At 44.7% G+C, this 144179-nt stretch overlaps 4 protein-coding genes across 8 annotated transcripts; all 4 read left to right on the top strand.

Annotated features, from left to right (window-relative positions):
• Window positions 1-17622: 17622 nt before the first annotated feature.
• Window positions 17623-25295, top strand: LOC307223400 (phospholipase A2 inhibitor NAI-like; the record flags this gene model as incomplete). The annotated part of the gene is made up of 5 exons (XM_079989370.1): window positions 17623-17689; window positions 18773-18895; window positions 22758-22910; window positions 24459-24605; window positions 25117-25295. The coding sequence occupies exons 1-5, from the start codon at window positions 17638-17640 to the stop codon at window positions 25293-25295; spliced, it is 654 nt and encodes a 217-aa protein (XP_079845496.1). The 5' UTR covers window positions 17623-17637.
• A 14894-nt stretch (window positions 25296-40189) lies between these two features.
• Window positions 40190-53119, top strand: LOC307221683 (phospholipase A2 inhibitor NAI-like). Its single transcript, XM_079986441.1, has 5 exons — window positions 40190-40273; window positions 41528-41650; window positions 46412-46564; window positions 48421-48567; window positions 52891-53119. The coding sequence occupies exons 1-5, from the start codon at window positions 40222-40224 to the stop codon at window positions 53046-53048; spliced, it is 633 nt and encodes a 210-aa protein (XP_079842567.1). The 5' UTR covers window positions 40190-40221; the 3' UTR covers window positions 53049-53119.
• Window positions 53120-65406: 12287 nt separating this feature from the next.
• Window positions 65407-135689, top strand: LOC307221652 (phospholipase A2 inhibitor NAI-like). Of its 5 annotated transcripts, XM_079986375.1 has the most exons (6): window positions 96611-96684; window positions 100240-100300; window positions 102161-102283; window positions 106007-106159; window positions 109883-110029; window positions 111224-111467. In XM_079986375.1, exons 1-6 carry the CDS (start codon window positions 96622-96624, stop codon window positions 111427-111429), a joined length of 753 nt encoding a protein of 250 aa, XP_079842501.1. In that variant the 5' UTR covers window positions 96611-96621; the 3' UTR covers window positions 111430-111467. The 5 variants fall into 5 exon arrangements, 4 of the variants coding, with proteins under 4 accessions (XP_079842502.1, XP_079842503.1, XP_079842504.1 ...); XM_079986376.1 differs by lacking the exons at window positions 96611-96684; window positions 100240-100300; window positions 102161-102283 and adding exons at window positions 65407-65504; window positions 66545-66667; XM_079986377.1 differs by lacking the exons at window positions 96611-96684; window positions 100240-100300; window positions 102161-102283 and adding exons at window positions 65417-65504; window positions 66581-66667.
• Window positions 86277-94868, top strand: LOC307221672 (phospholipase A2 inhibitor NAI-like). Its single transcript, XM_079986420.1, has 5 exons — window positions 86277-86408; window positions 87590-87712; window positions 90300-90452; window positions 93889-94035; window positions 94550-94868. Exons 1-5 carry the CDS (start codon window positions 86357-86359, stop codon window positions 94726-94728), a joined length of 654 nt encoding a protein of 217 aa, XP_079842546.1. The 5' UTR covers window positions 86277-86356; the 3' UTR covers window positions 94729-94868.
• Window positions 135690-144179: the final 8490 nt, after the last annotated feature.

Genomic DNA, 144179 nt, shown 5'->3' with positions numbered 1-144179 from the left:
ATAGATAGATAGATAGATAGATAGATAGATAGATGATAGATAGATAGATAGATGATAGATAGATAGATGATAGATAGATAGATAGATAGATAGATAGATAGATAGATGATAGATAGATAGATGATAGATAGATAGACACATAGACTTATGGGGGAATTACTTTAGAAAAATAATTTGCTGAGCCTTTTTTGTAAAAACTTTTGAATCACAGCATGGAAGCTAATTGTTCTGGCAATGTTTCATTGAATACTTAGCCTTGCCAAATCCACAAGATGTTCCTGAGACATTGTAGACTTTTAATAAGTCTTAATTAACTTAATTATCTTAATTAACTTAGATTTGCTAAATGAGCTCTCTGAAGAAGCTACTGTTCCTGAAATTCCCTCCACTTAGGACTGGAATTGAACAGGTGGCACAGTGTTTGAATTGTTCCCAAAATGTAATTCAACAGCATCATTTTGACATCTGTTGAGTGTGTGTCAACTGCATGGTGAAAAAAATGCTGTTGAGCATTGTTCTTGTATCTTTGCTTGTGCACCATTGTCTTTTCCAGTCATATTTGACCCCAGTCAGGGAGAGTAATAGCATGTTCTTTCAGTGTTTCTTTCATTGTCATCAGCTGAGCAATTTCTCTCCCGCCCTTTTTTTTGCAACTGTCTGCAAACTTGAGAATTTTCTCTTGAATCGCATACTGTGTTTCTTTCAAAAGTACATATCTCAAAAGAACTGTTGCTTGTTAAATATGGGAAGAATCTGGTGTGGAATAATATTAATGCAAAGTACTTTGCGGATTGCCTTTCAAGCAAAATGTGCTGTTTCACAAAATTCAAGCATTCTGTAATAAATTCATTTTGTGAGTCAGGTGACAGATAATGAACTTGAAGCCACTCACTCCTTTCTGTGACTCCTCTACACTTAGCACATGTCCCTAAAGGATGGGGTCCTGCCTGGAGAGCAGTTCACGGAGTCCTTAAAAGTTTCCATTGTTTGAATCATCAGTTCGATGTGATGAACCACACAAACCAGCCTCTTACCTGTAGTTCTCCATTACTGCTTTGAAATTTCAGAATGCAGGTATCTTTGGGGAATGTTTGAGGCAGAAAGAAGAGGCCATTCATAATATATGTTTCTATTTCCTTTCGAGATGGAAACTTGCCTGTGATACTTCCCATGGCAAAGTCCACTCGCTCTCAAAATAATTTGAGTTGTGCTCAGGGGTCAGAAAAGGCCCAAATTAAAAATCACAGCATTGAATAATTATGCTATTTTCTATTGACAGTATCAATAAAACAGAGCACTGGGAAATATCTTTCATCAGAAGATTTTTGGTTGAGTGGTTCTTTTTGTGTTTTGCTTTTATTATACTTTTACCAATATAATTTGAATTCACGCAAACAACTCTCCTAAGTTTACCAGATATAGTCAGTTCATTGTCTGTTCATGATGATAATGGCAGCAATGAGCTGCTTCGTCCTCCTCACATACCAATGGCAACTCCCTCAGTCGGTGGCGCATGTCCCCTTGCAGGAGAGCCAAGACAAGTCCTCCTTCTCAACTCTTTCACTGGGACTCCAGTACCACCTCTCTGGATCACCCTTCACTGACTGAAGGCAGGCTCTCTGGGTTGCCTGGAAGAAGTAAGTGGGTGCATGTTGACAGAAGAGAAAGTGGGCAAAGGAATATATAGTCTTATATAGTCTTACACTCGTGGTGCCCGCCCTGTGGAACACCCTCCCATCAGATGTCAAGGAAATAAACAACTACCGTGGTACATCTAGTTATGAACTTAATTCGTTCTGGAGGTCTGTTCTTAACCTGAAACTGTTCTTAACCTGAGATACCACGTTGGCTAATGGGGCTTCCCGCCGCTGCCGCACTGCCACCGCACGATTTCTGTTCTCATCCTGAAGCAAAGTTCTTAACCCAAGGTACTATTTCTGGGTTAGCGGAGTCTGTAACCTGAAGCATCTGTAACCTGAAGCGTCTGTAACCCGAGGTACCACTGTATCTGAAGGCAGCCCTGTTTAGGGAAGTTTTTAATGTTTGAAGATTTTATTCTGTTTTTAATATTCTGATGGAAGCCCCCCAGAGTGCTTGGGGAAACCCAGCCAGATGGGTGGGGTATATATAAATTATTATATTATTGACCCCAAGCAGAGGTATGATGTACCATCTGACCCCCCTCTCCTGGCCCTGTGGAGAGGCATGCAGTGGCTGCATTTGGACCCCAGGCCAGAGGTTTCACTAAAGGGCTCCATAGTCTTCCAATTTTCTCTCTCTCTTTTTTTTTTTAATAAAGATTTTTATTAATTTCCAATTTTTTAACATAAACAAAAACAACATAAAAACAAACACAAAAACTCATATTTTCTTAACCTTATTTCCATAACCCTCTTTTCCCGGACTTCCCCATACCTTTCCCTTTTTGCATCCTTAATTTTGAACCATTATTCAGCAACCCTTCTTAACCAATTAAATATAAATTCATTCTCTTTTTCAATTCCACCCTAAAATTAAACACAATTTTCCACTGCAATTCTACGTCTTCTTTTCCCTTAGCATTTTAGCACTCCTCAATTTTATAATAATTCTTAAGATACATCTTAAATTTCTTCCAATCTTCTTCCACAGTCTCTTTCTCTTGGTCGCGGATTCTGCCAGTCATTTCTGCCAGTCCCATAAAGTCAATCACTTTCGCCTGCCATTCCTCCAGCGTGGGTAGCTCTTGTGTCTTCCAATACTTTGCTAGAAGAATCCCAATTTTCTCTCTCTTTTGCCTTTCCTTACTCAGCCAAATGAACAGCTTGGTGATTTTTTTTTTTTTTTTTGGGGGGGGGGAATTGTGAAACCGTGCTTCTTTAGCAAGTACATTATGAATCCAGTCGTCTTCAGCAGGTACACTGGGTGAGCACCATTTCGAAGCAATCAAGATTTTGGCTAATGTTAGATTTCCCATGAGCTTCAACTGGCCAGAGCTTACATCAGCCTGCTGAACCAGGCCCTGTTCTCACAATGGCCAAGCAGGTGCCTGTGAAAAGTCTAAAAGCAGGGATGCTAGTCAGAAAGGCTAAGTTTTTCTCACATTGTTGGAGGCAGTATGCTTCTATCAACTGCTGGGAATCACAGGTGTGGAAAGCCTGCTTTTGCACTCAGGTCCTAATAGTAGGCTTGGTCTGAATTGATGGCTGAATCAGGGGTGTAGGGAGCTACAATAATTGTTCCATCTCAGTGCTTGAGGTGGAACTTAAAGGACTGCACACTCCTTAAGGTATTTTGGGCTCACGTGGTTCAGGAATTTTTGGAAATACAAGGAAGTACAGTCAAACCTCAGAAGTCAAATGTAATCGGTTCCGGATGGTTGTTCGACTTCTGGAACGTTTGATTTCTGAGGTGGGGCTTCCAATTGCCTCTTACAATCTGAGGAACATTCAAAAACCTTCCACTTACTTCCGGGTTTTCAACATTTGGAAGCCAAAACGTTCAACAGTGGAGCAGCTCAAGAACCAAGGTTTGACTGTACTTTGAATGTGGCCTGGCAACAAACTGTCTCCGCAGCGTAGTGACATTTTCCCAGTAGCCTGCTGCTATGAGGAGTGTAGCTCTTGTGTTCTGCATTAGCTGCAGCCACCATACCTAATACAAGAGCAGCCCCACTGCATGTTGCCATAATCAAGTCTTGAAGTTACCACTACATGAACCACTGTGTCCAGGCTGCCAAGCAACTGACCTATCTCCAAGCCCCAGAAATCACTCATTCACAAGGCCTCCAGTTTTTCATGATTCAAGCTCAGTTTGTTGGCTGCCATGCACCAGGGCATCCAAGCAGCAATCCAGTGTTTGCAGAATGGAGATTCTAGGGTTGGGTATCTTCAACATATGGATGAGACTTCACTCGAAAACTCCAAAAGACTGTTCCCAACAGCTTGATGTTGAATATCCACTGCAAACCCTCCAGCATTCCTCAGAAGAAAATAGGGACATTTCTCACTCCCCACTGACACTCAACACCCCCCCCCATTTTTGTCCCCCCCAACCCATAGCAGTTTCTATCAGAAGATAGACCCACCAATTCACCAACAGGATACACATATACATCCTCCACTGTACTGAGAAAGCCCCTTAATCCCGATTTCATTTTATTTATTCTTTCGTAGATTTACAAAAAGAAAAGCATGCCCCAATAAAGAAATTTTTTTAAGTGGCAACATTAAACATGGACACATAACCTGCAAGACCTCTTTAGGGTCACATGAATTTCAGTGAGTCTTGTATAATGGAGTGCAGCTAGGGCCCCATTTGCATTATGCATTTAAAGCAGTATCACGCCACTTTGAAGAGTCATGGCTTCCCACAAAAGACGCTAGGATACTTAGTTTATTAAGGGTGCTGAAAGTTATTAGGAGACCCACGTTGCCCTCACAGAGTGTCAGGGATGGGAAGGAGACCAAGGAGGACGGGTGTATTGGCGGGGAGGTGGGCAGAGGAGGATGATTTGGGGAAAGGGGCTAGTGATTTATGGGGTTCTTGTCTGGAACCCTGTGCCTATTTATTCCATTTTTTCCAAGGAACACCTTAAAAGGTTTTTGTTTATACAAGCCCATTCAGATATGGATACACTCTATTCTCTTTTGCTGTTCAGTCTAATGAGTTTTAAATATTTTAATGGTTTTAAGGGATTTTATTGAGAATATTAATATTTTTTATATTAGTTTTTATTTGGTATTACAAAGTAATGTTTACATTCAAAATAAATTAATTAAATAAATAAAAATACACAAGATTCTCCTGAATCTTTTTACTTGCCTCTACCCCCCATGGGTTCCATACTTGTCCTTTTCTACTGCATATTTTAAGTCCAATTATTTGATTATCAATTATATATTAAGTCCTTGTTACCTTACAAGTGTTATTTAAGCCCTACTAAAGAGTTCAATTGTTTACAGTGGTCTCCCAAATATAATATAAATTTTCCCCATTCTTTGTTAAAATGTTGATCTTCTTGGTTTCTGATTTTCCCAGTCATCGCCAATCCACTCTGGTAGGGACCTTATCATCTTTCCATCCCCGGGCTAAAAGCATCCTAATGTTAATATTTCTTGTAAACCCCAGCAGTTTTTACTGCAATCAAAAGGCATATAAATTTTGTTTAATAAAAATAATCTTTTAAAATGCACATTAATTTTGTGGGGGCCAGAATGGAGACCCACAGGCCCAGGGGCCAAAGGCACCCCTCCTGGAATCTCTCTCTCTATGGTCCTTGGGATGCTCCTTAGCCACCTCCTCTCCCTAGGCCACACCCCTCACAATGTCCACTTCAGTCTCAGTCTCAGTCAGTTTTATTGCACATAGCCAAAGGCTGCCACAATGTACACAGAATTATTTGACAATTAAAAGAAAATATACTGAATTGATAAAAAAAGACTTACAACATTTATATTATTAAAACATTACGTACTCTAAACAGAGCTATAAAAGTACCCCCATGTACAAATAAGAACATTAGACAGTAAAATTCATAAGCTAAAATCACTTTAAACTCTACCTGAATGCTTTGGTCTGGCTGGATTGTGGCCCCTAAACTCTTGGTTGCTTGGAGGGAGGACAGAGAGTGGGGTGTGAATGTATCTAGAAAATAGCCTACCATGTAAAGGTGAATTTTACATGTTTCCATTGGCATCCGACCCTCCCAGAAGGTCACCCAGACTGGAAAACAGCTCTTGGGCCGAAATAGGTTGCCCACCCTTCTGTTTGAGGGAGAGGTTTTGGATTCCAAAAGCATGTTGTTGTTGTTTTCCATCAGGGGAAAGCACCCTGATGGGCGCTGTCTGAGGCTGTGCAACAGCTAATATGTGTGGCTGAGGGAAGGCAAACCACCACCACCCAGAAGAACCCACCATTTATGGAAATTGGCGGCCTAGTGGTTGAAGCAGGGGTGGTCTCAGCCTGAGGACTCCCAGGCTTTCTTTCCAGAAGTCTAGAAGCTCCTCCTCAAAGACAGGCTGTATTTGACTTTCAGGTGCAAATGAGGTCATTGAATCATGTCCAAAATAAATATATATGGCAAATAATGTGTGTTGTATTGTTTTTCAAAATGCAACATTTGTTGGGGGAAATAATAGTGCTTGGGGATGGGAGCTAGATTTCAGGGGTGAAATCCCTGGCCAGATTTCCAGGTCCAGTTTTAATCAATCATATTGAGATGCTTTCTTTATAGGGGTGGTACATCTCGTTTTGCTACTTGAGTGTCAGCTGCGTCCCATTGCTGACAGAGGGGGAGAGCATGGAGTTACAGGAGGAGGTAATAATAATAATAATAAATAATAAATTATATTTATACCCTGCCCTCCCCAGCCGAAGCTGGGCTCAGGGCGGCTAACAGCAATCAAAATAATCCAACATTCTAAAAACCTTTCAATTATAAAAAATAATTAAAATCAAATTGATGGCAACCATTAAGCAAAATTCTGTGCAGATTGCCAGAGGAGGGGGTCAGGCTGCGCCCTGACCAAAGGCCTGGTGGAACAGCTCTGTCTTACAGGACCTGCGGAAAGATGTCAGGTCCCGCAGGGCCCTAGTCTCTTGTGACAGAGCGTTCCACCAGATTGGAGCCGCAGCCGAGAAAGCCCTGGCTCTAGTTGAGGCCAGCCTAACCTCTCTGTGGCCTGGGATCTTCAGGATGTTTTTATTTGCAGACCGTAAGTTCTTCTGTGGGACATACCAGGAGAGGCGGTCCCGTAGGTACGAGGGTCCTAGGCCATATAGGGCTTTAAAGGTTAAAACCAGCACCTTAAACCTGATCCTGTACTCCACGGGGAGCCAGTGCAGCTGGTATAGTACCGGATGAATGTGATCTCGCAGTGAAGACCCCATAAGGAGTCTCGCCGCAGCATTCTGCACCCGCTGGAGTTTCTGGGTCAGTCTCAAGGGCAGCCCCACGTAGAGCGAGTTACAATAATCCAGTCTGGAGGTGACCGTCACGTGGATCACAGTGGCTAGATCAGGGCGAGAGAGATAAGGAGCCAACTGCTTAGCTTGGCGGAGATGAAAAAATGCCGTCTTTGTTATAGCTGTAATCTGCGCCTCCATAGAAAGGGAGGTATCGAAGATTACACCCAAACTCTTAACAGACGATGCACCCCCGCAAGAGATGGGAGTTGCCCCCTCAATCCCATATCGCCCCGTCCCAGCCAGAGGACCTCTGTCTTCGAAGGATTTAACTTCAACTGGGTCCCACATAACCATCCAGCCACAGCTTCCAGACATCTGGTCAGTGTGTCTTGGGCCGAGGAATGGAATGCGGAACGAGGGAGGAGCAGCCTAGTTGCAGTAGAAGCCTGAGCTCCGAAGAACATGGAGAAGGAAGGGGCAAGTTCAAAGGGGAAGACACAGACTGACAGTTTAAGCTCGGACTCAGAGGGAGGGCCACCGGAAATAGCCCATCCCATGACGCACAGGCAAGCAAGAATTAATGAGAGGCATGAACAGGAAAGGAAACGAAAGTGGGGCTTTATATGGAGGAAGAGGAAGGGGTGGAACTCAGACTTGGCAACAGCTAATTTGGAAGCAGATGCTGAGCGACTGAGCTCCAGAGTGATTTGTGTGTTTTGAGCAATAAACCTGAGTTAACTGTTGTCTCACTTCTGTCACCATTACATTGAGGTGAAATGGGGAGTGCTACAGCTGCTGTGCTGTGCTGTGTAACCCCCACCAAAGCATCCCTTTCCTAGGTTGTGTGGCAACAGCACAAAGTGGCATGGCGGCAGCAGGTTTTGGCTAAATCTCATGAGATTTTAGCGAAAGCTCACCGGAAGATGGCGAAAGCACCATTTCTCTGCCACCCATGGGATACTAACTCATTGTGAGAAAGACATCTATAAACTGGATTGTGTGCAGTAAAGGGGACTGCACAACCTTCAACAATTAAAGAGAAGAAACATTTAGAACAGGTGCAGAACCTGTGGCCTTCCAGATGTAGGAATGCTGGAGAAATTCCATTCCATTTGCATTTTAAATTCATACTTCCTCAAGTTTTGTGGTGCAGTTCTCCAACTAAACAATGTGAAAAATAATGAAAAATAAGGTCCATATAATGGCAGGGATAGCACCTTCCGTTTCGCTGCTTGAGACAAAACAGGAAGTGCCGCCCAGCCCTGTACATCCTGATGCATAATCTGAATGTCGGAGTCAATAAGTGCTTCAGGCAGGACACCTGCATTCTCCTTGCTTTCTCTTTGAAACACGGTTGGTGATCCTGATTGTAACCATCTACAATGTACATTAGGAAAATGAATATTGCACTGGAACTACAATGTTTGTGTATGGGCAACCAAGGAGGAGATCTGAAACCTCAATGCTATTTATGCTCAGGGATATATAGTGATATATGATTCTATAATTCTAAAAGTACACAGGTACTTAGAATCATATTATTCATCATTGCAGAAGTCATATGCTGGAAGTATAAACCTCCTTCTGAAGTGAAACTCTAATTTGCTGTGGGACAATTTCAAACTTAGGTTTTCTAGAAGCATCTTTTAGTTTAAATAATCCAGAATTCTTGGAGAAAGAATGGATTCTCCTGGTATTTCCCCTTATAATCACACAGATAATTTCTTCTAAAAGCAAAAAATAACATTTACTAACTCAGAATACTTGTTGAAGAGTAACAGATATAGCAGCTTCGTCGGGGGGGGCGGGCTTAAAATGGTGATCCAGTTACAAAGACATACTTTGGTCAAGATGATGATGGAGTCTAAGCTTTGGAGCTCAGACAAGCAGATGGTTCTACATTGCTGGATGGATGATGATGAGAGAGCAAAGATGGAGAGGAAGTGCCTATGTCCTCCACCTGACAGGACACAGTGGGAGTGTCTCTCAGAGTTCTTTCTTGGAAACTTACAGGGAAAAACTCGGAGGGCTTCAGTTCCTGTCATGTGCCTCTCTACAAACACGCATTGTTGGTTTGGCTGCATGGTAAATATCTCACACTTCACAGGCATATGGCAGTCCTCTAAGTAGGTGGAGCACACTGCCCACAAGAGAGGCAAGAAAAGTCCAGCTTCTCATTCACCTCTTGCCTTGCCCATTCATGCTATCTTTCACCAGGACTTCAGCACCACCTCTCTGGATTCATGGGGAGAGGTAGACAGGGGCATGTTGGAAGAAGAGGAAGCAGATGAAGGAAGAGGCTTCATGGCATTTTATGTAGTCTTACAAAAATATAAATGCTAGTCTTCACACAATATAGGCAAACATTTCCTGATGTCCCCCTTGTGATCCCAAACAGAAGAACGATGTACAGTGGTGCCTCGCAAGACAAAAAGAATCCGTTCCGCGAGTCTCTTCGTCTAGCGTTTTTTTTGTCTTGCGAAGCAAGCCCATTAGCGGATTAGCGGATTAGCGCTATTAGCGGCTTAGCGGCTTTTAGCGGCTTAGTGGCTTAGCAGATAAGCGGATAAGAGGCTTAGTGGCTTGGAAAAAGGGGGGGAAAGGGAAAAAAAAATGGAAAAACTCGCAAGACATTTTTGTCTTGCGAAGCAAGCCCATAAGGAAATTCGTCTTGCGAAGCACCTCCAAAATGGAAAACCCTTTTGTCTAGCGGGTTTTTCGTCTTGCGAGGCATTCGTCTTGCGGGGCACCACTGTACGACCTTCCCCCGCCCATAGGCCCTGTGGAGGGGCACGCAGTGGCTGCATTTGGCCCCCAGGTCAGCGGTTCCCCACTCCTGGTATAGATTACTAAAGGCCTCCAGAGTTTCCCAATTTTCATTCTCCTTTGGCTTCCCTTACTCAGCCAAATGAACAGCTTGGTGATTTTAGAAAGAAATTGTGAAACCGTGTTTCTTCAGCAGGTACATTGTGAATCCCCTCGTCTTCAGCAGGTACATTGGGTGAGCACCACTTTGAGGCAATCAAAATTTGGGCTAATGTTAGCTTTCCCTCAAGCTTCAATTGGCACAGCTTCCATCAGCCTGCTGAACCAGTCCAGCTGTTCCAGAACCCTGTTGTCGCAATGGCCAGCAAGATGCCTGTGCAAAGCCTCAAAGCAGAACTGGACAGCAACACCAGTTGGTCCCATCCTGTCCCCCCGCTTGTGATTCCCACCAACTGGCATTCACAGGAATACTGTCTCCAACACTTGAGGAAGAACATGGCCAACTTGGTTAGTAGCCATTGTTAGCCTTATCCTCCATTATTTTCTTCTAATCCTCAATCAAACACATCTACGTTGCTGCCCAACTTTACTTCCTCAGAGCAAATTGCAGAGTTTAACCATATGCTATTTCAAACACTACAGTGGACCCTCGGGTTACGTTACCTTTGGGTAACATATTTTTTGGGTTGAAGACGTAGCAAACCAGGAAGTGGGTTTGCCACTCAAGCACACGCAGAAGCGCTCTGCGCACCTCACACATGCCGCAGAAGTGCTCCATGGCGCTGCACACATGTGGAGAACAGGTGCCTCAGGTTACGAAGATTTCGGGATACGGCCAAGCACCCGGAACAGATCCCATTCAGAACCAGAGGTACCATTGTACTTTCTTCCATCTTTCTCAAAGCTTCCAACATTCACTGTCATTGGCTGCCCACAAATTCTAGTACTGTGAGAAAGGAATAAAAGCTTTTCTCTCTCCTGTTGCACTAAAGGCTTCCTGTGAATTGAAAACTGACTAAACCTCAGGTGTGTAGGGAGCTACAAGAATTGCCCCAGTCAAAGGATCTCAGTGCTTGAGGTGTAGCATAAGGATTTGTGCACTCCTCAAGGCACTTTTGGCTCACATTGCTCAGGAATCAGTGGAAATAAACATAAGCACCTTGAATGTGACCTGGCAGCAAATTGGCAACCAGTGTCACTATCTCAGCAACAGAGTGACACGTAGGCAGTAGTCTGCTGCTATGAGCACTCTGGCTGTTGTGTTCTGCAATAACTGCAGCTTCTGAACCTGATACAAAGACTGCATGCTGCCATAATCAAGTCTTGAAGTTACCAGTGCATGAACCACTGTGTCCAGGCTGCCAAGCAATTGACCTATCTCTAAGACCAAGGCCTCCAGTTTTTCACGGTTCAAGCTCAGTTTGTTGGCTGTCAGCAGCTGCCTTCAAGCAGATAAAGCGATAAACAACTACCTGACATTCAGAAGACATCTTAAGGCAGCCCTGTTCAGGGACGTTTTTAACATGTAATATTTTACTGTATTTTTGGTTTCTATGGAAGCCGCCCAGAGTGGCTGGGGAGGCCCAGCCAGATGGGCGGGGTATAAATAATAAATTATTATTATTATTATTATTATTATTATTATTATTATTATTATTATTATGTCATGCACCATGACATCCAATCACCAATCCAGAGTTTCACTCCAAAACTCTAACTGACTCTTCCTAACAGCTTCATATTGATGTTCAATAGCCACTGCATACCCTCCAACATTCCTCAGATGAAAACATGGACATTTCTCACTCCCCACAACTGACACTCCCCCCATTTTTGTCCCCCACCCCATACCCCCACACAGCATTTTCAATCAGAAGAATGGCAAGTTCCACAACCACATCACGAACAGGACACAGCATGTACATCCTCCACTGACCTGAGAATACCCTATGGTCCCTGTTTTATTTTATTTCATGTTTGGTACATTTACGAAAGAAAAGCATGCACCAATAAATAAATTTTAGAAAGTGGCAACATTAGACACAAACATAAAAGATTTTGGGGGTAGAAGGGAAACCTAGACTCTTTGCACTCCCCCCTCCATGCCGCCCAAGGAGGCCTTGCCCTCTGCTTGACCCTCAGATGCAATGCATTATGTGGAGAAGAGCCTCAGTTTTAGCAGCCTCTCCTGCTTTACCTTTGCCATCTCTGCATATTCTAAGGCTTTCACCATCCATTCTTCCTTTCAGGGTATTCTCACAACTTTCCACCTCTGAGCATAAAGACCCCTTGCCACTGTAGCTGCATACATAAACAGAGTTTGGAATTTTGCTGACCAATAACACCTGCCAGAAGGGTTCTGGACTCTTGGAAACGTCAGTTTGAATCCCCCCCCCCCATTATATATCATGCCTCCAAAGACCTTAGCCTTCCTACAGGTCTACAACATGTGACAGAATGGCCCCGTGCAATTCTTACATTTCCAACATTTTTTTGGTACATTCTTATATATTTGATCTAAGCTTTTCAGAGTGAAATAACATCGGTACTCAGGTCCACGTCAGTTACTTTAGGTGGGAAACTCTGGGTTGTTGTTGCTACAATGTTGACAGCCGGCTACCTATAAAAGCAGGCCGGCTGAGCTGTTTGCTGATCAGTTCTGTCCAGCTTGCAAGTAAAGAGCTGCTCTGGAGAAATCGCTGTGTCGTCTGCAATGTTTGCCCACAACGTAACACTGGCGTCGAGGATGGGATAGATCATCAGAGCACAGCCAGATGCAGCCACCTCTGAGCAGAGCTGAATCACTGAGCTGAATCACTGAGTGAAATCACTGAACAGAACCAATTCAGAGCTGACTGTTCTGGCTAGTGCACGGTGTTCCATCCATCGCCCTTCACGCCGACATCGGAATCATGGCTTCACTTGTGCCTCTACCGCCGTTTGCACCAGCCTCTGAATCATGGAACTCCTACCTCGCTCGGTTCGACTGCTACCTCCAAGCCAATGAGCTGACAGAAGTATCAAAGGAGCGGAAGCGGGGCCTATTTCTCAGCCTCTGTGGGCCTGAGGTGTTCGAGACGGCCCGAGCATTGGTTGCGCCTGAAGCAGTCCAGGACCTCCAAGTGGTAGGCAGCCAGGAAAACAGTCCATCGCAGCATGCGTGGCGAGAGGACTGGTGGAGTTGGACGATCACCGGCGAGGAGGCCCAGGAGTGGCTTGTGGTCAGTGATGAGGTCAAAAGTCCTGCCATAGAGGTATTCATGGAACCTCTTCACTCCAGCCACAAGTGCCAGTGCCTCCTTGTTGAGCTGGCTGTAATTCCGTTCTGTCGGAGATAGTGTCCTGGAAAAGTAGGCGAGCGGTGCTTCTCTTCCGTCAGGAAAACGGTGACTAAGGACAGCTGCCTACCTGGGTGGCCTCCGCGTCTCCCCAGGATCGCACCATCAGCCGGGTGCTCAACTGGGTGTGGAGGGGGTGGCCACAAGGGCTTTTTGCATCGGAGTTCCAGCCCTTCACAACCAGACAACATGAATTCTCGGCTCATCGCGGCTGTCTGCTGTGGGGAGACCATGTCATGATTCCCCAGGGACTCCGTCAGCGCGTCCTGGAGGCCCTGCACGTTGGCCACCCAGGAATTGTCAAAATGAAGGCGTTGGCTCAGTGTTACGTCTGGTGGCCTAATATGGACGATGCCATCACTGCCTGGGTGTCCGCCTGTCAAGCGTGCCAAGAGTCGAGGCCTGCACCACCGGCAAGTAAGGGACACACCTGGGAGACGCCAAAGACACCCTGGTCTAGGGTGCACATCGATCTGGCTGGCCCCTTTCACGGCCGGTCCTTTATGGTAGTGGTGGACGCCTATTCCAAATGGCTGGAGGTGGCCCTGATGCCCTCCACCACTACCGAGGCCGTCATCCGGGTGCTGCGAGGCCTGTTTGCAACGCATGGGTGTCCTGATGTCCTTGTCTCTGACAACGGACCGCAGTTCACGTCAGGCACGTTTGAGCGGTATCTTTTGGGACTGGGCATCCGCCGTGCCCTAACGGCACCCTTTCATCCATCCAGCAACGGGCAAGCGGAGAGAATGGTGCGCTTGGCAAAAGAGACACTGGCGTGCCTGGACCGGGGAGACTGGCACGAGCGGGTCGCCGAATACTTGTTCGTGCAACACATCACCCCTCATGCGGCCACAGGGCGGAGTCCTGCTGAACTGCTTATGGGCCGCCGCCTCAGGTCACTGCTCAACCGGCTGCACCCGGACTTTGCCGTGGCCGAACCCCCAGGCTGTGCCAACGCACCACGGTCATTTGTCCCAGGAAACCAGGTCTTTGCCCGGAACTATGTGGGGGACATTCCTTGGGTGCCAGCGACAGTAGTGGGAGTCACTGGACCTCACTCGTACCAGGTGGCACTTGAAGACGGACGCTTGTGGCGCCGGCACATAGACCAGCTTAGGCGCAGGGTTGGGGACTTGGACACTACCGTGGTGCCCCCAACTGCGCTTGTGGCTCCAGAAGAAATACTTACAGATGGCGAGGCTCCACCTACACCTCCCTCGCAAACTGCCAGCGTGGAGCCGAACCAAGCTGCTTCAGAGGGTCTGCCAGACTTACGACAGACTCAGACCACTCCACTTGCGGAGGCTCCACCCACAGCAGCGGATCCAGGGGATTTGGTTTCAATGCCACCTAGGGTCGCACCACAGCCTCAGCAAGAACTGTGTGGCCCTCCGGACTTGGCTACCAGTCCCCGGCGGTCTGGCAGAGTTTCCAAGCACCCAACTTATTTAAAGGACTATGTTGTTGGACATGTATCACTGTTGGTCTAAGTATGGGAAATGTAACCGATATGCTTTTGTGCCTAATTGAACCATTACGCGTAGTGCTGTATATAAGGAAACCATTACGATTGTAACTAACGCCTTATCTCGGTGGGGAGGGGTGTTATGTAGTGAAGTTTTACCCTGGGCCAGCAGGGGGATACTGTAGATAGTTTTCACTCAGGTTTGTAGATAGTTTTCACTCAGGTCCACGTCAGTTACTTTAGGCGGGAAACTCTGGGTTGTTGTTGCTACAATGTTGACAGCCGGCTGCCTATAAAAGCAGGCCGGCTGAGCTGTTTGCTGTTCAGTTCTGTCCAGCTTGCAAGTAAAGAGCTGCTCTGGAGAAATTGCTGTGTCGTCTGCTATGTTCGCCCACAACTTAACAGGTACATCATCTTATAATAATTCCCTCTTATAATATGAAGAAGAAGATGGTGAAGGAAGAAGACATGAGCCCAATGTCACTCTCCCCACCCCCTCCATTGTGATTACCAACATCTCAGAGTCCCATTCTTCTTATAAGAAACAATGTGAAGAATCTAAGCTGACAGTAAATTATATAGCAGCATTATATATTACACAAATATATACATAATACAGTGGTACCTCAGGTTAAGAACTTACTTCAGGGTATTCTCACAACTTTCCAGCTGTGAGCATAAAGATCCCTTGATTTGGAATTTTGCTGATCAATATCCCCAGCCAGAAGGGTTCTGGACTCTTGGAAGTCAGTCTGATTTTTGATTTTTTAAAAATCATTATATAACATGTCCAAAAAGACCTTACCCTCCTTGCAGGTCCACCCTATGTGACAGAATGACCCCTTGCAATATTTACATTTCCAACACTTTTTGGGTAAATTCTTATACATTTGAGCTAACCTCTTTGTGTTGAATGGTTTATTTAAATATTAAAGTTCATTATTTATTTACAAGATGTGTATCTCTTTAAAGGCCAGAGTAAATATCATGACCTAGTTTTACAGCTGTGAAACAGTATAGCAGATGCTGTTAAGTTGCGTTAATTAAGCTGTGTCAGCAATTGGATTTAGTATACAGTGGTACCTCTGGTTAACAACTTAATTCATTCCGGAGGTCCGTTCTTAACCTTGAAACTGTTCTTAACCTGAGGTACCACTTTAGCTAATGGGGCCTCCCACTTCCACCGAGCCGCTGCCACCTGATTTCTGTTCTCATCCTGAAGCAAAGTTCTTAACCCAAGGTACTATTTCTGAGTTAGCAGAGTCTGTAACCTGAAGCATCTGTAACCCAAGGCACCACTGTACTAACATTGTACCAAGAAAACTCTCCCAGGACATCTGTGGTGCTGCCACTCTCCATTTCTCATTGTCCAAATGCCAAATCCACATCATTCTCGATGTCTTTGAGTTTCATCAGCATCACAAGAGAAATCAAAGCAAAGGACGTGGAGCTGTGCTTGTGTATATCCAACCCCAGTAAAAGATAGTCCCTTAAATCTGCAATCTCCTCTGGACACAGACCTGCAGCCCCCCAACTGCTCTTAACTCTGTTGTTCTTTAGTCATATCCGACTCTTCATGACCCCCTGGAACTACTAAAATTGGATTTAATTTCTGCCAAGAGAATTATAACTCACAAATTAGAGGAGATGGATTTACAATTTAATATTGCGACAGGTGGTGGCACCTGTTCGCCAATAAACCTTGGCTTAACACCACCAACAAAGCTTCCATCTTATTTAACTACCTTATCTGTGGTGATGCACAGGTATGCCTTTATAAAGGCTAGATTCAATGTTTTCCCATCAAATGTGTTGGGTAACAGACTCTCCAACGGACAGATCTCACTCCTCTGTGACTGTAAAAGTGGATCTATAGAATCGTTATATCATATAATCTTCTGTTGTCCTATACATTCGGCTTCACGGTCCAAGTTTCTGGCCCCATATTTATCGAGAATAGCTGACAGACCTCAGGAAGCCCAAATAATATACTTATTAAACGACGAAGACTCAAGTAGATCCCTTGCAGTCGCTAGATACCTGATTAATGTCTTATTTCATAAGAGGAGAAATGGATCACTGTATGACTCTGACAGCTTAGCCAAACTTAAGAACCATCAATAAGTGCCAGAACTAAGACGCATATCCCCCAAAATCTGAGGGATTTGAATTGCGGTTGACATAGAGGGAGCTTATTGTGTATAGTTTACTTAATTGAAGTAAAATTGGTTTTATAGGGGTGTTTTAACTTGGAACTGTTTAAATTGTATTGTTTATGGATAAATTTTGATGTATTGTTTTTAGATATGGGCCAATGGCCGTAATAAACCAATCAATCAATCAATCAATAATGACCCCCTGGACCAGAGCACCCCAGGCACTCCTGTCACCCACTGCCTCCCACAGTTTGGTCAAATTCATGTTAATGGCTTTGAGAACACTGTCCAACAATCTCGTCTTCTGTCGTCCCCTTCTCCTTCTGCCCTCTATCTTTCCCAGTATCAGAGCCTTTTCCAAGGAGTCTTCTCTTCTTATGAGGTGGCCAAAGTATCGGAGCCTCAGCTTCAGGATCTGTCCTTCCAGTGACCACTCAGGGCTGATTTCTTCAGAATGGATAGGTTTGATCTTTGTGTAGTCCATGGGACTCACTTAACTCTAACCAACTTATTTTAAAGAGCAAGTGCACCAATTCTTTACCCCAAACAAGTGCATTTAATGGGATGGAGGGGATCCGGGTCACTGTGCATTTTATTACTGTACCACAAAGGAAACTGTGGAGAGACATTTGTCCCCCTTTCAAAAAAGTTCATACTGTCATGGAAACCGCCTTGGCTTCCAGAAGCCTAATCCAATTTCAGTGCTGTAACCTGATGGGACCCGTTTCCCCACATCCAGGGTTGAGAAATTGAGGCTGGCAAAGATTAAGAGGGACGTGTCCTTGGAGTTATTGGAAGGGGGAAGCGATTTAATTGCTTTTCAACACTGTGCTTTACATTATGGTATAGCATAATTAGAATTCTAGCAATTTATGACACTGTCCTGAATCCATTGTTCCTGGTGCTGGCAAAGTACTCTTTGCAATCCTCTATAAATTCATCCAACTAAGCCTCTTCATGCATCAGTTCCTTGTTTGGCCCAGTGCTGTTCTCGAACTCCTTCCTGCCTTTTCAGCTCTCTAGAATGATGAAGACACTCCTGATCTCCTTCCTCCTCTTGGCCCTGCTTCCTCCAGGTGAGCAGAACCACAGCCGCTGTGCTGTTCGTCATGATTCCAGGAAGGAATAAAGTGGGGGGGGGGGGCGGTCAGCCATTAAAGCAGGATGAGGAAGGAACCAGATCTTGTGGTTCCTTTGAAAGGGGGAGAAATAAAGCACAAGGCCAGATTACAAAGGATCCTCTAATATATATTGTTTTTGTTGCCAATATTCAATTTTTATTTAACCAAATGCATACAGAGAGCTGTGGCATCCCCAAGTATATTGGGGAAACAAGAAAGGGACTAGTTCACTCTTTGATGAACCAGAATCCTGGCTCATATTTAAAGCAAAGAGTAAGTTTCTTGCATTTATAGAAATTTATGATAGGAGACAATGTATAGGCACAATTCTTCCCATATTTTGGAGGGGAATTACCCACCCCCCATGCAAACCTTATGTTTCCGTGTATTACACACCACCCGAATCTCTGAGTGGAGTCAGATGCCGGGGTACCAGATGTGCTTACCAGAGTCTGTCATGTTTGCTGGTGCTGATGGGAGTTGTAGTACAACAACTTAAGGAGGGTTAAAGGTTTCCCCACACCTTCTCTACTGGTCCTCTCTTTCAGCCTGCAGGAGCCATCTTGGACAATCATTCTCTGGTCTATGCAAGGCCCACCCCTATTCACAGAGTTTAAGAACTACAGAGGGAATATATATAGAAAGCATTATGTAGCTGAACAGTGGTCCATCTAGTCTAACCTCTTGTTCTTGCCATGGGTCCTATGGGAAGCCCGTAAGAAAGATCTGAGTGAACAGCTCCCTTTCTGCGGGTTCCAGTAACTAGTATTCAGACAAATAGTGCCTCCAATGTTGCAGAAAAAATATATTGATTCAATATATATTGAAAAAATATATTGAGGATGGTAACCATGTATTTATCTAGTCCGCTTTTGAAGCTATCCAAGTCGATGGCCTTTGCTACCTCTTGTAAGATGAAGTTTGGAGCAGAAAGTGTTGTGTTCATGTACCTTGACGCAGACCTATTCCTCCTACACAGACCAATTCCTCCTACACAGTTACTAAAGTTTTCCAAACCCATTTCCCCCCTGTCTGCAGTGGCATCTCTGATATGTGAGTCTTGTTTCGGTCAAGGAAAAGATTGCAGAAATGCCACCACTGAGGAGTGTGACGATTCCAGTGACCAGTCCTGCTTGTCTGCCACTGGAGAAGGCAAACTGTGTAAGTGAGAAGAACTTTCATCCTCTTTGATCACCAAAACATAAACCCCCTGACTCACTTTCTAAGGCCATATCTTAGCCACAAGCCACGGAACATGACTTTTCATAAAGTGGTGTTCTAGGTTCTGCATTGCCTGTAGGAGCAGGGAAGAAATTCAAGTCAGTTCATATTTAAAGGTACATTTACTCAATTGGCAGAGCAAAACAAAGCCATTCTTCAGAATCTGCCCTTCTCTCATTTTTGCAATTCAGTTGTCCAGCCATGTAATCAATAGACAAATGCACACACTAGGGTAAAGTTTGCATACAATAACGTACAGCAGCTTTTGTAGTTGGAGTCAGTCTGTCAGGTTCCCATCTCCCAGGCCAAGTGAAAAATGACCTGCAAGGGAGAGAGCTAGTTTGCCAGGATTCACAGCCATTATAGTCAACAAACATCCTGCCCCCCCCCCTCAAGGGGGAAATCATGACTACCTGACTACTTAAATCAGTATGACCCTGCAGATAGGGCCTAAGAGTAAAAATTACATTCACACTAAATGTTGATGGGGGGTGGGGGGAGTTGGCAACTGATATGAAAATGTGGAGATATGAACTTAAAATAAGAAACCAAGAGAAACTGACACTGACATAATAATAATAATTTATTATTTGTACACCGCCCGTCTGCCTGGGTTTCCCCAGCCACTCTGGGCGGCTTCCATAGAAACCAAAAATACACTAAAATATCACACGTTAAAAACTTCCCTGAACCGGGCTGACCTATTAAGGTAAAGGTAAAGGTACCCCTGCCCGTACGGGCCAGTCTTGACAGACTCTGGGGTTGTGCGCCCATCTCACTTAAGAGGCCAGGGGCCAGCGCTGTCCGAAGACACTTCCGGGTCACATGGCCAGCGTGACATCGCTGCTCTGGCTAGAGCCAGAGCCGCACACGGAAACGCCGTTTACCTTCCCGCTGGTAAGCGGTCCCTATTTATCTACTTGCACCCGGAGGTGCTTTCGAACTGCTAGGTTGGCAGGCGCTGGGACCGAGCAGCGGGAGCGCACCCCGCCGCAGGGATTCGAACCGCCGACCTTTCGATCGGCAAGCCCTAGGCGCTGAGGCTTTAACCCACAGCGCCACCTGCGTCCAGGGCTGACCTATTGCCCCTTCCTAATTGCCTGTGGTACATGCTCCCTTTATGAGCTCCAGCATCGACTCTCATTGGTCCAGTTACAGGGTGGATTTGATTTCAATCATGATTTAAATTATTAGTCAGTAAGACTTCATTTAATTTATTTATTTTTACGGAAAGACTCATTCTTGCTGGTATAATCTTAATATTTACAACGAGATGAAGGTTTCCTTTTTCGAATAATAAATTTTCAGAGTAGTTTTTACAGTTATATCAAAAATTACTGATTTGGTTATACTATTAGAAATACATTGACAGATAATTATGAAATTTTCGTGAGGTTTAATAAATTAACTGTTTATATTTGGACAATATTTCTGCTGTACTTTATTGGAAGTGAAAAATAATCATTTAATTAATAACAATTTAAACAATTTATTTAACTAAAACAATAACATTATAGCATATGTATCCATGTTTGTTAACTATTGTGGTTACATGTTTTTTTAAGAAATACATTGGAGGGAGTTATAGCGCACATGAAAAACTTAAAACAAATCCTTATTTCCTGATGAGGATAGCCTTTGAACTATAATGTAACTTAAATAGAAAACTATCTTTAGAAAGATTTTTCCACCAAAAGCATTTTTTTTAAAAAAATACAATTTAAATTTTAAAAGTCCAATTTAAATTTTAAAAATTCTGATTTAAATTTTAAAATCTGATTATTTTGATTTTTTTAAAAAATAATAATTGATTTTAATCCACCCTGTCCAGTTACCTGGGCAGCCACAAAACTTATTTCATTGATGAATTCCTTCCCATGAAACCTCCTGAACTGGTCCCATTCGATAAGGAGAAGGGTGGTAGAAACCTCTGGACAGCCAAAGGTTCTCCATTCCTGACTCACATTCAACAAATAAATAAATAAAACTGGAGAAATCTCTTTCTGCTCCAAGCAGGGCCAGCTCAACACAATTGGATACCTGAGGCAAACCATGAAATGTTCCCCACCCCGCAGACCCGGAAGAAAGGGTGACTGAAGATTCGGCCTGGGCGATTTATTGATATATTGCCCCAGGACCGGTATGAGGGGCAGACCGTGATGACAGCTTCACTCATAAGTGAATCGGTGGGGGAAACCTTGCCTATCCCGAGTCCCTCTGCCTCCAGCACCCAGCACACTGAGGAAAAACTAAACAAGCTGCAGCCTGGAGCTGGAGGCAGAGGGACTCAGGAGGGGTGGCAGTTTCATGAAAGATATATCGCTAAGTGAAATCACCATCGTGGTCTGTCTCTCATACCGGAAGTGGGACAAAGAAGCTGCATAACGAGGCTTATAAAGATTATTCCTCCCTTCCTCCCTCCTTAAACTGCTTGGGTTAAGAGCACACTGCTGCCCTCGCCTCAGCCAAGCAATTTTGCGGAAACCCCAAATGAGCCAGTAGTGGGGCAGGGGCTCAGTTAAAGTGTTCCTCCTCCCCAGCTACAAGAGCATGGGTGGAGTGCAGGCTCTGGCCAGAGACAGCCTTGGCTGCCACCTGCCTGCTTTTTTAGCACAGGAGGAAAGACGGAAGCCACTCTGCCAGTTGAAGGCAGCCAGGCACTGCAGGCAGCCCTGCAAGGCACAGGTAGGGTGGCTTTGCAGCCTGCGCTTTGCGAATGACCACCCCACAAGGAAAGAGGTAGTGTGCCTCCAAGGGCACAAGCGAGGCAGAGGGAGCCTCAGAAAGGAGCTCCGAGGTGGTATTTGATGCGGGTGGCGCTGTTATTTAAACCACAGAGCCTAGGACTTGCTGATCAAAATGTCAGTGGTTCAAATCCCCACGACGAGGTGAGCTCCCGTTGCTCGGTCCCTGCTCCTGCCAACCTAGCAGTTCGAAAGCACGTCAAAGTACAAGTAGATAAATAGGTCAAGGTAAATAGGTCTGGCGTCAACGTAAATTGCATTTCTGTGCACTGCTCTGGTTCGCCAGAAGTGGCTTAGTCCTGCTGGAACATGACCCGGAAGCTGTACGCCGGCACCCTCGGCCAATAAAGCGAGATGAGCGTCGCAACTCCAGAGTCTGTCACGACTGGACCTAATCGTCAGGGGTCCTTTTACCTTTTAAACTTGCAATGGGCGAAATCTGAAACCAGCGAGATGAACTGTTTGAAAAGGACTGGAGTAGATTTGTACAAAATAAGAATAGACATTGCAAACATTTTAAAACATTTGCAGGATTGATTTAGAATATTTTGTTAGGTTATGATTTGATACCTGTTTATAAATATTAGAAGTAAGTCTTTTAAGTATGGAGATAAAGTAAATAGGGTGATTTTGAAATGCAAAATAAAAGTGAATGCATAAGTCAGGGAGGGGGACGGGAGGAAGTCAATGCTCAATTTGAGCAAACATATATGTGATGTAGAAATTTTATTTGGTAGTTATAAACGAAAAAAGAAATTTTAATAAACATTATATTAAAAAAGAAAAAGGAAGGAGCTCCAAGGTCCCTATCACGAACAACAGGGACACGGGGTGGCTCAGCTGGGGGAGAGGAACTGACGAGGAGGTGGCAGATCTTGCCTCCAAGGATCACACCACAGCTTCAAAGGCAGCAGCATCAGGCAATGCTTTTCTTGGTGGTCAGATCCCCTGCCCCTCTGGATCCTGCCACATAAGGTGATCATCAACCCTTGCCTCATGGGTGGACCAGCCCTATCTCCAGGTCTAGTTGTTTCCTATTCCAATTCTTTCTTTTATAGCACTTTTGGGGTCAAGAGTGGTTCTCAAGTCCTGCATCGATACAGAGTTGTGTGAGGAAAACTATGCCAGTGTCTCCATAAGCTCAGCACTGTACCTCCACAGCAAGTCAACCTGCTGCAAGACAGATATGTGCAACAGCGAACGTCCTGAATGTAAGTATCATCATCAGGAAAGCTGGTCCCGTAAAACTCAAGTAATGAGAGATGTCAAAGAAAGACAAACAAGTTTTTGGCAGTGTCCTGATGTCAGGGACTGGCTAGACAAGGAGGAGTGGTGGCAGCCAGTCGCTCCAGGAGGTGCCTGAGGGTGACACTAGGAAAGACTATTTATTTGAGCTTTATTTGGGGGGTTGAAAGTCATTCATTATTACCGTTAGAGACTTCTGACAGGAGCTTCACAAGATCATTTTTGATAGCGTGCAAACCCACTCACCATGACAAGGTGATGATCCAGCGAGTGAGAAGGCAGTATGATACCTGTGGATTGGCCAGGCCTTCTACAAACATCCGCAACATGGGCTCCTGTCTTCGCCAACAGAACAGTGCTTTCTAAGAGGATATTTGTATTATTAAACAACATAGCATAGTAAAAGAAAGACTGCAGATAGAACAAAACCAAAATCCATATATCAATAACAAGATTACTTGAACAGCATGCAGCATTCATGAGCAAATATTACAAGGAAGCTTACCAGTTCTACCTCAGTCCTAGAAACATTCCTCACATGATGTTACTCACAGTCCCTCTCCTGCAGCAGCTTCTGATATTTACAACCCTACTCTTTCCTTCAAAGAGCTTAAGGTGTCGTGTCTGGCTCTCCTGCTCACCATTTTAGCCTCAAACACCCGTGTAAAATAAGTCAGGCTAAGGGGCAGTGTCTGGCCCCAGGTCAAACAGCAAGTGACGTGGCTCAAGTACAGATTTGACCTCTGGTCTCCTCCCACCCTTGTTCCTGATGTAGATGTTCACATTCCCTTGTTCCTGATGTAGATCTTCACTCACCCCTCCTTCCTTGGTGGGAGGAGGCACCATTTTGTGGTTCACCTTAGCATTCCCAACACCCTAGTGTAAGCTTTTATTGTAAATGCTATAACAACACTAGGACAAAGAATTCTGGGAGTGGTAGTTTCTTAAGGGTGCTGAGGGTTAATTGGAAAACCCCTATTCCCCTCACAGAGCTATGGATTAGCAAACAAACCCCACACAATAGCTCTTATTAGCTGGCATTTTTTCTTAGGTGAAATCATGATTTTACCAAAACTAAGCACATGTTTTCCCAGAAGTGATTTTTAAGGATAAAACTACTAAGAGCTTTCTTTCTCTTTCCCACTCTAAGGAAGATGGCCATTTTGTAGAATTTTATCATCATTTGTGTGCATCCATGGCTACCATTTTGTCTCTCAGAATGCCCCCCAGTGATGCTCAGTGCTAAGCCCAATTGCTTAAAGTGATATCCATGTGCTTGAAATGTTTGCTGTGAATGTGGCCCCAGTCAGAAATCTCTTGCACCATGCCTTAATGTAGCCCTAGATGAATGGAGCAAGGCTGAAGCACTCCACTTGCAGAAGTGCTGGAAGGTAGTAGGCATCCATCTTGGAAGGAGTACAATTCCCACCCCTCACATACAGCAAGTTGTGGTTTGCATCTGCAAAAGAAATACATTGACTAATTGCAATGTTGGTGTTGTGATTGTTTTCCAGTGCCTGATACTGAGACAAGGGAGCCCAATGGGCTGAAGTGCCCGAGTTGCATCAACATCTTTTCAGATGAGTGTGATAGCAATAAGTTGGTCAGCTGCAGAAATGATGAGGATCAATGCTTCTACCTTGCGGCTAACATGAACTTCGGTGAGTCTTGTATGATGGAGTGCAGCTAGTGCCCCATCTGTACTACACATTTAAAGCATAGATTTTGTTAAATAAAAATACATCTTTAAATTTGCATTTTAAATTGGGGGGAGGGGTAGGATGGAGACCCACGTGGCCAGGGGCCAAAGGCAGCCCTCTAGGACTCTCTCTCTCTGGCCTTTGGGATCCTCCTTAGCCACACTTCCATTCCCTAGGCCATGCCCCTCAGAAGCCCCACTTCATACCCTACCTGTATGCTTTCGCCTGGCTGGATTGTTGCCCCTGAATCTTGGTTACCTGGAGGGAGAACAGAGAGGGGGGTTTGAATGTATCTAGAAAATAGCCTGCAGTGTAAAGGTGAATTTTACATATGTTTCCATTGGCATGTGGACCTCCCAGAAGGTTACCCAGACTGGAAAAAGGCTCTTGGTCTGAGAAAAGTTGCCCACCCTTCTGTTTGAGAGAGTGGGATTTGGATTCCAAAAATGTGTGTGTGTTTTTTTCCCAACAGGGGGAAGCAGCATCCTGGGCGCTGTCCAAGGCTGTGCAACAGCTAGTTTGTGTGACTACCTTGATGGGTTGCAAGAGACTGATATTGAATCATTGGGATTTGAGATCATTCAAACAGAGTGCACTGAAGCAATGGGCGATGATGCCACAGAAGACACCATCGTTTCGCCTAGGGGTTGAAGAAGGGGTGGTCTCAGCCTGAGGACTCCCAGGTTTTCTTTCTAGAAGTCTAGAAGCTCCTCCTCAAAGAAAGGTTGTATTTGACTTTCATGTGCAAATGAGGTCATTGAATCATGCCCAAAATAAATATATATGGCAAATCATGTATGTTGTATCATTTTACCAAAAGGAACATTTGTTGGGGAAAATAATAGTGCTTGGAGATGGCAGATAGCTTTGGCAGCGGGCAGGGATGACTTTCAGGTCCAATTTGAATCAATAATTAGTCGACTTTGGGTGGTGCATCCCATTTCTCCACTCAAGGTAAAATGGGGAGAAAAAAGAAATGGAAGGAAGATAAAGTCCCTACCAGAGAAGAATGGCAGAATTTGGGCTGCCTTGCTGTCAAGAGTGGTCTATCCCATTTCGCCACTAGAGGTAAAATGGGGAGTGCCACAGCAGATGTGCTGCACAACCCCCACCAAAGCTAATACTTCAGGAATTTCTTTAAGAATCAATCAATGAGTACAGCATATTTTCTTCTGCAAAACCATGTAAATAATCTAAGGTATTTACTTTAAAGTTTGGTGTGGCCTGTCCCTCTTCTACAAATTCAGATACATTTAAAGTGTCGTTTTGAAATTCCTGGGGGAGATTAATCAATGACAGTCCTATACTGGGACACATTTCAGTCATGTAACAGCTCAGACTGAATGTTGAGGCAGACAATTCGGCCTCACAGTTAAAGAGAGCCAGCAAGCTTTGCCTCCATTTTTTAGGGGGACTCGGGTTTCTCCTGGTTCCACAAAAGTTTGAGTTAACTCTTTCTTAGTAAAAACACAATTTTCACAGAGTGTCAGGCCTAATGAATACAACAGCTCATTTCCTGTGGGTTTTACTCCATGAAATCAGTTGCCAAGGCGAAAGATTAACAAACACCTCGCATCTGCCTAAGTCTCCTCTCCAGGGCTTTTTCCATGACTGAGACGGGGTACAGCTGATCTCACCTCTACTCTTTTCATGTCCCTCCTGGGGTTTTTTTTTTGGGGGGGGGAGTAGCCTGTTGCAGGAGGAGGAGGAGACACCTGTGACCAGAGGCACCAACCTGAGCCCCAGTATGTGGGTGCCCCCCCCCACAAGCACAACATGATGGTATGACATCACATCATGCCATCACCTGCTGCCCTGCAAGTAGAGATGTGTATTGATGCTTGGAAAAGTTGTATTTATTAGATATTATCCTCCCTTCCTCATGTTTGTAAGTTCAGCAGAGTGTATGCCATTGCTGCTTAAAAAGTCTTTCCTTCCCCCCCTTAAAAAAATAATCACACAGATTCTTGCTTGCAAAAGGTAAAGATAACATATACTCATTCAGAATACTTGCTGAAGAGTAACAGATACAGCAGCTTTGTCCAGAGGCTTAAAATGGTGACCCAGTTACAAAGAGATACTTTGGTCAAGCTGATGGTGGAGTATGAGCTTTGGAGCTCAGACAAGCAAATGGTTCTACATTGCTGGAAGAATGATGATGAGAGAGCAAAAAGGAAGAGGAAGTGCCCACACCCTCAACAAACGGGGCACAGTGGGAGTGTCATTCAGAGTTCCTTCTAGGAACCATACAGGAAAATACTCAGAGGGCTTCAGCTCCTCTCATTTGCCTATCTAGCAAACAGGCATTGTTGGTTTTGCTGCATGGTAAATATCCCACACTTCACAGGCGGGTGGCAGTCCCCTCATAGAGCAGAGCACATAGTTCACAGGAGAGGCAAGGAAAGTCCGCCTTCTCATTCACCCCTCACCATGCCCAGTCACGCTACCTTTCACCAGGACTTCAGCACCAACTCTCTATTTCCATGGGGTCAAGAAAGCAGCGGCTTGTTGACAGAAGAGGAAGCAGAGGGAGGAAGAGGCCCCGTGGCGTTTTATGTAGTCAAAATATAAATGCTAGTCTTCACACAATATATGCAAACATTTTCTGATGTCCCCCTTGTGATCCCAAACAGGGATGTACTACCTCCCCCCCATAGGCCCTGTGGAGGGGCATGCAGTGGCTGCAATTGGCCCCCAGGCCAGTGATTCCCCACTCCTGGTATAGATTACTCAAGGCCTCCATAGTTTCCCGTTTTTCTCTCTCCTTTGGCTTCCCTTACTCAGACAAATGAACAGCTTGGTGATTTTAGAAAGAAATTGTGAAAGCATGTTTCTTCAGCAGAAGTGCTCCACAGCACCACACACATGTGCAGAAAGGGGGCCTCAGGTTATGAAGATTTTGGGATATGGCCAGGCCTCCGGAAAAGATCCCCTTCGTAACCACTGTACTTTCTTCCATCTTTCTCTTTTTTAAAAAAAATAATTTTTATTAACAGGCCAATCACATCACATTATTCAAATCACATTGGTTCCGAATTATACAGCCAAATTTTAAATTTTTGAAGGTACCCATATATCAAGCTCCGCACGAGTCCAAAATTCCGGATAAGTCCAGACATCACTTATTTTACTGTATTAATTAATCAGTTCTATCCAGTTCAATCCGGATAGTCTTTTATTACTTTTTTCCATCTTGTTGTAGTCGTACATTCCTTTCTTTGCGATCTCTGATGATTCTCACAAGCAGACTGAAAGCTGGCATCTCTGTGTGGGTTCTCTTCAGAAGCTATATCAGCGCAGGACAGCCTCTGTTCGACACTTCCGTAAACAAAATTAATCTTCGGTTTGTCCTTTATTTTTCCAGGCTAGCCAAATAAATCAAGTAGATCAGGGGGCTCTGTCAGGTCAAACTTTCAATTCTGTCACTCCTTCTCTTTCCAACATTCCTGATTCTCCTCCCCCGTCTTTCTTTCTCCGGCAGCCTGTCTTGGCGAGACACCATTTTTTAACTGTGTCATAAAAATTCCTCCCCGTTCACCAATCTTCTCTCCTTTTGTATTCCACATTCACACACAGTTCTTAAAATCCTGCTTATGATTCTTAAAAAATGTGACGATCTTGTTTCTTTCTGGGGTGGAGGGTTATTTTTATCACATCATATAAAGAAGAAAAAAGGGTTTTCCCTCCACCCCCCCTTCGTTCCAAACATACAGTCTCTTGGTGGTGACACATAAAAAGATTTACTTATCCGTCCGTCGCTCCCGGTCGCAGAGATCCATTACTCAGCAGCCTTATCGTCAAGCTTTGCTTGATAAATGTGCTTCAGCCTCATTTCCAATCATCTGTTTCCAATTATAATTATGAGCTGAAGCAACCAGCACGCGCTAATTGGAATCGGCGTCAGGAAGAGCTGACTTCACCGAGGGCTCGTGCCAAGTATTTGGCACCCCCATCTCTCAGATCAGGGGGTGCATTGTGAACCCCGCTGGCAAGACAGGGTCCCACCACATCCTGGGGGTAAGGGAAGGCTGCCTACTTCCCATAGCAGCCCCTAAATTACCTCGTGTGGGTCAGAGAGATGTTATTCAATTCAATTCAAAATCCTTTATTAGGCATAGCACACCACACATTAACAAACAAACATCATATACAAACTGTATAAAATACGGGCACAGCAAACACAATTTATCCTAGTCCTATTCTTAACTCCCAGAAATTAATCGATGTACATGAATAACATAATACAATATAATATAAAAGAATAATACAACGCAGCAACATCACCTACCATTAAAAACCACTAAGTCTCTTTATCATGACCCATTCTTTCTTCATGGACAGCTCTTAAAAATTCAGCCGCTATTAAAGTAATTTGATCATCGCTGTCCGCCAGCATGTCCTGAACAGTTGGTTGTGTAAAAATCTGTTTATTGAATTTTAGGGCCTCAAATAATTGTATTCTGGCATAACTGCCAAAATCACAGGAAAAGAATATATGCTCTAGAGTATCGAGTTCCTTTTTTCTGCATTTGCAGAGACGCTCAGATTCTGGGATAGCTAAATATCTTCCTCTCACTACCACCAAGGGAAAAATGTTAAATCTGGCCAACATAAACAGCCTACACGATTCATGTTTCTTCAGATTTGTCATGCATCCCTTTTGGAAATCTCTACAGAAAGGGAGATTTAAGTGGATAGGAGAGCAGGTGCTGTGCTTTGCAACCTCAAGCATGGCGAGAGCACTTTTTTCTGTGAGAGTCTTCCTAATAATTTCCCATGTATCTTTGGGATCAGAGATTCCAAAGTCAGTTAGAGTGAGCCCTATAGAATCCAGTTTTCTCCTACAGATCAATGATAGATTGTAGATTGCACTATCACTTAAAAGATCGTAAAGTAGAGAATTAGGGGATAGGGCTCTATAATGGAGGAAGATCCAATATTTCAAGGTCCTCAGCCATGCTCTTACTGATAAAGGCAATATTCCCAGCTCACAACATATGGTTTCATATTTTACTGAGTTTGCAAGTCCTAATAATGACCTCAAAAGGGAAGCGTGAAATTTATCCAACCTCTTGAGGTCACCTGAAATCCACACTGGTGTGCCGTATAGAAGTTGGGCACAAAGTTTCATATCAATCACTTGCAATACAGCTGGGATGAATCTGTTTCCTACTGGAGAAAAAAAATAGGATTTTATATGGTGGGCTGTCACTTTGGCCTTAGCTATAGCAGCACATATATGTGTATTCCAATTCATATTATTTTTGAATGTGATTCCCAGATAATTGAAGTGCTTAACTTCCTGTATTAGATGTCCATTTATTATACAGCCTTTTGGGTTCACTCTCTTTCTGAATTGCATAATCTTTGTCTTATCATAATTAATTTTGAGATTATTAAGAGAGCAGTAGTTTGAGAAACTCTTAAATAATTTTTTTAAACCCAAAACAGAGAGTGAAATAATTACAGCATCATCTGCATAAAGTAATAAAGAGAGTGGGCAATTGTTTAAATAAGGAGTATGAGTGGTTGCGTTTTGAAGGAATAATGTTAGGTCAGATAAAAAAAGATTAAATAGGGTAGGGGCCAAGATACAGCCTTGCCTAACTCCTTGATTATTCAGAATAGGACCTGTAAGTCTACCATCTTTTGATACTTTAACATATATTTGGTTATTAGAATGTAAACTTTGAATCAGTGTAAGTAAATATGGGTCAATACCAAGGTGTTCTAGTTTAGTCCATAGTTTGTTGCGGTCGACCGAATCAAAGGCACTTTTTAAATCCACAAATGCCACAAAGAGTTTCCGTTTATTTCTCATGACATATTTATCCACAAGATGACTTAACACTAGACACTGGTCAAGAGTTGACGAGCCTGCCTTAAAACCAGCCTGCTCTTTACCAGGTAGGCCTTTTGCATGCTGAGGTCCCCCAAAACACCCATACCCCAATAACTCACACATCACACATAATTTTTGTTTAAGGTTTTTGGCATAATTTTGGCCACAACTTTATTATCATACAAATTGTGAGTGGTTGCTTAGGCATTGGTTATGACTAGCTATCCCCCCCGCCTTGGGGGATAGCACTGACTCCCGGATTCCAGCGAGAGTCAGTGTGGAGGAACAAGATCAGGGAAAACTGGAGCTGAGACACAGACCCTACAGTTAATCCCCGCATGCTCCTTGGGGCTTACGCGGCCCGCACCCGATTCCAGGGGTTTGGACAAGGGGATGGTAAGCCCCAGAATTCCTTTAACGGAATTCCCGTGCAGCAGCAGCATTGGAGGGGCAGGCACAGCCAATCCATACCCCTCCACCAACCAATTTAACCAATGCCTAACCGCCACCCGAGCCCTTGCGCTCGCCGCCAACCACTCACAAATCAAACCACACCCTCAACTTGGACACTACTGAATCCAACCAAATATCATTTCCAACCAAGGAAAGATGAACCCCATCAGCCCTATACAATTCAGCAGCCCGATATGAAATATGAGGGTGAGTTATCATGAAACCGCCCAAGCCCATCACCAACTTGCCAGCCGCGGAATTAATCCGTTTCCGAGCTCGCTCGGCGGCCGCTGGGTAGTGACTGGCCCGCCAAATGCGGCGTTGAAGCAGCTGTGACCAAATCAATTTAGCATTAGGCACCATAGCCGCCAGATCCCTCAGGTCTTGTAAAATAGCAAGACGCAGCCCATAGCAAGAAGAGGAGACCAGATCATTTTCCCCAAGTTGCACCACGATCGCCGAAGGGGGGCCAACCAACAGGACACGCCTTTGCATGAGCGGTAAGAGTTCCCTCCACCGCATCCCCCTTCTGGAGATCCAGGACACCTGCACATGCTGCGGAAGGCCCAGTCCATCTCCCAATCCAGACTGGCGAGCTCTGTCAGCAGCCCAATGCACAATACTGTGCCCCACTATCCAGATGTGGATAATGGCAAGACCTAGGGTTAAAACAGAAATGTAAGTACACAACCACACTATTTCTGCACATATGCTTTGAATGCATCCGACCACCACCGACCCAGGTCTTTTATCCTCTTCACAGATAAACCCCAATGGGCAGCCGTCATTGCAGCACCAATCCGGAAGGAGTGAGGAGCGAACTCCGATGCCTCAAGGCCACAAGCTGTGACAACTTTACGCAACACCTTAGTGAATTGATGCCGCACCAATGGGCGCCCATTTTGGTGAATAAACAGGGGCCCTTCACCCGCAGGTCGCAAGGCCAGATACTTCCTAAGATCCTTTACCGGACAAGGGCCACTTTCCCCAGTCGCCAGGAGCCTAATAACGGCTCCCCTATCTAGCTGGTCCGTCTTTGAATTTCTAACATTAATCTGCAGGTCTGTTGTAGACATACTCACGTCCTGCAGCAACAAGCCCCTAGAACCTCCATCCCATTTAGGCTCAAGGACCACCTCTCCTACTCTCAGGGCCCCAAAGAAAGCTAATGAGAAGGCTGCAGAAAATAGACGAGCCTCAAACTTAGACCAACAGATGCTACGCAGTTTACTGTGCATCTGCGCTAGCAGCTCAAATGTGATGGGCCGTCTGGGAATAGGCCTAGAAGGAGTGAGTCGCCCCCATCCCTCCAAAGCTCTGCGCACCACAAACTTCCCACACAGATCCTTGTTAAAATTTGCCCTACTAAAAAAGGAAATTGCTGCCGAATGGAGTCGCAGCGTCCTGGCCGCCCGGCGCATCTGGAAAAGATGTGCCAAATACCTGAGCACCTGAGAGGTAGAATGGGGGGCAGTAACCTCCCCAGCAACCGACTGACCATTAAATAATAAAAAATCAGCCCAGGCCTTTTTATAAGACCTCAGAGTGGAGGGGGCAACAGATGCAGCTACTCCCTGTAAAACTAAGTGCTGCCAAGGTTCCAGAGATGATCCGGGAAAATTTCCGGACGGTCTCGAGCCACTGGCGCCAGGGACCTGAATCACTCCATCTGAAAACGGGACAGAGCATCAGCAATCTCGTTAGATATGCCCGGAACAAAACGAGCAGAAAATACAATATTAAAATGCAAACAATGTAAGACAAAAGCCCGAAGCAGAGCTGATACCCTAGGAGATCGTGAAGACTGCTTGGCTAGTACATTCACCACTGCCTGGTTATCCGACCAAAAACACAGTCGATGGTCCTTGAAATGCTCAACCCACAAGTGAACGGCCACTACAATGGGAAAAAACTCAAGAAAAGTTAAGTTCCGAGTTATAGCTTCGCCACGCCAAGCAGGAGGCCAGCGCTCAGCACACCATCTGCCGTCCCAGAACAAACCAAACCCAAGGGACCCCGCCACATCAGAGTGCACCTGGAAGTCATTGTGGAGGTTCAAAGTATCCTGCCACAGAGACACCCCGTTGAATTCCTCCAGGAATTCCAACCAAATGTGAAGGTCAGCCCGCACCTGACGAGACTCAATGTCGCATTTGGCCAGTAGGGCACCAGGCCCAAACTTCTGTATCATCTTGATCGCGTGATCAAGAGAAGCATATTTCACCGAACAAAGCTCTGGGGGAATCACGTCATTTACTGACGTGCCTCTAGGATGCGAAAGATTATGAATAAGGCGGAATTCCCCCGGAGCCTTCTTAGGAACTATACCCAATGGTGAAACATGCAAATTAGGAAAAGGGGGAACAGAAAAAGGACCGGCCATACGATGTAGAGCCAGTTCTTTTTTGATTTTCTTACGCGCCACCTCTGGCATATCCTTAACAGATTTCTGGTTAACAGGATTCCCAGCTATAGGGGTCGATGCCACCGGAATCCTGAAGCCCAAAGAAAAACCATCACGCAAATAGGACGCCGATTCCTTGTCAGGGTATGATTCCAATAAGGACAGTAACGGCTGTAGCCGTACAGGGGTATAGGCTAAGGAGGATAGGAGACTACTTTCCAGCTCCAGTGGCTGGCACCTGGGGAGCGGCTTTTGGGGGCTGCTGAGAGCCCCCCCTTTACAAAAGGGTCGCCGCCCCCCTACACACGCCGATGCTGAATGGTTCTCTGAGCACTTCTCACACAAGTGGGAGTACCTACAAGGTTCACGTTGGCAGACACCCTTATTGAAGTCCCAACAAAATGGCTTGTGACCCGCCCTTTGGGGGAGGACCTTAAACTTCTGCGGATCAGGGGCCTTCTTGTCAATACGTGGGGCCACATAAGTGGTCCAGACATCCAAGTCTTTTCGGTCCCAGCGGGCAGTGGGGATCTTGGCTGCTTTATGTCTAAAATTCTGATCGTAAGACAACACAGCAGTCTCTCCGGCCATCGTGAAGGCCGAACAAACTATAGACAGGTACACCCATAAATGCAAAGACCTTCTAGGATAGGCTGCTGAAACGACGCCAGCGAAAACTTGAAAACTATCTAACCATTGCTCAAAAGTCCTATCCGCTTTGGCTATAATCACCCGCTTTTTAGAAGCAGCAAAGCCTTTTTCTAAAGGCTCCTGACCATCAATCGGAGGGGCCAGGCTAAAGATGTCCACATAACGACCGTTTAGAATCCTGGACCGCAACTTGGTAGACAAGTGGGCACCCGGAATAAGATTCCTAGCCGAATTGGTGGAGACTTTCACGTCAGGCACCAAAATCCCTTCCTGACACTCTTGCACCGCCCCATACTTTGCCCTGTGAGAGTTCGCCCTCTGCTCCCAAACCCATTTAGGGAGCCCTGAGGTCTCACCGAAGCCCCAGTAAAGCTTCAGGGAAGCTTCCTCCTCACTGCTGGAACTCTGGGAAGTACCTGAAGAGGAGGACGAAGTGTCCTTCCGTCTCCGCTTGGTGCGCCTCCTGGAGCTCCTTTTGTGACGGCGGTGCCCACCAGAAGAGACCTTCAGCGGTGGCGGAAGGCTGTCCTCAACCGAAGACTCCGATACATCAACTTGACGCACAGTGCCTGGAACTGACTGAAAAGAGACAACCTGTGAATGACCCGGAATTGAACTATCAGCTCCTGAAGGCTGGGCAGGTGAACCCCGCACAGCTCGACCCCGAGTGGATACCCTTCTCCTGGCCCCACCCCTGGCAAGGCTCCACCCCCTAGGCGCGGCAACCTGCGACACAGGTAAGACCGGGGACTGGGCCAGTTGCATATCAGATAAGACAACCCCGGCTGATAATGGTTCTCCCTCTTCTTCACTAGATGATGTCACTGGAGAAGAAGCAACCATCGGAGGAGCTGGTCGCACTGAGGAGGTCGACGGAGTTGAGTGGCATTGCAGCAAGCCTTCCATCTCAGCCTCAACCCGTGCCAGCGCAACTGGGTCACCCGCCAAACCAGAGACCATGGATTGAATGCGCTTCAGCGACTGGCTAGGCTCAGGCGAACGTAAAGCCTGGGACGGGCCTTTAATAGGTCGCTTTGCAGAAGAGGCAGGTCCAGGTCTCCTAGTCGCCTTCTTTGGAGCCATTCCTACTATTGGCGGGAGAACAGAGAAAAGTACAAATCAATAGGCGAAAATATATATAGCTAAGATAATAATAATAATAATAATAATAATAATAATAAAATAAAAATAAAATTAACAAGTAATTAATTAAATTAATTAATCAGCAGGTCAGTACGACCGTAAACTCAACCACTAATTATTAAATAGCTTTGTGAACAATGAAAGGTGGCTAAATAATAGCCACACCACCAAAATGGTAAAGCAGGGAGTTAAACTACCCTGCAATTACCTCAACAGCCACTAGGGGCCACCAGCTGGAATTCAAATGCACCTGCAGTTGCACGGCAAGGCCGCCAGAGGCCCCCACTCGAACAGGCAATTCCTGTAATTACGCGGCCTGGCCACTAGAGGCCGCACTTTCAGACGAAGAGAGGCAAAATGGCGCTCCCGCCAAATTGCCACAAAATGGAGGACCCTCTGGCCAATCGCCAACCAGTGCCTACAGCCTCCAGAGGTAGAAGGGAGGTGAAAATAATAGACGGAAGCGGTTAAGGCCCAAACCGGCCTGACAATGGGCCCACGTGCCGCGCCCCCGACCCGCTATAGAGGATCGCGGCGGCAGCGCGACCCACACGAGCCCAGAGGCGCCCAACTGCGGCGCCGGAGAGGACGACCCAGGAGGCCCTCTGCGGAGAAAGGCAAGTCACCCCGTGCTCCTCCCCGGGCCCTCCCCGCTCTAGGGAATGGGCCCCAGCAGTCTGCGCCACCGCCGCGACGCGCCCCGAGGCCGAGCCCGCAGCTGGGGCCCTGCAGGTGGGCGGGCGAGCTTAAGGGAACGGAAACACCCGCTCCCCAGGCAGGGAGCGGCCAAAGGGAGCCCGCGGCCACCGGACGGGCACCAGACCAGCAGCCGCAGAGGCCCAGGAGAAGCGGCGGGGGGGTGGCGGGAAGTTAAAACGGCACCAACTAGGCCAGACGAGGCCACGGCAAACCTCTGGGACCCTCAGGCCCCCGTGCAGAGGGGGGGCAAACCACCCACAGCCCCAAAGGCCTGGTATTAAAACGCCTGTACCGCGAGGCAGGGAAAGGGGCCGATCCCCCGGCCCGGGATTCAAACTCGGCCGAGAATTGGGCCGTAGGCCACCCGGGACCAGGAGCCCCCCCCCCACCAAAGACGGCCAGGAACGAATCAACCAAGACCAGAAGGGGTAGAAAAGGCGAAAGGCCAACTAAAAAGGATAAAATTAGCAATAAAATTAAGGGGAAGGAAGAACGATAGAAGGGAAGAGAGAAAAGAAAACAAACAAGAAAGCTAAGAAAAGGAAAGGGGGGGAAATATACGACCAATCTCCAGCTGAAAGCACTCCGATGCTGTGATCCAGTCTCCACAGCAAAAGAGAAAGTAACATGCTGTGGATCTCGCTTAAATAACCTCTGATCCCACCCCTAAATTAGCAACATCCAATTTAACCCAGCAACACCAGCTTACTGTGGGTGTTTTGTTTAGCCCCATCCGCAACACGTGCTCTCTTTTTAGTGAGAACACGCTTTGTCAGAGATGTTATTGTCGTCCATCTTCCAACGCGCCACCTGGTGGCCCTCCTTTCTTCCATCTTTCTCAAATCTTCTGGCATTCACTGCCATTGGCTGCCCACAAATTCTAGTGTGTTATTCTGTCCTGTTGCACTAATGGCTTCCTGTGAATTGAAGGCTGACTAAACCTCAGATGTGTAGGGAGCTGCAAGAATTGCCCTATCAAATTGCCCCATCACTGCTTGAGGTGTAGCATAAGGGTTTGCACACTCCTCAAGGCCCTTTGGGCTCACATTGCTCAGGAATCTGTGGAAATAGACATAAGCACCTTGAATGTTACCTGGCAGCAAATTGGCAACCAGTGCCACTTTCTCAGCAACAGAGTGACACGTAGGCAGTAGCTTGCTGCCATGAGCACTCTGGCTGTTGTGTTCTGCAATAGCTGCAGCTTCTGGACCTGATACAAAGACAGCCCCACTGCATACTGCCAATGTCAAGTCTTTAGGTTACCAGTGCATAAACCACTGTGTCTAGGCTGCCAAGCAATTGACCTGTCTCCAAGACCCAGAAATCACTCATTCATAAGGCCTCCAGTTTTTCATGGGTCAAGCTCAGTTTATAGGCTGTTATGCACCATGGCATCCAGGCACCAATCCAGAGTTTGTATTACGGAGTTTCTAGAGTTGGGTATCTTCAACATATGGAAGACACTTCACTCCAGAACTCCAAATGACTGTTCCCAACACCTTCATATTGATGTTCAATAGCCACTGCATACCCTCCAGCATTCCTCAGATGAAAATAGGGACATTTCTCACGCCCCACAACTGACACTCCCACCATTTTTGTCCCCCCATGCCCACATACAGCATCTTCTGTCAGAAGAATGGCAAGTTCCACAACCACATCACGCACAGGACACAGCATGTACAGCCTCCACTGACCAGAGAAAACCTCATAATCCCTCATAATTTATTTTATTTCATGCTTTGGTACATTTACAAAAAGGAAAGCATGCATTAATAAATAAATTTTAGAAGGTGGCAACATTAGACAAATAATAATAATAATAATAATAATAATAATAATAATAATAATATATTATTTATACCCCGCCCATCTGGCCGGGCCTCCCCAGCCACTCTGGGCGGCTTACATAAAAACCAAAAATACAGTAAAATATCACACGTTAAAAACTTCCCTGAACAGGGCTGCCTTAAGATGTCTTCTGAATGTCAGGTAGTTGTTTATCACTTTGACATCTGCTGGAAGGGCGTTCCACAGGGCGGGCGCCACTACCGAGGCCCTCTGCCTGGTTCCCTGTAGCTTTGCTTCTCGCAACGAGGGAACCGCCAGAAGGCCCTCGGCGCTGGACCTCAGCGTCCGGGCAGAATGATGGGGGTGGAGACGCTCCTTCAGGTATACTGGACCGAGGCCGTTTAGGGCTTTAAAGGTCAGCTCGGAAACATACTGGGAGCCAATGTAGGTCTTTCAAGACCGGTGTTATATGGTCTCGGCGGCCGCTCCCAGTCACCAGTCTAGCTGCCGCATTCTGGATTAGTTGTAGTTTCTGAGTCACCTTCAAAGGTAGCCCCACGTAGAGTGCATTGCAGTAGTCCAAGCGGGAGATAACCAGAGCATGCACCACTCTGGCGAGACAGCCCGCAGGCAGATAGGGTCTCAGCCTACGTACCAGATGGAGCTGGTAAACAGCTGCCCTGGACACAGATTTGACCTGTGCTTCCATGGACAGCTGTGAGTCCAAAATGACTCCCAGGCTGCGCACCTGGTCCTTCAGGGGCACAGTTACCCCATTCAGGACCAGGGAATCCTCCACACCTGCCCACCTCCTGTCCCCCATAAACAGTACTTCTGTCTTGTCAGGATTCAACCTCAATCTGTTAGCCGCCATCCATCCTCCAACCGCCTCCAGACACTCACACAGGAACTTCACCACCCCCACTGGTTCTGATTTAAAAGAGAAACACACACACACACACACACACACACACATATATATATATATACACACACACACACAGTGGTACCTCGGGTTACATATGCTTCAGGTTACATACGCTTCAGGTTACAAAATCTGCTAACCCAGAAATATTACCTCGGTTTAAGAACTTTGCTTCAGGATGAGAACAGCAGCAGCAGAATGCTCCATTAGCTAAAGTGATGCTTCAGGTTAAGAACAGTTCCAAGTTAAGAATGGACCTCCGGAACGAATTAAGTACGTAACCAGAGGTACCACTGTGTGTGTGTGTGTGTGTGTGTGTGTGTGTGCACGCGCGCGTGTGCGCGTGTGTGTGTGTTTGGGGAGGGGGGAATCTAGACTCCTTTCACTCCCCCCTCCATGCCGTCCAGGGAGGCTTTGCCCTCTCCCTGCCCCTCAGATCCAATGCATTTTGTGGGGAAGGGCCTCAGTTGTAGTAGCCTCTCCTCCTTTACCTTTCCCATCTCTGCATATAATAATAATAATAATAATAATAATAATAATAATAATAATAATTTAATAATCATTTATTGTTTATACCCCAGCCACTCTGGGTGGCTTCCAGCAGAATATTAAAACACAATTCTAAGGCTTTCACCATCCAATCTTCCTTTCAGGGTATTCTCACAACTTTCCACTTCTTAGCATAAAGACCCCTTGCCACTGTCGCTGCATATCTAAATACAGCTGCATATATAAGGCAAATGACGTGGAGCTGAGCTTCTGTATATCCAGCCCCAGTAAAAGATAGTCCCTTAAATACGCAAGCTACTCTGGACAAAGACCTACATTCCCCCATCCCACCTGCTCTTAAATGTAACCAACTTATTTTAAAGAGCAAGTGGACCAATTCTTTAGCCCAAAAACAAGTGCATTTAACAGGACAGAGGAAATCTAGATTGTGAGTCACTGTGCATTTTATTACTGTACAACAAAGGAAACTGGAAAGACACTTACCAAAAATAAATAAATTCGTGATTCTGACTATCAGAGAAATCTGGCAAAATTGCCTGGACTTCTGGAAATCTAATCCAATTTCACTGCTGAGGTATGGATTATGGTGTAACCTGATGGGGCTTCACTTCCTGGGTGGTGAAATTGAGGGTGCCACAGGTTAAAGGGGGGACATGTCATTTGAGCTCTTGGAAGGGGGAAGAGATTGATTTACCCCAAATGCAACTGAATTTAATGGGAGTGAGGGGATCCGGGTCACTGTGCATTTTATTACTGTACCAAAAAGGAAACTGTTGACAGACATTTGTCCCCCTTTCAAAAAAGTTCATGCTGTCAGGGAAACTGCCTTGGCTTCCAGAAACCTAATCCAATTTCAGTGCTGTAACCTGATGGGACTCATTTCCCCACATGCAGGATTGAGAAATTGAGGCTGGCACAGATTAGGAGGGACGTGTCCTTGGAGTTATTGGAAGGGGGAAGAGATTTAATTGTTTTTCAACACTGTGCTTTACATTATGGTATAGCACAATTAGAATTCTAGCAATTTGTTGCACTGCCCTGAATCCATTGTTCCTGGGTGCTGGCAAATTGCTCCTTGCAATCCTCTACAAATTCCTCCAACTAAGCCTCAGTTCCTTGCTTGTTCTCGAAGTCCTTCTTGGCTCTTCAGCTCTCAGGAATGATGAAGACACTCCTGATCTCCTGCCTTCTCTTGACCCTTCTGAATCCAGGTGAGCAGAACCACAGCTGCTGGGCTGTTCATCATGTTTCCAGGAAGGAACTAAGTGGGGGGTCAGCCATTAAAGCAGGAGAAGAAAGGAAGAAGGACTTGTGCTTCCTTTGAAAGGGAGAGGAATAAAGCATATGGTCAAGCTACAAGGGATCTTCAATCAGGATAGTTTGTTCCCAATATTTGTTTTTATTTAACCAAATACATACTGAGAGGTGCAGTATCCCGGAGTCCATTGGGGGAGCAATGGGGGCAGTTGCCCACTCTTGGATAAACCAGAATCCTAGGTTTCATCTACAACAAAGAGTATGTTTCTTGAAATTTTTTCCTGTTTACTTACCTCATTGTCCACTCAAATTCTACCCCTTCCTCCTGAAACTTTGTTCTCAATATTAAATTTTACCAAATGCATACAGAGGTGTGGCATCCCCAAGTACATTGGGGGAGTAAAAGAGGCAGTAGTTCACTCTTCAATAAACCGGAGTCCTAGCTTAAATGTAAAGAAGTGGTGTCCAAAATTTTTCAAAGACGGCCAGATTTGATGAAAAGAAAAGCCGTGGGGGCTGACCAAAGGGCCAACCAAAGTTGTTAACCTTTTATTTCAGAGCGGAATTATCCTGCCCCCACCCCATGCAATCTTTTAGTTTGCTGGTGTTACACACCACCCCAATCTCTGAGTGGAGTCAGGTTCCAGGGGTACCAGATGTGCTTACAAGAGTCTGTCATGTTTGCTGGTGCTGATGGGAGTTGTAGTACAACAACTTCGGGAGGGTTAAAGGTTTCCCCACACCTCTACTGGTCCTCTCCCTCAGCCTGCAGGAGTCATTTTCTACAATCATTCTCTGGTCTATGCAAGGCCCACCCCTATTCACAGAGTTTAAGATCTACTGAAGGAATATATATAGGAAGCATTATGTAGCTGAACAATGGTCCATCTAGTCTAGCCTCTTGTTCGTGCCATGGGTTAAGCCCGAAAGCAGGATCTGAGTGCAACAGATCCCTTTCTGCAGTTTCCAGTAACTAGTATTCAGACAAATAGTGCCTCCAATGTCCCAGAAAAAAAAATATATCAATTGAGGATGGTAACCATGTATTTATCTAGTCTGCTTTTGAAGCTATCCAAGTCGGTGGCCGTTGCTGCCTCACGCAAGATGGCGTTTGTGGCAGAAAGTGTTGTGTTCATGTACCCTGATGCAGACCTATTCCCCCTACATAGTTACTAAAGTTTTCTAAACCCATTTTCCCCTGTCTGCAGTGGCATCTCTGACATGTGAGTCTTGTTGGAATGAAGGAAAAGATTGCAAAAACGCCACCACTGAGGAGTGTGACGAGTCCAGTGATCAGTCCTGCATGTCTGCCCTTGGAGTAGGCAAACTGTGTAAGTGAGAAGAACTTTCAACCTCTTTGAGCACCAAAACGTAAACCCCCTGACTCATTTTCTAAGGGCATATCTTCGCCCCAAGCCACAGAACATGACTTTTCATAAAGTAGTGTTCTAGATTCTGCATTGCCTGTAGGAGCAGGGAAGAAATTCAAGACAGTTCATATTTAAAGGTGTGTTTACTCAATTGAAAGAGCAAAACAAAGCCATCCTTCAGAATCTGCCCTTCTCCCATTTTTGCAATTCACGTGTCCAGCCATGTAATCAATAGACAAATGCAGTTTCATGAAATATATATCGCTAAGTGAAATCACCATCATGGTCTGTCTCTCATACTGGAAGTGGGAGAAAGAAGCTGCATGACGAGGCTTATAAAGGTTATTCCTCCCTCCCTCCTTCCTTAAACTGCTTGGGTTAAGAGCACACTGCTACCCTCGCCTCAGCCAAGCAATTTTGCAAAAACCACAAATGACCACTGGCTCACATGAGCCAGTAGTGGGATGGGGACTCAGTTAAAGTACTCTCCCTCCCCAGCTGCAAGAGCCTGGGTGGAGTGCAGGCTCCAGGCAGAGACAGCCTTGGCTGCCACCTGGCTTCCTTTTTCAGCACAGGAGGAAAGACTGAACCCACTCTGCCAGTCGAATGCAGCCAGGCAGTGCAGGCAGCCCTGCAAGGCACAGGTAGGGTGGCTTTGCAGCCTGAGCTTTGCAAATGACCACCCCACAAGGAAAGAGGCAGTGTGCCTGCACAGACACCAGCAAGGCGGAGGGAGCCTCAGAAAGGAGCTCCAAGGTGGTATTTGCTTAAATGTATAGAATTCAAGATAAGGTATGTTGAAAATGTAAGGAGAGAGAAGGGAACTTCTTTCATATGTGGTGGATGCGTCCTAAGATTAAAGCCTACTGGGATGTTATATATATATATATAATGAACTGAAAAAGATTTTCAAAAATAATTTTAGTAAAAAAACTAGAGGCTTTTTTATTAGGGATAATAGGTGAAAAAATTCCCCAAAAGACATAAATATATTTATGTATGCTACCATGGCAGAAAGGATACTTTTAGCCCAGAAATGGAAGCAGCAGGAACTTCCAACGTTGGAAGAATGACAGACAAAGATGATTGAATACGCTGAGCTGGCGAGACTGACGGGAGAAATCCGAAACCAGCGAGACAAAGTGTTTGAAAAGGACTGGAGTAAATTTGTACAATATATGAATGAACATTACAAACTTTTTAAAACATTTACAGGATTGATTTAAAATATTTTGTTAGGTTAGGATTTGATACCTGGATATAAATATTAGAAGTCTTTTAAGTATGGAGATAAAGTAAACAGGGTGATTTAGAAATGAGAAGATAAAAGTGATTGCATATGGAAGTCAGGGAGGGGGATGGGAGGAAGTCAAAGCTCAATTTGAGCATAGATATATGTGATGAGGAAATTTTATTTGGTTGTTATAAAGGAAAAAAGAAATTTTAATAAACATATTAAAAAAGAAAAAGGAAGAAGCTCCATGGTCCCTGCAACAAACAACAGGGACCATGGGGTGGGTCAAATGGGGGAGAGGAACTGACGAGGAGGTGGCAGATCTTGCCTCCAAGGATCACACCACAGCTTCAAAGGCAGCAGCATCATAGAATCATAGAATCATAGAGTTGGAAGAGACCACAAGGGCCATCGAGTCCAACCCCCTGCCAAGCAGGAAACACCATCAGAGCACTCCTGACATATGGTTGTCAAGCCTCTGCTTAAAGACCTCCAAAGAAGGAGACTCCACCACACTCCTTGGCAGCAAATTCCACTGTCGAACAGCTCTTACTGTCAGGAAGTTCTTCCTAATGTTTAGGTGGAATCTTCTTTCTTGTAGTTTGGATCCATTGCTCCGTGTCCGCTTCTCTGGAGCAGCAGAAAACAACCTTTCTCCCTCCTCTATGTGACATCCTTTTATATATTTGAACTTGGAGATCATATCAACCCTTAACCTCCTCTTCTCCAGGCTAAACATGCCCAGCTCCCTTAGCCGTTCCTCATAAGGCATCGTTTCCAGGCCTTTGACCATTTTGGTTGCCCTCCTCTGGACACGTTCCAGTTTCTCAGTGTCCTTCTTGAACTGTGGTGCCCAGAACTGGACACAGTACTCCAGGTGAGGTCTGACCAGAGCAGAATACAGTGGCACTATTACTTCCCTTGATCTAGATGCTATACTCCTATTGATGCAGCCCAGAATTGCATTGGCTTTTTTAGCTGCTGCATCACACTGTTGGCTCATGTCAAGTTTATGGTCAACCAAGACTCCTAGATCCTTTTCACATGTACTGCTCTCAAGCCAGGTGTCACCCATCTTGTATTTGTGCCTCTCATTTTTTTTGCCCAAGTGCAATACTTTACATTTCTCCCTGTTAAAATTCATCTTGTTTCTTTTGGCCCAGTTCTCTAATCTGTCAAGGTCGTTTTGAAGTGTGATCCTGTCCTCTGGGGTGTTAGCCACCCCTCCCAGTTTGGTGTCATCTGCAAATTTGATCAGGATGCCCTTCAGTCCATCATCCAAGTCGTTGATAAAGATGTTGAATAAGACTGGGCCCAAGACAGAACCCTGTGGCACCCCACTAGTCACTCTTCTCCAGGATGAAGAGGAACCATTGATGAGCACCCTTTGGGTTTGGTCAGTCAGCCAGTTACAAATCCACTGAGTGGTAGCATAGTCAAGACCGCATTTTACCAGCTTCTTTACAAGAATATCATGGGGCACCTTGTCAAATGCCTTGCTGAAATCAAGGTAGGCTACATCCACTGCGTTCCCTTCATCTACCAGGCTTGTAATTCTGTCAAAAAACGAGATTAGGTTAGTCTGACATGACTTATTTTTCAGAAATCCATGCTGACTATTGGTGATCACAGCATTCCTTTCTAGGTGCTCACAGACTGTTTGCTTAATGATCTTCTCCAGAATCTTCCCTGGTATTGATGTCAGACTGACTGGGCGGTAATTATTTGGGTCCTCTCTTTTCCCCTTTTTGAAAATAGGGACAACATTTGCCCTCCTCCAGTCTGCCGGGACTTCGCCCGTTCTCCAGGAATTCTCAAAGATGACTGCCAGTGGTTCTGAGATCACATCTGCCAGTTCTTTTGATACTCTTGGATGCAGTTCATCTGGCCCTGGAGACTTGAATACATCTAGACTAGCCAAGTATTCTTGTACTATCTCCTTAGTTATTCTGGGCTGTGTTTCCTCTGCTGAATCATTTGCTCCAAATTCTTCAGGTCGGGCATTGTTTTCTTTATCGGAGAAGACTGAGGCAAAGAAGGCATTGAGGAGTTCAGCCCTTTCTGTTTCCCCTGTTTGCATTTCACCATCTGAGTGACCCCACTGTTTCTTTGTTCTTCCTTTTGCTACGAACATACCCATAAAAGCCTTTTTTGTTGCTTTTAACCTCTCTAGCAAGCCTGAGTTCATTCTGTGCTTTAGCTTTTCTGACTTTGTGTCTACACGTGCTGGCTATTTGTTTGAATTCCTCTTTGGTGGTTTCCCCCTTTTCCATTTTTTGTACACATCCTTTTTTAATCTTAACTCAGTTAAAAGTTCTTTAGATAGCCACCCTGGCTTCTTTAGGCACCTTCCTTGTTTCCGTCTCATTGGTATTGCCTGAAGTTGTGCTTTTACTGTCTCCCTCTTAACAAACTCCCAGCCATCATTAACTCCCTTTCCTTTTAGTATTACTGTCCATGGGACCTCACCCAGCACTTCCCTAAGTTTTATGAAGTCGGCTTTCTTAAAGTCAAGAAATTGAGTCCTAGTATGCTTGGCTGCTCCTTTCCGCTGTATAGAAAACTTCAGAAGAGCATGATCACTCGCGCCTAATGATCCTTCCACTTCTACCCCACTAACCAGGTCATCAACATTGGTTAGGACCAGATGTAAAATGGCTGTTCCTCTTGTTGCTTCTCCCACTTTCTGGACAATGAAGTTGTCTGCAAGGCCAGTGAGGAATCTGTTTGATCTTATGCTCTTGGCTGAGTTTGACATCCAACAAATATCCGGGTAATTGAAGTCCGCCATTACTACTATCTCCCTTCCTTTTGCATGCTTGGCCATCTGTTCCAGGAAGGCATCATCTATGTCCTCCGTTTGGCTTGGGGATCTATAGTAAACTCCCACAATGAGGTCACTGTTATTCTTCTCTCCCTTAATTTTGACCCAAATGCTCTCACTTTGGCTTTGAGGTTCTAAATTTTGGATCTCTTCACAGGTATCCACATCCCTGACATATAACGCCACTCCTCCTCCTTTCTTGTCTGGTCTGTTTCTCTGAAATAGATTGTATCCCTCCATTATAACATTCCAATAGTGGGACTTATCCCACCAGGTTTCAGTGATGCCTATTATGTCATATTCAGGCAATGCTTTTCTTGGTGGTCAGATCGCATGCCCCTGTGGATTCTGCCACATAAAGGTAAAGGGACCCCTGACCATTAGGTCCAGTCGTGACCGACTCTGGGGTTGCGGCACTCAACTCGCTTTATTGGCCGAGGGAGCCGGCGTACAGCTTCCGGGTCATGTGCCAGAATGACTAAGCCGCTTCTGGCATACCAGAGCAGTGCACGGAAACGCCATTTACCTTCCCACCGGAGTGGTACCTATTTATGTAATTGCACATTGACATGCTTTCAAACTGCTAGGTGGGCAGGAGCCTCATGGGTGGACCAGCCCTATCTCCAGGTCTAGTTATTTCCTTTTCCAATTTTTTCTTTTATAGCACTTTTGGGGTCAAAAATGGTTATCAAGTCCTGCATTGACACAGAGTTGTGTGATGCAGACTATGCCAGTTCCTCCATAACCTCATCAATGTACATCCACAGCAAGATATCCTGCTGCAAGACAGATATGTGCAACAGTGGACCTCCTGAAAGTAAGTATCATCATGAGGAAAGATGATCTCACAAAACTCAAGCAATGAGAGAGGTCAAAAAAGACAAACAAGTTTTTGACAGTATCCTGATGTTAGGGACTGGCTAGACAAGGAGGAGTGGTGGCAGCCAGTCGCTCCAGGAGGCGCCTGAGGGTGACAATAGGAAAGAATATTTCAAACCTGATTCAGACTGGTGGGACAAGGAGGAGCCACTGACAGAGGGAACGAGCAGGGAAGCATTGGAGCCATAGTATGGGGGTGGCCGGAACTAATAGAACAGAACTCAAAATCCCAATAAGAAGATTACTTGAACAACATACAGCATCTATTAGCAAAAATTACAAGGGAGCATCACAGTTTTACCTTAGTCCTAGAAACACCCCTCCCGTAATTTTACTCACAGTTCCTCTCCTGCAGCAGCTTCTGATATTTACATCCTATGCTTTCCTCCAAAACGCTTGAGCTCCTGCTCACCATTTTGGCCTTAAAATATCCAGTGAAATAGGTTAAGCTGAGAGATGGTTCCTGGCCCCAGGCCACTCAGCAAGTGTCATGGCTACAGTGGAATTTGAACCCTGGTCTCCTAGATTCTGGTCCAACCCTCTAACCACTATACTTCACTGGTTCCTTGGTTTCCCAGAGTTCTAGCCCACAAACCTAGAGTGACCCATTTTCTTCCATGCATTTTCATTTGTAGAGATATTTTTAGTGGGACAGGCCTCTGTTCTTCTTGTATGGGAAGGAACTGATTTCTTTTAGGTTTGCATTCAGGGAATTAATATCTTCAAGTTAAAGCAAACGCTAAGAAAGATATAGTCAATGCAATGGGCTCCAGTGCCACCTAATTACTAAGTTATAGAGGAACACTATCTACACAAAGGGGAGAACCAGGTGGTGCAAAGAATAAAAGGTTTTTTAAAAAATACATTTGTTGCTCCACTCACTTTCGCAACAGGCCCTGCCACTGGCATTTGGTCTTGAGAAGCTTGCCCTGAAGGAAATGTGGCCCTCAATGAAAACAGTTAATACGAAGGTTCAAACTGTAAGCCTTGGCTAGGCCCCTGGCATACACCAGCTGCTGACGCAGGCCTGTATCACCATCACCAGATGTTCACAGATGTTCATATATCACCATATGTTCACATTCCCTTGTTCCTGATGTAGATCTTCACTCACCCCTCCTTCCTTGGTGGGAGGAGGCACCATTTTATTGTTCACCTTAGCATTCCCAACACCCTAGTGTAAGCTTTTATTGTAAACGCTATAACAACACTAGGACAAAGAATTCTGGGAGTGGTAGTTTCTTAAGGGTGCTGAGGGTTAATTGGAAAACCCCTATTCCCTCACAGAGCTATGGATTAGCAAACAAACCCCACACAATAGTTCTTATTAGCTGGCATTTTTTCTTAGGTGAAATCATTATTTTACCAAAACTAAGCACATGTTTTCCCAGAAGTGATTTTTAAGAACAAAACTACTAAGAGCTTTCTTTCTCTTTCCCACTCTAAGGAAGAGGGCCATTTTGTAGAATTTTATCATCATTTGTGTGCATCTGTGGCTGCCATTTTGTCTCTCAGAATGTCACCCAATGCTGCTCAGTGCTAAAACCAATTGCTTAAAGTGGTATCCCTGCGCTTGAAACGTATGCTGTGAATGTGGCCCCAGTCAGAAATCTATTGCACCATGCCTTAATGTATCCCTGGATGAATGGAGCATGGCTGAAGTGCTGGAAGGTAGTAGGCATCCATCTTGGAAGGAGTACAATTCCTACCCCTCACATACAACAAGTTGTGGTTTGCATCTGCAAAAGAAATACATTGACTAACTGCAATGTTGGTGTGGTGATTGTTTTCCAGTGCCTGAGAGTGAGACGAGGGAGCCCAATGGGCTGAAGTGTCCGAGTTGCATCAACATCTTGTCAGACGAGTGCGAGGGCTTGAAGACCGTCAGCTGCAGAAATGAGGAGGATCAATGCTTCTACGTTGGGGGTCTCATGAAGTTCGGTGAGTCTTGTATGATGGAGTGCATCTAGAGCCCCATCAGTACTATGCAGTTAAAGCAGTATCACGCCACTTTGAGCCGTCATGGCTTCCTCTAAAAGATGCTAGGATACTTTGTTTATTAAGGGTGCTGAAAGTTATTAGGAGACCTACGTTGCCCTCACAAAGTAAGGGGATGGACAGGAGTCCAAGGAGGAGGGATGTTTGCGCAGGGAGGTGGGAGGAGGAGGAGAATACAGGGAAGGGGCTAGTGATTTCTGCGGTTCTTGTCTGGAACCCTATGCCTCTTTATTCCATTTTCCCCCCAGCAATACCTTAAAAGCCCATTCAGATAGGCACATTCTCTATTCCCTTTTGCTGTTCATTCCAATGAGTTTTAAATGTTTTAATATAATATAAATGCTAATATAAATATTTCTTGTAAACCCCCAGCAGTTTTTACTGCAAACAAGCGGTATACAGATTTTGTTAAATAAAAATACATCTTAAAAATTGCACTGTAGGAACGAAAATCATGACAGACGAGTAGTGGGTGTCATGTGGAGCGTCTGCCGGGGAAACCCCAGGAACTCTCTTTTATTGAATATTACAAGCATTGCCACAGATGTGCTTGTGGCTGATTGGTTGATACAAACACAAGGAAACTCATTGCCGATTGGTTAATGCAAATACAAGGCGGCAATTACGTGTGAGAGGTGGGAATTACATGTGAACATTAATCACCGATAGATTAAAGGCTGGGAAGAGAGGTTGGAACCAGACAGGCATGAAACCTCCTAATTAAATTATAACTAAAGATTGATATAGCATAAAACAATTACTAATGATTGATCATAACATGAATCATCACAATCATTACTCAATTCTACAGAACGTCGATATTGAGAGCGGGAATAATGATGCTTTTTTTCACTGGTCCATTGTTCCATCCATACAAAGATGGTGGATTTCCAGTTGAGGGGGAGTGCAAGCTTACTCATTAAATTGAATGGTAGCTTGTAATTGTTGTAATAGGTCTCTGCCCCACAGATTGAGGTGGATTTTCAGTACACAGGGCTGAATGTATGCAATGGCTGCAGAGCTATCAGGCAGAGAAACAGGCAGCCATTGTACGCTTTTGGAAGAATTTTGAGGGCGACCCACACCCCAGACTGCAGAGGCAGACTCAAGGGGCCATGTGGGGTCCCAACAATTACTGGAAATTACAGAAATGTCCGCTCCTGTGTCAATCAAGCCTTCCAGAATTTTGCCATTGATTTTATACTTACGAAGAAGTTTCTGTCCACCGATCCTCTGGATCACAGCTAACAGCTGTGGAGAGAGAGGAGAGAGCTGGTGCAAATTACTATCCATAATAGAAGCAGTAGGATGAGAAGGGAGCACCACCAAATGCGCCCAAGACTCACCCTTTTTCAACTGCATGGGCATATGGCTCCAAAGTTGAACCATTATTGTGCCCACATAGTCAGGATCCAGAACTCCAGGAATAACCTGGATTCCTTCTTTCGCTGCAGAGAATTTGGGCAAAATTAAGCCTGCGACCTTAGGAGGTAGTGGGCCTGCCAATTGGGTGGGCATGAACACGATTTCACCAGGTAAAGCAGTATCTTTGGTTTCCTGGTTAATTAAATCAATGGTGAAATCAGAAGGTGTTTCCGTAGGGAAATTGTCAATGGTGGAAGCTGACGGCAGTGAACTCTCTATTTCTCCTGGCCCGAGAGTGGGGCCAAGATGGAGTTTCCCGAACTCCTGCACTGATTTGCCCAATGATAGCCTTTACCGCATTTTGGGCATTTTTTGGAAGGTTTAGCCTTATTGGCATCACCATTCCTATGCGCCCCACCGCCAGGTGCTCCGCATTCTTCTGCAAAATGACCTGGGCGCTTGCAATTAAAGCAGTTACCAGTTGGCTTATTGCCAGCCTGGATGGCGCCGGCAAGCAAGGACATTGCATGGCTCTGGCTTCCGATTTCCGCACAAACTTGGATCATATCTGCCAAATCAAATTTAGGACGATTCATGATTGACTGCAAAGCCTTCTTACAGTCGGTATTTGCATTTTCAAAAGCCAATTTTTTCATCAATTCATTCTGGGCTGTAGTGTTATCAACCTGCCTAGTAACTGATTCTTTCAATCTATCTATAAATTGATGGTAGGGCTCTGAATGGTGTTGCTTAATACTAACAAAAGAGCTCAGCGGTTGCCCTGAGACAGGGACTTTCCGAAAGGCGCACTGTACACAGGTCGCGGTGCGATTAAAATGTACAGGTGTAAGCGTCGCCTGGGCTGCTATAGTATCAAACGGACCAGCACCGTAAAGTTCATTGGCTGTATGCTGCGGATCAGACAGGGCTACAGCACTATGCTTAAATTCACTTTGAAAAACCACATACTGCACTGGAGATAAAAGCATGTGCATCAAATCTTTCCAATCTTGGGGTAGCATTGTATAACCATTAGCTATCCCCTCCAGCATCCCTATCACATAGGAAGATTTTAGGCCAGAATCAGCAATGGCCCTCCTTAATTCTCTCATTACAGAATAAGGAAGCGTTTCGTACAACACCTGTTGCTGAGCAGTCCCAGGGTGTGTGTAGGTGATAGGGAAAGCAGAGGGCATTTCACCAGCCCATGCAGATTCTTCCTCTAAGGACAGAATTCCTTTTTGCCTAGCTAGAGAAAGTGAGGTGCGCACAGCTCCTGTAGGAGAGCACGCAGGGGCTGTGGCAGGCAAAGCAGGCAAAGGAGGAATGGGAGGGGTGGATGGGTTTGTGGGCTGAGGCATAGGGAGGGGTTGGCAAGGCTGCGATGGAGGCAAAAGCTTTGGATAAGGAGGGGGGGATTGTCTGCTACAGCCAGAAGGGCAGGGGCCGAAGGAGACGCCTGGGGTCCTAATTTAGAAATGGCATCTGCACATTTCTGCCAGGTGAGCAGACAATGAATCGGAGCCCTTGGTTCTGCAAAGAGAGTCTTTCCGATCTTTTGCCAAGTCTCTACCTCCAAGGACCCAGTCTCTGGATAGGAGGGACATTGGCAAGCAATCTCCAAAAGCAATTGTTCAATTTCTTTTAAGGAAATATGAACGCCCACTGCCCGCTGTCTAACTAAAGAAAGCAATTCTCTAGCATGCTGTTTTTGGAATTTAGTCAATTCCCCCCATATTCACGAAGTAGCACGCTGAGACTTTTCCAGTCGAGTGAAGTACAGGGGCTTGGCTGCGTAAGGGATCCGGCACGTCGAGGGTCACCAGATGTAGGAACGAAAATCACGACAGGCGAGGAGTGGGTTTCATGTGGAGCGTCTGCCGGGGAAACCCCAGGAACTCTCTTTTATTGAATATTACAAGCATTGCCACAGATGTGCTTGTGGCTGATTGGTTGATATAAACACAAAGAAACTCATTGCCGATTGGTTAATGCAAATACAAGGCGGGAATTACGTGTGAGAGGTGGGAATTACATGTGAACATTAATCACCGATAGATTAAAGGCTGGGAAGAGAGGTTGGAACCAGACAGGCATGAAACCTCCTAATTAAATTATAACTAAAGATTGATATAGCATAAAACAATTACTAATGATTGATCATAACATGAAAGAATATAATAATCAAATTCTATAGATGCAATCAACTATGCATGGAGAACAGGTCATCATGAACTTAAGATGAACCGAGCAAAGAAGGAATGTCTTGGTGTTTGGAACAGGTCTGTACAGTGTGTGCAGAAGAAACAAGACTTCCCAGAATGCAAGAGAAAAGAAGCAATGCTTCCCCATAATGCAACAGTTATGTGCAGAAGGAAAACTTCCCTTTATTGCACTTTAAATTGGAGGGGGGCAGGATGGAAACCCACAAGCCCAGGGGCCAAAGGCATTCCTCTTGGACTCTTTCTCTCTGGCCTTTGGGATCCTACTTAGCCACATCTCCTTTCCCTAGGCCACGCCCCTCACAAGCCCCACCTCAAACCCTACCTGTATGCTTTGGCCTGGCTGGATTGTTGCCCCTGAATCTTGGTTACCTGGAGGGAGTACAGAAAGGGGGGTTTGAATGTATCTAGAAAATAGCCTGCCGTGTAAAGGTGAATTTTACATATGCCCCTGAACTCTTGTTAAACTGGAGGGAGGACAGAGAGGGGGGTTTGAATGTATGTATAAAATGGCCTGCCGTGTTAAGGTGAATTTTACTTCTGTTTCCATTGGCATGTGGACCTCCCAGAAGGTCACCCAGACTGGAAAAAGGCTCTTGGTCTGAGAAAAGTTGCCCACGCTTCTGTTTGAGGGAGAGGGTTTTGGATTCAAAAAATATGTATGTGTTTTTCCCAACAGGGAAAAGCAGCCTGAGGGGTGCTATCCGAGGCTGTGGAACAGCTAGTTTGTGTGACTACTATGAGGGGTTGCTGGAGACTGATCTTGAATCATTAGGAATTGAGATCACTCAATTTGAGTGCACTGAAGCAATGGACGAGGATTCCAATGAGCTGTAGCTGAGAGAAGGCAAACCACCACCGCCCAGAAGAACCCACCATTTATGGAAATTGGAGGCCTAGTGGTTGAAGCAGGGGAGGTCTCAGCCTGAGGACACCCAGGCTTTCTTTCCAGAAGTCTAGAAGCTCCTCCTTAAAGAAAGACTGTACTTGACTTTCAGGTGCAAATGAGGTCATTGAATCATGTCCAAAATAAATATATATGGTTAATCATGTATGTTGCATCATTTTACCAAAAGCAACATTTCTTGGGAAAAATAATAGTGCTTGGAGGTGGGAAATAGCTTTAGCAGCGGGCAGGGGTGAAATTCCTGGCCAGACTTTCAGGTCCAATTTTAATCAATTAATATTAGCCAACTTTGGGTGGTGCATCCCATTTCTCCGCTTAAGGTAAAATGGGGGGAAAAAAGAAATGGAAGGAAGATAAAGTCCCTACCTGAGAAGAATGGCAGACTTTGGGCTGCCTTGCTGTCAAGAGTGGTCTATCCCATTTCGCCACTAGAGGTAAAATGCAGAGTGCCACAGCAGATGTGCTGCGCAACCCCCACCAAAGCTAATACTTCAGGAATTCTTTAAGACTCAGTAAATGAGTACAGCATATTTTCTTCTGCAAAACCATGTAAATATTCTAAGGTATTTACTTTAAAGTTTGTTGTGGCCTGTCCCTCTTGTACAAATTCAGATACTTTTTAAAGTGTCGTTTTGAAATTCCTGGGGGAGATTAATGAATCACAGTCCTATACTGGGACACATTTCAGTCATGTAACAGCTCAGACTAAATGTTGAGGCAGACAATTCGGTCTCACTGTTAAAGAGAGCCAGCAAGCTTTGCCTCCATTTTTTAAGGGGACTCAGGTTTCTTCTGGTTCCATGAAAGTTTGAGTTAAATCTTTCTCAGTAAAAACACAATTTTCACCGAGTGTCAGGCCTAATGAACACAACAGATCATTTCCTGTAGGTCTTACTCCATGAAATCAATTACCAAGACGAAAGATCCCCAAACACTTCGCATCTGTCTAAGTCTCCTCTCCAGGGCTTTTTCCTTCACTGAGACTGTGTGCAGCTGATCTCTCCTCCGCCCTTTTCATGCCCCTCCTGGGGGTGGTGTTTGGGGGGAGAAGGGGAGCAGCCTGTTGCAGGAGGAGGAGGAGACACCTGTGACCAGAGGCACCAACCTGAGCCCCAGAATGTGGGTGCCCCCCCCCACAAGGACAACATGATGGTATGACATCACATCATGCCGTCACCTGCTGCCCTTCAAGAAGAGATGTGTATTGATGCTCGGAAAAGTTGTATTTATTAGATATTATCCTCCCTTCCTCATGTTTGTAAGTTCAGCAGAGTGTATCCCCTTGCTGCTTAAAAAGTCTTTCCTTCCACCCCCCCCCCACCCCTAATCACACAGATTCTTGCTTGAAAACGGTAAAGATAACATATACTCACTCAGAATACTTGTTGAAGAGTAACAGATACAGCAGCTTTGTCCAGAGGGGCTTAAAATGGTAATCCAGTTACAAAGACATACTTTGGTCAAGCTTATGATGGAGTCTAAGCTTTGGACCTCAGACAAGCACATATTTCTACATTGCTGGAAGAATGGTGATGAGAAAGCAAAGTGCCCAAACCCTCAACAAAATGGGGCACAGTGGGTGAAATATACTCGGAGTCAAGTGTGGATTTCATGCTTTTTATTCAGCTTTATTTACACAGTGGCCCCCACATGATTGGCTAATTCCGGGATTCACCTGTAGGCCTATCAGGTTGTGGATTCACTACCACCTGGAGCTGGATTGGGTGGCTCCTGTGGACAAATCAGAGTGCTGCATTCTAAATCCTATTGTTCTTGGACCAATCAGACTGCTTTATTTTGGATCCTATTCAACTCAGTACATAACACCCCTCCCCTCTAAGTTCCAGTCCTGCCTGGGAGGTTGCATTCATAGTCCTCAACGTATGCTAGCCACCTATGTATGTGTTGCGGCCTAGGGTGTTCCCTGGTCAGGAGTTTGGGTTCTGGCTCGTGTTCCAAGGATGCTGGCTGTGATGGGTCCATTTGGTCTGGCGCAACTGGCTCATTCAGTCATGGCTCTGGTTCCGGTGTCCTTTCAACCTTGTGGGTCCTCTCTGTATTTACTGATTCTGCCTTCCCTGCAGCCCCTCCTGCTCTACGGGCCTCACTGTCCCACTGTTCCCTTGGGACCCCTCTGACCTGTCCTCCTCCTGGGAATCATTTCTCCTGGGAATCGTCGCCGTAGCTGGTCGCAGTGGCAGTGCCAGCATTGCCCCCCCTCCGTTAGCACCTCGTACGACACGGGGCCAATGACCCTGGTGACTGTGGCGGGTACCCATGCCGGGCCTCCCCACAAATTCTTTGCATACACTGGGTCCTGGGCCACGAAGGTCTGGGGGTTCCTGCCTTCTCCTACCACTAACTCAGCCTGAGCTCATAGTAGCGAGGACTGGAAGTTCCCCCCAACTGTCTGCTTTATATACATTATATACAAAATGGGCCCCACGTGATTGGGTGAATCCGGGATTCTCCTGTAGGGCAATCAGGTTGCGGATTCACTTCCACCTGGAGCTGGATTGGGTGGCTCCTGCGGACCAAACAGACTACTGAATTCTGGTTCCTATTGTTCTAGTACCAATCAGACTGCTGCATTTTGGATCATACTCAACTCAATACATAACAGTGAGAGTTCATTCTTGGAAACTTACAGGAAGAAACTCAGAGGGCTTCAGCTCCTGTCATTTGCCTATCTAGCAAACATGCATTGCTGGTTTGGTTGCATGGTAAATATCCCACACTTCACAGGCGGGTGGCAGTCCCCTCAGAAGGTGGAGCACATCACCCACAGGAGAGGCAAGGAAAATCTGCCTTCTAATTCACCTCTCACCCTGAGCACTCACACTATCTTTCACCAGGACTTCAGCGCCACGTCTCTACATCCTTGGGGAGAAGTAGGCAGGGGCATGTTAGCAGATGAGGAAGCAGATGGAGGAAGAGGCCTCATGGCATTCTATGTAGTCTTACAAAAATATAAATGCTAGTCTTCACACAATATAGGCATATATTTTCTGATGTCCCCCTTGTGATCCCAAACAGAAGAACAATGTACTACCTTCCCCCCCGCCCATAGGCCCTGTGGAGGGGCACGCAGTGGCTGCATTTGTCCCCCAGGTCAGCGGTTCCCCACTCCTGGTATAGATTACTAAAGGCCTCCAGAGTTTCCCGATTTTCATTCTCCTTTGGCTTCCCTTACTCAGCCAAATGAACAGCTTGGTGATTTTAGAAAGAAATTGTGACACCATGTTTCTTCAGCAGGTACATTGTGAATCCCCTCATCTTCAGCAGGTACATTGGGTGAGCACCACTTTGAGGCAATCAAAATTTGGGCTAATGTTAGATTTCTCACAAGCTTCAACTGGCACAGCTTCCATCAGCCTGCTGAACCAGTCCAACTGTTCCAGAACCCTGTTGTCGCAATGGCCAGCAAGATGCCTGTGCAAAGCCCCAAAGCAGGACTGGACAGCAACACCAGGTGGTCCCATCCTGTCCCCCCGCTTGTGATTCCCACCAACTGACATTCACAGGAATACTCTCTCCAACACTTGAGGAAGAACATGGCCAACTTGGTTAGTAGCCATTGATACCCTTATCCTCCATCAGTTTCTTCTATTCCTCAATCAAACACATCCACGTTGCTGCCCATCTTTACTTCCTGAGTTTAACCATATGCTATTTGAAACAGTACAGTGGACCCTCGGGTTACGTTACCTTTGGGTGACGTAACTTTTGGGTTGAGGACGTAGCAAACCAGGAAGTGGGTTTGCCACTCGAGTACACGCAGAAGCGCTCTACGCACCTCACGAATGCGCAGAAGTGCTCCACGGCGCTGTACACATGAGGAGAACAGGCGCCTCAGGTTACAAAGATTTCGGGATATGGCCAGGCCTCCGGAACAGATCCCATTCGTAACCAGAGGTACCACTGTACTTTCTTCCATCTTTCTCAAAGCTTCCAACATTCACTGTCATTGGCTGCCCACAAATTCCAGTACTGTGAGAAAGGAATAAAAGCTTTTCTTTCTCCTGTTGCACTAAAGGCTTCCTGGGATTTGAAAGCTGACTAAACCTCAGGTGTGTAGGGAGCTACAAGAATTGCCCCAGTCAAAGGATCTCAGTGCTTGAGGTGTAGCATAAGGGTTGGTTTCTGCTCTCTTCACTGTGCAGCGAAGCGCTTGTCACAAGACAATGTTTACATTCCACAGTTTGTACTGTTGGGTTTTCCCACGGGAAAGGGAGGCTGGATGTGACGTACACTGGTTTCCTGTTTTTCACTGTTCTCTCAGTGTGATTCTCTCTGTGCTTCAGAGGAGAGAGGATGCATTTTCTGCTCCGGCAGAGTCAAGATGCTTTTCTGTAATCTACCAGCTTTGAAATGTAAATAAAGCAATATAGAGTATGGGCACGTATTCCTCATCATTCCGCTGTGCACGGACACTGCTACAAATCAACATTTTGGTTATGGCCCAGAAGACGCAGTCATCGGAATGCCGGCAAAAGGATCGGAATGCAGAGGGACGGATCGGACGGTATCTGCGCGTCAAAATGATTGATGAGGTATGTGCTACTGCTCCGGGCAGCCTTCCAGCATCTAATTAATGGCTTTATGGCTGGACTTTGAACTTTTATGTCCGTTTGCCGGGAACAGGCAGCGGCTATGCTGGGGAAATCGAAAGTAACTTTTAAAAGGGCTGAAGCAGCTGCAGAAGTGACGCAGCATGATTTAGGGCAGCAGAGAGAAAGCTGTTTTGAACTTGCCTTTGGAATGAGGCTTGAAGCAGCAGAGACGCAGCTTGTATAAAGCAGCTTGTTTAAAGCAGCAGAGATGATGCAGAAGGCTAATGCCAGAGTCATGATGGCCCTTCAGGATGCTTGTGGGATTCCCAAGCTCAATAAGAAAAATTATGCGGACTGGGTTATCTATGCAGAGGCTATTCTGCGGAAAGAGGGTCTGTTTGAAGTTATTACAGACACCCCCCCAGCTCCAATTACAGATGCATGGAAAGCTAAAGATTCCAAAGCAAGGGGAACTCTTACATTGATAGTATCCCCAGAAGAGCTCTGTCTATTGCGTGATAAGACCTCAGCCAGAGAAATTTGGCACGCTTTGAGAGAGGCTCACTTGAGGACAGAAGCTGGATCTACCATGTTTTATTTTAACAAGCTGCATAAGATGGCTAGCTGCAGAAGGCTGGCTGATGCAAGTGGGGAATCTGATGCCAATCAGCCACATGCTCAGCTCAGAGTAGCCTGTGATACTGCCATGATTCAGAATGAAGCAGATTGCCAGGGTGATAGCTGCATGGGAAAGGGGGAGACTTCACAGTCATCATCCCAGAGTGCAGTGGAACCACCAGATGGCGCCAAAGCTTTGAAGGCAGTGAAATGCTACTCGTGTGGACGTCTAGGCCATATGAAGAGGGAATGCAGATATCCCAGGGCCAAAACAGAGCAGCGCCGCGAAAGCTCATCGCGTGGAAAAGGCCAGGGCAAAGGCAAAGGTCCGGTGTCCAGGACAACGCAGCACAAAGCAATGGTCTCACGCTTCACTCCAAAAGTTGCAGAGGTCCAGAAGACGTCTAGATCTTTCTTCGTTGTTGATTCAGCGGCAACGCATCACATGTGCAACGATAAGCGACTGTTCATGTCTTTTACACCGCAGGAAGGTGCGATTCACCAGGCGGATGACCACACAATCCCCACAGTAAAGGCTACGGAACTGTTGTTCTTCACAGTTTGAACTTATCGATACAGAATGTACTTTATGTGCCAGATGCCAAACATAATCTACTCAGCGTTGGACAGCTGAATGAGCGGAACATTGACGTTTCCTTTAAGAACAAAAGATGCATCATCACAAAGAAAAATGATTATGTATTGTATGCTGAATATGTTGATCATTTATATGTTTTGTATTATGATGATGTTGTGCAGGATGACACTTGTTGCATTGCAGGTTCTAACAAAAGTTTGCATGCAGAATGTATTCATGATTTGCATCGAAAATTTGGTCATTTGAATTTTGAGGCAGTATTTAAAATGCCTGCCTTGGTTGAAGGTATGACTATTAAACCCTGCAGGTACCACATGAAGTGCAAGGCATGCACAGCAAACAAGGTGAAAATGGCTGCGAAAGGTAAGGTGTCTAGTAGGCAAGCTAAAGAACCATACCAAATTGTTCATGCTGATTTGGTTGGACCACTAGCCCCCTCTTTGGGAGGAAATAGGTACTTCATGGTTCTCATTGATGCGTTTTCCAGGTATATTTATGTGTACAATCTCAAGCAGAAATCAGAGGCTTTTCCTAGGTTCAAGGAATTCTGTGCTTGGTTGGAAAATGTGCATGGTAAGAAGGTAAAAATTCTTTTCACAGATCGCGGGGGAGAATTCACTTCTCAGCAGTTTGAAGCTTTTCTGTCTGAGAAAGGAATTCAACACGATTTGTCTAGTCCTCGCTCGCCATGGCAGAATGGGCTTGCGGAACGGGCAAATCAGACATTGCTTCAAGGGTTAAAAACCTTGCTGCAGGATGCAAATCTTCCAGAGAGTTATTGGGCCGAAGCTCTCTCATGTTTCACTTACAGTTATAATCGCAGGTTATCTTCAGCGATTGGTTGTACCCCCTATGAGAAGATGTTTGGCAAGAAACCATACATCAAACACATGAGAATTTTTGGTTCTGACATGTGGGTTCACTCACCACAAAACTCCAAGTTAGACAAGCGTGGTTTGCATGGTATCTTTCTAGGTTATGAGAAAGGTTCTTACAGAATAAGGATGACTGACTCTAAGACCATTAAGCTCACAAGAAGTGTTGAGTACAATGCCAAGTGGGGGGAGAATGTGGGAATTTTCCATTGTTACCCTGATGACAGTGATGAGACTGAGGATAGTCAAAAGCAACCACAGCAACCCACACCCACTGATGAAAGTTCTGATTCTGAGTCTGAAACTGAATCAGGTGATTCAGAGGATTTCAAGAGTGCGAAAGCCTCTATGCGACCCTCTGAAAGCTCTGATCAAGAATTGGAGGAACCATTGTTCACAATAGGTCGCTTTTCTCCTAAGAAGGAAGAGGAGAGTGTTGAAGACCTAAGGCTAATTCGCAGGTCACAAAGAGCCACAAAAGGCAGACCTCCAAAGAGATTTGCTGATGAGTTTGCCAAGATAGCAGTAACAGCTGTTAAAAGCTCCAAGAAGGTATTTGAACCTTCAAATTTCCAAGAAATCCAGGATTTGGATTCAAAGGAAGCTGAGCCATGGTTAAATGCCATGAAGGCTGAGCTTGATTCCTTGGAAAGGAACAAAACATGGGAACTTGTACCAGTAGTTCCAGGAATGAAACTGCTTGGAAGCAAATGGGTCTTCAAAGCGAAGACTGATCAAAATGGCAAGATAGTCAGACACAAAGCCAGATTGGTAGCCAGAGGTTTTGCACAGGTACCAGGTGAAGACTATCACGAGACCTACTCACCCACAGTGAGGTATGAGAGCATTAGGCTTATGCTCAAGCTAGCTGCAGAGGAGAATCTACACATTGGTCACCATGATGTGAATACAGCTTTTCTGTACGGATCTCTAAATGAATCACTTTATATGCTTCCACCTGATGGCGTACAGGTAAAACAGGGATTTGTTTGTGCTCTGAAAAAGTCCCTTTATGGTCTCAAACAAAGTGCACAGTGTTGGCACACAAAACTCACTGAAGTATTGTTTTCTCTAGGTTTTAAGCAAGGGAAAGCTGATCCATGTGTATTTGTCAAAGAGGAGGGGCAAAAGAAACTGTATTGTTTGTTTTATGTTGATGATTTATTATTCTTTTGGAAAGATGTCACAATGTACAATAACGCCCTAGCTCAACTGAAAGAACACTTTGACATGAAAGATCTTGGTGAGGTAAACAACTACCTATCTCTGGAAATAGAGAGAGATCAAGACGGTAACATTCTAGTACACCAGTCACGGAAAATTGCTGATGTGTTAAGCAAACTAAACCTGATGGATGCTAACCCTGTAGACACACCGATGACAACAGGTTATCAGGTAGATGACACTGAAGAAGCATTTTCTGACACTACACTGTACAGAAGTGTGCTAGGCAAGCTAAACTTCATTGCCAGATGTTCAAGACCAGACATTGCTGTTAGCTGTAATTTGCTAAGCAGACAAGTCAACAATCCTACTGTTAAGGATTGGAAAGCTCTGAAACGCATAGTATTTGAAAGGCACTATGCATTACAGACTGAGATTTAACAATCAGAAGTCTGGTGGTCTTGAGATATTTGTAGATGCAAGTTTTGGAAGTGACACCACAGACAGGAAAAGTACGTCTGGGGTTTGCTATATGTACAATCAGGGTCTATTTGATTGGTCATGCAAGAAACAAACAACAGTTAGCTTAAGTACTTGTGAAGCTGAACTGAATGCACTGTCTTATTCACTCAAAGATTGTGAATGGTTGTTACAATTGTGCAAAGACATGAAAATTCCTGTCAAATGTCCAATCCAGGTTTACCAGGACAACAAAGCATGTTTGGCTTTGCTGAATTCTGAAGGTTGTAAGCAAAGCACGAAGCACTTGCAATTGAAGGTGCAACATGCTAGGGAACGTATTCAGAAGGGACTCGTAACTGTGTCCTATATGCCAGGTAATGAAATTCCTGCTGATGTATTGTCCAAGATTGTATCAAGGGATCAACACTGTACCTATGTGCAGAAGTTGGGTTTGTACTGATATTGTACGAACACGCTGCCCAGTGGTGTTCACAGAAAGGGGGAGGATGTTGGTTTCTGCTCTCTTCACTGTGCAGCGAAGCGCTTGTCACAAGACAATGTTTACATTCCACAGTTTGTACTGTTGGGTTTTCCCACGGGAAAGGGAGGCTGGATGTGACGTACACTGGTTTCCTGTTTTTCACTGTTCTCTCAGTGTGATTCTCTCTGTGCTTCAGAGGAGAGAGGATGCATTTTCTGCTCCGGCAGAGTCAAGATGCTTTTCTGTAATCTACCAGCTTTGAAATGTAAATAAAGCAATATAGAGTATGGGCACGTATTCCTCATCATTCCGCTGTGCACGGACACTGCTACAAATCAACACATTCCTCAAGGCACTTTGGGCTCACATTGCTCAGGGATCAGTGGAAATAAACATAAGCACCTTGAATGTGACCTGGCAGCAAATTGGCAACCAGTGCCACTGTCTCAGCAACAGAGTGACACGTAGGCAGTAGTCTGCTGCTATGAGCACTCTGGCTGTTGTGTTCGGCAATAGCTCCAGCTTCTGGACCTGATACAAAGACAGTCCCACTGTCCCACTGCATGCTGGCATGATCAAGTCTTGAAGTTACCAGTGCATGAACCACTGTGTCCAGGCTGCCAAGCAATTGACCCAGAAATCACTCATTCATAAGGCCTCCAGTTTTTCACGGTTCAAGCTCAATTTGTTGGCTGTCATGCACCATGGCATCCAAGCACCAATCCAGAGTTTCACTCCAAAACTCCAATTGACTCTTCCCAACAGCTTCATATTGATGTTCAAGAGCAACTGCATACCCTCCAACATTCCTCAGATGAAAACATGGACATTTCTCACTCCCCACAACTGACACTCCCCCCATTTTTGTCCCCCACCCCATGCCCCCACATAGCATTTTCTATCAGAAGAATGGCAAGTTCCACAACCACATCACGAACAGGACACAACACGTACATCCTCCACTGACCTGAGAATACCCTATGGTCCCTGTTTTATTTTATTTCATGTTTGGTACATTTATGAAAGAAAAGCATGCACCAATAAATAAATTTTAGAAAGTGGCAACATTGGACACAAACATAAAAGATATTTGGGGTTGAAGCGAAATCTAGACTCTTTGCACTCCCCCCTCCATGCCGCCCAGGGAGGCCTTGCCCTCTGCTTGCCCCTCAGATGCATTCCATTATGTGGGGAAGAGCCTCAGTTTTAGCAGCCTCTCCTGCTTTACCTTTGCCATCTCTGCATATTCTAAGGTTTTCACCATCCATTCTTCCCTTCAGGGTATTCTCACAACTTTACACCTCTGAGCATAAAGATCCCTTGCCACTGTAGCTGCATACATTAACAGAGTTTGGAATTTTGCTGACCAATATCGCCTGCCAGAAGGGTTCTGGACTCTTGGAAAAGTCAGTTTGATCCCCCTCCCCATTTTATATATCATACCCCCAAAAACCTTAGCCTTCCTACAGGTCTACCACATGTGACAGAATGGCCCTATGCAATTCTTACATTTCCAACATTTTTTTGGTTCATTCTTATATATTCAATCTAAGCTTTTCAGAGTGAAATAACATTGGTACATCATCTTATAATAATTCCCTCTTATACTATGAAGAAGAAGATGGTGAAAGAAGAGGACATGAGCCCAATGTCACTCTCCCCACCCCCTCCATTGTGATTACCAACATCTCAGAGTCCCATTCTTCTTATAAGAAACAATGTGAAGAATCTAAGCTGACAGTAAATTATGTAGCAGCATTATATATTACACAAATATATACATAATACAGTGGTACTTCAGGTTAAGCACTTACTTCAGGTTATTCTCACAACTTTCCAGCTGTGAGCATAAAGATCCCTTGATTTGGAATTTTGCTGATCAATATCCCCAGCCAGAAGGGTTCTGGACTCTTGGAAAAGTCAGTCTGATTTTTGATTTTTTTTAAAATCATTATATAACATGTCCAAAAAGACCTTACCCTCCTTGCAGGTCCACCCCATGTGACAGAATGACCCCTTGCAATATTTACATTTCCAACACTTATTAGGTACATTCTTATACATTTGAATTAACCTCTTTGTGTTCAATGGTTTATTTAAATATTAAGGTTCCTTATTGTTTTACAAGATGTGTATCTCTTTAAAGGCCAGAGTAAATATCATGACCTAGTTTTACAGCTGTGAAACAGTATAGCAGATGCTGTTAAGTTGTGTTAATTAAGCTGTGTCAGCAATTGGATATAGTATACAGTAGTACCTCTGGTTAAGAACTTAATTCATTCCAGAGGTCCGTTCTTAACCAGAAACTGTTCTTAACCTGAGGTACCACTTTAGCTAATGGGCCTCCCTCTGCCACCGAGCTGCTGCCGCCTGATTTCTGTTCTCATCCTGAAGCAAAGTTCTTAACCTGAGGTACTATTTCTGTGTTAGCAGAGTCTGTAACCTGAAGCATCTGTAACCCGAGGTACCACTGTACTAACATTGCACCAAGAAAACTCTCTCAGGACATCTGTGGTGCTGCTACTCTCCATTTCTCATTGTCCAAATACCAAATCCACATCATTCTCAATGTCTTTGAGTTTCATCAGCATCACAAGAGAAATCAAAGCAAAGGACGTGGAGCTGTGCTTGTGTATATCCAACCCCAGTAAAAGATAGTCCCTTAAATCTGCAATCTCCTCTGGACACAGACCTGCAATCCCCCCCCCCTCTGCTCTTAACTTTGTTGTTGTTTAGTCGTGTCTGACTCTTCATGACCCCCTGGACCAGAGCACCCCAGGCACTCCTGTCACCCACTGCCTTCTACAGTTTGGTCAAACTCATGCTGGTAGCTTCGAGAACACTGTCCAACAATCTCGTCTTCTGTCGTCCCCTTCTCCTTCTGCCCTCAATCTTTCCCAGTATCAGAGCCTTTTCCAGGGAGTCTTCTCTTCTCATGAGGTGGCCAAAGTATTGGAGCCTCAGCTTCAGTATTTGTCCTTCCAGTGAGCACTCAGGGCTGATTTCTTCAGAATGGAGAGGTTTGATCTTTTTGCAGTCCATGGGACTCTCTTAACTCTAATCAACTTATTTTAAAGAGCAAGTGGACCAATTCTTTACCCCAAACAAGTGCATTTAATGGGATGGAGGGGATCCGGGTCACTGTGCATTTTATTACTGTACCACAAAGGAAACTGTGGAGAGACATTTGTCCCCCTTTCAAAAAAGTTCATACTGTCAGGGAAACTGCCTTGGCTTCCAGAAGCCTAATCCAATTTCAGTGCTGTAACCTGATGGGACCCGTTTCCCCACATCCAGGGTTGAGAAATTGAGGCTGGCACAGATTAGGAGGGACGTGTCCTTGGAGTTATTGGAAGGGGGAAGAGATTTAATTGCTTTTCAACACTGTGCTTTACATTATGGTATAGCATGATTAGAATTCTAGCAATTTATGACACTGTCCTGAATCCATTGTTCCTGGGTGCTGGCAAAGTACTCCTTGCAATCCTCTATAAATTCATCCAACTAAGCCTCTTCATGCATCAGTTCCTTGCTAGGCCCAGTGCTGTTCTCGAACTCTTTCCTGCCTTTTCAGCTCTCTAGAATGATGAAGACACTCCTGATCTCCTGCCTCCTCTTGGCCTTGCTTCCTCCAGGTGAGCAGAACCACAGCCGCTGTACTGTTCGTCATGATTCCAGGAAGGAACGAAGCGCGGGGGGCGGGGCAGTCAGCCATTAAAGCAGGATGAGGAAGGAGCCAGGACTTGTGGTTCCTTTGAAAGGGAGAGGAATAAAGCACAAGGCCAGATTACAAAGGATCTTCAATGATATATTGTTTTGTTCCCAATATTCAATTTTTATTTAACCAAATGCATACAGAGAGCTGTGGCATCCCCAAGTACATTGGGGGAGCGAGAAAGGCAGTAGTTCACTCTTCAGTGAACCAGAATCCTAGCTCATATTTAAAGCAAAGAGTAAGTTTCTTGCATTTGTAGAAATTTATGATAGGAGACAATGTATAGGCACAATTCTTCTCATATTTTGGATCAGAATTACCCTGCCCCCCCCCCCATGCAAACTTTAAGTTCCCTGGTGTTAAATGCCACTCCAATCTCTGAGTGGAGTCAGGTCACAGGAGTACCAGATGTGCTTACCAGAGTCTGTCATGTTTGCTGGTGCTGATGGGAGTTGTAGTACAACAACTTCAGGAGGGTTAAAGGTTTCCCCACACCTTCTCTACTTTTCCTCTCCCTCAGACTGCAGGAGCCATCTTGGACAATCATTCTCTGGTCAATGCAAGGCCCACCCCCATTCAGAGTTTAAGAACTACAGAGGGAATATATATAGAAAGCATTATGTAGCTGAACAATGGTCCATCTAGTCTAGCCTCTTGTTCTTGCCATGGGAAGCCCCTAAGAAAGATCTGAGTGCAACAGCTCACTTTCTGTGGTTTCCAGTAACTCGTATTCAGACAAATAGTGCCTACAATATTGCAGGGGGGGGGGGTGAAATCAATTGAGGATGGTAACCATGTATGTATCTAGTTCGCTGTTGAATCTATCCAAGTCAGTGGCCTTTGCTGCCTCTCGTAAGATGAAGTTTGTAGCAGAAAGTGTTGTGTTCATGGGCCTTGACACAGACCTATTCTTCCTACACATACTAAAGTTTTCTAAACCCATTTTTCCCCTGTCTGCAGTGGCATCTCTGATATGTGAGTCTTGTTTCGGTCAAGGAAAAGATTGCAGAAATGCCACCACTGAGGAGTGTGACAATTCCAGTGACCAGTCCTGCTTGTCTGCCAGTGGAAAAGGCAAAGTGTGTAAGTGAGAAGAACTTTCAACCTCTTTGATCACCAAAACGTAGGTTCTGCATTGCCTGTAGGAGCAGAGAAGAAATTCAAGTCAGTTCATATTTCAAGGTGTGTTTACTCAATTGGCAGAGCAAAACAAAGCCATCCTTCAGAATCTGCCCTTCTCCCATTTTTGCAATTCAGTTGTCCAGCCATGTAATCAATAGAGAAATGCACATACTTGGGTAAAGTGTGCATACAATAACCTACAACAGCTTTTGTAGTTGGAGTCAGTCTGTCAGGTTCCCATCTCCCAGGCCAAGTGAAAAATGACCTGCAAGGGAGAGAGCTAGTTTGCCAGGATTCACAGCCAATATGGTCAACAAACATCCTGCCCCCCCCAGGGGGAAACCATGACTACTTAAATCAGTATGACCCTGCAGATAGGGCCTAAGAGTAAAAATTACATTCACACTAAATGTTGATGGTGGGGATGAGGAGTTGGAAACGGATATGAAAATGTGGAGAAATGAACTTCAAATAAGAAACCAAGAGAAACTGACACACACTGACATATTGCCCCTTCCTAATTGCATGCTCCCTTTATGAGCTCCAGCATCGACTCTCATTGCTCCAGTTACACGGTGGATTTATTTCAATCAAATCAATTTCAATCATGATTTAAATCACTAGTCATTAAAACTTGATTTTTTTATTATTTTTTTTACATAAAGACTCATTCCTGCTGGTATAATCTTAATATTTACGATGAAGGTTTTGTTTTTGGAATAATAAATTTTCAGAGTGGTTTTTACAATTATATCAAAAATTACTGATTTGGTTATGCTATTAGAAATACAATGACAGATAATTATGAAATTTTTGTGAGGTTTAATAAATTAACTGTTTATATTTGGACAACTTTTCTGCTGTACATTATTGGAAGGAAAAATAATCATTTCATTAATAACAATTTAAACAATTTATTTAGCTAAAACAATAACATTATAGCATATGTATCCATGTTTCTTAACTGATGTGGTTAAATGATTTTTTAAGAAATACCTTGGAGGGAGTTATAAAGGTAAAGATAAAGGTACCCCTGCCCGTACGGGCCAGTTGTGTCCGACTCTAGGGTTGCGTGCTCATCTCGCTCTAGAGGCCGTGAGCCAGCGCCATCCGCAGACACGTCTGGTTCACGTGGCCAGCGTGACGAAGCTGCAGCTGGCAAGCCAGCACCAGTACAGCACATGGAAACGCTGTTTACCTTCCCGCTATAAAGTGGTACCTATTTATCTACTTGCACTTAAGAGTGCTTTCGAACTGCTAGGTGGGCAGGAGCTGGGACCGAACGGCGGGAGCTCACCCTGCCGCGGGGATTCGAACCGCCGACCATATGATCGGCAAGTCCTAGGCACCGAGGTTTTACCCACAGGGCCATCCGCATCCCTGGAGGGAGTTATAGAACACAAGAAAAACTTAAAACAAATCCTTATTTCCTGATGAGGATAGCCTTTGGACTATAATGTAACTTAAATAGGTTCTCCAAACAGCCAAAGGCTCTCCATTCCTGACTCACATTCAACAAATAGATAAAACTGGAGAAATCTCTTTCTGTTCCAAGCAGGGCCTGCTCAACACAATTGGATACCTGAGGCAAACCATGAAATGTTCCCCACCCCGCAGACCCGGAAGAAACGGTGACTGTGTTGAATTTGCAGTGTCCCAAGCAAAGCGGAATGATGAGGAGCACGTGCCACATACTCTATATTATTTTATTTACACTTCAAAGCTGGTAGATTACAGAAAAACATCTTGCCTCTGCCGGAGCAGAGAAAGCATCCTCTCTCCTCTAAAGCACGGAGAGAACACACTGTGTGAACAGTGAAAAACAGGAAACCAGTGTACGTCACATCCAGTCTCCTTTCCCGTGAGAAACTCCAACAGCAACTCTGACTGGAATGTAAACATTGTCTTGTGACAAGCATTTCGCTGCACAGTGAAGAGAGCAGAAACCAACATCCTCCCTTACACCATCTTGCTCTCTACTCCAACAGCGGTGAAGGTAGCTGAGGTGACCCCCTGGATTCATCACTCCCGTTTGAAGAAGTCCGAAGGCAGTTGGACGTGCAAAGGTGACCCCTCTAATCCTTTAAAACTGACTCTCTCCAAAAACCCCTGTATCTAGCCCTACCGGGAACGGGCTAGGTCACGGGCAACATTTAGACGACCGGCCTGCTGCAGCCACAACCTGGAAGCTGGCTGACCTGCGCACGCCTGAAGCTTGAGGAGCGTCTGAACCAGCGACTGTGAACGGAAAGATTCTCTTATACAATTGATTGACTGCCCCCTTGTGGAACAATTATAAGGGATATTACTCATTGGGGATCCTCGGGATATATGTTTTGGTCTTGGTGGTTCCCCATTTCTGTCACTGGGGGAATTATATTGGGACTAATATTTATTTGCTATCACAATAAGGTAATCTTTTGTGGAAGGAATGCATATGCTAGACATCAACATGATTTTATTATTAATCCTGATCCCTTGGGAAGGGGAAGGGTCCTTGAATCTGACCAAATTTGCTAAATATGGATTCCACCATGACCACAATATGTGGGTAGGCTTAGCTGAGATGGTAGCTAAGGTTACAAATAGGACTAATTGCCTTGTTTGCTCTCTTGGGCCAGATGATTCAGAGGGAGGTATGCCCTTATTACCAATACCATTAAATGCCATTGGTATGGTAAGCGAAATGCCACACCAAACAGAAGTACAGAATTTCCCCGGATGGAACTCAACTAAACCAATACGAGTTATACCTCTGCAAGGGGAATTCTGTGTACATAAATCATCAGATGCAGCTGATCCTACCATGATAGGCTCTTCTCATTGCCACTATACTTGGAATTATATTAAGAATAGTCAAACCTGGGCAAACGGTACTACCTATCGAACTCGGAATACCTTGCCCTGTGCACCTCCTTTTATTCATGCATGGAAAATGGTATGGAACATAACAGTGACAGAAAAAGGCAATCTAACATACTGCACTGTGAACTCTCTACCCCTTTTGATATTTCGCCTTATGCACTCCACGTACCAGAAACCTCAGACCCGATGGTTGTGGTGGATATGTGGAGAATGGGCATACAAGAAACTCCCTTCCAAATGGAGTGGGACTTGTTTCTTGGGATGGGTATTACCACCAATGTGGATTATGCCCACTAGTTCGGCCAAGCGTACACGAAGAAACGCTGATATTTCTCATATAGCAGGGGGAAGTACCCAAAGTTGGAGCGATACTGATGATTGGCCACCAGAGCGCATTATAGCCTATTATGATCCTGCCTCCTGGAATCCTGGTGAGCTCATACAAGGGGCACGGGATCCTATTTATAATCTAAACAGAATAATTCGATTGCAAGCAGTAGTGGAACTTGTAACCAATGCAACGGCCCAGAGTTTGAGACTTATTGCACAACAGTTGGATGAAAGTAGAGCCGCCATTTTGCAGCTGAAAATGGGAATGGATTATGTACTTGCCAGGCAGGGAGGCCTATGTGGAGTCTTGAACTTGACAGGGAATGCCTGTTGCTTTAACATTTCTGATAATGGTGAGGCAATCCGTGTGTTGGCCACAAAGATGGAGAATATAGCACATGTCCCAGTACAAACATGGGAAGGATGGGATATGGGATGGCTCACCAATTGGTTACCTAATGTTGCGGGACTCAAAGGGATACTATTGTCTTGCTTGTTTTTCTTGACAGTAGTAGTAATGGTTTTATGTATGATGCCATGTATCATTTCATGTTTTAGAAGTACAATTAGCAAGATGATTTCGAATGAAACTTTACCTCATATCATGGCCCTATACAGAGCTTTACCTCAGGAATATGATGAAAGTCAAGCTATCAAGGACACTTGGGATGAAGGTCCTTGAGCTTGAAAGGGGGGAATGAGGCATCTAATCATAGCCTGCATTTTTATTAAGGCTTGATCAGGGCCTGTATTTTAAAATGAGCTTAAAGATCTTCAAATGTTTCATGCCAGGCAGAAGAGCAGCTGCCTAAGAACCTTGGCAATGTTTTCCTCCTAGACAAGGGGGCCCCCTGATTTATAGCAGAAAACAATTCTCAAAGTCAAAAAGGGAATTACAGGCTGAGAGCGAGGACACTGACCCTACATATTACAGAAGATAAAAAAGCAGAGATAAACATAATTAAGAGTGGGTAAATAGTAAAATAAAACCATGTGCCTCCCATTAAACTTGAGCCATATTTTCCTAAGGTTGAAAGGTCAAGAGCAATGGAAAAGCATCTAGCTGGCAGAAAGGAAGAGAGTATTTTGGGAAGTCTTTTTCTAAAGTTGTTTCTTTCTTAAACTGAGATCCTTTTAAGATTTCTTTTCCTTTTAAAAGGTTATTTATGTTATGTATTAAATATATTGGCTTAAATGTAATTATGCAAAGGAATTAGAAACTAAGAAATGTTAAATCCTTATGCTAGATTCTTATTTCATATAGTTGGAAGAGATCACAGGGGCCATCAGCCACCAGCCCAGCCCCCCTCATTAGAGCACACATATGGTTGTCAGGCCTTTGTTTTAAAGACCTTCAAGAGAAGGAGATCTTTCAATAATGATGTGAACTCAAGATCCTTGACATCTGTTTAAGATAAAAATTTAAGATTAAACCATCTGTTTTGGAGGGCAATAGGGCGAGGTGAGCTGGTAATTAAGGTTCCTTGTTGAGACACATGTAAGATATATTACTACTTATTTGTCATTTATAGATAGAAGAATATATAGCTTTTTGATTCCCATAAAAGGACATGAGGAAATGGGTGTATCTTTTGTGATTGGTTCTAGCAAACAGCCAATAGGAATTTTAACCAGGCTGATTGGACAGAGGCAGCCACAGGAGGAGCAAGGGGGCTGGATTAAGGAAATATAAGTGTTGGCCAGAATGGCAAGAGGGCAGGCCAGAGCTTGGTAACCATATACCACTGTGCCTCTCATTTATTTGTCTGACAAATAAATTATTATTTTAATTTCTCTATTGCTGCGTTGAATATTTCATTCCAGCTAAGCGTTAACCACAAGCAGGGTGCTACATTTTAGCTTAAATCCTGCAACCTGACCAAATTCTTGAATCAGTTCAAGTACTCTTTTAGTTCTAGATTCTCGCTCCTGTAATGTCAATACTAGATTCATCTGCAAATGCTTTCAATTTTTACTGTTTAGCTCCGACTTGTTTAACCAATTGGCCCCTTCTAATCATATTTAGGAGAACCTCCAGGACCAAAATAAAAAACAGTGGGGAAATTGGGCAACCTTGTCACGTCCCTTTCTCTATCTTAAATTCCTCCGTCACCATATTGTTAACAATTAATTTAGCTTTTTGTTCTGAATAGATTGCACCTATACCATTTCCAAAACCTTGTCCAACCCCCATCCCCTGAAGGTTTTTCTTCATAAAACTCCTTGAAATGTTGTCAAAAGCTTTCTCCGCGTGTACAAATATTAAAACTGCTTTAGTATTAATGTTCACTTGTAATTTTTCTAAAATATTAATTATATTTCTCGTATTATCAGACAAATGTCTGCCCGGGAGAAAGCCTGCTTGGTCCCTGGTCTCCTAGTTTCTAGTCCAACCCTCTAACCACTACACTTCACTGGTTCCTTGGTTTCCCAGAGTTCTAGCCCCCAAACCTAGAGTGACCCATTTTCTTTGATGCATTTGAATTTGTAGAGATATTTTTAGTGGGGCAGGCCTCTGTCCTTCTTGTATGGGAAGGAACTGATTTCTTTTAGGTTTCCATTCAGGGAATTAATATCTTCAGGTTAAAGCAAATGCTAAGAAAGATGTATTAGATGCAATGGGCTCCAGTGCCACCTAATTACTAAGCTATAGAGGAACACTATCTACACAAAGGGAAGAAGAACCAGGTGGTGCAAAGAATAAAAAGTTTAAAAAATTACATTTGTTGCTCCACTCTCTTTCACAACAGGCCCTGCCACTGGCATGTGGCCCTGAGAAGCTTGCCTAGAAGGAAATGTGGCCCTCAATGAAAACAGTTCATACGAAGGTTCAGTCTGTAAGCCCCGGCTAGGCACCTGGCATACGCCAGCTGCTGACGCGGGCCTGTATCACCATCCTTTTCAAACTAGAGACAGAAGCTAGGGTTGGAATTTGAACCAAGAACCCCAAAGCTGGAAGCTGCGCTGAGCTGGAGCCTGACTCAGTGAGCTACCATGAATTGCAAACTGAGACCCTCAGGTGCAGAGGAAGATAGGAGTAACAGCACACCAGTCCTGCTCTTTGCTTGGTATCCAATAGTTTGTTCACAGGCTACAATAATGAATGTTTTTAGCTTGATCCAGTGTACCTCGATCTTATCAGGGAATTCTGAAAGCAGATGGTCCTTAAGAGTCATTTGGAAGCAATCCCACTTAATGGGATCTTGAAGGGCTTGAGTGCTCATTTTGCGCCTTGGTTTCCTTCCTTGAAGCTGGCGTTGAGGTAAAATTTGATAGCCATTGTCAGGGAACTTCCATCAGTGCCGGAGGGAGAGAGCAAGCTCCAGAGGGATTCCAGAGAGCGTCCTGGGATGGGGAGAGGCAGCCCAGCTTCTGGGGAAGAGAATCAGCGTAGCACCAGTGGAGAAGGGGGGCAGATGGGGGAATTGGCGAGGCGGCGGTCCCATGACTCTTTGCTGGGGACCAGCAGGGAGAGTAAGGGTCCTCCGCTGCCTACGCCCTCCTTGCGCAGAAGGATTCCGCGCAGGGAGAGTAGGAGGAGACTAGGCGTCAAAGAGCTTCTTTGCTGGAAAAAGTTTAAGAAACGCCCACTGACGGATTCTGCCAGCGATTGAGACAGCCACGGGTGAATGGCTGTCCGGACAGAAAAGGTTCACTCAGGCAACCCAGCCAGGTGTTGGCACCGTCTTACGCACGAGCAACCCCTAGAACCATTACAGCCATCGTGGAGCGTATTAGTCGGTGATCTGTCCAGCAGTTGTTGGCACTTGTCATCGCTCTGGTAAGGAGCACATAATGGAGATCTTTAGCACAGACAATGACATAGTCTAAGAGGTGCCAGTGGCTTGATCAAGGATGCCACCATGAAGTTTTAAATTTATTTTTCTGTCAAAAGAGTGTGTTGGTAATAACAAGGTTGTGCGCTGCACATATTGTCAAAAGTTAAAATCACCCAGGAGGATGAGTTCCTTAGGCGTTTCTGATAGGACTGTATCCAGCTGAGAGTAAAATTTTTCTTTAATGCCTTCATTGGCATCCAGTGTTGGTGCATAAGCACTTATAATAGCAGCCTGTTGGTTTTTGGTGAGCTTTATTTGCGGGGGGGGGGGGGGGTTGAGAGTCACTCATTATTACTGTTAAAGACTTCTGACAGGAGCTTCACAAGATCATTTTTGGTAGTGTGCAAACCCACTCACCACGACAAGGTGATGATCCAGCAAGTGAGAAGGTAGTATGATACCTCTGGATTGGCCAGGCCTTCTACAAACATCCGCAACATGGGCTCCTGTCTTCGCCAACAGAACAGTACTTTCTAAGAGGATATTTGCATTATTTAACAACATAGAATAGTAAAAGACAAACTGCAGACAGAACAAAACCAAAAACCATGTATCAATAACAAGATTACTTGAATAGCATGCAGCATTCATGAGCAAATATTACAAGGAAGCTTACCAGTTCTACCTTAGTCCTAGAAACATTCCTCATATGATGTAACTCACAGTCCCTCTCCTGCAGCAGCTTCTGATATTTACAAAACTACTCTTTCCTTCAAAGAGCCATCATGCTCTCCATTTTAGCCTCAAACACCCATGAAAAATAAGTCAGGCTAAGGGGCAGTGTCTGGCCCCAGGTCACACAGCAAGTGACGTGGCTCAAGTACAGATTTGACCTCTGGTCTCCTCCCACCCTTGTTTTTGATGTAGATGTTCACATTCCCTTGTTCCTGATGTAGATCTTCACTCACCCCTCCTTCCCTGGTGGGAGGAGGCACCATTTTGTGGTTCACCTTAGCATTCCCAACACCCTAGTGTAAGCTTTTATTGTAAATGCTATAACAACACTAGGACAAAGAATTCTGGGAGTGGTAGTTTCTTAAGGGTGCTGAGGGTTAATTGGAAAACCCCTATTCCCTCACAGAGCTATGGATTAGCAAACAAACCCCACACAATAGCTGTTATTAGCTGGCATTTTTTCTTAGGTGAAAGCATGATTTTACAAAAACTAAGCAAATGTTTTCCCAGAAGTGTTTTTTAAGGATAAAACTACTAAGAGCTTTCTTTCTCTTTCCCACTCTAAGGAAGAGGGCCATTTTGTAGAATTTTATCATCGTTTGTGTGCATCTGTGGCTACCATTTTGTCTCTCAGAATGCCCCCCAGTGCTGCTCAGTGCTAAGCCCAATTGCTTAAAGTGGTATCCCTGTGCTTGAAATGTATGCTGTGAATGTGGCCCCAGTCAGAAATCTCTTGCACCATGCATTAATGTAGCCCTGGATGAATGGAGCATGGCTGAAGCACTCTGCTTGGAGAAGTGCTGGAAGGTGGTAGGCATCCATCTTGGAAGAAGAAGCACAATTCCCACCCCTCACATACAGCAAGTTGTGGTTTGCATCTGCAAAAGAAATACATTGACTAATTGCAATGTTGGTGTGGTGTGGTGATTGTTTTCCAGTGCCTGAGACTGAGACGAGGGAGCCCAATGGGCTGAAGTGCCCGAGTTGCATCGCCATCTATTCAGACAAGTGTGAGACCAGGAATTACGTCAGCTGCAGAAATGAGGAGGATCAATGCTTCCACATTGCGACTCGCGTGAACTTCAGTGAGTCTTGCATGATGGAGTGCAGCTAGTGCCCCATCTGTACTACACATTTAAAGTATAGATTTTGTTAAATAAAAATACATCTTTAAATTTGCACTTTAAATTGGGGGGGAGGGGTAGGATGGAGACCCACAGGCCCAGGGGCCAAAGACATTCCTCTAGGACTCTCTCTCAGGCCTTTGGGATCCACCTTAGCCACATTTCCTTTCCCTAGGCCACACCCCTCACAAGCACCACTTCATACCCTACCTGTATGCTTTGGTCTGGCTTGATTGTTGCCCCTGAATCTTGGTTACCTGGAGGGAGTACAGAGACGGGGGTTTGAATGTATCTAGAAAATAGCCTGCCATGTAAAGGTGAATTTTACATATGTTTCCATTGGCATGTGGACCACCCAGAAGGTCACCCAGACTGGAAAAAGGCTCTTGGTCTGAAGAAAAGTTGCCCACCCTTCTGTTTGAGGGAGTGGGTTTTGGATTCTAAAAATATATGTGTGTGTTTTTCCCAACAGTGGATGGCAGGTTCCTGAGCGCTATCCGAGGCTGTGCAACAGCTAGTTTGTGTGACTACACTCAGGGGTTGATGGAGACTGATTTTCAATCATTAGGAATTGAGATCACTCAATTAGAGTGCACTGAAGCAATGGACGAGGATTCCAATGAGCTGTAGCTGAGAGAAGGCAAACCACCACCGCCCAGAAGAACCCACCATTTATGGAAATTGGAGGCCTAGTGGTTGAAGCAGGGGAGGTCTCAGCCTGAGGACACCCAGGCTTTCTTTCCAGAAGTCTGGAAGCTCCTCCTCAAAGACAGGCTGTATTTGACTTTCATGCACAAATGAGGTCATTGAATCATGCCCAAAATAAATATATATGGCAAATCATGTGTGTTGTATCATTTTACCAAAAGGAACATTTGTTGGGGGAAATAATAGTGCTTGGAGATTGCAGATAGCTTTGGCAGCGGGCAGGGATGACTTTCAGGTCCAATTTGAATCAATAATTAGTCAACTTTGGGTGGTGCATCCCATTTCTCCACTTAAGGTAAAATGGGGAGAAAAAAGAAATGGAAGGAAGATAAAGTCCCTACCTGAGAAGAACGGCAGACTTTGGGCTGCCTTGCTGTCAAGAGTGGTCTATCCCATTTCGCCACTGGAGTAAAATGCAGAGTGCCACAGCAGATGTGCTGCGCACCCCCAACAAAGCTAATACTTCAGGAATTTCTTTAAGAATCAATCAATGAGTACAGCATATTTTCTTCTGCAAAACCATGTAAATAATCTAAGGTATTTACTTTAAAGTTTGTTGTGGCCTGTCCCTCTTGTACAAATTCAGATACTTCTTAAAGGGTCGTTTTGAAATTCCTGGGGGAGATTAATCAATCACAGTCCTATACTGGGACACATTTCAGTCATGTAACAGCTGTAACAGAATGTTGAGGCAGACAATTTGGCCTCACAGTTAAAGAGAGCCAGCAAGCTTTGCGTCCATTTTTTAGGGGGACTCGGGGGTTTCTTCTGGTTCCACAAAAGTTTGAGTTAACTCTTTCTTAGTAAAAACACAATTTTCACAGAGTGTCAGGCCTCATGAGCACAACAGCTCATTTCCTGTGGGTTTTACTCCATGAAATCAGTTGCCAAGACGAAAGATTAACAAACACCTCGAATCTTCCTAAGTCTCCTCTCCAGGGCTTTTTCCATGACTGAGACTGTGTGCAGCTGATCTCTCCTCCGCCCTTTTCATGCCCCTCCTGGGGGGGGGGTTGGGGGGGAGAAGGGGAGTAGCCTGTTGCAGGAGGAGGAGGAGACACCTGTGACCAGAGGCACCAACCTGAGCCCCAGAATGTGGGTGCCCCCCACACACAAGCACAACATGATGGTATGACATCACATCATGCCATCACCTGCTGCCCTTCAAGTAGAGATGTGTATTGATGCTCGGAAAAGTTGTATTTATTAGATATTATCCACCATTCCTCATGTTTGTAAGTTCAGCAGAGTGTATCCCCTTGCTGCTTAAAAAGTCTTTCCTCCCCTCCCCCCTTAAAAAAATAATCACACAGATTCTTGCTTGAAAACGGTAAAGATAACATATACTCACTCAGAATACTTGTTGAAGAGTAACAGATACAGCAGCTTTGTCCAGAGGGGCTTAAAATGGTAATCCAGTTACAAAGACATACTTTGGTCAAGCTTATGATGGAGTCTAAGCTTTGGACCTCAGACAAGCACATATTTCTACATTGCTGGAAGAATGATGATGAGAGAGCAAAGAGGGAGAGGAAGTGCCCACACCCTCAACAAAATGAGGCACAGTGGGTGAAATATACTCGGAGTCGAGTGTGGATTTCATGCTCTTTATTCAGCTTTATTTACACAATGGGCCCCACATGATTGGCTAATTCCGGGATTCACCTGTAGGCCTATCAGGTTGTGGATTCACTACCACCTGGAGCTGGATTGGGTGGCTCTCGTGGACCAATCAGACTGCTGCATTCTGAATCCTATTGTTCTTGGACCAATCAGACTGCTTTATTTTGGATCCTGGGTTTGGGCTGGGTGTTCATCAGTATGTGGATGATACCCAGCTCTACCTCTCTTTTAAATCAGAACCAGTGAGGGCGGTGAAGGTCCTGTGTGAGTGTCTGGAGGCGGTTGGAGGATGGATGGCAGCTAACAGATTGAGGTTGAATCCTGACAAGACAGAAGTACTGTTTTTGGGGGACAGGAGGCGGGCAGGTGTGGAGGATTCCCTGGTCCTGAATGGGGTAACTGTGCCCCTGAAGGACCAGGTGCGCAGCCTGGGAGTCATTTTGGACTCACAGCTGTCCATGGAAGCACAGGTCAAATCTGTGTCCAGGGCAGCTGTTTAACAGCTCCATCTGGTACGTAGGCTGAGACCCTATCTGCCTGCGGGCTGTCTCGCCAGAGTGGTGCATGCTCTGGTTATCTCCCGCTTGGACTACTGCAATGCACTCTACGTGGGGCTACCTTTGAAGGTGACTCGGAAACTACAACTAATCCAGAATGCGGCAGCTAGACTGGTGACTGGGAGCAGCCGCCGAGACCATATAACACCAGTCTTGAAAGACCTACATTGGCTCCCAGTATGTTTCCGAGCACAATTCAAAGTGTTGGTGCTGACCTTTAAAGCCCTAAACGGCCTCGGTCCAGTATACCTGAAGGAGCGTCTCCACCCTCATCATTCTGCCCGGACACTGAGGTCCAGCGCCGAGGGCCTTCTGGTGGTTCCCTCATTGCGAGAAGCAAAGCTACAGGGAACCAGGCAGAGGGCCTTCTCGGTAGTGGCCCCCGCACTGTGGAACGCCCTTCCAGCAGATGTCAAAGCGATAAACAACTACCTGACATTCAGAAGACATCTTAAGGCAGCCCTGTTCAGGGAAGTTTTTAACGTGTGATATTTTACTGTATTTTTGGTTTTTATGGAAGCCGCCCAGAGTGGCTGGGAAGGCCCAGCCAGATGGGCGGGGTATAAATAATAAATTATTATTATTATTATTATTATTATTATTATTATTATTATTATTATTATTATCCTATTCAACTCAGTACATAACACCCCTCCCCTCTAAGTTCCAGTCCTGCCCGGGAGGTTGCATTCATAGTCCTCAACGTATGCTAGCCACCTATGTATGTGTTGCGGCCTAGGGTGTTCCCTGGTCAGGAATTTGGGTTCTGGCTCGTGTTCCAAGGATGCTGGCTGTGATGGGGCCGTTTGGTCTGGCGCAACTGGCTCATTCAGTCATGGCTCTGGTTCCGGTGTCCTTTCGACCTTGCGGGTCCTCTCTGTATTTACTGATTCTGCCTCCCCTGCAGCCCCTCCTGCTCTACGGGCCTCACTGTCCCACTGTTCCCTTGGGACCCCTCTGACCTGTCCTCCTCCTGGGAATCATTTCTCCTGGGAATCGTCACCGTAGCTGGTCGCAGTGGCAGTGCCAGCATTGCCCCCCCTCCGTTAGCACCTCGTACGACACGGGGCCAATGACCCTGGTGACTGTGGCGGGTACCCATGCCGGGCCTCCCCACAAATTCTTTGCATACACTGGGTCCTGGGCCACGAAGGTCTGGGGGTTCCTGCCTTCTCCTACCACTAACTCAGCCTGAGCTCATAGTAGCGAGGACTGGAAGTTCCCCCCAACTGTCTGCTTTATATACATTATATACAAAATGGGCCCCACGTGATTGGGTGAATCCGGGATTCTCCTGTAGGGCAATCAGGTTGCGGATTCACTTCCACCTGGAGCTGGATTGGGTGGCTCCTGCGGACCAATCAGACTGCTGCATTGTTCTAGGACCAATCAGACTGCTGCATTCTGAATCCTATTGTTCTAGTACCAATCAGACTGCTGCATTTTGGATCATACTCAACTCAGTACATAACAGTGAGAGTTCATTCTTGGAAACTTACAGGAAGAAACTCAGAGGGCTTCAGCTCCTGTCATTTGCCTATCTAGCAAACATGCATTGTTGGTTTGGTTGCATGGTAAATATCACACACTTCACAGGCGCTGGCAGTCCCCTCACAGAGCAGAGCACATCGTCCACAGGAGAGGCAAGGAAAGTCCGCCTTCTCATTCACCTCTCACCCTGAGGACCCTGAGAACTCACGCTATCTTTCACCAGGACTTCAGCGCCATGTCTGTAGATCCATGGGGAGAAGTAGGCAGGGGCATGTTAGCAGATGGAGGAAGAGGCCTGATGGCATTCTATGTAGTCTTACAAAAATATGCTTGTCTTCACACAATATAAGCAAACATTTTCTGATGTCCCCCTTGTGATCCCAAACAGAAGAACGATGTACTACCTCCCCCCCCCACATAGGCCCTGTGGAGGGGCATGCAGTGGCTGCATTTGGCCCCCAGGTCAGCGGTTCCCCACTCCTGGTATAGATTACTAAAGGCCTCCAGAGTTTCCCGATTTTCATTCTCCTTTGGCTTCCCTTACTCAGCCAAATGAACAGCTTGGTGATTTTAGAAAGAAATTGTGAAACCATGTTTCTTCAGCAGGTACATTGTGAATCCCCTCATCTTCAGCAGGTACATTGGGTGAGCACCACTTTGAGGCAATCAAAATTTGGGCTAATGCTAGATTTCCCTCAAGCTTCAATTGGCACAGCTTCCATCAGCCTGCTGAACCAGTCCAGCTGTTCCAGAACCCTGTTGTCGCAATGGCCAGCAAGATGCCTGTGCAAAGCCTCAAAGCAGAACTGGACAGCAACACAAGTTGTCCCCATCCCGTCCCCCCGCTTGTGATTCCCACCAACTGACATTCACAGGAATACTGTCTCCAACACTTGAGGAAGAACATGGCCAACTTGGTTAGTAGCCATTGATACCCTTATCCTCCATCAGTTTCTTCTATTCCTCAATCAAACACATCCACGTTGCTGCCCATCTTTACTTCCTGAGAGCAAATTCCAGAGTTTAACCATATGCTATTTCAAACACTACAGTGGACCCTCGGGTTACATGGCCTTTAGGTAACGTAACTTTTGGGTTGAGGACGTAGCAAACCAGGAAGTGAGTTTGCCACTCGAGCACACACGGAAGCGCTCTGCACACCTCACGCATGACCAGAAGTGCTCCACGGCGCTGTACACATGAGGAGAACAGGCACCTCAGGTTACGAAGATTTCGGGGTACGGCCAGGCCTCCAGAACAGATCCCATTTGTAACCAGAGGTATCACTGTTCTTTCCTCCATCTTTCTCAAACCTTCCAACATTCACTGTCATTGGCTGCCCACAAATTCTAGTACTGTGAGAAAGGAATAAAAGCTTTTTTCTCTCCTGTTGCACTAAAGCCTTCCTGTGAATTGAAAGCTTACTAAACCTCAGGTGTGTAGGGAGCTACAAGAACTTCCCCAGTCAAAGGATCTCAGTGCTTGAGGTGTAGCATAAGGGTTTGTGCATTCCTCAAGGCACTTTTGGCTCACATTGCTCAGGAATCAGTGGAAATAAACATAAGCACCTTGAATGTGACGTGGCAGCAAATTGGCAACCAGTGCCACTGTCTCAGCAACAGAGTGACACGTAGGCAGTAGCCTGCTGCCATGAGCACTCTGGCTGTTGTGTTCTGCAATAGCTGCAGCTTCTGGACCTGATACAAAGACAGTCCCACTGCATGCTGCCATAATCAAGTCTTGAAGTTACCAGTGCATGAACCCCTGTGTCCAGGCTGCCAAGCAATTGACCTATCTTCAAGACACAGAAATCACTCATTCATAAGGCCTCCAGTTTTTCATGGTTCAAGCTCAGTTTGTTGGCTGTCATGCACCAAGGCATTCAAGCACCAATCCAGAGTTTCACTCCAAAACTCCAGTTGACTCTTCCCAACAGCTTCATATTGATGTTCAATAGCCACTGCATACCCTCCAACATTCCTCAGCTGAAAACATGGACATTTCTCACTCCCCACAACTGACACTCCCCCCATTTTTGTCCCCCACCCCATGCCCCCACACAGCATTTTCTATCAGAAGAATTCCAAGTTCCACGTACATCCTCCACTGACCTGAGAATACCCCATTATCCCAGTTTTATTTTATTTATTTTTCTTTTTTTCTTTTTCTTTTTAAATAAATTTTTATTATGATTTTAAAGGTTACAGAAAAAAAGGTAAAAAGAAAACAATCGAAGAAAAGAAAGAAAAAACAATATATATATATATATATATAAACATCATCAAAAACATCATCAAAAAACAGAAAAAAGAAAAAAAGAAAAAAAAGAAATAGAAACCAAGTCAAACCTTTAACTCACTTACTTACATTCACTTATTTCCTTGACTTCCTCACGCCTCCCATTTTTGTATTCTAATTCAATTAGATATTCCAGCAAAACCTTCCAACTTTGTTTTTATCCTAATAATTTATCTTAACATACTATAATTCCCCTCTTTGTATTCTAATTCATATAGATATTTCAGCAAATCCTTCATCTTATTTTTATCCTTATATCTTATCTTAATATACTATAATTTTCCATTCTTTCTTTCACCAAATAACCATCCACTTTTACTTTATTTAATCTTATTTCTCATTAAAACTTATATATCTGTACTTATTCTTAATACGTTTCCCCTAGGGTCAAAAAAGATTCCACTCCACGATTTTCCCATCTCTCATTAAAAGAAAAAAAAAAAACAAATTATATTATATACACTTTAAATTCCCAATTTTCTTCCACCAGATGCCCTCCCCGGTTTCGGCCCCTAGCCATAGTTCCATCAATCTCGGAAAACCATCAACCCGGAGATCTTAAGTCCGAGACTCTTAAGTCTCTTTCATGTCCCCTCTGCTGGTCTTTTTGATAATCTTTGGTGTTGAAAACCAGATCTCGGGGAAGCTCCAACCCAACGGTAATCATATTCCTTCCTGCCAAACTTCCATAGTTAAAAATAGGGCCTATGGGATATTCCAAATCTTGTTTCACACTCCTTTCAAGTCCAAAGGCCCCCCCGAAGCTCCAACCTCCACCTGGCTCAGATTTGTATCCCAAAAGTTATTCGATCTCCACATAGGATGATCTCTCCATCTTTCATTTTCCAGACCTAGCCAGGCTTCCATCTCCAAAAATTTGCGTCTCCTAGTTGCCATCATGTAAGGCCTCAAATTGTAGTCCACCATTTGCCTCTGTAGGGTTACGGCTCCTCCTTTCATCACTTTAATCACAACATGATTCTCCTTCTCAAATTTTTCAATTTGTTCGATTGGAAGAGGTTCCTGTGCCGAGTTCTTGTCAACTTCTTTACTAATACCCACTTTTGTTCCCAAGATTACAACATTAGTAGCCATAACATTTATCTGGTCTTGCAGCTTTCCCAAGAGATAAAATGTCCTGTTCAGTTCACACTCGATTTCCTTCCCGACCTCCATCCTTAAACAGTCCAAGGTCAAAAACTGGTTTCTCAGGGCTTTTATCTTTAAAAGCAATTTCCCAGCTGCTTCCTTACGACAATATCCCAAAGCTCCCTCTAGAGGGATTCAAGTTCCTTTTCACGCCTTCCAGCAAAGACCCAAAGGTCCCATGTGTTAAATTGTAACAGTTCCTTCCTTCTTTTTAAACGTAAGATTGTAACAAAAACGGACATTAGAAACAAAGTCCTTCTTTTGTATCTTGACAGCTAACTTGACAGCTGTCAAATTTATCTATTCACCGTCAGCGGGCTCTCACAGACCACTCCCGGGTTTAGGGAAGTGGCGCTTCAATTCCCGAATTTTAACCTTCTCCTGCAGGCTCCCCTGCTTTCTAAAAAGAATATTGATGGTAGTTTCAATCTGTGGAATTTAAATCCTTTACATAAAACTCTCCACGACCTTAGTTAACAGGTTCTTTGCTTCAGTTTATTTACAGAAAGGGGAGGCGGACTTCCTGTTTAGACCTTCCCCGATCGGTGCCAATTAAAAAATTCTTTAAAAATCCAATTTCCATTCTACTCACGGGTTGTTGTTTGAAATCCAATTGTCCACAAGAAAAAGTCAGCACTCTCTGGCAACGGCTACACGGCTTCACTCCGTAAAAATAGCGGTCGATTCAAAACACTGCGCCGCTCAACACACGTCACTTCGGAACCCCCGAAAGGGGGTTTCCCTGTGGGTAGGGGGGGCGATCCTGGTGTCAGCCGAATCCCACGTTCCCAGGCTTCATCCTCCTGGGATTTCTAAAGGGTTTCCGCCTTCGCCGCGGCGGCACGACCCGAATTCCACGGAGCGGGTTCCTCTCAGTCAGAGGAACGCCGCCATTGCCGATGGCGCTAACCCGAAAGTCCCCCAGTTTTATTTTATTTCATGTTTGGTACATTTACAAAAGAAAAGCATGCACCAATAAATAAATTTTAGAAAGTGGCAACATTAGACACAAACATTAAAGATTTTTGGGGTAGAAGCGAAATCTAGACTCTTTGCACTCCCCCTCCATGCTGCCCAGGGAGGCCTTGCCCTCTGCTTGCCCATCAGATGCAATGCATTATGTGGGGAACAGCCTCAGTTTTAGCAGCCTCTCCTGCTGTAACCTTTGCCATCTCTGCATATTCTAAGGCTTTCGCCATCCATTCTTCCCTTCAGGGTATTCTCACAATTTTACACCTCTGAGCATAAAGATCCCTTGCCACTGTAGCTGCATACATAAACAGAGTTTGGAATTTTGCTGACCAATATTGCCTGCCACAAGGGTTCTGGACTCTTGGGAAAATCAGTCTGATTTTTGATTTTTTAAAAATCATTATATAAAATGTCCAAAAAGACCTTACCCTCCTTGCAGGTCCACCCCATGTGACAGAATGACCCCTTGCAATATTTACATTTCCAAAACTTATTAGGTACATTCTTATACATTTGAGCTAACCTCTTTGTGTTGAATGGTTTATTTAAATATTAAGTTTCATTATTGTTTTACAAGGTGTGTATCTCTTTAAAGGCCAGAGTAAATATCATGAACTAGTTTTACAGCTGTGAAACAGTATAAGCAGATGCTGTTAAGTTGTGTTAATTAAGCTGTGTCAGCAATTGGATATAGTATACAGTGGTACCTCTGTTTAAGAACTTAATTCGTTCCGGAGGTCCGTTCTTAACCTGAAACTGTTCTTAACCTGAGGTACCACTTTAGCTAATGGGGCCTCCAGCTGCCACCGGGCTGCCGCCGCCTGATTTCTGTTCTCATCCTGAAGCAAAGTTCTTAACCTGAGGTACTATTTCTGTGTTAGCAGAGTCTGTAACCTGAAGCATCTGTAACCCGAGGTACCAATGTACTAACTGCACCAAGAAAACTCTCCCAGGACATCTGTGGTGCTGCCAATCTCCATTTCTCATTGTCCAAATGCCAAATCCACATCATTCACGATGTCTTTGAGTTTCATCAGCATCACAAGAGAAACCAAAGCAAAGGACATGGAGCTGTGCTTGTGTATATCCAACCCCAGTAAAAGATAGTCCCTTAAATCCGCAATCTCTTCTGGACACAGACCTGCAACCCCCCCCCCACCTGCTCTTAACTCTGTTGTTTAGTCGTGTCTGACTCTTCATGACCCCCTGGACCAGAGCACACCAGGCATTCCTGTCATCCACTGCCTCCCACAGTTTGTTCAAATTCATGTTAATAGCTTCGAGAATACTGTCCAACAATCTCGTCTTCTGTCGTACCCTTCTCCTGCCCTCAATCTTTCCCAGCATCAGGGTCTATTCCAGGGAGTCTTCTCTTCTCATGAGGTGGCCAAAGTATCGGAGCCTCAGCTTCGGGATCTGTCCTTCCAGTGAGCACTCAGGGCTGATTTCTTCAGAATGGAGAGGTTTGATCTTTTTGCAGTCCATGGGACTCTCTTAACTCTAATCAACTTATTTTAAAGAGCAAGTGGACCAATTCTTTACCCCAAACAAGTGCATTTAATGGGATGGAGGGGATCCGGGTCACTGTGCATTTTATTACTGTACCACAAAGGAAACTGTGGAGAGACATTTGTCCCCCTTTTCAAAAAAGTTCATACTGTCAGGGAAACTGCCTTGGCTTCCAGAAGCCTAATCCAATTTCAGTGCTGTAACCTGATGGGACCCGTTTCCCCACATCCAGGGTTGAGAAATTGAGGCTGGAACAGATTAGGAGGGACGTGTCCTTGGAGTTATTGGAAGGGGGAAGAGATTTAATTGCTTTTCAACACTGTGCTTTACATTATGGTATAGCATGATTAGAATTCTAGCAATTTATGACACTGTCCTGAATCCATTGTTCCTGGGTGCTGGCAAAGTACTCCTTGCAATCCTCTATAAATTCTTCCAACTAAGCCTCTTCATGCATCAGTTCCTTGCTTGGCCCAGTGCTGTTCTCGAACGCCTTCCTGCCTCTCTAGAATGATGAAGACACTCCTGATCTCCTGCCTCCTCTTGGCCCTGCTTCCTCCAGGTGAGCAGAACCACAACTGCTGTGCTGTTCGTCATGTTTCCAGGAAGGAACTAAGCGGGGGGGGGGCAGTCAGCCATTAAAGCAGGATGAGGAAAGAGCCAGGACTTGTGGTTCCTTTGAAAGGAAGAGGAATAAAGCACAAGGCCAGATAAAAAAGGATCTTCAATGATATATAGTTTTGTTCCCAGTATTCAGTTTTTATTTAACCAAATGCGTACAGAGAGCTGTGGCATCCCCAAGTACATTGGGGGAGTGAGAAAGGCAGTAGTTCACTCTTCAGTGAACCAGAATCCTAGCTCATATTTAAAGCAAAGAGTAAGTTTCTTGCATTTGCAGAAATTTATGATAGGAGACAATGTATAGGCACTATTCTTCTCATATTTTGGAGCGGAATTACCCTGCCCCCCCCCATGCAAACTTTAAGTTTCCTGGTGTTAAATGCCACCCCAATCTCTGAGTGGAGTCAGGTCACAGGAGTACCAGGTGTGCTTACCAGAGTCTGTCATGTTTGCTGGTGCTGATGGGAGTTGTAGTACAACAGCTTCGGGAGGGTTAAAGGTTTCCCCACACCTTCTCTACTGGTCCTCTCCCTCAGACTGCAGGAGTCATCTTGGACAATCATTCTCTGGTCTATTCATTTCCCACCCCCATTCAGAGTTTAAGAACTACAGAGGGAATATATATAGAAAGCATTATGTAGCTGAACAATGGTCCATCTAAAACAAAAAAAATTCCATCCAGTAGCACCTTAAAGACCAACTAAGTTAGTTCTTGGTATGAGCTTTCATGTGCATGCCACGAAAGCTCATACCAAGAACTAACTTAGTTGGTCTTTAAGGTGCTAATGGTCCATCTAGTCTAGCCTCTTGTTCTTATCATGGGTCCTATGGGAAGCCCCTAAGTAAGATCTGAGTGCAACAGCTCCCTTTCTGTGGTTTCCAGTAACTAGTATTCAGACAAATGGTGCCTACAATATTGCAGGGGAAAAAATATATTGATTGAGGATGGTAACCATGTATGTATCTAGTCCGCTTTTGAAGCTATCCAAGTCAGTGGCCTTTGCTGCCTCTCATAAGATGAAGTTTGTAGCAGAAAGTGTTGTGTTCATGTACCTTGACACAGACCAATTCCTCCTACACAGTTACTAATGTTTTCTAAACCCGTTTTCCCCCTGTCTGCAGTGGCATCTCTGACATGTGAGTCTTGTTTCGATCAAGGAATAGATTGCACAAATCCCACCACTGAGGAGTGTGACGATTCCAGTGACCAGTCCTGCTTGTCTGCCACTGGAGAAGGCAAACTGTGTAAGTGAGAAGAACTTTCATCCTCTTTGATCACCAAAACATAAACCCCCTGACTCACTTTCTAAGGCCATATCTTAGCCACAAGCCACGGAACGTGACTTTTCATAAAGTAGTGTTCTAGGTTCTGCATTGCCTGTAGGAGCAGGGAAGAAATTCAAGTCAGTTCATATTTGAAGGTGTGTTTACTCAATTGGCAGAGCAAAACAAAGCCATTCTTCAGAATCTGCCCTTCTGCCATTTTTGCAATTCAGTTGTCCAACCATGTAATCAATAGACAAATGCACATACTAGGGTAAAGTGGGCATAGAATAACCTACAACAGCTTTTGTAGTTGGAGTCAGTCTGCCAGGTTCCCAAGTGAAAAATGACCAGCAAGGCGGAAAGCTAGTCTGCCAGGATTCACAGCCAATATAGTCAACAAACATCCCCCCACCCCCATGGGGGAAACTACTTAAATCAGTATGAATCTGCAGATGAGGCCTAAGAGTAAAAATTACATTCACATTAAATGTTGATGGGGGGGTGGGGTGAGTTGGAAACTGGATATGAAAATGTGGAGAAATGAACTTAAAATAAGAAACCAAGAGAAACTGACACTGACATGTTGCCCCTTCCTAATTGCCTGTGGTACATGCTCCCTTTATGAGCTCCAGCATCGACTCTCATTGGTCCAGTTACAAGGTGGATTTATTTCAATCACGATTTAAATCACTAGTCAGTAAGACTTGATTTAATTTATTTTTTTACAGAAAGACTCATTCTTAGTGGTATAATCTTAATATTTACGAGATGAGGGCTTTGTTTTTGGAATAATAAATTTTCAGAGTAGTTTTTACAGTTATATCAAAAAAAACTGATTTGGTTATACTATTAGAAATACATTCACAGATAATTATGAAATTTTTGTGAGGTTTAATAAATTAACTGTTTATATTTGGACAACTTTTCTGCTGTACTTTATTGGAAGGAAAAAATAATCATTTCATTAATAACAATTTAAACAATTTATTTAACTAAAACAATAACATTATAGCATATGTATCCATGTTTGTTAACTGATGTGGTTAAATGATTTTTTAAGAAATACCTTGGAGGGAGTTATAACAAACAAGAAAAATTTACAACCAAATCCTTATTTCCTGATGAGGATAGCCTTTGGACTATAAAAGGTAAAGGTACCCCTGCCCGTATGGGCCAGTCTTGACAGACTCTGGGGTTGTGCGCCCATCTCACTTAAGAGGCCAGGGGCCAGCGCTGTCCGGAGACACTTCCGGGTCACGTGGCCAGCGTGACATCGCTGCTCTGGCCAGAGCCAGAGCCAGAGCCAGAGCCGCACACGGAAACGCCCCTTTGGACTATAATGTAACTTAAATAGGTTCTCCAAACAGCTAATGGTTCTCCATTCCTGACTCACATTCAACAAATAGATAAAACTGGAGAAATCTCTTTCTGCTCCAAGCAGGGCCTGCTCAACACAATTGGATACCTGACTCAAACCATGAAATGTTCCCCACAACGCAGACCCGGAAGAAAGGGTGACTGAAGATTAGGCCTGGGCGATTTATTGATATATCATCCCAGGACCGGTATGAGGGGCAGACCCCCCCCCCCCCCGATCCTGAGTCCCTCTGCCTCCAGCACCCAGCACACTGAGGAAAAACTAAACAAGCAGCAACCTGCAGCTGGAGGCTGAGGGACTCAGGAGGGGTGGCAGTTTCATGAAAGATATATCGCTGAGTCAAATCACCATCGTGTTCTGTCCTTCATACCGGCAGTGGGAGAAACAAGCTGCATGACGAGGCTTCTAAAGATTATTCCTCCCTTCCTCCCTCCTTATGACCCGGAAGCTGTACACCGGCACCCTCGGCCAATAAAGCGAGATGAGCGTCACAACTCCAGAGTCGGTCACGACTGGACCTAATGGTCAGGGGTCCCTTTACCTTTTAAACTTGCGATGGGGGAAATCTGAAACCAGCGAGATGAACTGTTTTAAAAGGACTGGAGTAGATTTGTACAAAATAAGAATAGACATTGCAAACATTTTAAAACATTTGCAGGATTGATTCAAAATATTTTGTTATGTTATGATTTGATACCTGTTTATAAATATTAGAAGTAAGTCTTTTAAGTATGGAGATAAAGTAAATAGGATGATTTAGAAATGCGAAATAAAAGTGATTGCATATGGAAGTCAGGAAGGGGGATGGGAGGAAGTCAATGCTCAATTTGAGCAAACATATATGTGATGAAGAAATTTTATTTGGTTGTTATAATGGGAAAAATAAATTTTAATAAACATTATATTAAAAAGAAAAAGGAAGGAGCTCCAAGGTCCCTGTCACGAACAACAGGGACATAGGGTGGCTCAAATGGGGGAGAGGAACTGACGAGGAGGTGGCAGATCTTGCCTCCAAGGATCACACCACAGCTTCAAAGGCAGCAGCATCAGGCAATGCTTTTCTTGGTGGTCAGATCCCCTGCCCCTCTGAATCCTGCCACATAAGGTGACCATCAATCCTTGCCTCATGGGTGGACCAGCCCTATCTCCAGGACTAGTTATTTCCTATTCCAATTCTTTCTTTTATAGCACTTTTGGGGCCAAGAGTGGTTGTCAAGTCCTGCATCAATACAGAGTTGTGTGATGCAGACTATGCCAGTCTCTCCATAACCTCATCACTGTACACCCAGATCAAGCTCTCCTGCTGCAAGACAGATATGTGCAACAGCGGACCTCCTGAAAGTAAGTATCATCATCAGGGAAGCTGGTCTCACAAAACTCAAGTAATGAGAGAGGTCAAAGAAAGACAAACAAGTTTTTGGCAGTATCCTGATGTCAGGTACTGGCTAGACAAGGAGGAGTGGTGGCAGCCAGTCGCTCCAGGAGGTGCCTGAGGGTGACACCAGGAAAGATTTCAAACCTGATTCAGACTGGTGGGACAGGGAGGAGCCACTGACAGAGGGAACGAGCAGGGAAGCATTGGAGCCATAGTATGGGGGTGGCGGGAACTAATAGAACAAAACCCAAAATCCCAATAAGAAGATTACCTGAACAACATACAGCATCTATTAGCAAAAATTACAAGGGAGCATAACAGTTTTACCTTAGTGCTAGAAACACCCCTCCCATAATGTTACTCACAGTTCCTCTCCTGCAGCAGCTTCTGGTGTTTACATCCTATGTTTTCCTCCAAAACGCTTTAGCTCCTGCTCACCTTTTTAGCTTCAAAATATCCAGTGAAATAGGTTAAACTGAGAGATGGTTCCTGGCCCCAGGCCACTCAGCAAGTGCCATGGCTACAGTGGAATTTGAACCCTGGTCTCCTAGATTCTAGTCCAATCCTCTAACCACTACACTTCACTGGTTCATTGGTTTCCCGCAGTTCTAGCCCCCAAACCTAGAGTGACCCATTTTCTTTGATGCATTTGCATTTGTAGAGATATTTTTAGTGGGACAGGCCCCTGTCCTTCTTGTATGGGAAGGAACTGATTTCTTTTAGGTTTGCATTCAGGGAATTAATATCTTCAGGTTAAAGGAAATGCTAAGAAAAATATAGTCGATGCAATGGGCTCCAGTGCCACCTAATTACTAAGCTATAGAGGAACACTATCTACACAAAGGGGAGAAGAACCAGGTGGTGCAAAGAATAAAAAGTTTGAAAAATTACATTTGCTGCTCCACTCACTTTCACAACAGGCCCTGCCACTGGCATGTGGACCTGAGAAACTTGCCTAGAAGGAAATGTGGCCCTCAATGAAAACAGTTCATACGAAGGTTCAGTCTGTAAGCCCCTGCTCGGCACCTGGCATACGCCAGCTGCTGACGCAGGCCTGTATCACCATCCTTTTCAAACTAGAGACAGAAGCTAGAGTTGGGATTTGAACCAAGAACCCCAAAGCTGGAAGCTGTGCTGAGCTGGAGCCTGGCTTAGTGAGCTACCATGAATTGCAAACTGAGACCCTCAGGTGCAGAGGAAGATAGGAGTAACAGCACACCAGTCCTGCTCTTTGCTTGGTATCCGATAGTTTTTTCACAGGCTACAATAATGAATGTTTTTAGCTTGATCCAGTGTACCTCGATCTTATCAGGGAATTCTGAAAGGAAATGGTCCTTAAGAGTCGTTTGGAAGCAATCCCACTTAATGAGATCTTGAAGGGCTTGAGTGTTCATTTTGCGCCTTGGTTTCCTTCCCTGAAGCCGGTGTTGAGGTAAAATTTGATAGCCATCGTGGAGCGTATTAGTCGGTGATCTGTCCAGCAGTTGTTGGCACTCGTCATCGCTCTGGTATTGAGCACATCATGGCGATCTTTAGCACAGACAATGACATAGTCTAAGAGGTGCCAGTGGTTTGATCAAGGATGCCACCATGAAGTTTTAAATTTATTTTTCTGTCAAAAGAGTGTGTTGGTAATAACAAGGTTGTGCGCTGCACATATTGTCAAAAGTTAAAATCACCCTGGAGGATGAGTTTATTTTCCTTAGGCTACAGATAGGTAGCCGTGTTGGTCTGCCATAGTCAAAACAAAAAAAATTCCTTCCAGTAGCACCTTAAAGACCAACTAAGTTAGTTCTTGGTATGAGCTTTCGTGTGCATGCACACTTCTTCAGATACCAAGTATCTGGTATCTGAAGAAGTGTGCATGCACACGAAAGCTCATACCAAGAACTAACTTAGTTGGTCTTTAAGGTGCTACTGGAAGGAATTTTTTTCCTTAGGCGTTTCTGATAGGACTGTATCCAGCTGAGAGTAATTTTTTTCTTTAATGCCTTCATTGGCATGCAGTGTTGGTGCATAAGCACTTATAATAGCAGCCTATTGGTTTTGGGTGAGCTTTATTTGGGGGGTTGAGAGTCACTCATTATTACTGTTAGAAACTTCTGACAGGAGCTTCACAAGATCATTTTTGATAGCGTGCAAACCCACTCACCACGACAAGGTGATGATCCAGCGAGTGAGAAGGCAGTATGATACCTCTGGATTGGCCAGGCCTTCTACAAACATCCGCAACATGGGGTCCTGCCTTCGCCAACGGGGACAGGGCTTTCTAAGAGGATATCTGCATTATTTAACAACATAGAATAGTAAAAGAAAGACTGCAGATACAACAAAACCAAAAACCATGTATCAATAACAAGATTACTTGAACAGCATGCAGCATTCATGATCAAATATTACAATGAAGCTTCACAGTTCTACCTTAGTCCTAGAAACATTCCTCACATGATGTTACTCACAGTCCCTCTCCTGCAGCAGCTTCTGATATTTACAACCCTACTCTTTCCTTCAAAGAGCCCTCATGCTCTCCATTTTAGCCTCAAACACCCATGTAAAATAAGTCAGGCTAAGGGGAAGTATCTGGCCCCAGGTTACCCAGCAAGTGTTGTGGCTCAAGTACAGATTTGACCTCTGGTCTCCTCCCACCCTTGTTCCTGATGTAGATGTTCACATTCCCTTGTTCCTGATGTAGATCTTCACTCACCCCTCCTTCCTTGGTGGGAGGAGGCACCATTTTATGGTTCGCCTTAGCATTCCCAACACCCTAGTGCAAAGTCTTCTTGTAAACGCTATAACAACACTAGGACAAAGAATTCTGGGAGTGGTAGTTTCTTAAGGGTGCTGAGGGTTAATTGGAAAACCCCTATTCCCCTCACAGAGCTATGGATTAGCAAACAAACCCCACACAATAGCTGTTATTAGCTGGCATTTTTTCTTAGGTGAAATCATTATTTTACGAAAACTAAGCAAATGTTTTCCCAGAAGTGATTTTTAAGGATAAAACTACTAAGAGCTTTCTTTCTCTTTCCCACTCTAAGGAAGAGGGCCATTTTGTAGAATTTTATCATCATTTGTGTGCATCCATGGCTACCATTTTGTCTCTCAGAATGCCCCCCAGTGGTGCTCAGTGCTAAGCCCAATTGCTTAAAGTGGTATCCCTGTGCTTGAAATGTGTGCTGTGAATGTGGCCCTAGTCAGAAATATCTTGCACCATGGCTTGATGTAGCCCTGGATGAATGGAGCATGGCTGAAGCACTCCACTTGCAGAAGTGCTAGAAGGTGGTATGCATCCATCTTGGAAGGGGAAGCAGAATTCCCACCCCTCACATACAGCAAGTTGTGGTTTGCATCTGCAAAAGAAATACATTGCAATGTTGGTGTGGTGTGGTGATTGTTTTCCAGTGCCTGATACTGAGACAAGGGAGCCCAATAGGCTGGAGTGCCCGAGTTGTATCGCCATCTTTTCTGACACGTGTGAGGGCAGGAAGAACGTCAGCTGCAGAAATGAGGAGGACCAATGCTTCCACATTGGGGCTCGAATGAACTTCGGTGAGTCTTGCATGATGGAGTGCAGTTAGTGCCCCATCTGTACTACACATTTAAAGCATAGATTTTGTTAAATAAAAATACATCTTTAAATTTGCACTTTAAATTGGAGGGGGAGGGGTAGGATGGAGACCCACAGGCCCAGGGGCCAAAGGCACTCCTCTAGGACTCTCTCTCTCTGGCCTTTGGGATCCTCCTTAGCCACACCTCCTCTCCCTAGGCCACACCCATCACAGGCCCCACTTCATAGCCTACCTGTATGCTTCGGCCTGGCTGGATTGTTGCCCCTGAACTCTTGGTTACCTGGAGGGAGGACGGAGAGGGGGGTTTGAATGTATCTAGAAAATAGCCTGCCGTGTAAAGGTGGATTTTACATATGTTTCCATTGGCATGTGGACCTCCCAGAAGGTCACTCAGACTGGAAAAAGGCTCTTGGTCTGAGAAAAGTTGCCCACTCTTCTGTTTGAGGGAGTGGGATTTGGATTCCAAAAATATATGTGTATGTTTTTCCCAACAGGGGGAACCAGCATCCCGGGCGCTATCCGAGGCTGTGGAACAGCTAGTTTCTGTGACTACACTGAGGGGTTGCTGGAGACTGATCTTGAATCATTAGGAATTGAGATCACTCAATTAGACTGCACTGACGCAATGGGCGATGATGCCAGAGAAGAACCCACCGTTTCATCTAGGGGTTGAAGAAGGGGTGGTCTCAGCCTGAGGACTCCCAGGTTTTCTTTCTAGAAGTCTAGAAGCTCCTCCTCAAAGACAGGCTGTATTTGACTTTCATGCACAAATGAGGTCATTGAATCATGCCCAAAATAAATATATATGGCAAATCATGTATGTTGTATCATTTTACCAAAAGGAATATTTGTTGGGGAAGATAATAGTGCTTGGAGATGGCAGATAGCTTTGGCAGCGGGCAGGGATGACTTTCAGGTCCAATTTGAATCAATAATTAGTCGACTTTAGGTGGTGCATCCCATTTCTCCGCTTAAGGTAAAATGGGGAGAAAAAAGAAATGGAAGGAAGATAAAGTCCCTACCAGAGAAGAATGGCAGAATTTGGGCTGCCTTGCTGTCAAGAGTGGTCTATCCCATTTCGCCACTAGAGGTAAAATGGGGAGTGCCACAGCAGATGTGCTGCGCAACCCCCACCAAAGCTAATTCTTCAGGAATTCTTTAAGAATCAATCAATGAGTACAGCATATTTTCTTCTGCAAAACCATGTAAATATTCTAAGGTATTTACTTTAAAGTTTGTTGTGGCCTGTCCCTCTTGTACAAATTCAGATACTTCTTAAAGTGTCGTTTTGAAATTCCTGGGGGAGATTAATCAATCACAGTCCTATACTGGGACACATTTCAGTCATGTAATAGCTCAGACTGAATGTTGAGGCAGACAATTTGGCCTCACAGTTAAAGAGAGCCAGCAAGCTTTGCGTCCATTTTTTAGGGGGACTCGGTGGTTTCTTCTGCTTCCACGAAAGTTTGAGTTAACTCTTTCTTAGTAAAAACACAATTTTCACAGAGTGTCAGGCCTGATGAATACAACAGCTCATTTACTGTGGGTTTTACTCGATGAAATCAGTTACCAAGACGAAAGATCCCCAAACACCTCACATCTGCCTAAGTCTCCTCTCAAGAGCTTTTTTGATGACTGAGACTGTGCAGCTGATCTCTCCTCCGCCCTTTTCATGCCCCTCCTGGGATTTTTTTTTTTTGGGGGGGAGAAGGGGAGTAGCCTGTTGCAGGAGGAGGAGGAGACACCTGCGACCAGAGGCACCAACCTGAGCCCCAGAATGTGGGTGCCCACCACACACAAGCACAACATGATGGTATGACATCACATAATGCCATCACCTGCTGGCCTTCAAGTAGAGATGTGTATTGATGCTCAGAAAAGTTGTATTTATTAGATATTATCCTCCCTTCCTCGTGTTTGTAAGTTCAGCAGAGTGTATCCCCTTGCTGCTTAAAAAGTCTTTCCTTTCTCCCCCCCTTAAAACAATAATCACACAGATTCTTGCTTGAAAAAGGTAAAGATAACATATACTCATTCAGAATACTTGTTGAAGAGTAACTGATACAGCAGCTTTGTCCAGAGGGGCTTAAAATGGTGTTCCAGAGACATACTTTGGTCAAGCTGATGGTGGAGTCTGAGCTTTGGAGCTCAGACAAGCAAATGGTTCTACATTGCTGGAAGAATGATGATGAGAGAGCAAAGTGCCCAAACCCTCAACAAAATGGGGCACAGTGGGTGAAATATACTTGGAGTCGAGTGTGGATTTCATGCTCTTTATTCAGCTTTATTTACACAATGGGCCCCACATGATTGGCTAATTCCGGGATTCACCTGTAGGCCTATCAGGTTGTGGATTCACTACCACCTGGAGATGGAAGAGGAAGTGCCCACACCCTCAACAAACAGGGCACAGTGGGAGTGTGCCTATCTAGCAAACATGCAGTGTTGGTTTCGCTGCATGGTAAATATCCCACACTTCAGAGGCGGGTGGCAGTCCCCTCAGAGAGCAGAGCACATCGTCCACAGGAGAGGCAAGGGAAGTCCGCCTTCTCATTCACCTCTCACCATGCCCAGTCACGCTACCTTTCACCAGGACTTCAGCGCCAACTCTCTGTTTCCATGGGGACAAGTAAGCGGGGCATGTTGACAGAAGAGGAAGCAGAGGGAGGAAGAGGCATCATGGCATTTTATGTAGTCAAAATATAAATGCTAGTCTTCACACAATATATGCAAACATTTTCTGATGTCCCCCTTGTGATCCCAAACAGAAGAACAATGTACTACCTCCCCCCCCCCCGTCTCCTAGGTCCTGTGGAGGAGCATGCTGTGGCTGCATTTGGCCCCCAGGTCAGCAATTCCCCACTCCTGGTATAGATCACTCAAGGCCTCCATAGTTTCCCAATTTTCTCTCTCCTTTGGCTTCCCTTACTCAGCCAAATTAACAGCTTGGTGATTTTAGAAAGAAATTGTGAAACCATGTTTCTTCAGCAAAAGTGCTCCACAGCGCCGCACGCATGCGCATAAAGGGCGCCTCAGGTTACGAAGATTTTGGGATATGGCCAGGCCTCCGGAAAAGATCCCATTCCTAACCACAGTACTTCCTTCCATCTTTCTCAAATCCTACGGCATTCACTGCCATTGGCTGCCCACAAATTCTAGTGTTATGAGAAAGGAATAAAAGCTTTTCTCTGTCCTGTTGCACTAATGGCTTCCTGTGAACTGAAGGCTGACTAAAACTCAGGGGTATAGGCACTTTAGGCTCACATTGCTCAGGAATCAGTGGAAATAAACATAAGCACCTTCAATGTGACCTGGCCGCAAATTGGCAACCAGTGCCACTGTCTCAGCAACAGAGTGACATGTGGCCAGTAGCCTGCTGCTATGAGCACTCTGGCTGTTGTGTTCTGCAATAGCTGCAGCTTCTGGACCTGATACAAAGACAGTCCCACTGCATACTGCCAATATCAAGTCTTTAGGTTACCAGTGCATAAACCCCTGTGTCTAGGCTGCCAAGCAATTGACCTATCTCCAAGACCCAGAAATCACTCATTCATAAGGCCTCCAGTTTTTCACGGTTCAAGCTCAGTTTGTTGGCTGTCATGCACCAGGGCATCCAAGCAGCAATCCAGAGTTTCACTCCAAAACTCCAGTTGACTCTTCCCAGCAGCTTCATACTGATGTTCAAGAGCCACTGCATACCCTCCAACATTCCTCGGATGAAAACATGGACATTTCTCACTCCACACAACTGACACACACCCCATTTTTGTCCCCCCATGCCCACATACAGCATCTTCTGTCAGAAGAATGGCAAGTTCCACAACCACATCACAAACAGGACACAGCACGTACAGCCTCCACTGATCAAAGAAAACCTCATAATCCCAATTTTATTTTATTTCATACATTTACAAAAAGAGAAGCATGCATTAATAAATAAATTTTAGAAGGTGGCAACATTAGACAAAAACATATATATATATGTATATATATATATATATATATATATATATACACACACACACACACACACACACAGTGGTACCTCGGGTTACATATGCTTCAGGTTACAGACACTGCTAACCCAGAAATATTACCTCGGTTTAAGAACTTTGCTTCAGGATGAGAACAGAAACCACGCAGCGGCGGCGTGGCAGCAGCAGAATGCTCCATTAGCTAAAATGATGCTTCAGGTTAAGAACGGACCTCCAGAACTAATTAAGTACATAACCAGAGGTACTGTTATATGTGTGTGTTTGTTTGTTTGTTTGTGTGTGTGTGTGTGTGTGTGTGTGTGTATTGGGGGGGGAATCTAGACTCCTTGCACTCCCCCCCCCATGCCGTCCAGGGAGGCTTTGCCCTCTCCCTGCCCCTCAGATCCAATGCATTATGTGGGGAAGGGCCTCAGTTGTACTAGCCTCTCCTCCTTTACCTTTGCCATCTCTGCATATAACAACAACAACAACAACAACAACAACAACAACAACAACAATTTAATAATCATTTATTGTTCATACCCCACCCATTGGCTGGGTTTCCCCAGCCACTCTGGGCGGCTTCCAGCAGAATATTAAAACACAATTCTAAGGCTTTCACCATCCATTTTTCCTTTCAGGGTATTCTCACAACTTTCCACTTCTTAGCATAAAGATCCCTTGCCACTATCGCTGCATATATAAATACAGCTGCATATATAAACTGAGTTTGTAGTTTTGCTGACCAATATCCCCGGCCAGAAAGATTTTGGACTCTTGGAAAAGTCATGACCCAAAAGACCTTGGCCTCCCTACAGGTCTACCACATGTGACAGAATAACCCCTTGCAATTCTTACATTTCCAACATTTATTTGGTACATTCTTATACATTCAAGCTAAGTTCTTTAGAGTTAAATAACATCAGTACATCACCTTATAATAATTCCCTCTTATAATATGAAGAAGATGGTGAAGGAAGAGGACATGAGCCCAAAGTCACTCTCCCCACGCTCTCCATTGTGCTTACCAACATCTGGGAGTCCCATTCTTCTTAGAAGAAACAATGTGAAGAGCCTAAGCTTACAGTAGATTATATAGCAACATTATATATTACACAAATATATACATAATACTAACATTGCACCAAGAAACCTCTCCACAGATATCTGTGATGCTGCCACTCCCCCCCCCTCGCATTACCCAAACGCCAAAGTCCACATCATTCACGCTGTCTTTGACTTTCATCACAAGTGAAGCAAGAGCAAATGACGTGGAGCTGAGCTTCTGTATATCCAGCCCCAGTAAAAGACAGTCCCTTAAATACGCTAGCTCCTCTGGACACAGACCTGCAATCCCCCCCCCCCACCTGCTCTTAAATGTAACCAACTTATTATAAAGAGCAAGTGGACCAATTCTTTAGCCTAAAAACAAGTGCATTTAATGGGACAGAGGAAATCTAGATTGTGAGTCACTGTGGATTTTATTACTATATAACAACAAAGGAAACTGGACAGACACTTGTCTCCCCTTAGCAAAAATAAATAAATTCATGATTCTGACTATAAGAGAAATCTGGCAAAATTGCCTGGACTTCTGGAAATCTAATCCAATTTCACTGCTGAGCTTTGAATTCTGGTGTCACCTGATGGGGCTTCACTTCCTGGGTGGTGAAATTGTGGGTGCCACAGGTTAAAGGGGGGAAATGTCCTTGGAGCTCTTGGAAGGGGGAAGAGATTGATTTACCCCAAATGCAACTGCATTTAATGGGAGTGAAGGGATACGGGTCACTATTCATTTTATTACTGTACCAAAAAGGAAACTGTTGACAGACATTTGTCCCCCTTTCAAAAAAGTTCATGCTGTCAGGGAAACCGCCTTGGCTTCCAGAAACCTAATCCAATTTCAGTGCTGTAACCTGATGGGACTTGTTTCCCCACATCCAGGATGGTGAAACTGACGCTGGCACAGATTAGGAGGGACGTGTCCTTGGAGTTATTGGAAGGGGGAAGAGACTTAATTGCTTTTCAACACTGTACTTTATATTATGGTATAGCACAATTAGAATTCTGGCAATTTGTTGCACTGCCCTGAATCCATTGTTCCTGAGTGCTGGCAAGTGCTCCTTGCAATCCTCTATAAATTCCTCCAACTAAGCCTCAGTTCTTTGCTCAACCCAGTGCTGTTCTCGAACTCCTTCTTGGCTCTTCAGCTCTCTAGAATGATGAAGACACTCCTGATCTCCTGCCTCCTCTTGACCCTTCTGAATCCAGGTGAGCAGAACCACAGCTGCTGGGCAGTTCATCATGTTTCCAGGAAGTAATTAAGGGGGGGGGGGCGTCAGCCATTAAAGCAGGAGAAGAAAGGAAGAAGGACTTGTGCTTCCTTTGAAAGGGAGAGGAATAAAGCATATGGTCAAGCTACAAGGGATCTTCAATCAGGATAGTTTGTTCCCAATATTTGTTTTTATTTAACCAAATACATACTGGGAGGTGCAGCATAGCTGTCAACTTACAGATTTGAAAATAAGGGACCAGCAGCCAAAATAAGGGACTTGCAGCCTCACCTGTTCCAGGCACTCCAGTCTTCCCCGTCCTCCTGCAGTCTGGCCAAACTCATGCTGGTAGCTTCGAGAACACTGTCCAACCAACTTTGTAACCAGAGGTTCAACTGAATAGAATCTGAATCACATGCACAACAAGGCCTATGCAGCCTCAACTTAAGATGGCTCCCTGGCCTGGCTTTGCCCTCAAAGGTTGCAGCAGCACGTGCAACAAAATGGCATCCAACATTCAAAAAAAACCCCTCAGCTTGCATTAACTAGCCACACACAAGGCATGCAAGCTCCATCCCCCAGTCGTTCTTAGACTTCTTATTGGGTGAGCAACACAGCCAAGCAACACAGTTGGAACCTCACTCCTCCCTGGCTGGCTGGGAGGGAGGGAGAGGAGCTTCTTCCTTTGAAATTTAAGGGACATCATTTAAGGGACATTTAAGAGACATCTATCAATAAGGGACAGCAGCGGGACATGCCACTGGAATAAGGGACAGTCCCTTCAAATAAGGGACACTTGACAGCTATGGTGCAGTATCCCCAAGTCCATTGGGGGAGCAATGGGGGCAGTTGCCCATTCTTGGATAAACCAGAATCCTAGGTTTCATCTACAACAAAGAGTATGTTTCTTGAACTTTTTTCCTGTTTGCTTCCCTCATCGTCCACTCAAATTCTGCCCTTTCCTCCTGAAACTTTGTTCTCAATAATATTTATTTTACCAAATGCATACAGAGGTATGGCATCTCCAAGTACATTGGGGGAGCAAAAGAGGCAATAGTTAACTCTTCAATAAACCAGAATCCTAGCTTAAATTTAAAGCAGTGGTGTCCAAACTTTTTTCAAAGAGGGCCAGATTTGATGAAGAGAAAAGCCGTGGGGGCTGACCAAAGGGCCAACCAAAGTTGTTAACCTTTTATTTCGGAGTGGAATTATCCTGCCCCCACCCCATGCAATCTTTTAGTTTGCTGCTGTGACACACCACCCCAATCTTTGAGTGGAGTCAGGTTCTAGGGGTACCAGATGTGCTTACCAGAGTCTGTCATGTTTGCTGGTGCTGATGGGAGTTGTAGTGCAGCAACTTCGGGAGGGTTAAAGGTTTCCCCACACCCTCTCTACTGGTCCTCTCCCTCAGACGGCAGGAGCCATCTTGGACAATCATTCTCTGGTCTATGCAAGGCCCACCCCCATTCAGAGTATAAGATCTACTGAAGGAATATATATAGGAAGCATTATGTAGATGAACAATGGTCCATCTAGTCTAGCATCTTGTTCTTGCCATGGGTTATATGGGAAGCCCGTAAGAAAGATCTGAGTGCAACAGCTCCCTTTCTGCAGTTTCCAGTAACTAGTAATCAGACAAATAGTGCCTCCAACGTTGCAGGAAAAAATATATCAATAGAGGATGGTAAACATGAATTTATCCAGTCCACTTTTGAAGCTATCGAAGTCGGTAGCCTTTGCTGCCTCTCGTAAGATGGCGTTTGTAGCAGAAAGTGTTGTGTTCATGTACCTTGACGCAGACCTATTCCTCCTACACAGTTACTAAAGTTTTCTAAACCCATTTCCCCCCTGTCTGCAGTGGCATCTCTGACATGTGAGTCTTGTTTCAATGAAGGAAAAGATTGCACAAATCCCACCACTGAGGAGTGTGACGAGTCCAGTGACCAGTCCTGCTTCTCTTCCCGTGGAGTTGGCAAACTGTGTAAGTGAGAAGAACTTTCAGCCTCTTTGATCACCAAAACGTAAACCCCCTGACTCACTTTCTAAGGCCATATCTTAGCCACAAGCCACGGAACATGACTTTTCATAAAGTGGTGTTCTAGGTTCTGCATTGCCTGTAGGAGCAGGGAAGAAATTCAACTCAGTTCATATTTAAAGGTGCGTTTACTCAATTGGCAGAGCAAAATAAAGCCATCCTTCAGAATCTACCCTTCTCCCATTTTTGCAATTCAGTTGTCCGGCCATGTAATCAATAGACAAATGCACATACTAGGGTAAAGTGTGCATATAAGAAGCTACAACAAAATCAAGCAACAGTCACCTAATTCATAAGAAGAGCTAAAAATAAAGATAGAAAAGATGGATACCAGTAACAGCAACAATAGAAGCCAAACAATACCCCAACCCAAGTTTCCATTCAGCAGCCTCAGCTTTTTTAGTTGGAGTCAGTCTATCAGGTTCCCATCTCCCAGGCCAAGTGAAAAATAACCTGCAAGGCAGAGAGCTAGTCCGCCAGGATTCACAGCCAATATATTCAACAAATATCCCCCCCCACCCCCATGGGGGAAACCATAACTGCTTAAATCAGTATGACCCTGCAGATAGGGTCTAAGAGTGAAAATAACATTCACACTAAATGTTGATGGGGGTGAGAGTTGGAAACTGATATGAAAATGTAGAGAAATGAACTTAAAATAAGAAACCAAGAGAAACTGACACTGACATATTGCCCTTTCCTAATTGCCTGTGGTACATGCTCCCTTTATGAATTCCAGCATCGACTCTCATTGGTCCAGTTACAAGGTGGATTTATTTCAATCAAATCAATTTCAATCATGATTTAAATCACTAGTCATTAAAACTTGATTTAATTATTATTATTTTTACAGAAAGACTCATTCTTGCTGGTATAATCTTAATATTTACGAGATGAAGTTTCCGTTTTTGAATAATAAATTTTCAGAGTAGTTTTTACAGTTATATCAAAAATAACTGATTTGGTTATACTATTAGAAATACATTCACAGATAATTATGAAATTTTTGTGAGGTTTAATAAATTAACTGTTTATATTTGGACAACTTTTCTGCTGTACTTTACTGAAAGGAGAAAAATAATCATTTCATTAATAACAATCTAAACAATTTATTTAACTAAAATAATAACATTATAGCATATGTATCCAAGTTTGTTAACTGATGTGGTTAAATGATTTTTTAAGAAATATCTTGGAGGGAGTTATAGCACACATGAAAAACTTAAAACAAACCCTTATTTCCTGATGAGGATAGCCTTTGGACCATAATGTAAGATTTTCCGTCCAAAAGCATTTATTTTTTTAAAAAAATCCAATTTAAATTAAAAAGGTCCAATTTAAATTGAAAAAATCTGATTTAAATTAAAAAATCTGATCATTTTGATTTAAAAAAATAATAATAATGGATTTTTATCCACCCTGTCCAGTTACCTGGGTAGCCACAAAACATTTCATTCATGAATTGCTTCCCATGAAACCTCCTGAACTAATAAGAAGGGTGGTAGAAACCTCTGGACAGCCAAAGGTACTCCAGTCCTGACTCACATTCAACAAATAGATAAAACTGGAGAAATCTCTTTCTGCTCCAAGCAGGGCCTGCTCAACACAATTGGATACCTGAGTCAAACCATGAAATGTTCCCCACAACGCAGACCCGGAAGAAAGGGTGACTGAAGATTAGGCTTGGGCGATTTATTGATATATCGCCCCAGGACCGGTATGAGGGGCAGACCGTGATGACAGATTCACTCAGCAGTAAATCGGAGGGGGAAACCCTGCCTATCCTGAGTCCCTCTGCCTCCAGCACCCAGCACGCTAAGGAAAAACTAAGCAAGCTGCAGCCTGGAGCTGGAGGCAGAGGGACTCAGGAGGGGTGGCAGTTTCATGAAAGATATATCGCTGAGTGAAATCACCATCGTGGTCTGTCTCTCATACCGGCAGTGGGAGAAACAAGCTGCATGACAAGGCTTATAAAGGTTATTCCTCCCTCTCTCCTTAAACTGCTTGGGTTAAGAGCACACCGCTACCCTCGCCTCAGCCAAGCAATTTTGCAGAAACCCCAAATCACCAATGGCTCACATGAGCCAATAGTGGGGCGGGGACTCAGTTAAAGTGCTCCCCCTCCCCAGCTGCAAGAACCTGGATGGAGTGCAGACTCCGGCCAGAGACAGCCTTGGCTGCCACCTGCCTGCTTTTTCAGCACAGGAGGAAAGACGGAGCCCACTCTGCCAGTCAAAGGCAGCCAAGCAGTACAGGCAGCCCTGCAAGGCACAGGTAGGGTGGCTTTGCAGCCTGAGCTTTGCAAATGACCACCCCAGAAGGAAAGAGGCAGTGTGCCTGCAAGGACACCCGCAAGGTGGAGGGAGCCTCAAAAAGGAGCTCCGAGGTGGTATTTGCTAAAATGCATAGAACTCAAGATAAGGTATGTTGGAACTGTAAGGAGAAGGAAGGGAATTTCTTTCAAATGTGGTGGATGTGTCCTAAGATTAAAGTCTACTGGGATATGATATATAAAATACTTTTAGTAAAAAAACCAGAGGCTTTCTTATTAGCGATCATAGGTGAAGAAATTCCCCCAAAAAAGACATAAATATATTTATGTATGCTACCATGGCAGAAAGGATACTTTTAGCCCAGAAATGGAGAGGGAACTTCTTTCATATGTGGTGGATGCATCCTTAGATTAAAGCCTACTGGGATGTTTTTTATATATATATGATGAACTGGAAAAAGATTTTCAAAAATAATTTTAGTAAAAAAAAATAGAGGCTTTTTTATTAGGGATAATAGGTGAAAAAATTCCCCAAAAAACATAAATATATTTATGTATGCTACCACGGCAGAAAAGATACTTTTAGCCCAGAAATGGAAGCAGCTGGAACTTTCAATGTTGGAAGAATGCCAGACAAAGATGATTGAATACGCCGAGCTGGCGAGACTGACGGGGGAAATCTGAAACCAGCAAGACAAAGTGTTTGAAAAGGACTGGAGTTAATTTGTACAATATATGAATGAACATCACAAACATTTTAAAACATTTACAGGATTGATTTAAAATATTTTGTTAGGTTATGATTTGATACCTGTATATAAATATTAGAAGTAGGTCTTTTAAGTATGGAGGTAAAGTAAACAGGGTGATTTAGAAATGAGAAGATAAAAGTGATTGCATATGGAAGTCAGGGAGGGGGACGGGAGGAAGTCAATGCTCAATTTGAGCAAACATATATGTGGCTCAGCTGGGGGAGAGGAACTGACGAGGTGGTGGAAGATCTTGCCTGCAAGGATCAAACCACAGCTTCAAAGGCAGCAGCCTCAGGCAATGCTTTTCTTGGTGGTCAGATCCCCTGCCCCTCTGGATCCTGCCATATAAGGAGACCTTCAACCCTTGCCTCATGGGTGGACCAGCCCTAGATCCCTGCAACGAACAACAGGGACATGGGGTGGCTCAAATGGGGGAGAGGAACTGACGAGGAGGTGGCAGATCTTGCCTCCAAGGATCACATCACAGCTTCAAAGACAGGAGCATTAGGCGATGCTTTTCTTGGTGGTCAGATCACCTGCCCCTCTGGATCCTGCCACATAAGGTGATCGTCAATCCTTGCCTCATGGGTGGACCAGTCCTATCTCCAGGTCTAGTTATTTTCTTTTCCAATTCTTTCTTTTTAGCACTTTTGGGGTCAACAATGGTTCTCAAGTCCTGCATCGATACAGAGTTGTGTGATGCAAACTATTCCAGTGTCTCCATAACCTCATCAATATACTTGCGCAACAAGCTCTCCTGCTGCAAGACAGATATGTGCAACAGCGGACCTCCTGAAAGTAAGTATCATCATCAGAAAAGATGATCTCACAAAACTCAAGTAATGAGAGAGGTCAAAGAAAGACAAACAAGTTTTGGGCAGTATCCTGATGTCAGGGACTGGCTAGACAAGGAAGGGTTGTGGCAGTCAGTCGCTCCAGGAGGTGCGTGAGGGTGACTCTAGAAAAGAATATTTCAAACCTGATTCAGACTGGTGGGACAGGGAGGAGCCACTGACAGAGGGAACGAGCAGGGAAGCATTGGAGCCATAGTATGGGGGTGGCGGGAACTAATAGAACAAAACCCAACATCCCAATAAGAAGATTACCTGAACAACATGCAGCATCTATTAGCAAGAAATACAAGGGAGCATAACAGTTCTACCATAGTCCTAGAAACACCCCTCCCATAATGTTACCCACAGTTCCTCTCCTGCAGCAGCTTCTGGCATTTACATTCTATGCTTTCCTCCAAAAAGCTTGAGCTTCCGCTCACCATTGTAACCTCAAAATATCCAGTGAAATAGCTCAAGCTGAGAGATGGTTCCTGGCCCCAGGCCACTCAGCAAGTGTCATGGCTACAGTGGAATTTGAACCCTGGTTTCCTAGATTCTAGTCCAACCCTCTAACCACTACAACTCGCTGTCTCATTGGTTTCCCAGAGTTCTAGCCCCCAAACCTAGACCAACCCACTTTCCTTGATGCATTTGTAGAGATATTTTTAGTGGGACAGGTCTCTGTCCTTCTTGTATGGGAGGGAACTGATTTCTTTTAGGTGTCCATTCAGGGAATTAATATCTTCAAGTTAAAGCAAATGCTAAGAAAGATGTATTAGATGCAATGGGCTCCAGTGCCACCTAATTACTAAGGTATAGAGGAGCACTATCTACACAAAGGGGAGACGAACCAGGTGGTGCAAACAATAGAAAGTTTAAAAAATTGCACTGAAGGAAATGTGGCCCTCACTGAAACAATTAATATGAACGTTCCATCTCTAAGCCCCGGCTAGGCTCCTGGCGTACACCAGCTGCTGACGCAGGCCTGTATCACCATCCTTTTCAAACTAGAGACAGAAACTGGGGTTGGGATTTGAACCAAGAACCCCAAAGCTGGAAGCTGCGCTGAGCTGGAGCCTGGCTTAGTGAGCTACCATGAATTGCAGACTGAGACCCTCAGGTGCAGAGGAAGATAGGAATAACACCACACCAGTCCTGGTGTTCCTTGGTTTGGTATTCATTAGTTTGTTCACAGGCTGCAATAATGGATGTCTTTAGCTTGATCCAGTGTACATCAATCTTATCAGGGAATTCTGAAAGCAGACTCCTTAAGAGTCATTTGGAAGCAATCCCACTTAATGGGATCTTGAAAGACTTGAGTGTTCATTTTGTGCCTTGATTTCTTTCCTTGAAGCCGGCGTTAAGGTATAATTTGATAGCCATCGTGGAGTGTATTAGCTGGTGATCTGTCCAGCAGTTGTCAGTGCTCATCATAGCTCCTGTAAGGAGCACATCATGGCGATCTTTAGCACAGACGATGACGTAGTCTAAGAGGTGCCAGTGGTTTGATCAAGGATGCCACTATGAAGTTTAAAATTAATTTTTCTGTCAAAAGAGTGTGTTGGTAATAACAAGGTTGTGCGCTGCATATATTGTCAAAAGTAAGATGCTGTTCTGTTGCTGTTTTCAATTCCTTCTTTTCCAATAGTCCCAGGCCACAGATCGAAATCTCGCCCAACGCCTACATTAAAATCACCCAGGAGGAGGAGTTTATTTTCCTTATAGTTTCTGAGAGTAAAATTTTTCTTTAATGCCTTCATCAGCATCCAGTGTTGATGCATAAGTGCTTATAATGGTAGCCTGTTGGTTTTTGGTGTGCTTTGTTTGAGAGGTTGAGAGTCACTCATTATTACCGTTAGAGACTTCTGATAGGAGCTTCACAAGATCATTTTTGATAGCTAAGCCTACCCCATGTATCAGATGTTCTTGTTACAGAAGAAAGTGTAGCCTCCTTTTCCTTCTACTCAACTGCCTCATTCCTTGAGTCAGAACGACTGAATCTGTATCCACTGCCCATGTGCCGGTTCATGAGTAAGGATTTCACGATCCTGCCCCATTACCATTTGCCAATCGCCATGGGACTTTTTGGGTTTCGGATGGGTTTTTGGAAGACCCCTGTGTGTGAATTTGTTTTATGTGTGTAGATCAGTTAATGCTGACCAAGGCACAATCTTCCCAGTAGGGCTCTGTTCCGATGGCATGAGTAGTCACAATGAACCGGTAAATTGCTATCTGCTACAGCCTTCATCTGTCTTCACAGCTGTTCTAACATACCGCTTGTAATCATCAGCCTGTTCCGCCATTGAGGACTTTTTGGGGATCATTCTTTCTCTAGCTCCTTTTCTTTGACCTTACTGCCTTGGGTGCCCCTGCTAGGAGTACGAGATTCCCGATGGCTTCGCTCACTCAAGTCATAGGAACGTGCAAACCAACTCACCACAACAAGGTGATGATCCAGTAAGTGAGAAAGCAGTATGATACCTCTGGATTGGCCAGCCCTTCTACAAACATCCGCAACATGGGCTTCTGCCTTCGCCAACGGGAACAGGGCTTTCTAAGAGGATCTTTGCATTATTTAACAACATAGCATAGTAAAAGAAAGACTGCAGACACAACAAAACCAAAAACCATGTATCAATAACAAGATTAATTGAACAGCATGCAGCATACATGAGCAAAACTTATAAGGGAGCTTCACAGTTTTACCTTAGTCCTAGAAACATTCTTTGCATGATGCTACTCACAGTCCCTCTCCTGCAGCAGCTTCTGATATTTACATCCCTACTCTTTCCTCCAAAGAGCCCTCATGCTCTCCATTTTAGCCTCAAACACCCGTGTAAAATAGGTGAGGCTAAGGGGCAATGTCTGGCCCCAGGTCACCCAGCAAGTGTCGTGGCTTAAGTACAGATTTGAACTCTGTTCTCGTCCCACCCTTGTTTCTGATCTAGATGTTCACATTCCTGTGTTCCTGATGTAGACCTTCACTCACCCCTCCTTCCTTGGTGGAAGGAGGCACCATTTTGTAGTTCTCTTTAGCATTCCCAATACCCTGGTGTAAGTTTTTATTGTAAACACTATAACAACACTAGGACAAAGAATTCTTGGAGTGGTAATTTCCTAAGGGTGCTGAGAGTTAATTGGGAAACCCCTATTCCCTTCACAGAGCTATGGATTAGCAAACAAACCCTACACAATAGCTCTTATTAGCTGGCATTTTTTCTTAGGTGAAATCATTATTTTACCAAAACTAAACACGTTTTCCCAGAAGTGTTTTTTAAGGACAAAACTACTAAGAACTTTCCTTCTCTTTCCCACTCTAAGGAAGAGAGCCATTTTGTAGAATTTTATCATCGTTTCTGTGCATCTGTGGCTGCCATTTTGTCTCTCAGAATGCCCCCCAATGCTGCTCAGTGCTAAGCCCAATTGCTTAAAGTGGTATCCCTGTGCTTGAAATGTATGCTGTGAATGTGGCCCCAGTCAGAAATCTCTTGCACCATGCCTTAATGTAGCCCTGGATGAATGGAGCATGGCTGAAGCACTCTGCTTGGAGAAGTGCTGGAAGGTGGTAGGCATCGCTCTTTGAAGGAAAAGTACAATTCCCACCCCTCATATACAGTACATTGTGGTTTGCATCTGCAAAAGAAATACATTGACTAACTGCAATGTTGGTGTGGTGATTGTTTTGCAGTGCCTGAGAGTGAGACGAGGGAGCCCAATGGGCTGAAGTGCCCGAGTTGCTTCTCCATCTTGTCAGACAATTGCGAGGGCTTGAAGACCGTCAGCTGCAGAAATGAGGAGGATCAATGCTTCTACCTTGGAGGTCTCATGAAGTTCGGTGAGTCTTGTATGATGGAGTGCAACTAGTGCCGCATCTGTACTATGCATTTAAAGCAGTATCATGCCACTTTTAGCAGTCATGACTTCGTCTAAAAGACACTAGGATAGTTAGTTTATTAAGGGTGCTGAAAGTTATTAGGAGACCCACGTTGCCCTCACAGAGTGTCTGGGATGGGCAGGAGCCCAAGGAGGAGGGATGTGTGTGCAGGGAGGTGGGAGGAGGAGGGTACAGGGGAAGGGGCTAGTGATTTCAGCAGTTCTTGTCTGAAACCCTGTGCCTGTTTATTCCATTTTTTACCCAGCAACACCTTAAAAGCCTATTCACATAGGGACATACTCTATTCCCTTTTGCTGTTCATTCAATTGAGTTTTAAATGTAAGAGTTTAAAAGAGAGCCAGTGTGGTGTAGTGGTTAAGAGCGGTAGTCTCGTAATCTGGAGAACCGGGTTCGAGTCTCCGCTCCTCCACATGCAGTTGCTGGGTGACCTTGGGCCAGTCACACTTCTTTGAAGTCTCTCAGCCCCACTCACCTCACAGTGTTTGTTGTGGGGGAGGAAGGGAAAGGAGAATGTTAGCCGCTTTGAGACTCCTTAAAGGGAGTGAAAGGCAGCATATCAAATCCAAACTCTTCTTCTTCTAAATGTTTTAATGGTTTTAACTGCTTTTATTGCTAATGTAAGTATTTCTTGTAAGTCCCTATCAGTTTTTACTGCATTCAAGCGGTATATAGATTTTGTTCAATAAAAATACATCTTCAAATTTGCACTTTAAATTGGAGGGGGCAGGATGGAGACCCACAGTCCCAGGGGCCAAAGGCACTCCTCTAGGACTCTCTCTCTCTCTCTCTCTGGCCCTTCAGATCCTCCTTAGCCATACCTCCTCTCCCTAGGCCACACCCCTCACAAGCCCCACTTCATAGCCTACCTGTATGCTTTGGCCTGGCTGGATTGTTGCCCCTGAATCTTGGTTACCTGGAGGGAGTATAGAGAGCGGGGAGGGGGGTTGAATGTATGTATAAAATAGCCTGCCGTGTAAAGGTTAATTTTACATATGTTTCCATTGGCCTGTGGACCTCCCAGAAGGTCACCCAGACTGGAAAACGGCTCTTGGGCTGAAATAGGTTGCTCACCCTTCAGTTTGAGGGAGAGGGTTTTGGATTCCAAAAATATGTGTGTGTGTGTTTTTCCAACAGGAGGAAGCATCCTGATGGGCGCTGTCCGAGGCTGTGCAACAAGTAGTACGTGTGACTACAATCAGGGGTTGCTGGAGACTGATCTTGAATCATCAGGATTTAAGATCACTCAATTAGAGTGCACTGAAGCAATGGACGAGGATGCCACAGAAGACACCACCATTTATGATGGCCTAGTGGTTGAAGCAGGGGTGGTCTCAGACTGAGGACTCCCAGGCTTTCTTTCTAGAAGTCTAGAAGCTCCTCCTCAAAGAAAGGGTGTATTTGACTTTCATGTGCAAATGAAATCATTCAGTCATGTCGAAAATAAATATATATGGTTAATAATGTGTGTTGTTATTTTACCAAATGCAACATAATAATACAGTGGTACCTCGGGTTAAGTACTTAATTCATTCTGGGGTCCGTACTTAACCTGAAACTGTTCTTAACCTGAAGCACCACTTTAGCTAATGGGGTCTCCTGCTGCTGCTGCTGCTGCTGCCACCGCGCCGCCAGAGCACGATTTCTGTTCTCATCCTGAAGCAAAGTTCTTAACCCAAGGGACTATTTCTGGGTTAGCGGAGTCTGTAACCTGAAGCATATGTAACCTGAAGCGTATCTAACCCGAGGTACCACTGTAGTGCTTGGAGATGGGAGATACCTTTGGCAGCGAGCAGGGGTGAAATCCCTGGCCAGTCTTTCAGGTCCAATTTTAATCAATAATTAGTCGACTTTGGTGCATCCCATTTCTTCACTTAAGGTAAAATGGGGAGAAACAAGAAATGGAGAAGAAGAATGCAAGAAATTGGGCTGCCTTGCTGTCAAGAGTGGTACAGTAGTACCTCTGGTTATCTACTTAATTCGTTCCGGAGGTCTGTTCTTAACCTGAAACTGTTTTTAACCTGAAGCACCACTTTAGCTAATGGGGCCTCCCGCTGCTGCCGTGCCACCGCCGAGCGATTTCTTTTCTCATCCTGAAGCAGTGTTCTTAACCGGAGGTACTATTTCTGGGTTAGCAGAGTCTGTAACCTGAAGCATATGTAACCTGAAGCATATGTAACCCGAGGTACCACTGTATATCCCATTTTACCACTAGAGGTATAATGGGGAGTGCCACAGCAGATGTGCTGCGCAACCCCCACCAAAGCTAATATTTCAGGAATTTCTTTAAGAATCAATCCATGAGTACAGCATATTTTCTTATGCAAACCCATGTAAATATTCTAAGGTATTTACTTTAAAGTTTGTTGTGGCCTGTCCCTCTTGAACAAATTCAGATACTTCTTAAAGTGTCGTTTTGAAATTCCTGGGGAAGATTAATCAATCACAGTCCTATACTGGGACACATTTCAGTCTTGTAACAGTTCAGACTGAATGTTGAGGCAGACAATTCGGCCTCACAGTTAAAGAGAGCCAGCAAGCTTTGCATCCATTTTTTAGGGGGACTAGGGTTTCTTCTGGTTCCACAAAAGTTTGAGTTAACTCTTTCTTAGTAAAAACACAATTTTCACAGAGTGTCGGGCCTAATGAATACAACAGCTCATTTCCTGTGGGTTTTACGCCATGAAATCAGTTACCAAGATGAAAGATCCCCAAACACCTCGCATCTGCCTAAGTCTCCTCTCCAGGGCTTTTTCCATGACTGAGACTGTGTACAGTTGATCTCTCCTCCGCCCTTTTCATGCCCCTCCTGGGATTTTTTTTTTGGGGGGGAGAAGGGGAGTAGCCTGTTGCAGGAGGAGGAGGAGACACCTGTGACCAGAGGCACCAACCTGAGCCCCAGAATGTGGGTGCCCACCACACACAAGCACAACATGATGGTATGACATCACGTCAGGCCATCACCTGCTGGCCTTCAAGTAGAGATGTGTATTGATGCTCGGAAAAGTTGTATTTATTAGATATTATCCTCCCTTCCTCATGTTTGTAAGTTCAGCAGAGAGTGGTGCGAAGCCTGAAGCCTGGGGGGCACTGAGCTCAGCCGCCCCCAGGCTTCGGGCTTCGCGCAGCTCTCCCACGGCTTGTGGAGAGCTTCCTGAAGCCTGGAGAGTGAGAGGGGTTGGTGCGCACCTACCCCTCTCGTTCTCCAGGCTTCAACTCAAGCCTGCATTCGCCCCACAGGATGCACACACATTTCCCCTTCATTTTTGGAGGGGGAAACGTGCGTCCTATAGGGCAAAAAATATGGTAATAATCACACAGATTCTTGCTTGGAAAAGGTAAAGATAACATTCACTCACTCAGAATACTTGTTGAAGAGTAACAGATACAGCAGCTTTGTCCAGAGGGGCTTAAAATGGTGATCCAGTTACAAAGACATACTTTGGTCAAGTTTATGATGGAGTCTAAGCTTTGGAGCTCAGACAAGCAAATGGTTCTACATTGCTGGAAGAATGATGATGAGAGAGCAAAGAGGGAGAGGAAGTGCCCACACCCTCCCCAAAACGGAACCACCCAATCATGCTCCAGATAGAAGTGAATCCACAACCTGATTGGCTTACAGTAGAATTCCGGAATTAGCCAATCATGTGCAGCCCATTGTGTAAATAATGCATATAAAGCAGATACTTTGAGGGGATTTTCATTCATTCCTCCTCACCACTATGAGCTGAATAAAGAGCATGAAATCACTTTGCGACTCTTGAGTATATTTCACAAAGGTATGATGAGTATGGACTCCAAGGCCTTTAAGGCATGTGGTTGAAATCCCTTCCTGGAACTTTATTTAGATGTCCCCCTATTAAATCACATTACCAGCAAGAGAAGAATAGATTGCACCTTTCTTGTGCCATCTGATTTTTTTTTTTTTGGCAGTGCTTCCCAGAGCCATGTCAACCTGCACCTGAACACTCACTCCAGCCTCACCTTTCAGAATGAGGCCCACTCTTCACTCTGTTTAACAGAGACAGTTCCTGGGTTCTCTCTCACTTGACTTTTGGGGGGAAATAAATCCAAAGTAAGTGGGCATAATATTTGGGCCATGCAACCCTATACATACTGTCATGGTAGGGTTGCCATATTCCCCAAAGTGAAAATCTGGACAAAATGACACCATTTTCAACACAACACTCTCCTTTGCAGATGGCACACTTTATAGAAACCTTGATTTACTTGCTGTCCTATAATCAATGTTTTGTGTTTCCAGGCGCCCTACCCCTACCCCCACCTAGCAGACCATCTTAAACCATAAATAATGAGGCACGACAAGTTCTTATTTTAGGTCAAAGGATCTCCCTGACCAGTGCCGGATTTACGTATAAGCTAAACAAGCTATAGCTTAGGGCCCCACTCTCTTGGGGGCCCCCCAAAAAATAAAGGGGTAAAAACTGGATGTACATTTCCAAATATAAGATAAAAAACAAATAAAATAAAACCTACACACAGCAACAGTGAATTGAATTTTATTATTACCATCACAGACCAGTTCCGGCTCACTTACAATACCAGGAAAATCATAAAACACAACAGGAATACATTGAATTGCAATTGGGTATAACAGAGACAATTCAGATATAGTGGCAATTAAAAATATATATTAAATCTTGATTACTAAAATATAACCTAAAATTATCATTTAAAACCTTAATCATTCTGGTAGTATAGCTTGTTCCCTAAGTTTTATGGCAGTCGCACAGAATTTGGCGACGCTTAGCGTGATCTCTAGATCCTAGTCCTCTACCAGTAGTTTTAGACATTGAAGTTTGGACCCATTTAGAGATTTTTGTATAACAGGAGTGATAAATACCGAGCGTATATCCCTGTAGAAAGGGCAGCATAACAAGACATGAGAGACAGTTTCTACCTCCATCAAGCTGCATGGGTAGACTCATTCCATGTATGGTGTTTTGTTTTGTGTAGGCTCCTATGATTTATTTTTTATTTTAAAAAAAGTTTTATAAGTTGTATGTCTTTCTTTCTCTTGATCCTTTTACATGGTTTTGTATATTTTGTGGTATTTTATGCATTGTGATTTGCTGTTATTTCTATTGATTACAGATTGGTAATTCTTTATTGTGGTTGAACGGTTTAATTATTATTTGCTGATGTTTAATTTTACTGTTTACCATTAGATTCTGATGGATTGTTGAATGTTGCTTTGTTTGATATAAATTGTTTAAAGTTATTGTGACTTTTATATTGTTTTATGTTTTATTATATTTTTATGTCTTATTTATATGATGTTAGCTGCTCTGAGCCCGGCTTTGGCCAGGGAGGGCGGGATACAAATAAAAATTGTTGTTGTTGTTGTTATTTAAGTAGTGGGCCTGCTCCCTAAAATATCACCAGTTTGCTCATTTCTATATATAGGTATAGGGTGCCTACATTCTGCTATTTATAATTATTATTATAATTATAAATAAATAATAAATAAATAAATTATTATTATTATAATTACAATACATTATAATTATAATACATGTATTATAATACATTATAATAAATGGGGGACGCAGGTGGCACTGTGGGTAAAACCTCAGCGCCTAGACTTGCCGATCGCATGGTCGGCGGTTCGAATCCCCGCAGCGGGGTGCGCTCCCATTGTTTGGTCCCAGCGCCTGCCAACCTAGCAGTTCGAAAGCACCCCCGGGTGCAAGTAGATAAATAGGGACCGCTTACCAGCAGGAAGGTAAACGACGTTCTGTGTGCTGTGCTGGCTCGCCAGATGCAGCTTGTCACGCTGGCCACATGACCCAGAAGTGTCTGCGGACAGCCCTGGCTCCCGGCCTCTAGAGTGAGATGAGCGCACAACCCTAGAGTCTGTCAAGACTGGCCCGTACAGGCAGGGGTACCTTTACCTTTTACCTCCCTTCCCCTCCCCTTGATGGTTAATTTTAATTATCTTTTACTGCTGCATATTCTAAATATTCAATGTTCTATCTTTTTCCATTTAATCTCAGATTACTTTATACTACGGAATTTTTTCAAATTCTGTTAACATTTTAATTTGTTCAGAGTGATTTTTAAAATATTCTACAAACCATTTTAATTCAATTTGGATACAATAACAGAACTGGAGGCCCCTCGACTGTCCTCGGGTCCAGTATTGGACCACTTTTACCAAATATCCCCAACCAATGTGGACAGACTCCTCTGAGCTGGAAAGCCCACCACCTGTCCTCTTGACCCGTGCCCATCCTGGCTGATTGGAGCGTGTCCAGACAAGGTGCTGGGCCCCCTAGGGGATATCATCAATTTTCCCCTTGGCACCAGGACATTCCCAGGGGAATTGAAAGAGGCAGTGGTGTGCCCGCTCTTAAAGAAAACATCATTAGATCCTTTAGATCTATCCAATTACCACCCAGTTTCAAATCTTCCATTCATGGGTAAGGTGATTGAGAGAGTAGTTGCTGAACAACTTGGTGGGTTTCTGGATGAAACATCAGTTCTGGATCCATTCCAATCCAGCTTCTGCTCTGGTCATGGGACCAAGACGGCTCTGGTTGCCCTAACAGATGAGCTCCATAGGAAGCTGGATCGAGGCGGGTGGGGGCTGCTGATTCTTTTAGACCTGTCAGCAGCCTTCAACATGATCGATCACAAACTTCTGGACCACCACCTTGCCGACGTGGGGATCCAGGGCACAGTCCTTCAATGGCTGTGCTCGTTTCTCTCTGGTCGGGGCAGAGGGTGGCGCTTGGGGGGGGGGAACAGTTGTCATGCCACTCCTTGGTGTGTGGAGTGCCACAGGGTGCAATACTCTTCCCGATGCTTTTCAACATCTTTATGCGCCCCCTCACCCAGCTTGTCTGGAGTTTTGGTTTGGGCTGCCAACAGTATGCTGATGACACCCAACTCTATCTGTTGATGGACGGCCATCCTGATTCGGCCCCAGACACACTGATCAGATGTTTGAAAGCTGTGGCTGGATGGTTACATGGGAGCCGGTTGAAGTTAAATCCTTCAAAGACAACTCCCATCTCTTGCGGGGGTGCAGTTAGTGCCAGCACCGTCCGTTAAGAGTTTGGGTGTAATCTTTGACACCTCCCTTTCAATGGAGGTGCAGATTGCAGCTATAACAAAGGCAGCATTTTTTCATCTCCACCAAGCTAAGCAGTTGGCTTCTTACCTCTCTCGCCCTGACCTAGCCACAGTGATCCATGCAACGATCACCTCCAGGCTTGATTACTGTAACTCGCTCTACGCGGGGCTGCCCTTGAAGCTCATCCAGAAACTCCAGTGGGTGCAGAATGCCAAGGCGAGGCTCTTTATGGGGTCCTTGCTGTGGGATCACATTCACCCTGTGCTATACCATCTGCACTGGCTCCCAGTGGAGTACAGGATCAGGTTTAAGGCGCTGGTTTTAACCTTTAAAGCCGAATACGGCCTAGGACCCTCGTACAGTGGTGCCCCGCAAGACGAATGCCTCGCTAAACGAAAAACCCGCAAGACGAAAGGGTTTTACGATTTTTAGCAGCTTCGCAAGACGAATTTCCCTATGGGCTTGCTTTGCAAGACGAAAGCCCATAGGGAAATCTCCAGGGACAGCAGGGAAGCGCAGCGCGCCTTCTCCTCTGTTCCCGGACCTGTCCTAAGGCTTGCGGTGGGAGGTCCGGGAACAGAGGACAAGGCGCGAAGGGCTTCTCCTCTGTTCCCGGGGCTTGCGGTGGGAGGAGGGTTTTTCCTCCCCACCGCCAACATTCAGAACAGCATTCTGAATGTTGGCGGTGGGGAGGAAAGCCCTCCTCCCACCGCAAGCCTTCAGGACAGGTCCGGGAACAGAGGGGAAGGTGCGCAGCGCTTCTCCTCTGTTCCCGGACCTGTCTTGAAGACTTGCGGTGGGAGGAAGGTTTTCCTCCCCACCGCCAACATTCAGAAGGCTGTTCTGAAGGCTGGCGGTGGGAAGAAAAGCCCTTCTCCCCCGCCAGCCTTCAGAAGAGTTCCCGCCTAGGCTGCGGATAGCAGCCTGCTGCCCCGCGCGAGGGGCGCCCCTCGCGCGGGGCAGCAGGCTGCTATCCGTAGCTTGGAGAGCCCTGCGGGGAAGTCCTGCAGCAGAGGAATTCTCCGCTGTCCCGGGGTGATTTAAAAGCCCCCGGGAAGGCAGGCAGGGGGGACAAAGACTTTTGCCCCCTGCCAGCCTTCAGAAGAGGTCCTGGACCTCTTCTGAAGGCCGGCGGGGGGCAAAAGTCTTTGCTCCCCCCCTGCCTGCCTTCCTGGGAGAGCGGAGAAATTTCCAGGACCTCTTCTGAAGGCTGGCGGGGGGGCAAAAGTCTTTGTCCCCCGCTGCCTGCCTTCCCGGGGGCTTTTAAATCGCCCCGGGACAGCGGAGAAGTCTCCGCTGTCCCGGGAAGGCAGGCGGGGGGAAGCAAAGACTTTTGCCGCCCGCCGGCCTTCAGAGGAGGTCGGGGGACAGATTGTCCCCGGACCTGGTCTGAAGGCGGTTTCCATAGGAACGCATTGATTGATTTTCAGTGCATTCCTATGGGAAACCGTGCTTCGCAAGACGAAAAACTCGCAAGAGGAAAAGACTTGCGGAACGAATTAATTTCGTCTTGCGAGGCACCACTGCACCTACAGGACTGCCTCTCCTGGTATGTCCCACGGAGGACCTTACAGTCTTCAAATAAAAACATCTTGGAGATCCCGGGCCACAGGGAGGTTAGGCTGGCCTCAACCAGAACCAGGGCTTTTTCGGCCATGGCCCCGATCTGGCGGAACACTCTGTCACAAGAGAATAGGGCCCTGCAGGACTTGACATCTTTCCGCAGGGCCTGCAAGACCCTTGACATCTTTCCGCAGGGCCTGTTCCACCAGGCCTTTGGCCAAGGTACAGTCTGACCGCTTCTCTCCTTCTGTAATCTTCACAGAACTCTAGCCCAATGCTTGCCATTAATTTAATTTAATTGATTCTGAACTAATTTTAGAATGTATTTCAATTAATTGACTGTGATTTTATGTAAACTGTGCTATTTTTACTGTTGTTAGCCACTCTGAGCCTGGCTTTGGCTGGGGAGGGCACGGTATAAATAAATTATTATTATTATTATTATTATTATTATTATTATTATTTCTCAAAGGCCCCGTTAGTCCTGCTCTCTCATATTACTAGTTAAAATAGCCATTTCTGCATATTCCATCAACTTCCTCTGCCATTTCTCCTCCTTTGTTGGAGCTGGACCCTCCTTAAATTTCTGAACATATACCATTTGCTGTAGCTGCATATAAAAACATTTCCCCCCCTGATCTCTAAGGACCTCTACACTAGTTATTCCTAAGAGAAAGGCTCCCAGTCCTTTTCCAAAAGACCTTTTAAACAATTTTTTTTCATTTCATTGTATATCATCTCCCAGAAGCCCTTGGCCATAACTCCAGGCATCACTTATTTTACTGCTTTAATTAGACAGTTCTATCCAGTTCGATCCGGATAGTCCTTTATTACTTTCTTTCTCTTCTTGTTGTTATCATATATTCCTTTCTTTGCAATCTCTGATGATTTTCACAAGCAGATTGAAAACTGGCGTCTCTGTGTGGGTTTTGTACTCTTCAAAGACCATATCGCTCAGGGACAGCCTCTGTTCAACGCTTCCATAAACAAAATTAATCTCCGGTCTGTCCTTTATTTTTTCTCAGGCTAGCCAAATAAATCAAATAAATCAGGGGGCTCTGTCAGGTCAAACTTGCATTCCAACATTCCTTCTCTTTCGAACAATCCTGATTCTCCTCCCCCTGTCCTTCTTTCTCCGGCAAGCCTGTCTTGGCGAGACGCCATTTTTTAACTGAGTCATAAAAAATTTCCTCTTTCTCACTGTTCACCAATCTTCTCTCCTATTGTAATCTATCCCACGCAGTTCTTAAAATCCTGCTTATGATTAGTAAAAACGTGACGATCTTATTTCTTTCTGGGGTGAAGGGTTATTAATATCACATCGTGCAAAGAAAAAAAGAGTTTTTTCCTCCACCCCCCCTTCGTTCCAAACATACAGTCTCCTAGTGGTAATTCATCAGAAGATTTACTTATCCATCCGTCACTCCCGGGTCACAGAGGTCCATTGATGTATGTGCTTCAGCATCATTTCCAATCGTATGTTTCCAATTATAATTCCGAACTGAAGCAACCAGCACGCGCTAATTGGAATCGGCATCAGGAAGATCTGACTTCACCGAGGGCTCGTGCCAAGTGTTCGGCACCCCCATCTCTCGGATCAGGGGGTGCATTGTGAACACCGCTGGCAAGACAGTTCCCCCCACCTCCTGGGGGGGTGGGAAGGCTGCATACTTCCCATAGGTAAAGGTAAAGGTACCCCTTCCCGTATGGGCCAGTCTTGACAGACTCTGGGGTTGTGCGCCCATCTCACTCAAGAGGCCAGGGGCCAGCGCTGTCCGGAGACACTTCCGGGTCACGTGGCCAGCGTGACATTGCTGCTCTGGCGAGCCAGAGCCGCACACGGAAACGCCGTTTACCTTCCCGCTGGTAAGCGGTCCCTATTTATCTACTTGCACCCGGAGGTGCTTTCGAACTGCTAGGTTGGCAGGCGCTGGGACCGAGCAGCGGGAGCGCACTCCGCCGCAGGGATTCGAACCGCCGACCTTTCGATCGGCAAGCTCTAGGCACCGAGGCTTTAACCCACAGCGCCACCTGCGTCCCGATATACTTCCCATAGCAGCCCCTTAATTACCTCGCATAGGTCAGAGAGATGTTATTGTCAGCCATCTTCCAACACGCCACCTGCTGGAAAAGTGTTTTCATTTCCAGCAGGTTTTTATATTTTTCCTATACCCTATAAAGCTTCTTTCTAACTACATGGTTCATGCAACTCTTAGGTATTTTAGCTTTATCATACCATAGATATGCATACTGGCCAGAATTATTATTATGTCGATCTAAGTCTAGCAACTGAATAGTCTTCGGTATTAACCACTCTTTCAACCAACAAAGTCATGCAGCCACATAATAGAAATATAAGTCCATCAGTAAGAATTGATGCTTTTGAATTATGGTGCTGGAGGAAGCTCTTGAGAGTCTCATGGACTGCAAGAAGATCAAACGTATCCATTCTTAAGGAAATCAGTCCTGAGTGCTCACTGGAAGGACAGAACATGAAGCTGAGGCTCCAATACTTTGGCCACCTCATGAGAAGAGAAGACTCCCTGGAAAAGACCCTGATGTTGGGAAAGATGGAGGGTACAAGGAGAAGGGGACGACAGAGGACAAGATGGTTGGACAGTGTTCTCAAAGCTACAAACATGAATCTGACCAAACTGTGGGAGGCAGTGGAAGACAGGAGTGCCTGGCATGCTCTGGTCCATGGGGTCACGAAGAGTCGGACACAACTAAACGACTAAACAAGAATCCATCGCTGTCTTTAATATTTCTCAAATCTCCCTGGACATCTGTGATGCTGGCACTCTCTCTCATTGCCCAAATGCCAAAGTCCATGTCTTTCGCACTGTCTTTGGCTTTCCTCGGCATCACAAGTGAAATAAAAAGAAAGGAAATGTATCTCTGTGTGTGTGTGTTTGCATATATCTAGTTTCTGAATAAGCTAGTCTATTAAATCTGCAAGCTCCTCTGGACAGAGACCTGCCCCCCCACCAGCTCTTAGCTGTTACCAATTTATCTTTAGAAACAAATGCACAAATTATTTTCCCCAAACACATGGGATGGAGGAAATTTAGACTTTGAGTCACTGTGCATTTTATTACTGTACAACAAAGGAAACTGGACAGACACTTGTCTCCCCTTACCAAAAATAAATAAATTCGTGATTCTGACTATCAGAGAAATCTGGCAAAATTGCCTGGACTTCTGGAGATCTAATCCAGTTTCACTGCTGAGCTTTGAATTTTAGTGTAACCTGATGGGACTTGTTTTCCCATATCCAGGGAGGTGAATTTGAGGCTGGCAGAGAGACGTGTCCTTGGAGTTATTGGAAGGGGGAAGATATTTAATTTGTTTTCTACACGTGCTTTATATTATGCTATAGCATAATTAGAATTCTAGCAATTTGTCCTGAATCCATTGTTCCTGGTGCTGGCAAAGTGCTCCTTGCAATCTTCTATAAATTCCTCCAACTAAGCCTCTTCATGCATCAGTTCCTTGCTTGGCCCAGTGCTGTTCTCGAACTCTTTCCTGGCTCTTCAGCTCTCTAGAATGATGAAGACACTCCTGATCTCCTGCCTCCTCTTGGCCCTGCTTCCTCCAGGTGAGCAGAACTACAGCTGCTGTGCTGTTCATCATGTTTCCAGGAAGGAACTAAGCGGGGGATCAGCCATTAAAGCAGGACAAGGAAGGAACCAGGACTTGTGGTTCCTTTGAAAGGGAGAGGAATAAAGCACAAGGCCAAACAACATAGGATCCTCATTCATAGATTGCTTGTTCCCAATATTTATATTTATTTTTATTTAACGAAATGCGTACAGAGAGGTGGGGTACCAGAGTCTGTCATGCTTGCTGTAGCTGATGGGAGCTGTACTGCAGCAACTTCAGGAGGGTCAAATATTTCCCCACCCCTGCCCTACAGATCCTCTCCCACAGCCTGCAGGAGCCACCTGGGACAACCATTCTCTGGTGTGTCCAAGGCCCGCCCCCATTCACATTCTGTAGTTTCCAGAAACTGGTATTTAGAAGCATAGTGCCTCCACTGTTTAAGAGAAAATATTTCCACTGAGGACAGTAGCCAGGAACATACTCATTGTCCCCCATTAAGCCCTTGTTGAAGCCATTCATGTTGGTGGCACTCCCTGCCTGTTATGAGGTGGACATCATAGGAGGAACTGTCATGTTAATGTACCTTTATAGAGACCTATTCCTCCCCCTGTCTGCAGTGGCATCTCTGTTATGTGACACTTGTTGGAATCGAGGAGATCATTGCGAAAACCCCACAGATATGCTGTGTGACTCGTTCAGTAACCAGTCCTGCATGTCAGCACTTGGAGAAAGCAGTATATGTAAGTGAGAAGAACTTTAAACTTTTTGACCACCAAAACATAAACCAACAGGGTCATGTTCTAAAGCCATATTTTAGCTACAAACCATGGGATATGGCTTTTTCACAAAGCAGTGTTTTAGATCCTGCACTGGATGTAGGAACCAGAGGGAAATTTAAGTCAGTTCATATTTAAAGGTGAGTTTACCTAATGGGCACTTTCCAAAACAATATGCAAAGCAAATCAAAGCCCTCCTTCAACATTTGCACTTCTCCCATTTTTGCAATTCTAGTTGTCCAGCCATGTAACAAGTCCAAAAATGCACATACTAAGGCAAGGTGTGCATATAAGACCCTACCTGCGCTCCAAATTTAAAGCAGTGCCACACTACTGTGAACAGTCATGGCTTTCCTCAAAGAATCCTGGGAACTATAGCCTGTTAAGAGTCCTTAGACCCCCTATTCCCCTCACAGAGCTATATTCTCAGAGTGGCTTAAGAGTCAATCATTTTTCACTGGGAACTGTCACTCTTCAATAGAAATAGTGTTACACGCCCTTAACATCAAGGCGGCTTACAACAGGAAAGGATTTCCATGACTACAAGCATAAGAGCAGGGCAGTAGCTAGGGGGTGATGAGGAAGGCCCCAGCCAGGGGTGCTGGGAGGGGGGGCACAAAATGGGCTAAAAATAAATATGTCTATAAATAAAAATATTGATTATTGCCTCATAAGAAAAGGTTTTAAATAGAAGGTCTTTATATGATATGTGGGGACCCTGTCTGTGGCTAGGGGGAGCAATTTGTCCATGGCTAGGGGGCACAATCTGGATGGTCCTGCCAGGGGCACAAGATCACCTGGCTACGGCTCTACATAAGAGAAGTAGTCATAAACAATAAAACACATCAAAAAGTATGCAAGAAAACTGAACAATTTCCAAATAAATCATAAGAGCTAAAAATATAGAATACCAATTAGTATCAGTTACAGCAACAACAAAAAACAAGCAATACAGAAAACAAACTCAAGAGTTTGTTCAGCAGCCTCAGCTTTTGTAGTTGGAGTCAGTCAGTCAGGGTCCCACCTCCCAGGCCAAGTGAAAAAAGGCCTGCAAGGCAGCGAGCAGCTATGCCCGGAGTCACAACCAAGATGGTCAACAAACTGCTTAAAGCAGTATCACCCTGAAGATAGGGCCTAAAGGGGGTGGGTCACATTAAAATATTGGTGAATTTTCATGAAGACTTTAAAAATATAGGAAACTGATGTGAAAATGTGGAGACGTGAACTTAAAACAAGAACTCAGGAAACTGAAACTGACAATTTTCCCCAATCTAACATGCTCCCTTTGTAAGCTCCACCACAGTCTCTCATCAGACCACTTTCCTGTGCTGCCATAAAGCTTATTGCATTGATGAATTGCTTCCCATTAAGCCTCCTGAACTGATCCTATTCAATGATGGGAGGGAAGGTAGAAACTTCTGGAGGGTCAAAAGTTCTCCATCCCTGCCTCACATTCAACAAATAGATAAAACTGGAGGTCTGTCTTTCCACTGCAGGCAGGGCCAGCCCAAGCCATTTTGACACCTGAGGCGAACCTTGAAATGCTGCCCATCTGTGGGAAGAAGGGTGACTGAAGATTTACATCAGGAACAAGGGGGTGGGGGTGGGAATCTACACTGGCATTAAGTGGACAACAAAGCTGGGAGGAGACCAGCAGCACCTCCTAATTGCCAAGAGGCCACTGCAGAGGTGGAATTGGGGGAGGGGGCTGCCGAGAAGGAAGCTCTTGCACACCACAGCTGCAAAGGCAATAGCAGCCTGAGGGGGGTGAGAAAATGGCACACCGCGGGGGGGGGCACTTATTGCGGGGCCTGGCCTGCAGAGTGCCTGAGCCACACATCTCTCCTGGAAGTGATACGGTGGCTTGGGTGCCTGCAGGCTCCACGCCTGGGCAGATTGCCCCGCAGCTCCCCTGAGCAGATTGCCACCCTGCCGCCCACTAGGCAGATCGCCCAGACTCCCAAGGAGGTAGCTCCACTGCTGCTCAGCAGGCAATCATCTCACCTTTCCTCGTGGGAGGGCTGGCCTTGTCTCCAGGTCTAATTATTTCCTTCCAACTCTTTCTTTTATAGTTGGTCTGAAGACACCATTTGTGGTCAAGTTCTGCATGAATGCAGACATTTGCAATGGAGGCTATTCCAGTGTCTCCATATCATCATCTTTGTACGCCCACAGCAACATCTTATGCTACGAGTCAGATTTGTGCGACAGATTTGAACCTCCCAAAAGTAAGTATCATCATCAGGAAAGATTGTCTCCCAAACCTCAAGTAATGAGAAGTCAAAGAAAGACAAACAAGTTTTTGGCAGGCGTTTGTCAGGCATTTGTTTCTCGATTTTACAAATAGCCCTGAATCTGGCAGAACAGTTCCCAACTGCATTTAAAATGGTTTTGTCTTTTTGAGAGAAAAGAGGGTCAACCAAAGAAGACTCAGATGAATCGAGAAAAATGAAATGTGGATCTATTTAGTGGGGTATTTTTTTTTTTGCTTGTAGCACATAATGATGTGCGTGTAAAGGGAAAGTAAGCATTGAATATTAGGAAAGATCAAATATTATGTCAAACAGAAGTTTCTTAGTTACAGGTAGGGTAGCCATGTTGGTCTGCCGGAGTTGAAACAAAATTTAAAAATTCCTTCCAGTAGCACTTTAGAGACCAGCTAAGTTTGTTATTGGTATGAGCTTTTGTGTGCATGCACACTTCTTCAGATAATATATTGTCCATTTTGGAAGTATAACCTGACTCTGCTATTTAGTGGAGAGAAGTTGTTTATGATGATGTTGAATTATACACAACCCTATACCCAAAGGTCTCAGGGTGGTTTACAGAAAAGATCACAATATATATATAATCAGAATTTTAAAATAACCAATAACACACGCCAGAAAAGAGCCACATTTTAAAAGTATATAGGATGTCAAGCAGATGAACCGAAGGTTAAAAAGGAACGTTTTTGCCTGGTGCCTAAAGGAGACATTCCACAGACAAGGATCCACTGCAGAGAAGGATGATGTGCACCAGGTACAGACACAGGCCTGTATCACCATCCTTTTCAAACTAGAGACAGAAGCTGGGGTTAGGATTTGAACCAAGAACCCCAAAGCTGGAAGCTATGCTGGGCTGGAGCCTGGCTTAGTGAGCTACCATGAATTGAATAGTGAGGCCTCCTCAGGTGCACAGCAAGATAGCAATAAGAGCACACCAGGCAGTGCAAACTGGTAAGGCACTATGATACCTCTGGATTAGCCAGGCTGTTGCATAAATATCAGGAATCTGGGGTCCTGCCTTTGCCAAAAATAGAGTGCATTCTAACAGGATATCTACATTATTTAATAACATAGCATTGTAAAAGGGGGAAAAATTGCTGAGAGAACAAAACCAAAAACCATGTTTAAATAACAAGATTACTTGAACAACATGCATCATCCATTAGCAAAAATTATAAGGGAGCTTCACAGTTTTACCTCATTCCTAGAAACACCCCTGGCATGTCACAATCCCTCTCCTGCAGCAGCTTCTGATATTTACAACCCTATTCCTTCCTCCAAAGAGCCCTCATGCTCTCCATTTTAGCCTCAAACACCCGTGTAAAATAAGTCAGACTAAGGTGCAGTGTCTGGCCCCAGGTCACCCAGAAAGTGTCATGGCTCAAGTACAGATTTGACCTCTGGTCTCCTCCCACCCTTGTTCCTGATGTAGATGTTCACATCCCCTTGTTCCTAATGTAGACCTTCACTCACCCCTCCTTCCTTGGTGGGAGGAGGCACCATTTTGTGGTCGCCTTAGCATTCCCAACACCCTGGTGTATGCTTTTTATTGTAAACACTACAACAACATTAGGACAAGGAATTCTGAGAGCGGTAGATTATTAAGGGTGCTGATGTAGCACCCTGCTTGTGGTTAACGCTTAGCTGGAATGAAATATTCAACGCAGCAATAGAGAAATTAAAATAATAATTTATTTGTCAGACAAATAAATATGAGGCACAGTGGTATATGGTTACCAAGCTCTGGCCTGGCCTCCTGCCATTCTGGCCAGCACTTATATTTCCTTAATCCAGCCCCCTTGCTCCTCCTGTGGCTGCCTCTGTCCAATCAGCCTGGTTGAAATTCCTATTGGCTGTTTGCTAGAACCAATCACAAAAGATACACCCATTTCCTCTTGTCCTTTTATGGGAAACAAAAAGATATATATTCTTCTATCTATAAATGACAAATAAGTAGTAATATATCTTACATGTGTCTCAACAAGGAACCTTAATTACCAGCTCACCTCGCCCTATTGCCCTCCAAAACAGATGGTTAATCTTAAATTTTTATCTTAAACAGATGTCAAGGATCATCATTAAAAGATCTCCTTCCTTTGGAGGTCTCTAAACAAAAGCTTGACAACCATATGTATGTTCTAATGATGTTTCCTGCTTGGCAGGGGGGGTTAGGCTGGTGGCTGATGGCCCCTGTGATCTCTTCCAATTATATGAAATAAGAATCTAGCATAAGGATTTAACATTTCTTAGCTTCTAATTCCTTTGCATAATTACATTTAAGCCAATATATTTAATACATAACATAAATAACCTTTTAAAAGGAAAAGAAATCTTAAAAGGATCTCAGTTTAAGAAAGAAACAACTTTAGAAAAAGACTTCCCAAAATACTCTCTTCCTTTCTGCCAGCTAGATGCTTTTCCATTGCTCTTGACCTTTGAACCTTAGGAAAATATGGCTCAAGTTTAATGGGAGGCACATGGTTTTATTTTACTATTTACCCACTCTTAATTATGTTTATCTCTTTTTTTATCTTCTGTAATATGTAGGGTCAGTGTAACCTTGGCTGTCAGCCTGTAATTCCCTTTGACTTTGAGAATTGTTTTCTGCTATAAATCAGGGGGCCCCCTTGTCTAGGAGGAAAAACATTGCCAAGGTTCTTAGGCAGCTGCTCTTCTGCCTGGCATGAAACATTTGAAGATCTTTAAGCTCATTTTAAAATACAGGCCCTGATCAAGCCTCAATAAAAATGCAGGCTATGATTAGATGCCTCACTGAGAGTTGATAGGAAAACCCCTATCCCCCTCACAGAGCTACCATTTAGCAATCAATCCCCACATAGTAGCTCTTATTAGTTAGCATTCTTTGTTAGGTGAAATTATAATTTTATCTAGAATTAAGCCCATCTTTTCCCAGAATAGGTTTTTTTAAAAAAATCAGAAAACTGTTGGGAGTTTTATTTTTCTTCCCCTCTCTAAGAAAGAGGGCCATTTTGTAAAATTTTGTCACCAGTTTGTGTGTATCTGTAGCTACCATTTTGTCGCTCAGAATGCCCCCCAATGGTGCTCAGTGCTAAGCCCAATTGCTTAAAACAGTATCCCTGTGCTTGAAATGTATGCTGTGAATGTGGCCCCAGTCAGAAATCTCTTGCACCATGCATTAATGTAGCCCTGAATGTATGAAGCATGGCTGAAGCACTTTTCTTGGAGAAGTGCTGGGAACTGGTACACATCCCTTTTTGACGGGGCAGCACAACTCCTACCCCTCACATACAGCCAGATGTGGTTTGCATCTGCAGACGAAATACATTGAGTGGACCCTGACTAACAGCAACGTTGGGGTGGTGATTGTTTTACAGTGCCTACGCGTGAGAAGAGGGAGCCCAATGGACTGAAGTGCCCAAGTTGCATCTCCCTCTCGTCACTTGATTGCGTGGCTGAGAATACCGTCGACTGCATAAATGAGGAGGATCAGTGCTTCTACTCTGCCGCTTACATCTACTATGTGGATGACTGCCAATCCAGTGAGTCTTGTGTAATGGCTAAGGCCCATCTGCACTATGTATTTAAAGCAGTATCATGCCACTTTGAACATTCATGGCTTCCCCCCAAATGCTGGGATACTTAGCTTATGAAGGGTGCTGAAAATTATTAGGAGACCCACGATGCCCTCACCGAGTGTCAGGGATGGGCAGGAGCCCAAGGAGGAGGGATGTGTGGGCAGGGAGGTGGGCGGAGGAGGAGGAGGATACAGGGGAAGGGGCTAATGATTTCCAGGGTTCTGTGCCACCCATGAGGCTGCTCTTGGAGGAGTTAGGAGGAGGGGACCAGGAAATGGAGGAGGCTGCAGAAGAGCTACAGGAGGAGTTTGAAGAGCCTTTAGTGCTCCTAGAGAGAGTCATATAGCTTTGGAAATCTCGGGATCCCTCCTCCACTTCCAATTGTCCCGTGCATAAAAAGCAAAGGTTGAAGTGCTTTTCCATTTTCACCCAGAACGGAAAACGGCTCTTTTTCAGAAAAAAGGTTGCCCACCCTTCTGTCTGAGGGAGAGGTTTTGGATTAAAAAAACATGTTGTTGTTGTTTTCCAACAGGGAAAACCCACCTGATGGCGGCTATCCGAGGCTGTGCAACAAGTAATACGTGTGACTACATTAAGGGGTTAAGGGACGCTGGTTTTTATATCTTAGGAATTGAGATCACTGAAGCAGAGTGCACCAAAGCAATGGACAACAATGCCAATGAGCTGTAGCTGAGGGAAGGCAAACCACCACCACCCAGAAAAACCCACCATTAATGAAATTGGTGGCCTAGTGGTTGAAGCAGGGGTGGTCTCAGCCTGAGGACTCCCAGGCTTTCTTTCCAGAAGTCTAGAAGCTCCTCCTCAAGGACAGGCTGTATTTGACTTTCATGTTCAAAATAAATATATATGGCAAGTAATGTGTGTTGTATCATTTATCTAAATGCAACATATGTTGGGGGAAATAATAGTGCTTGGGGATGGGAGATATGTTTTGCAGGGATGAAATCCAAGGTCAGACTTCCATGTCCAATTTTAACCTAACCCAGAAATAGTACCTTGGTTTAAGAACTTTGCTTCAGGATGAGAACAGAAATCGTGCAGCGGTGGCACAGCAGCAGCTGGAGGCCCCATTAGTTAAAGTGGTGCTTCAGGTTAAGAACAGTTTCAGGTTAAGAACAGACCTCCAGAACGAATTAAGTTCTTAACCCGAGGTACCACTGTACTACCTGCACCCCAGTCCCCTAGGCCCTGTGGAGGGGAATGCAGTGGCTGCATTTGGCCCCCAGGTCAGCGGTTCCCCACTCCTGGTATAGATTACTCAAGGCCTCCATAGTTTCCCAATTTTCTCTCTCCTTTTTCTTCCCTTACTCAGCCAAATGAACAGCTTGGTGATTTTAGAAAGAAATTGTGAAACCATGTTTCTTCAGCAGGTACATTGTGAATCCCCTCGTCTTCAGCAGGTACATTGGGTGAGCACCACTTTGAGGCAATCAAGTTTTTGGCTAATGTTAGATTTCCCACAAGCTTCAACTGGCACTGCTTGCATCCGCCTGCTGAACCAGGCCAGCTGTTCCAGAACCCTGTTGTCGCAATGGCCAGCAAGATGCCTGTGCAAAGCCTCAAAGCAGGACTGGACAGCAACACCAGTTGTCCCCATCCCGTCCCCCCGCTTGTGATTCCCACCAACTGGCATTCACAGGAATACTCTCTCCAACACTTGAGGAAGAACATGGCCAACTTGGTTAGTAGCCATTGTTAGCCTTATCCTCCATTATTTTCTTCTAATCCTCAATCAAACACATCCATGTTGCTGCCCATCTTTACTTCCTGAGAGCAAATTCCAGAGTTTAACTATGTGCTATTTCAAACAGTACAGCAGCCGCTCGGGTTGTGTTACCTTCGGGTAATGTAACTTTTGGGTTGTGAACGCAGCAAACCTGGAAGTAGGGTTGCCGTTCATGCACATGCAGAAGCGTTCTGCGCACCTTGTGCATGCGCAGAAGTGCTCCACAGCGCCGCACACATGTGCAGAACAGGCGCCTCCGGTTACGAAGATTTCAGGATACGGCCAGGCCTCTGGTACAAATCCCGTTCGTAAGCAGAGGTACCACTGTACTTTCTTCCATCTTTCTCGAATCTTCCAACATTCACTGTCATTGGCTGCCTACAAATTCTAGTATTGTGAGAAAGGAATAACAGCTTTTCTCTGTCCTGTTGCACTAAAGGCTTCCTGTGAATTGAAAGCTGACTAAACCTCAGATATGTAGGGAGCTACAAGAATTGCCCCCAATCAAAGGATCTCACTGCTTGAGGTGTAGCATAAGGGTTTGTGCATTCCTCAAGGCACTTTTGGCTCACATTGCTCAGGAATCAGTGGAAATAAACATAAGCACCTTGAATGTGACCTGGCAGCAAATTGGCAACCAGTGTCACTGTCTCAGCAATAGAGTGACACGTAGCCAGTAGCCTGCTGCTATGAGCACCTTGGCTGTTGTGTTCTGCAATAGCTGCAGCTTCTGGACCTGATACAAAGACAGCCCCAAGGCATGCTGGCATAATCAAGTCTTGAAGTTACCAGTGCATGAACCCCTGTGTCCAGGCTGCCAAGCAATAGACCTATCTTCAAGATACAGAAATCACTCATTCATAAGGCTTCCCATTTTTCATGGTTCAAGCTCAGTTTGTTGGCTGTCATGCACCATGGCATCCAAGCACCAATCCAGAGTTTCTCTCCCAAACTCCAATTGACTCTTCCCAACAGCTTCATATTGATGTTCAAGAGCCACTGCATACCCTCCAACATTCCTCAGATGAAAACATGGACATTTCTCACTCCACACAACTAACACACACACCATTTTTGTCCCCCACCCCATGCCCCCACGCAGCATTCTCTGTCAGAAGAATGGCAAGTTCCTCAGCCACATCACGAACAGGACACAGCACGTACATCCTCCACTGACCTGAGAATACCCCATAATCCCAGTTTTATTTTACTTCATGTTTGGTACATTTACAAAAAGAAAAGAATGCACCAATAAATAATTTTCTGAAAGTGGCAAGATTAGACACAAACATAAAAGATTTTTGGGGGAGAAGGGAAATCTAGACTCCATGCCTCCCAGGGAGGCCTTGCCCTCTGCTTGCCCCTCAGATCCAATGCAGCTGGGAGGGCCTCCGTTTTAGCAGTCTCTCCTGCTTTACCTTTGCCATCTCTGCATATAATAATAATAATAATTTAATAATAAATATATTATTTATACCCCATCCATTTGGCTGGGTTTCCCCAGCCACTCTGGGTGGCTTCCAGCAGAATATTAAAATATAATTCTAAGGCTTTCACCATTCATTCTTCTTTTGTTGTTATTCTCACAACTTTCCACTTCTGAGCATAAAGATCCTTTGCCACTGTACCTGCATACATGAATACAGCTGCATATATAAACAGAGTTTGGAATTTTGCTGACCAATATCACCTGCCAGAAGGGTTGTGGACTCTTGGAAAAGTCAGTTTGATTCCCCCCCTCCCCATTATATATCATGCCCCAAAAGACCTTAGCCTTCCTACAGGTCTACCACATGTGAGAGAGTGACCCCTTGCAATTCTTACATTTCCAACATTTTTTTGGTACATTCTTATATATTCGATCTAAGCTCTTTAGAGTTGAATAACATTGATACATCATCTTATAATAATTAACTCTTATAAAATGAAGAAGAAGATGGTGAAGGGAGATGACATGAGTCCAATGTCACTCTCCCCACCCTCTTCATTGTGATTATCAACATCTGGGAGTCCCATTCCTCTTAGAAGAAACAATGTGAAGAATCTAAGCTGACAGTAAATTATATAGCAACATTATATATTACACCAATATATACATCTGTGATGCTGCCACTCCCCCTCTCGCATTGTCCAAATGCCAAATCCACATCATTCACACTGTCTTTGACTTTCATCAGCATCACAAGTGAAACAAAAGCAAAGGACGTGGAGCTGTGCTAGTGTATATCCAACCCCAGTAAAAGATAGTCCCTTAAATCTGCAATCTCCTCTGGACACAGTCCTGCAATCCCCCCCCCCTTAACTCTGTTGTTGTTTAGTCGTGTCCGACTCTTCGTGACCCCCTGGACCAGAGCACCCCAGGCACTCCTGTCATCCACTGCCTCCCACAGTTTGTTCAAATTCATGTTAATAGCTTTGAGAACACTGTCCAACCATCTCGTCATCTGTCGTACCCTTCTCCTTGTGCCCTCAACCTTTCCCAGCATCAGGGTCTTTTCCAGGGAGTCTTCTCTTCTCGTGAGGTGGCCAGAGTATTGGAGCCTCAGCTTCACGATCTGTCCTTCCAGTGAGAACTCAGGGCTGATTTCTTCAGAATGGATAGGTTTGATCTTTTTGCAGTCCATGGGATTCTCTTAACTCTAACCAACTTATTTTAAAGAGCAAGTTGACCAATTCTGTACCCCAAACAAGTGCATTTAATGGGACAGAGGAAATCAAGATCATGAGTAACTGTGCATTTTATTACTGTACAACAAAGGAAACTGGACAGACACTTGCCTCCACTTACCAAAAATAAATAAATTCATGATTCTGACTATCAGAGAAATCTGGCAAAATTGCCTGGACCTCTGGAAATCTAATCCAATTTCACTGCTGAGCTTTGAATTCTGGTGTCGCCTGATGGGGCTTCACTTCCTGGGTGGTGAAATTGTGGGTGCCACAGGTTAAAGAGGGGAAATATCCTTGGAGCTCTGGGAAGGGGGGAGAGATTGATTTACCCCAAATGCAACTGCATTTGAGTGAGGGGATCCGGGTCAGTGTGCATTTTATGACTGTATCACAAGGGAAACGGTGGACAGACATTTGTCCCACTTTCAAAAAAGTTCATACTGTCAGGGAAACTGCCTTGGCTTCCAGAAACCTAATCCAATTTCAGTGCTGTAACCTGATGGGACTCGTTTCCTCACATCCAGGGTTGATAAATTGAGGATGGAACAGATTAGGAAGGACATGTCCTTGGATTTCTGGGAAGGGGGGAGAGATTCAATTGGTTTTCAACATTGTGCTTTACATTATGGCATAGCGTGATTAGAATCCTAAAAATTTGTGACACTGTACTGAACCCATTGTTCCTGGGTGCTGTCAAAGTGATTCTTGCAATCTTCTATAAATCCCTCAAATTAAGCCTCTTCGTGCATGAGTTCCTTGCTTGGCCCAGTGCTGTTCTCAAACTCCTTCGTGTCTCTTCAGCTCTCTAGAATGATGAAGACACTCCTGATCTCCTGCCTCCTCTTGACACTTCTGAATCCAGGTGAGCAGAACCACAGCTGCTGTGCTCTTCATCCTGTTTCCAGGAAGGAACTAAGTGGGGGGTCAGCCATTAAAGCAGGACAAGGAAGGAACAAGGACTTGTGGTTCCTTTGAAAGGGAGCAGAATAAAGCATATGGTCAAGCTACAAGGGATCCTCAATCATAGATAGTTTCTTCCCAAAGTTTATATTTGTTTTTTTTAACCAAATACACACTGAGAGGTGCAGTATCCCCAAGTCCATTGGGGGAGCAATGGGGGCAGTCGCCCACTCTTGGATAAACCAGAATCCTAAGTTTGATCTACAACAAAGAGTATGTTTCTTGAACTTCTTTCCTGTTTGCTTGCCTCATCGTCCACTCAAATTCTGCCCCTTCTTCCTGAAACTTTGTTCTCAATATTAAATCTTTATTTTACCAAATGCATACAGAGGTGTGGCATTCCAAAGTACATTGGGGGAGCAAAAGAGACAGTAGTTCACTTTTCAATAAATCAGAGACCTAGCTTAAATTTAAAGCAGTGGTGTCCAAACTTTTTTCAAAGAGGGCCAGATTTGATGAAGAGAAAAGCTGTGGGGGCCGACCAAAGGGCCAACCAAAATTGTTGAGCATTTTTTAGGACTGAAGAAGTTGTTGAGGTTTTTTCAGGATTATATCCCAGGAAAATAAACTGCCACAGGGGCCAGATTAAACCGACCGGTGGGCCCCTGAAATGGACTTTGGCCATCCCTGATTTAAAGCAAAGAGTAAGTTGCTTACATTTGTAGAAACTTATGATAGGGTAGGATACAATGTATAGGCACAAATCTTCTCATATTTCGGAGCGGAATTATCTTGCCCCTACCCCATGCAATCTGTTAGTTTGCTGGTGTTACACAGGACCCCAATCTCTGAGTGGAGTCAGGTTCCAGGGGTACCAGATGTGCTTACCAGAGTCTGTCATGTTTGCTGGTGCTGATGGGAGTTGTAGTACAACAACTTCGGGAGGGTTAAAGGTTTCCCCACACCTCTACTGGTCCTCTCCCTCATACTGCAGGAGTTATCTTCGACAATCATTCTCTGGTCTATGCAAGGCCCACCCCCATTCACAGAGTTTAAGAACTACAGAAGGAATATATACTAGTTTGCAGAAACTAGTATTCAAATAGTGCCTCCAATGTTGCAGAAAAAATATATCAATTGAGGATGGTAAACATGAATTTATGCAGTCTGCTTTTGAAGCTATCGAAGTCGGTAGCCTTTGCTGGCCAAGAGTTTGTAGCAGAAAGTGTTGTGTTCATGTACCTTGATGCAGACCTATTCTTCCTATACAGTTACTAAAGTTTTCTAAACCCATTTTTCCCTGTCTGCAGTGGCATCTCTGACATGTGAGTCTTGTTGGAATGAAGGAAAAGATTGCAAAAATGCCACCACTGAGGAGTGTGACGATTCCAGTGACCAGTCCTGCATGTCTGCCCTTGCAGTTGGCAAAGTGTGTAAGTGAGAAGAAGCTTCATCCTCTTTGATCACCAAAACGTAAACCCCCAGACTCACTTTCTAAGGCCATATCTTAGCCACAAGCCACAGAACGTGACTTTTCATAAAGTAGTATTCTAGCCTCTGCATTGCCTGTAGGAGCAGGGAAGAAATTCAAGTCAGTTCATATTTAAAGGTGCGTTTACTCAACTGGCAGAGCAAAACAAAGCCATCCTTCAGAATCTGCCCTTCTCCCATTTTTGCAATTCAGTTGTCCAGCCATGTAATCAGTAGACAAATACTAGGAGCATAAAGTGTGCATATAGGAACCTACAACAAATGAAGCAACAGTCACCTAATAGATAAGAAGAGCTAAAAATAAAGATAGAAAAGAAGCCAAACAATAGTCAGTAATAGCAACAAAACAAGCCAAACAATACCCCAACCCAAGTTTCCGTTCAGCAGCCTCAGCTTTTGTAGTTGGAGTCAGTCTGTCAGTTTCCCATCTCCCAGGCCAAGTGAAAAATGACCTGCAAGGCAGAGAGCTAGTCCGCCAGGATTCACAGCCAATATGGTCAACAAACACCCCCCCACCCCCATGGGGGAAACCATGACTGCTTAAATCAGTATGACCCTGCAGATAGGGCCTAAGAGTAAAAATTACATTCACACTAAATGTTGATGGTGGGGATGAGGAGTTGGAAACTGATATGAAAATGTGGAGAAATGAACTTCAAATAAGAAACCAAGAGAAACTGATACTGACATATTGCCCCTTCCTAATTGCCTGTGGTACATGCTCCCTTTGTGAGCTCCAGCATCGACTCTCATTGGTCCAGTTACAGGGTGGATTTGATTTAAATCACAATTTAAATCACTAGTCAGTAAAACTTGATTTAAAACATTTTTTACAGAGAGACTCATTCTTGCTGGTATAATCTTAATATTTACAACTAGATGAATGTTTCGTTTTTGGAATAATAAATTTTCAGAGTAGTTTTTAAAGTTATATCAAAAATTACTGATTTGGTTATACTGTTAGAAAAACATTGACAGATAATTATAAAAAATGAGCTTTATTAAATTAACTGTTTATATTTGGACTTCTTTTCTGCTATACTTTATTGGAAGGAGAAAAATAATCATTTCATTAATAACAATTGAAACAATTTATTTAACAAAACCATAGCATTATAGCATATGTATCCATGTTTGTTAACTGATGTGATTAAACGATTTTTAAAGAAAAACCTTAGAGGGAGTTATAGCACACATGAAAAGCTTTAAAAAATCCTTATTTCCTGATGAGTATAGTCGTTGGACTATAATGTAACTTAAATAGAAAACTATCTTTAGGGGGGGGGGGAATCCTCCATAAGCATTTTTAAAAAACCAATTTAAATTTTAAAAATCTGATTTAAATAAAAAAATTCTGATTTAAATTTAAAAATCTGATTATTTTGATTTTAAAAATTTATTTATATCCACTCTCATCAGCCACAAAACTTATTTCATTGATGAATTCCTTCCCATGAAACCTCCTGAACTTGTCTCATTCAGTAAGGTGAAGGGTGGTAGAAACCTCTGGACAGCTGAAGGTTCTCCATTCCTGACTCACATTCAACAAATAGATAAAACTGGAGAGCTCTCTTTCCGCTCCAAGCAGGGCCTGCTCAACACAGTTGGATACCTGAGTCAAATCATGAAATGTTTCCCACTGAAGATTAGGCCTGCACGATTTATTGATATATCACCCCAAGACCGGTATGAGGGGCAGACCGTGATGACAGCTTCACTCAGCAGTAAATCGGTGGGGGAAACCCTGCCTATCCTGAGTACTTCTGCCTCCAGCACCCAGCACACTGAGTCTCTCATACCTGCAGTGGGAGAAACAAGCTGCATGACAAAGCTTAGAAAGGTTATTCCTCCCTCCCTCCTTAAACTGCTAGGGTTAAGAGCACACCGCTGCCCTCACCTCAGCCAAGCATTTCTGCAGAAAGCCCAAATGAGCCAGTAGTGGGGCAGGGGCTCGGGTGCCCCCCCCCCAGCTGCAAGAGCCTGGGTGGAGTGCAGACTCCAGCCAGAGACAGCCTTGGCTGCCACCTGGCTTCCGTTTTCAGCACAGGAGGAAAGACGGAGCCCACTCTTCCAGTCAAAGGCAGTCAGGCAGTGCAGGCAGCCCTGCAAGGCACAAGTAGGGTGGCTTTGCAGCCTGCGCTTTGCGAATGACCACACCACAAGGAAAGAGGCAGTGTGCCTGCACGGACACCAGCAAGGTGGAGGGAGCCCCAGAAAGGAGCTCCGAGGTGGTATTTGCTAAAATGTATAGAACTCAAGATAAAGTATGTTGGAACTGTAAGGAGAAGGAAGGGAATTTCTTTCAAATGTGGTCGACGTGTCCTAAGATTAAAGTCTACTGGGTCATGATATAAAAAATCCTTTTATTAAGAAAACCAGAGGCTTTTTTTATTAGGGATAATAGGTGAAGAAATTCCCCCAAAAAAGACATAAATATATTTATGTATGCTGCCACGGCCCCTTCATGGATCACTGCCTTGCCGTGGCGAAGGGGCTTGAATAACTCAGAGAAGCTATGAACTATGCCGAGCAGGGCAGCCAAGATGAACAGGTCATAGTGGAGAGTTTTGACCAAACGTGATCCACCTGGAGGAGGAACCGGCAAGCCACTCCAGTATCCCTGCCAAGAAAACTCCATGGACAAAGACAACAGGCATATAAAAGTTATGACGCTGGAAGATGAGCCCCTCAGGTCGGAAGGTGTCCAACATGCTACTGGGGAAGAGCGGAGGACAAGTACAAGTAGATCCAGAGCTCATGAAGCGGCTGGGACCAAACCGAAAGGACACTCAGTTGCGGATATGCATGGAAGCGAAAGGAAAGTCCAATGCTGTAAAGAAAAATATTGCATAGGAACCTGGAATGTAAGAACCATGAACCTGGGTAAGTTGGATGTGGTCAAAAATGAGATGGCAAGAATAAATATTGACATCCTGGGCATCAGTGAACTAAAATGGATGGGAATGGGCGAATTCAGTTCAGATGACTATCATATCTACTACTGTGGGCAAGAAACCCATAAAAGAAATGGAGTGGCCCTCATAGTCAACAAAAGAGTGGCGAAAGCTGTACTGGGATGCAATCTCAAAAATGATAGAATGATCTCGATACGAATCCAAGGCAGACCTTTTAACATCACAGTAATCCAAGTTTATGCACCAACTACTGGTGCTGAAGAAACTGAAATTGACCAATTCTATGAAGACTTACAAGACCTTTTAGAAGTGACACCAAAGAAGGATGTTCTTCTCATTATAGGGGATTGGAATGTTAAAGTAGGGAATCAAGAGATAAAAGGAACAACTGGCAAGTTTGGCCTTGGAGATCAAAATGAAGCAGGGCAAAGGCTAATAGAGTTCTGTCCAGAGAACAAGCTGGTCATCACAAACACACTTTTCCAACAACACAAGAGACGACTCTACACATGGACATCACCAGATGGGCAACATCAAAATCAGATTGATTATGTTCTCTGCAGCCAAAGATGGAGAAGCTCTATACAGTCAGCAAAAACAAGACCTGGAGCTGACTGTGGCTCAGATCATCAGCTTCTTATAGCAAAATTCAAGCTTAAACTGAAGAATGTAGGAAAAACCACTGGGCTGGTAAAATACAATCTAAACCAAATTCCTTATGAATACACAGTGGAAGTGAGGAACAGGTTTAAGGATTTAGATTTGCTGGACAGAGTGCCTGAAGAACTATGGGTGGAGGCTTGCAACATTATACAGGAGGCAGCAACTAAAACCATCCCAATGAAAAAGAAATGCAAGAAAGCAAAGTGGCTGTCCAACGAGGCCTTAAAATAGCGGGAGAGAGAAGGCAAGCAAAATGCGAGGGAGATAGTGAAAGATACAGGGAATTGAATGCAGATTTCCAAAGAATAGCAAGGAGAGACAAGAAGGCCTTCTTAAACGAGCAATGCAAAGAAATAGAGGAAAACAACAGAATGGGAAAAACCAGAGATCTGTTCAAGAAAATCAGAAATATGAAAGGAACATTTCGTACAAAGATTACCATAATAAAGGACAAAAGTGGTAAGGACCTAACAGAAGCAGAAGACATCAAGAAGAGGTGGCGAGAATACACAGAGGAATTATACCAGAAAGATATGGATGTCTCGTACACCCCAGGTAGTGGGGTTGCTGACCTTGAGCCAGACATCCTGGAGAGTGAAGTCAAATGGGCCTTAGAAAGCACTGCAAATAACAAGGCCAGTGGAAGTGATGGTATTCCAGCTGAACTATTTAAAATTTTAAAACATGATGCTGTTAAGGTGCTACACTCAATATGCCAGCAAATTTGGAAAACTCAGCAGTGGCCAGAGGATTGGAGAAGATCAGTCTACATCCCAATCCCAAAGAAGGGCAGTGCCAAAGAATGCTCCAACTACCGCACAATTGCACTCATTTCACACGCTAGCAAGGTTATGCTTAAAATTCTACAAGGAAGGCTCAAGCAGTATGTGGACCGAGAACTCCCAGAAGTGCAAGCTGGATTTAGAAGAGGCAGAGGAACCAGAGACCAAATTGCAAACATGCGCTGGATTATGGAGAAAGCTAGAGAGTTCCAGAAAGACATCTACTTCGGCTTCATTGACTATGCAAAAGCCTTTGACTGTGTCGACCACAGCAAACTATGGCAAGTTCTTAAAGAAATGGGAGTGCCTGATCACCTCATCTGTCTCCTGAGAATTCTCTATGTGGGACAAGAAGCTACAGTTAGAACTGGATATGGAACAACTGATTGGTTCAAAATTGGGAAAGGAGTACGACAAGGCTGTATATTGTCTCCCTGCTTATTTAACTTATATGCAGAATTCATCATGCGAAAGGCTGGGCTGGATGAATCCCTAGCCGGAATTAAGATTGCCGGAAGAAATATCAACAACCTCAGATATGCAGATGACACAACCTTGATGGCAGAAAGTGAGGAGGAATTAAAGAACCTTTTATTGGGGGTGAAAGAGGAGAGCGCAAAATATGGTCTTAAGCTCAACATCAAAAAAATGAAGATCATGGCCACTGGGCCCATCACCTCCTGGCAAATAGAAGGGGAAGAAATGGAGGCAGTGAGAGATTTTACTTTCTTGGGCTCCATGATCACTGCAGATGGTGACAGCAGCCACGAAATTAAAAGACGCCTGCTTCTTGGGGAAAAGCAATGACAAACCTAGACAGCATCTTAAAAAGTAGAGACATCACGTTGCCAACAAAGGTCCGTATAGTAAAAGCTATGGTTTTCCCAGTAGTAATGTATGGAAGTGAGAGCTGGACCATAAAGAAGGCTGATCACCAAAGAATTGATGCTTTTGAATTATGGTGCTGGAGGAGACTCTTGAGAGTCCCATGGACTGCAAGAAGATCAAACATATCCATTCTTAAGGAAATCAGCCCTGAGTGTTAACTGGAAGGACAGATCGTGAAGCTGAGGCTCCAATACTTTGGCCACCTCATGAGAAGAGAAGACTCCCTGGAAAAGACCCTGATGTTGGGGAAAATGGAGGGCACAAAGAGAAGGGGATGACAGAGGGTGAGATGGTTGGATGGTATTCTTGAAGCTACCAGCATGAGTTTGATCAAACTGCAGGAGGCAGTGGAGGACAGAAGTGCCTGGGGTGCACGAAGAGTCGGACACAACTAAACGACTAAAAAAAACACAACAACATGCTACCACGGCAGAAAGGATACTTTTAGCCCAGAAATGGAAGCAGCAGGAACTTCCAACGTTGGAAGAATGCCAGACAAAGATGATTGAATATGCCGAGCTGGCGAGACTCATGGGAGAAATCCGAAACCAGCGCGATGAACTGTTTGAAAAGGACAGGTTATGATTTGATACCTGTTTATAAATATTAGAAGTAAGTCTTTTAAGTATGGAGATAAGGTAAATAGGGTGATTTAGAAATGCGAAGATAAAAGTGATTGCATATGGAAGTCAGGGAGGGGGACAGGAGGAAGTCAAAGCTCAATTTGAGCAAAGATATATGTGATGGTGTTATGTTATGGTGCTGAAGGAGACTCTTGAGAGTCCCATGGACTGCAAGAAGATCAAACCTCTCCATTCTTAAGGAAATCAGCCCTGAATGCTCACTGGAAGGACAGATCGTGAAGCTGAGGTTCCAATACTTTGGCCACCTCATGAGAAGAGAAGACTCCCTGGAAAAGACCCTGATGTTGCGAAAGATAGAGGGCACAAGGAGAAGGGGACGACAGAGGAGAAGATGGTTGGACAGTGTTCTCGAAGCTACCAGCATGAGTTTGACCAAACTGCGGGAGGCAGTGGAAGACATAAGTGACTAGTGTGCTCTGGTACATGGGGTCACGAAGAGTCGGACACGACTAAACGACTAAACAACAACAATATGTGATGAAGAGTTTGGTTGTTATAAAGGAAAAAAGAAATTTTAACAAACATTATATTAAAAAAAGAAAAAGGAAGGAGCTCCAAAGTCCCTGCCACGAAAAACAGGGACATATAATAACAATAACAATAACAACAACAACAACAATTTTTATTTATACCCCGCCTTCCCCAGCCAAGGCCGGGCCCACATGGGTTGGCTCAAATGGGGGAGAGGAACTGACGAGGAGGTGGCAGATCTTGCCTCCAAGGATCACACCACAGCTTCAAAGGCAGCAGCATCAGGCGATGCATTTCTTGGTGGTCAGATCCGCTGCCCCTGTGGATCAGCAAACATAAGGTGATCATCAACCCTTTCCTGATAGGTGGGCCAGCCCTATCTCCAGGTCTAGTTATTTCCTTTTCCAATTCTTTCTTTTATAGCACATTTGGGGTCAGCAATGGTTCTCAAGTCCTGCATCGATACAGAGTTGTGTGACGCAGACTATTCCAGTGCCTCCATAATGTCATCAATGTACATCCAGAGCAAGATCTCCTGCTGCAAGACAGATATGTGCAACAGCGGACCTCCTGAAAGTAAGTATCATCGTCAGGAAAGCTGGTCTCACAAAACTCATGTAATGAGAGAGGTCAAAGAAAGACAAACAAGTTTTGGGCAGTATCCTGATGTCAGGGACTGGCTAGACAAGGAGGAGTGGTGGCAGCCAGTCACTCCAGGAGGCGCCTGAGGGTGACACTAGGAAAGAAGATTTCAAACCTGATTCAGACTGGTGGGACAGGGAGGAGCCACTGACAGAGGGAACCAGCAGGGAAGCATTGGAGCCATAGTATGGGGGTAGCGGGAAATAATACAACAAAACCCAAAATATCAATAAGAAGATTACTTGAACAACATGCAGCATCTATTAGCAAAAAGAGATAAGATGGCGCCCAGTACTCTTCTGTTGCGCCGATGGACGTCTGTGCCGATAGAAAACTTGAGCTCTCTTAGCAAAGTCCTTAGCAGAGTTTTTGCAGTGGCAGAAACTGTTGCCTTGTGTGTGGATAATAAATCAGACTGAATGCAGGCTTCTTGCTAATCTCCAACAGTCTTTTAATGAGTAGAAAAACATCATAAATCAGCCCGGCGAAAGAGCAACATCCTTTCGCCTCTCAGCCAAAAATGAAAGGAAACTCACACACAAAGAAATATTCCCGTATGTGAACATAACCACGCCTCAGAATGTGAGACGTCACACAGAACTGTTTAACCCTGTAAGTTCTGATTCTCCTCACAAGTATGGGGGTAGCGGGAAATAATACAACAAAACCCAAAATATCAATAAGAAGATTACCTGAACAACATGCAGCATCTATTAGCAAAAATTACAAGGGGGCATCACAGTTTTACCTTAGTCCTAGAAACACCATTCCCATAATGTTACTCACAGTTACTCTCCTACAGCAGCTTCTGGTATTTGCATCCTATGCTTTCCTCCAAAAAGCTTGAGCTCCCGCTCACCATTTTAGCCTCAAAATATCCAGTAAAATAGAAGAAGAAGAAGGAGGAGGAGGAGGAGGAGGAGGAGGAGGAGGAGGAGGAGGGTAGTTTGGATTTGATATCCCGCCTTTCACTCCCTTTAAGGAGTCTCAAAGTAGCTAACATTCTCCTTTCCCTTCCTCCCCCACAACAAACACTCTGTGAGGTGAGTGGGGCTGAGAAACTTCAAAGAAGTGTGACTGGCCCAAGGTCACCCAGCAGCTGCATGTGGAGGAGCGGAGACGCGAACCCGGTTCCCCAGATTAGGAGACTACCGCTCTTAACCACTACACCACACTGGCTCTAGGTTACGTTGAGAGATGGTTCCGGCCCCAGGCCACTCAGCAAGTGTCATGGCTACAGTGGAATTTGAACCCTGGTTTCCTAGATTCTAGTCTAACCCTCTAGCCACTACACCTCACTGGCTCATTGGTTTCCCAGAGTTCTAGCCCCCAAACCTAGACCAACCCACTTCCCTTGATGCATTTGCAGAGATATTTATAGCGGGAGAGGCATCTGTCCTTCTTGTGTGGGAGGG

Source organism: Podarcis cretensis, assembly GCF_951804945.1.
Source record: "Podarcis cretensis genome assembly, chromosome: 8".
In the NCBI taxonomy this organism is placed as follows: Eukaryota; Metazoa; Chordata; class Lepidosauria; order Squamata; family Lacertidae; genus Podarcis; species Podarcis cretensis.
This window is presented reverse-complemented; position numbering and strand designations above follow the sequence as displayed.

Excerpts from the sequence above, each read along its gene's own strand:
- LOC307221683 (XM_079986441.1), top strand. The coding sequence starts at position 40,222 with ATGATGAAGACACTCCTGATCTCCTGCCTTCTCTTGACCCTTCTGAAT. Across the intron at positions 40,274-41,527 it reads CTTGACCCTTCTGAATCCAG|TGGCATCTCTGACATGTGAG; the intron begins GTGAGCAGAACC and ends CCCTGTCTGCAG. Across the intron at positions 41,651-46,411 it reads CCTTGGAGTAGGCAAACTGT|CACTTTTGGGGTCAAAAATG; the intron begins GTAAGTGAGAAG and ends TTTCTTTTATAG.
- LOC307221652 (XM_079986375.1), top strand. The coding sequence starts at position 96,622 with ATGCCCAGTCACGCTACCTTTCACCAGGACTTCAGCGCCAACTCTCTG. Across the intron at positions 100,301-102,160 it reads CTTGACCCTTCTGAATCCAG|TGGCATCTCTGACATGTGAG; the intron begins GTGAGCAGAACC and ends CCCTGTCTGCAG. Across the intron at positions 102,284-106,006 it reads CCGTGGAGTTGGCAAACTGT|CACTTTTGGGGTCAACAATG; the intron begins GTAAGTGAGAAG and ends CTTTCTTTTTAG.
- LOC307221672 (XM_079986420.1), top strand. The coding sequence starts at position 86,357 with ATGATGAAGACACTCCTGATCTCCTGCCTCCTCTTGGCCCTGCTTCCT. Across the intron at positions 86,409-87,589 it reads CTTGGCCCTGCTTCCTCCAG|TGGCATCTCTGACATGTGAG; the intron begins GTGAGCAGAACC and ends CCCTGTCTGCAG. Across the intron at positions 90,453-93,888 it reads CAACAGCGGACCTCCTGAAA|TGCCTGATACTGAGACAAGG; the intron begins GTAAGTATCATC and ends ATTGTTTTCCAG.